Source organism: Scylla paramamosain, chromosome 13, assembly GCF_035594125.1.
Source record: "Scylla paramamosain isolate STU-SP2022 chromosome 13, ASM3559412v1, whole genome shotgun sequence".
In the NCBI taxonomy this organism is placed as follows: Eukaryota; Metazoa; Arthropoda; class Malacostraca; order Decapoda; family Portunidae; genus Scylla; species Scylla paramamosain.
In genome coordinates, this window is record NC_087163.1 from 1,568,114 (window position 1) to 1,712,292 (window position 144,179).

The 144,179-nt window shown below is 46.5% G+C and overlaps 1 long non-coding RNA gene across 1 annotated transcript; it reads left to right on the forward strand.

Annotated features, from left to right (window-relative positions):
- The first annotated feature begins 15,969 nt into the window (after positions 1-15,969).
- LOC135106298 (uncharacterized) lies at positions 15,970-85,703 on the forward strand. Its single transcript, XR_010271252.1, has 3 exons — positions 15,970-17,207; positions 40,446-40,503; positions 85,642-85,703. It is a non-coding gene; the product is annotated as an uncharacterized LOC135106298 (long non-coding RNA).
- Positions 85,704-144,179: the final 58,476 nt, after the last annotated feature.

Below are 144,179 nucleotides of genomic sequence, written 5' to 3' on the forward strand. Positions count from 1 at the left end.
AATGCGAGGGTGACTTGAAAAAGGCGGCGAAAAATGCTTACGAGGGATTTTATGGCGAGTGAATTATATGAATTAGTGAGCACCGGAGTGATTTATTGCTGGGGGTTTTATTCTGTCACGTGTGGAATTTCAGCCGGAACAGAGTGATATGTTTGCTTTATTTTTACTTATTTTTACGGCGAGAATAATTAGTTTGAAAATGTCAGGGGTGTTTTGAGTTCCGGCGTGAGGAGGACAGGACAGCGGCCGCGCCTCAGGCTGGGAGTGGCGGCACCTGACACAGCAGGAGAAAACTTTGGATACGTTGTTGTTAGTAAGATTTAAGAGTTAGCGTGCGGCAACAGTCATCTGCGTCACGTGACACTGGTAATAATAATACTACTCATAATAATAATAATAATAATAATAGTAACCGTAATAATAATGATGTGTTTGTGTATGAGGTGATATCCTTTCTCATGTGTTAGGCCATTCAACCCACACACACACACACACACACACACACACACACACACACACACACACACACACACACACACACTCCCCTCTCAGCCATACATGCCTCGCTGCAGATGGAGTGCCGCTAAACGTGACACCAACTTTGCTACACTCTCTCTCTCTCTCTCTCTCTCTCTGAAATTGTTTGACCTGCGGTGTCCTTGATTCGTTTAGAGAGAGAGAGAGAGAGAGAGAGAGAGAGAGAGAGAGAGAGAGAGAGTTGAGGCGTGGTGGGAGAGGGGGCGCATCTGTTGTGTTGGAGAGAGGGAGTGGTATGGGGGTATGACCAGGAGAGACGTGGCTTCCTTCTGCTGCCTCAAAATATTTCTTACCTTAATTTTTTATAGTTTTTTTTTCTCTCTCTCTCCGAGGCGTTCGTTAGGCCGCCCCGGGTAGGCCTCATCTGGTATTAGGGTCATAGAGGGCTGGCCAGATGGTGTATTTTCCTTTTCATTTATCTTTTTTGTCTTTTTGTCCGTGTGTGTGTAGTGTGTTTGTCTCTTTCTGCTCGTCTGTCTGTCTCACGCTGCCTCCTTTATACGAGTTGTTTTCTGGATGAGTGTTGTGCCCTCCTGTGCTTTACTGAGAATCGCAATGTTAAATAGAAATCATGTACGTGTGTTTGTGGTGGTGTTTGTCTTTCTCTTTCTGTCTGTCTCTCTCTCTGTCTGGCTCACACTGTCACCTCCGCGGCCTCATTAGGTGTGGTTAATGGTTGTTTTTTTTTTAATTAATATTGTGTAATTTCATGTGTTTTATTGACGGTCACAGTATTAACACCCGTATTCTGAAACGCTCTGCTTTCTCACCACGACTATTTTGAAGGGCTACAGAGATGATTAGATGATCTTTCAAGAGTGTTTATTCTGATAATACTGTAGAAATCTGTTAATCTGTCACTACAACCATAAAAACCATTAAAAACCCGTGTAATTTGAACTAAACCTTTTCAAATGTAATTGAGGTGCGGCGCAGAAGTGCTGCAGTACATTGTCCCTCAACCCGTGTGGCTGTGTGCTGGTGGCGGCGTGGTGGCAAGAACCCTTTGCCCCCGAGGAAGGCAGAAGATAAGTCGACAGCGAGAAAGTTTAAAGCGCACACTCCATGGTGAAATCAATGCTTCCTAAAGACGTTACGTAAAGCTGTATATTAAAGATAGAGAGTGAAATGTAATGCTTATTGAAATTAGAGTGATGTAAATGCGGCGAGGGGATAATGAGAATATGTAAATGCTTTAGAAAGTTTGTGAGAGTGGTTGTGTGTGCTAGGCCGTCACCACACACACACACACACACACACACACACACACACACACACACACACACACACACACACACACACACACACACCATGTCATTAATTGAAGCGCAGGAAAGAAAGAAAAGAAAAACTGTGAAGGTTAACCAGGAAGCCTAAAAGCCTCGCCGGATGTGGCGTGGGTGACCAGAGAGAGAGAGAGAGAGAGAGAGAGAGAGAGAGAGAGAGAGAGAGAGAGAGAGAGAGAGAGAGAGAGAGAGAGAGAGAATAACCAACATGCAAGTTTAAAATAGTTAACCATGATAGATATACGTATATACATAAATAGACAGATAGACACGTAGATGAATTATTAGACAGATAGAAAGGTAGATGGATAGATCAACAGCTAGGTAGTTAGACATGTGTGCTCCCTTCAAGACATGCATCATACGAAAGCCAGTACAACATTCCATTTCTGACTCAGATTTGCGTTAAGAGCCATCAAACTCAAGACAGATAGACAGGTAGATAGATAGATGAACATATATATATTTATTCCCCTCACAAATGCATCATATGAAAACCAGTGCAGCATTACACTTCTGACCGACTGCGGCGAGAACCCTCCAACCCAAGACAGACAGAAAGATAGATGATAAAAACGTATATTTATTACCCTCAAAATATCCAACATATGAAAGGCAGTACACTCCTGACTCACTGCGATAAGACACATGTAGGCGAGGCACTGAGAGAGGCACCCATCAGTAACATAAACCCCGCCAAGTACCAGCTCTTCCCTGTTCTGATCAGTGGCACCAAGTCTTCCCCACCACACTGCTCCCTGAGAATCCGTCCATCCATCCCTTGCGCCGTGATTGTCCGTCCTTTGAGAGTGACAAAAACCCACCACAAGAATTTCAACTTTTTACCACCTCCATTAGCAGTGTGTATGTATCTGTGTGTGTGTGTGTGTGTGTGTGTGTGTGTGTGTGTGTGTGTGTGTGTGGTGCGTCCATCCGGTGCCGCCCCTCCTGCAGTCTTCACCGCCTCTGTCCCTCATTAGTATAAGCGAGAGTGACGCAAATGACATGATGACCTGTTTAGTAGTGACGGGGGCAGGTAGGTGCGTCTCGGCCAGGTGCGGCGCCCCGTCCCGCCATCTTACCTGCGCGGGTGGGGTTGGTGCTGGTGGTGGTGAAAGAATGCCACAAGTTTAGCGTGTTGTGTCTGGAAGTTTTACACACGATACTGGTCATGTTGTCTTATTTTATTTCATTGTGTTTTCTCTTATTTTTGTGTTCCTTTCCTTTATTTTTTCGTCTGTTATTTTGTTGTTTTTGTTCTTCACTCGCCTCCCTTCGGTCTTTTTTCTTATTTTTCCTTTCCAGTTTTAATTCATTTTCGTTGTCATTCAATTTTCTCTTCTCTCTCTTGCTTCTTTTATCTTTCCTTTCTTCGTTTTTTCCTCTTTTTTTTAATGAATTTTAACTTTCATTTACTTTTCTCTACTCCATTTCTTCATCTGCTTCTTGCTCTCCCGCCTCATCTCTCTTCTTTTTTGTATACATGTCAGATTTTAAGATGCTTCGACAGACCTCAAATCTTCACCCCACCTTCGCCTGAATGCTGGAGTTGAGTCACGGGGCGGGACATCAGGTCAGGTTCAGAATCACACCGTCATGACATCTAGCGCAATATTTGAGTCTGCTTTCACCTGCCTTGGTTTAAATTTGTAGGTCGTGCCGGGCAAAGTTGAAAAATCTCACTTAAGTTTCCTACGAGGCGAGATTCTGTGTTTTCTTTTCATCTCTGGTTATTAGGAAGAGAAACATTAACTTCTAACAAGACTGGGTTCATCGCAGCTTATTAAGACTCAGCTGACAAGACTGATTCTGCCTCAGCTTTACCTTACAGCTTGATAAACGGACATTTTTTCTTCCTCTCAAGGTCATGTCAGTTTCATTCCATTCAACTTTATTTGGAAGACAATCAAGGTTTTCTCTCCTTTGCCATTTTCCTTGAATTTCCTCAATTTGATGTTAAGATTACGAACGTTTACTGCGTTACAGCGGAAGGTATGGACACACACACATACAAAAAAAAAAAAAAAAAGAGCGGGGAGGGGTGGAGAAAGGACTCATTATGATCAGCCAAAGAAACAAGGAAGAAGAAAGAGAAACATAAGAGGCATGAGAGAAGAGGAGAGGGATGAGATTGAGGCTGGAGGAGTAGTAGTAGTAGTAGAGTTATATCGACATACACACACACACACACACACACACACACACACACACACACCACTCCACTAAACACCACCTTTCCTTTTCTTATTCACTCTCACGTCCTTCAGTCACTTCATCACTTTTCTCCTCCCATTTCCTCTTCCAGTCTTCCTTCCCCTTCCACTGTTCCCCTCCACTTGTATCCTCTCCTTCCAGCTGCACTCCTTCCCTCTCCCTTTCTCCTCCTTGTCTCCACGTTCCTCCCTCCACGTCACCCTCCTTCCCCAGTCTCATAGTCATTTACATCCTAGCTAATGACATTCTCTTATTAGTGTGTCATTTGTGCCTCGCATCACACGCTCAGGTCTGATCTGCCTCACTTAACGTCCTCTCTCCTCCTCCTCCTCCTCCTCCTCTTCCTCTTCCTCCTGGCGGTGCTGCTGTCTCTCCATATCTCTTACACGCGTCACAAACAAGACTAATTGGAGTTATGGATGGTCTTTCCTGCACCTTGTCTCTTCTTCCTCCTCCTCCTCCTCCTCCTCCTCCTCCTCCTCCTCCTCCTTCCCTCCATCCCGTGCCGAGTTGCAGGGTGGCGAAACTAACAGTTAAGAAGGAAGGCGAGGAAACTGCAAGAGTGTATCATGAAGGCCATGAGAGAGAGAGGAGAGAGAGAGAGAGAGAGAGAGAGAGAGAGAGAGAGAGAGAGAGAGAGAGAGAGAGAGAGAGAGAGAGAGAGAGAGAGAGAGAGAGAGAGAGAGAGAGAGAGAGAGAGAGAGAGAGAGAGAGAGAGAGAGCCGGAGTGTTGCAATGTTTTATCAGCAACATGTTATTACTGTCACGCTGGATTCATATTGCATTCATGTTGACTCACTGTTGGAATGAATTATTGAAGCTTAACACTTCGAGTGCAGATTACGCCGCTCCTTCTACGTGACGAACCAGGGGAGCGCTGACCCTCCTCCACACGGTTTCAAGATACTTATCCTCTAGTTTCTGATTATCGTTTTTAACCTGTGTTTGGGGACTGGCGCCTCAGTGATCCTTTTTTTTTTTCTTAATTTCTGTTGCCCTTGGCCAGTACGCCTCTTGCATAGAACACACACACACACACACACACACACACACACACACACACACACACACACCTCCTGCCTTCCTCGGGTCGTGTGGCTGAGTGCTGAGTACGAATTTTTTGTACGTAGGAGGGGCTTTAGCCAAGAGCAATAAAAAAGTGCTAAAAAGACTCACTGAGAGCGCCAGTCACTAAAGGCAAGTCAAAAAGATCATCGTAAATTGGAGGATAAGCATCTTGAAACGTAATCTGTGGCGAAGGGGTGCAGGAAGTGGCGAGGAGGTGTAACACAAGAGCAGGACAGTCGTGTAAGGACCGATGCCTGGGTGACGTGCGTGTGTCTGTACCCATCGTGATAAATCAAATAAAGATGACAAGTACATGATGGAAATACTGAAAGCCTGTTATTTACGTAGATAGAAATAGATACATTAACACGTAACAATATTTTAGCGAAAAGTATTATTATGACACCTGTTTCTCGGGTCTAATAATGCCTGAGTGGAGTGTTGTGACCCAAGGAGCCGCGCAACACTCCAGCGTGACCCAGCACGGCACGCATCACGATTGCAGCTGTTTTTGTGACTGACAGTGACGCGGAGAGAGAGAGAGAGAGAGAGAGAGAGAGAGAGAGAGAGAGAGAGAGAGAGAGAGAGAGAGAGAGAGAGAGAGAGAGAGAGAGAGAGAGAGAGAGAGAGAATGGATGGGTGGATGTTGGCAAGTGAACAGAAGCGCCAGCATTCATTCCTGCACGAAGCAAAATGGACGTCTTGCATCAAACAGTTTGTGCTTCCACTGTCCTTCGCGTCGCTGCAGTGGTGCGCGCTAAGAGGCCCACAGGCGATCTGCTTTACCGTCATAATTGTTGCGGGGAGCTTGTCTCTTCCTGTTCGCCTCTTAAAGGGGGACGGACAGTCATGGCTACGGCGAGGCGGTGGCAGGATGGGTGTGTTGCTGTCGCCTGCATCGCCACCCTCACCCTGTTCCCTCGCACGGGTGGCGGCTCACAGCTTCCTCTTGTCTCATCTCATAGAAAAGAACGGAAAGATGAAATGCAGTTAGAAGTGGAAAAGTGGGGAAAGGGATGACAATGTAAGAGTGAAGTGCGTGGATGAACGTTCTCATAAGGAAACAGCAGCTTGTAAGTGTCCACCTCGTCTGATGCTGGTCACGGGCGCACCAAGAGGGAATGCTGGGGCTGCTTCCCCTTAGGCACGGCTGTGGGAGAAAGGAGCGTGGTGGTGCAAGAGAGAGCAAGAGAGGGAGAGGGAGAGGGAGAGAGAGAGAGAGGGAGAGGGAGAGGGAGTGGGAGTGGGGATAGGAGGCTGAAATGAAGAGAGAAAAAGTGAGAGGAAACTAAGGAAGGAAAAAGTTCAAACAAGATAAGATGTTTGTATTGTACATGTGACAGTTTGTTGTTGTGTTGTCTCCTGAAACTTTACCCCGCTTTTTTATGTTTGCTTAATAAACACCAGTGTCTGTGTGTGTGTGTGTGTGTGTGTGTGTGTGTGTGTATGTGTGTGTGTGTGTGTGTGTGTGTGTGTGTGTGTGTGTGTGTGTGTATGAGAGAGAGAGAGAGAGAGAGAGAGAGAGAGAGAGAGAGAGAGAGAGAGAGAGAGAGAGAGAGAGAGAGAGAGAGAGAGAGAGAGAGAGAGAGAGAGAGACACCAATATTCTAACTGTCTTTTACAAAATCAAAATCTCGCATCACCTGTTTTCTGTTTGCGTAAGAATGTCACGTGGGATGAATACAACCTTGGCGACTCCCATTAGTTTCTCCATTATTCTCTCCTTAATAGCTCTGTTCTCCACGGCCTATCCTCATCCTTACCTCTTTCGTTACCCCTCACCACTCCTGAGTTACGAAAGACCTGATTAGGGAATGTTTACCTCACCAGATTCATTAATAAGGGAGACATCGGGTTACCATTTTTGTTTTTGTTAATGGGGAGATGAATAATTTGCGTATTCCTTTGCTGGGACTTTGTATCGACAGCTGAATGCATTTTAATATCTGGCACAGTTCCACGTATTTTTAACGCTTTGTTCTCTCATCTGGGCTATTTTCAAAGGCCTCAGAGATGATTAATTGTCCTTTCCGCTTTTGATGATGGTGAATCCTTGTTGCATTGCCATTAAAATCATGAAAATATCCTTGAATCCCTTGATAACTTCCATTGCAGCGAGTTAAAAGTAGCAGAGATGAAAGATGAAACATGAACGAGTATCACAGTGATGGACTCGAGCAAGCAAACAAATTCTTGATCGCTTAGTGCCTGAAGAAGGACGCGCCCTGGTGTACTGCGCCGCCACGTGTGTTGAGTCGCTGTCTTGCCCGCCAGGAGATACAAACTTTGCAGCAATGCGTCATTTAGAAGAAAAATGTGGCGTCTTTTTCTTGACGGAAAGTGTGCATGTCAGCATTAGTCAGTATTAGCATGGACACACTGCCGTCACTCACTCTTGGACGTCCCTCAAGTGAGCGTGTAGCAGAGGTGTGGCGGAGGCGTTGCATGATTGAGCAAGAGAGACGCGGTTGAGGGGCCCCTTGTGCTTGTGTTTGTGGTGGTGGTGGTGGTGGTGGTGGTGAGGGTGCTAATGATGCTGGTGCAGAGAGCAAAACATTTCCGTGCTAAGGAGTCCAACCAAGAGCACACCAATGAGAAAAAGTCCACTCAGTTTCCTCTCCCACAGAATACAAATACAGGGGAAAATCTTTGTTCTCTTTCTCCTTAAAAAAAAAAAAAACATCAATTTAGTTTCTGAGGTGTCTTGATAAACCTCTTCCGAAACCAGTTCAAGTTGCAGGAAGGGGAAAACAGAAGCAGGAAGGGAGCTCCGGAGTTTACTAATGAATGGAATGAAAGAGTGAAGATGCTGGCTGGTTCTTTCATTGGTAAGGTTGACAGAATAGAGATGAGAGGAAGTAGAAAGTCTTGTGCAGTGCGGCCGTGGGAAGGGACGCGTGCAGTTATGTCAGCAGAGTAGTAGCCGTGGAAAATGATGACGCACGATAGTAAGAGATGCAACACTGTGGCGGTGGGTGAGTGAGATTGTCAAGAGTGTCATAGGAGAGTTCAGACGAAAAGCTTTTGATGCCTCCCTACAACGACGATAATTGTATTGATGGTAATATTGCTAACTATAATGATGCTAATGATAACAGAAATAATGATATGATGATGATTATGATGATGATGATGATGATGATGATGATGATGATGATGATGATAATAATAATAGTAATAATAATAATAACAATAACAGTAGTAATAAAAGCCTAATGAGCTAGAGAGAAAGCAGGTGCACAGGTGTGTTGCATCGTGAGGTGATCATGTGGCCAGGTGTGTGCCAAGTGTATGCCGGGAACTGCACCTTATGTTGTAGGAACTTAAGACAACCATCACCACCATCACCACCACCACCGCCGCTGCCGCCGCCGCCGGCAGGAGGAAGATGGCGTTAGCGTGGTGCTTGAGGGCTGCACGAATGGTCTCCTCACCGCATATCCTCCTCGCCATGACCTCATTTCTCCTGCAGAATATGTGGCTCTCGTCCCCGGAGCCTCGTCTCGCCCCCGCACCGCTGCCGCCGCCTCGCGTGACCCGCTTCAAGGTCACGGCGGCCCGGCCTCGCCCGCACGCCCTCCCCCACATAACATTATTGCTATTATTCCCGCGGTGCAATAATGTCTGAGAGGCTGCACCACTCTTCCTGCAAGCCTCCCTCCCCTTCCTCTTCCTCTCCGCTCCTTCCCCTTGCCTCGTTGGTCTTGACTCGGATTCTCTTCCCTCCTCGTCTCCCCTCGCCTCGCCCCGCCCCGCCCCGCCCCGCCTCGCCTCGCCTCGCCTCGCCTCGCCTCATACAGTTGTTCATCAGTGTTGATGATTTGTAATCTGTGCGGCTCGCGTCAGTCACCCGGCAGTGGTAGGTCAGCCCGCCATGAGGTGTACTCTTTGTTATGGTGAGGGTGTCATCATCCTTCTCGCTGGCCTGCCGTTCATCGTCACCTAATATCCGCCAGGCCTTCCCGAGCCTTCCTCCAGCAGGGATTATCGCCAGGGTTATGGCAGGCGGAGCTGCGTCTATTGATGCTTAATTACTGGCTGTGCTGCGTCGCCCTCTCCCTGATAAGTCCCCGGCCCTCCCAACTCCCCAGTGCCTCGGCCTGCACTTAGCGGCGCCGCTGCCTTATCGTGATGATGCTTGGCGGCGCCCATTCCATCGCTCTTCCTTAAGACTGTCTTCGCGGCTTTAACTTTACATCAAAAATGCTCGCGGGGACTCCGCGCCAGTTGGAAACACGAGGTAGTGGAGCGAGTTAACCTTCCTAGGGTGTGACTGTGGACCAGACCATGCAAGTACATGACCGTGTCCCTTGTTCCCATCCGGGAAAAGCTGAAGCTGTCAGCACACTTTCCCGCAGTGTGTCGCCAACACACTGGCCATGTTCAGGTCAAATTGGTGGGCCCGCCGGTCCTGGTAGTTGTCATGGATCAGTCCAGCACAGCCCATGAGTCTGGGCACTCAGCCTGGATTAGGGCAGCACCTCAGCACCTCAGCACAACCTGGGGTGGTCTGGTTGGCTCTGCAGTGCGGCAGGCGGCAGCGGTGTCTTACTGAGGTGCAATTTGCCAGGCGGGAGTGAAGAATGGCGGCCCTGGCGGGCAGTAAAGTTGTCCAGCAGCGCCGCTAATTGGAAACTTGTGTTCGCATTAACACCGTTGCGGCGAACATTAGCTCATCCCCGCCATTCACGCTCGCCAAACCTCACCTTCGCAAGAATGGAATCAATACAAACATGACAGTAGTTATCGTCTCAGCGGCCAGGCGTGGAAGCCGCTGCGGCTCAGTGACGTGGCCGCGGCGGACACTCCTCCCGGAGCGCTGTCTTCACCTAGCCACGAAGTTGTCCTCTCCTGCCCCGCGCCGCCCGCCTCACACCTCCAGCTGCCCCGCCTTGGCTATCAGTCTGAATAAAAGGTCGTTTGGAAAGGGTTATTTAATCCTCGAGGAGAAAATGGAAAGGAAACATAATTAGTGAAGGAAGCCCCTGCCTCTGTAGGGTAGCAACGGGGGTCAGGCCTCACTGGCGTGGCTTTTAGGGAAGATGAGATGATCACGGCACCGGATAATCAAAACTTTGCAGGGAAGGAAGGTTTTACGAGGCCCAGGCAGGTGCAGGTGTAGCTGTGGCGGGACTGTGTAGCCGTAATCAGGAAAAGCCGTGGCTCTGACGGTGAGGGTGTAGGCGAGAACTAAAGGGGGGAGGGGTGTATCAGAAGTAGAACCACGACATGAATTGGGAAAAGTTTGCAGTATGGAGCTAAAATATCCCCAGCTTTGCACGGGAACAGTTTTGACTTGCGGCACAGCGGTAACGAGGGGCTGATGGCGGGCGTGGTCTGGCAGCGGCCCGCGGCCCTCGCAAGGAAGACGAAAAATCTTTCCTTCCGTACGAAATATAGATTCTTGAAAACTCCTCTCTGTTCTCCTGAAGTATCGGAAACGCGCGCACCAAGTCTCTTCCGCCGCTCAGCACCGCGTTTGAACTCAGCTTGTGCCAGAAGGAACATTCAGCGTTTATCCTGCACCAGTCAGCGGTAGAATCCTCCACCCTCACCCAGCGCGCCCCTGAATGCTAAGGACCGTATTCTGAAACACTTCTGCGCCGCACCTCCATGACCTTCATAGGACTCTAGTTGAAGCTACACGGGTTTTTAAGGATGATATCACGATTCTAGTGACAAATGAACAAGATTTCTATTGTATTGATAGAAGAAACAGTCTTGAAAACCCGGCTAATCATCTCTATGTCTTTACAAAATAATCGTGGTATGAGAGCAAAGCGTTTCAGAATACAGGCCTAACACTCACCCGCCTGGACCAGACCCTCCACTCGGGGCTCAGCGGGTGATGGGTGTCCCTGCCCGGAAGACCAGACGTCCCACCTATCGCTCGGAAATTATGACGACGTGAGGGAACAAATAACAGGCGATTTGTTTCCCGGCTGGGTTCCTTTTTCTTGTGACCCTCAAGAAGGAGGTGGACGGGAGGAGGAGAGAGCGTGGGAAAGAAAACCTCGAAAACAGACCGAGAGGAAAGGAAAGAAAGAAGAAATAGTGAAGTAAAGAGATGAACAGTGTAGAAGGGGACAAAATATACGATGAAGGAAACACGAGAATGCAGTTAACGGGGAAATAAAGAAAAGAAGAACGATGTGAGAGGGAAAAAGCATAGGATGAAAGAAAGTGAGAAAGAGGATGCAGTTAATTTGGAAGAGAGGAGAGAGGAATGGAGGAGGAGAGTGAAGGAAGAGAGTCACGCACGGGGCTTACTGTAATATATAGCGAGAGAGAGAGAGAGAGAGAGAGAGAGAGAGAGAGAGAGAGAGAGAGAGAGAGAGAGAGAGAGAGAGAGAGAGAGAGAGAGAGAGAGAGAATGTATGTATGTGTGTTCTCTCTCACTGTCCCTGTATAAATGACCACGAATTCTTTCAAACAGAAGCAGAAATGTCACACAAAATATATAAAAGGAAAAAAACCATGAAACAATTAACTTATTTCCCACCATAAGGTAAGAGTCAATACCTCCCTCCCACTTCCTCTCTCCCTTCCTCCTTCCCTCCCTCCGCCAGTCTCCTTGTCCCTCTCCCCACGCTGTCTTGCCAAGGCTTAGGGAGTTTGTTTCCCACCGACTATTCCATAAAGTATGTTATCCGTACCTCACAAACCGTGGCTTCCTCCCTCAGACGTCCCCGACCCGCTTACTCCCGTCCCTCTGTCCCACTCCTCCACTCCCTCCATCCTCTCAGTCCCTCCCTGTCCAGTAAATCAAGGGCGGAGGTAGATAGAGGAGAGAGAGTCAGGAAGGCGCAGTGGGCAAGACAGAGGACGGTAGTATGTACTTCCAAGTCCTTACCGCCTCTCTACCGGCCCTCCCCTCTCCTTTACCTCCCTTCTGTGATGAACTGCTGCCCCGCACAGTCCTGTCTGGCGGCGTAACACATCGGGCTTAGTTCGGGGCAGATTTATGTAAGATTTACGGCGCCTCCTGAGAACCGGTGTGGTCAAGGCAGTGCCTGCGGTGACTACTGCAGGAGGGGGCGGCTAATGCATTGCCCAAAGCGTCAGGAACATGTAGGGCGGCGGGGCGCGTGACCACCCTCGTCCCATGATGGCCCATATTCTGAAAAAAAGTTTGTGCCGCACCTCCACTGTTTTCAGAAGGCTCTAGTTGAAGTTACACGGGTTTTTAATGATGTTTCTATGATTCTAGTGACAGATTAGCAAAATTTCAACATTATTAACAGGAAAAGCACTCTTGAGAACCCGGCTAGTCATCTCTGTAGCCTTGGAAAATAGTCGTGGTGAGAGAGCAGAGCGTTTCAGAATACAGGCCATCGGATGTCCCACGCACCGGAGCACCGCAGGAAGGGCGAGTAATTGTCTTCCGAAGCTCCTGGAGGGACTGGGATTGCGGAAGGGATGAGGAGGGTGTTTGATCTTGCGTCCCCAGGGAGTACGTGGCGTGGTGTGCTGGGGCGGGGGAGGACCTCGTGTGTGTGGGCGTGAGTGTGGGTGAAGTGAGGAGAAGATATGATAAAAGATGATACGTTGGTGGACAGTGGTTTAGATTATGTATCATCCATACATAACCAGATCACGAATAACAATGTTTAATGATGTAATATATATAGACAAATGAAGCAATGTTTGACTTACAGGATGAGAGCGCCAGTGTGATAAAGGCATCGTGCTCCTGTGTGCTTGAAGAGGAGGCAAGGCGGAGGACAAGCTGGAAGGTTAAGGTTGAGTTTCATCACGCAATGTTCACCAGAGCTCCACGGAAGGGGAGGGCAACAATCTGTGTATATTTAATGGGATAAAAAGAACAAAGGGCGGTCGTGCTAATCATGTTTGCTTGAAGGGGGAGTCTGATTCTCTTCCTTCCGCTGGACGCGTCGGAGTTGAGGCGGCGAGATGGAGTGTGGGTGAAGGACGCGCCGAGACTCCACACTGCGCGACTCTTGTGCCAAATTATTCCCAGAACTTGTTGAAAGGAGGCGAGGTTCCGGCAGAGGAAGTGCAGATTTAAAGTTATAAAAGTGGAGTTTGCTGGACTGTGCGTGTGTGTGTAAGTGTGTGTGTGTGTGTGTGTGTGTGTGTGTGTGTGTGTGTGTGTGTGTGTGTGTGTGTGTGTGTGTGTGTGTGTGTGTGTGTGTGCGTGCAAATGGATGTTTGAATTTAAGGTTGTTTTAACTTTCATCTAAGTGGAACTGTCTGTTTCTCTCTCTCTCTCTCTCTCTCTCTCTCTCTCTCTCTCTCTCTCTCTCTCTCTCTCTCTCTCTCTCTCTCTCTCTCTCTCTCTCTCTCTCTCTCTCTCTCTCTCTCTCTCTCTCAAAGAACGTGAAACTATTAACAAGCACACGCACACACACACACACACACACACACACACACACACACACACACACACACACACACACACACACACACACACAAGAAAGGAAGTCTTTACATTATAGACACGCAATAACTAAGGGATATAACGTGCCTCCAGAAGCCATAAAGATGTATCACTCGCTACGGAGAAGAGAGACAAGTAAGCAGGCAAGAGGGGAAGAGGGAGGTAGGCAGGCAAAGAGAGGAGAAGGGAAACAGGCAGGCAGGCAAATAAACAGATAGACAGGAAGATGGAGAAGCATATGAGCAAGCAAAGAGGAAGGGAGAGATGCAGGGAAGTATGTAGACAGGCGGGAATAGACAGGCACAAAGGTAGGTAGACAAGGAAAGGAGACAGATAGACAGACAGACGGGGAGGGAAGGAGACAGGAAAACAGGTGAAGATAGGCGAGCATGAAAGCAGGGAGACAGGTAGGTAATCACACAGACATACATATATACAGACAGGAAGGCAGGTAGAGAGAGAAGAAGAGAGTGAGGGATCGAACCAGGCAGGCAGACAGACAAACACTATGAGAATGAAGGATGATGAAAGGCCTAGACGTTGTAGTGAAGATGTTATATTTGTTTGCCGTAATTGTCGTGTTAGCTGTGCAGGTCACGTGACGGAGACACGGAGGATAAACCCACACGCTCTGGCTGTGTGTGTGTGTGTGTGTGTGTGTGTGTGTGTGTGTGTGTGTGTGTGTGTGCGTGCGGCTTTGAGCGTTAATGATTTCACCGGCGTCAATTAAGCAAACGAGTTCATTAGTGTATTCTATCGGACGGTGTTCATTAAAAAAAAATATTATTACCCCTCTTGATATTACTACTACTATCACTATTGCTAATGAGACTCCTGCTGCGTGCTTCATTACCGCCACTGCCTCTCTACTCCTTCATGAGGCGGCGCTGGAGGCGGAGGAGGACGGACACACGAAGAGGCGGGAGTGTGTGAGGGTGTCTGAGAGAAGTCGGATGGGCGTCTCTGGGCAGTGGGCAGTTGATGTGCGGCAGTGTTTAATGGCTGGGACATTTACTGAGGGCAAAGGAAATGTTGAACCGAAGGAGGAAAATAACTGAAGGAAAAATACACCAGAAACATGGACTGACGGAAAAAGAAGGGGAAAGCACGAGGGTTGCTGAAAGAAATATACTGCGAGGGTCATTTCGAGGCAAAAATGTGGGTTGTGATAACAGAAAAAACAATACAAAAAACGAAAAGAACATGAAAAAAACACGAGGGTCAATGTAAGAAAAAAAATGTCAGGGTGCCTTGCAGAGAGAGAGAGAGAGAGAGAGAGAGAGAGAGAGAGAGAGAGAGAGAGAGAGAGAGAGGAAAAAGGTCAAAGAGGAAGAACAAAAAGAGTAATGGCTGGGGAGAACAGTAATTGCAGAGTGTGGATGAATAGGAGATGATGAGTGGATTACATGTTGCCTGCACCTTCTCCTCCACCCTCCTTCCTGACGGCCTTGGTGATTGGTGAGGAGGGGGGTGTGGGGGTGGAGACGATGATGGGCAACGGCCTTCCTGAAGCTCTGTGATGACGTTGGGAGGAGGAAGAGATGCGGTGGCTTTCTTGTGGTTGTGGTGGAGGTTGAGACTGAGGTAGTGGAGGGAATGGTGTGGAGGAAGGCAAGGGAAATGATCTCTTTTCGTTGGTGTAGGAGGAGGTGGAGGAACAGTCTGGTGTGGAGGGAAGCGAAGGTAACAATTTCTCTTTGTTGGTGTGAGTTTGAGGAGCGGAGAGACGAACACGCCGCGGTGATCCTTGGCGGCAGCAGAAGGTGATGCACTTGTGGTAATCTGTTGTCTGGGTGCTTCCTCAGGGTCAGCAGGAGGGGTGGTTCGCCTCCTTCACACCTTTAGCTCATAGGCAGGCGTGAATTACAGCACCTCTACTTGTACTCGTAAACTACGGAGGAACCAATAAATACATGTAAATCATACTAGAAAATACTCTTAAACTAATAAAAAAACGCTGTAAATGTAGAAAAATACGAATTAAATATACGCAGGAGAGACAAGCAGTGAATATAGACAAGTATAATCATGACAGAAGGAAGGACTGTTGGAAGGGCGTGGTTTGTTTTATACATTGCATCACATCTCGAATCAATCTCCTCTCCGTCACTTGTCTGTTAGCACTGTCTTGAATCCACTTGTTGGCTGAGTTATTCCCTGAGGCGCTGTGTCCTTCTCTTCCTCCTCCTTCTCCTCCTAATGAGTGTTTGATTTCGTTAACTTTTTTCTCAGTTGAAGTGATCTTACATTATTCATGAGGCAAAATGGAGAGAGATTTTCCGTAGACTGCACTGCTGCGAGACATGGCGTGGGTAATGGATGTGTATTGCTCTCTCTCTCTCTCTCTCTCTCTCTCTCTCTCTCTCTCTCTCTCTCTCTCTCTCTCTCTCTCTCTCTCTCTCTCTCTCTCTCTCTCTCTCTCTCTCTCTCTCTCTCTCTCTCTTAATCGTTCATGTTTACTGTGTGTGTCTGTGTGTGTGTGTGTTTGCTTGAGTGTGCGCGCTTGCGTGTATGCAATAAGAGAGGTAGGGGGGGGCCTAAGGTTGCTTACAGAGGAATCTAATCTCGCACTACGCCTCCCTGGTTGCCGAGTGTGTGTGTGTGTGTGTGTGTGTGTGTGTGTGTGTGTGTGTGTGTGTGTGTGTGTGTGTGTGTGTGTGATGTTGTAGCCACTGTCGCCTTAGCAGCAAATAGAGCCTTCAGTGGCGTACTAGGGCTTATCTTAGTGGTGGTGAGCAGGTAGTGAGGGCCAGCGTGTCCTCAGCGTGGTGTGTGGGTGTGAATGTCGGGTATGTGTGGGTGGCAGTGAGGGAGAGGAGCGTCAAGGGCACCGTTGATTAGGAAAGATGCTGCCTGCCGGGGGTTTCATCCTTGAAGCACTTTTTCCCTCCGATAAATATTGCATGAGCATCACAGCCTCGCCACAGGTTGAGCTGGAAGTTTCACAGAGTTGGTCGTCTGTTTGTAAATCTTCCTACAGCTCGAAATAAATATTTGGGTAGCCGCTGAGTTTATGCACCGCGCCATGTGTGAAGTCCTGCACCGAGACTTTTTCCGTTTCCTGCTTCATATTTCTTGTGAATATTTTTCTGGCTCAAAGCAAACCTTACTTTTCCAATACATTACTGGGACCAGGACGCGCTGTGAACTGTGCGAGTGTGGGAGAAACACCACCACCACCACCACCACCACCACCACCACCACCACCACCACCACCACAGCCTCCTACGGGACTCGCCTCAACATGTCCTGCCTGCTTCAGTGCCGTCTCGCCGCCGCCTCTCTCGTGGCAGCGCCCGGCAGACTCCCCTGGGACGTCTCGCCCTTATATATCTGAGCCGCCGCCGTCCTTTCTTCAGAAGTTTCTCCAGCGGGTTTTGGTATTTCAAGACCCTTTGATATTTTCTGGTGAGAGACGCTGGTTCCTCCCTCCCCGATGGCTCTTGTTTGCCTCCTCCCTCAGCCCCTCCCTCTCACCCCCGTCCCCTCAGCTCCTGCCGTGTCTGCAGTGCCTCAGATCATCCCGTGCGCTTCTCTTCAGTTCATTTCCCCGTGTGCCTCTTCCCAGTTCATATTCTGTACTGGTGTCTGGTTCGCCTCTTTGATTCTCGCCGCCACCAGACAGCGGCATCGACTTCTGCAGGCTTCTTCACTTACTCCACAGCGGCTCTTTAATTCCCCAGCGATAGAATACCCTGCTGTGTGAGTTGTCTCTTGTGACGTGGCGGGGAGGACGCGGGTGGTGCGTGTTGAGGGTAAGATTTGCAGGACAGCACCGCGAGTTGGGGAGTGGTACAGAGTGACAGGTTTGTGGTGATGGTGCTGTTCTCAATAGTGGGGCTCGCTGGTGTATATGAGTAGTCAGTGTTGACTATCCGTCCATACAAATAGTGTTGCCTTTCCGTATATAGAGTAGTTAGCTGCCTTTCCGTCCGTTATATCCCGACTAGCATCGCAGACACAATTCAAAAGATGACACAGTGCCCGAATACAATGTGGGTTTGAGTGTTACTAAGAAAAATAAATAGCATCGTGATTGGTTAAACTCTTTGACTGCTAAGGCGCTTTTGAGGTTAATGAAATGGTGTGGTGCGAGTTTGGAGTGTAGTGTAGAAAGATGTCACTGCCGACAAAAGGAGTAAGGGAGTTGCTCAAACCTTAAAGTGCTTGTTGTTTTATTTATTCAATTTTGCTCTGATGGAAAGCGCTGTATACACATTATCAGTCAATGGGTTAATGTTTTATTTCCATTAGAGGTTAAAGATGTAAAATAATCATGAAATATTCAACACACACACACACACACACACACACACACACACACACACACACACACACACACACACACACACACACACACACACACACACACACACACACACACACACACACACACACACACACACACACACGCAAATGAGAGTATGATGCAGAGGGGAAAATTCTGCTACAAAAATATTCCAAATCCGCCATTATTAATTAGCTGTGGATGCTGCAAGGACCAATTACCTGCCTGTACCTCTCCACCTGTACCTGCACCTGCACTGTACCGGGGTCTCTGATTTGCTTGATGGCTTACTGTGTGTGTCATTGTTATAGAGGCAGCAAGAGTCATCCCCATCACCAACCATTATCTCCTTTCATTATTCTCTCGTTACCTACCACCCATCTTCATTGTCACTGTTTTCAGCCGCTACTCATCACTCATCATCACCCATCATTCATCATCACTATCATCACCCAGTACTCATCATCACCACCCATTACTACCCACCACCACCACTGATCGACCGACACAATCCTATCATCATTCACCACCACCATCACCACCTTTAAATATCCGTGTGTAGGTCTAACAAGCCCAGTAAGTACAAGGCACGTAGTACAAGCCTGTTTAATACACTCATTTAGGGAAGGTATTCAGTATATGTGCTTATATATTGCATTTATGTTCTCTATAGCCATTGTATGTGTGATATTGTGAGTGTTTTGAGGTTTGCTCTCACTCTAATCCCGTCTCACTTCCTCCTCACATCCCCACCAGTCTCTTTTCCAAGGCTAAGACCAATCTTGTCCTTGTGCTCTCTTCTCCTTTCCCTTCCTTCCCCTCGCCTCACCACTCCATCGCCCCAACCAGATCTCCGCCATCTCTTTCCTCCAGTCCCTCCTCCTCCTCCTCCTCTTGCAAGGCAGTCCTCAGGGGGATGCTTTTTTTTTTTTTTCTCTCTTTCTCTCTCTCTCTCCTTCATTGCAGCCTCTAAACCTGCCAAGGATGATGCGCAGTTTTGGTCATTTTTGCCTGGAGTCTTTGGTTTAACTTCAAGGACTCACAGGAAGGGAGGAAAGAGGCGGTTTTAGGGTGTTTCCTGAGTGCCCCGCCTTGTGCTGTCTTGCCTGAGTGGGTGGGTGGTTAGGTGGGAGAGTAAGTGAGTTGGTAGCTGACTGACTGACTGATTGACTGACTGATGGACTGCTTGACTGGCTGACTGACTTATGAGTGATAGATGACATGAATGACTGACTGAATGAATGAATGACTGAATTGGCTAGCTGGCTGATTGGATCCTAATTGGCTTATTGACTAAACTGACTAACTAACTAAATGATTACTCAAGAAACTAACTGACTGACCGCCTGACTGACTGCAAATGGCTTGTAATTTTCTCGTTCCATCCGCTGTTTCCCTCTCTTTCCTCATCCTCCTCCTCTTCCTCCTCCCCTTCCTCCTCCCCTTCCTCTTCCTATTGTTGCTTTTACCTTTTCTTTTTGTGTTTTGTTGTTCCTGTTTCCGTTCCACGTTTCTCTCCCGCTTTAATCTCTCTTTTTTTATCATTATTTTTACTCTTATTCCTTTTTATTTTTTGTGTTCCTCCTCGTTCCCCTCGTCCCTTTGCCTTCTTCTCCTCCTCCTCCTCCTCTTCCTCCTTCTTTTCCTCCCCCTCACCCTGTGCATCAAATCAAATCGCAGGAAGGGAAATCTAAAGGCCACACACACGCGCGCGCACACACACACACACACACACACACACACCACACACACACACACACACACACACACACACACACACACACACACACACACACTTGACCTGCTTCTCATTTCTTCCTTGCCTCACTGCCTCACTTGCTGTTGTCTCGTCTTGGTCACCCTTCTCTTGTTTGTCACTTGGGAGGAATTTTTTTTCGGGAGGAGTTGGCGTCTCGAGGGAACAGCGACTCGGGAACAGAAAACGGGAGCGAAGTGGAGGCAGGGGAAAATTAGGGAAAGACGAGGTCAGAAATATTCGCCGCGGGGAGCAGGAAATGAGGGAAAGTAGACGTGATGAGTGGAGGAAATTTCAGGGAGGCTTTCAGGGAACTATACAGTGGTGGTGGTGGTGGTGGTGGTGGTGGTGGTGGCGGTCCTCTGTCTTGTACTTTGCCCTGTATTTCTCGTCCTTTCCTCATTCTCGTCTTCCCTCGCCCTCGCCCACGTCCTTCTCGTCCTCCTCCTTATCTTCATTCTCGTACTCGTCCTTCTCCTTATGTTTGTCTTCCTCGTCCTCGTCCTTTCCCAGTCTTCCTCTTCTTCCTCATTCTCGCTGGTACGACTGCCAATCACCGCCACTGTGTTTGTCTCCCCGGGGCTGTGTACTGGCAGGCAGGCAGGCAGGCAGGCAGGCAGGCAGGCATTCTGGGGCTGTTCTTTGAGGGAAGGAAGCCTGCATCTCATACCCTGCTCGTATTTATTATGGTAATGATGATGTATATCTTCTGCCTAGTCAATTTGCATACACACAAAGTGGTATTGGCTGCGCATCGGGGAGCAACGGAAATTTTTGAGTAAAATGGTAAAATGAGAGTTGAACATGATTTATAAGTCACGCATGCCAAACGGTCATATTTTTTACCGTGTCCTCCCTGAGTTAAAGTTGTACAGTTTGATGCTCACCAACGCAAATGGGTTTTTGAATCTCGATATTTTTCTGCGTTAGTAGCATTGTACTTTTCCTGAGTATTAAAATGGTAACTGAAGACTATGAAGAATATGATCTGAATTACTCATTATCTACTACTACTACTACTACTACTACTACTACTACTACTACTACTACTACCATTACCACTTCCTTCTTAGTTTCCTTGTTTTGCGTCTAAAACCTTGCACCTTCTGTCCTAACCCATGTCCCCTCTCACCCACCTCCCCCACGCCACGCAGACTGGAGCAGCGAGGCAGTTCAGGGCTGAATTGTGTAATTCCTCCCTCACAAGCCCCGCACTAATGTTCCTGTCGTCTGTGAAAAGCTTCGAGTGATAATTCTCGCACAAAGCGTGACGTGTGAACGAAGGAAGCCCCGTGCCAGACAGCTTCTCTCACCAGCTTCCCTGTCACCCTCTACCCCAAACTTCCGCCCTCCTGTACCAGCCCAGATTGCCCACACTTCCTCGTTACCCTCTTCCCCAGATCTCCGCCTCCCTGTAACAGCCCAGATTGCTCACACTTCCCCACCACCCTCTACCCCAAACTTCCGCCCTCCTGTACCAGCCCAGATTACCCACACTTCCTCGTTACTCTCTTCCCAAATCTCCGCCTCTCTGTAGCAGCCCAGGATTGTCACACCCTCCCCGCCCATCCTCTACCCCAAACTTCCACCCTCCTGTAGCAGCCCAGATTGCTCACACCTCGCCACCCTCTACCCCCTAAACCTCGACCCTCACACCCACACCTTTCCTGTAGCACCTCAGCCCACACTACGCCACCATTTAGTCTTTGTATTAGTAAACAATGTCACTAAATAAATAGGATCAAGTTTTTCCTCACTGTCTTGGAGGAAAATAGCAAGGAAGTTATCTTATGTTATTATGCTGAAACGCTTTGAGCTTCCATTACCAGTGTCTTCAAAGGCCGCGGAGATGATTGGCTGTGTTCTCAAGTGTGCTTTTCTCATTGACGGTCGGGAATCCTTGTTAAACTTTCCCCCGAGGCGTAAAAACATGGAAACCCGCAATAACCTCTTTTTTTTTTATGTAGGTTTTGGCAAAGGGCAACAAAAGGCTGAAAAAACCCTGCTGAAGGTGTGAGTCCCTTAAAAGTACACTCAAAGACTATACAAAGTAATGAGAAGCGTCTTGAAGCCTCCCTCTTGATACAGTTGAAAACATACGAAAGGAGGAGATGCAATGAAACCTATTTGGATTAAGATTAGACGCCCAAACGTTGAAAAAATGCCGTTTCTGATTATCTTTTTACCTCACGACACACTCTCTCCCCAACACCCGCGTCTGTGTGTCCCGCCCTTCACAGTCTCGCCTCCATCACTGTGTTCGGAAGCTGAGATCGTGGTTCAGGTCGGCGTGCCCTTCCCTCGTATATCAGTAAGGATCTAAGTAATATTTTCACGTCTCTTTCCGGGGATATGTTTCTTTTATGGTCATTTTTTTATGGTTCAGCGTTCATCGTGGGCCCGTTTTTAAAGCTGTCCTCTCTCTCTTGTCTCTCTTGTTTGTTTCCTTCAGACTCGATTTTTGTTTGAGTGGTTGTGTGGTGTTTGCAGGAGTCTAGAGGGTCACTACTACTACTACTACTACTACTACTACTACTACTACTACTACTACTACTACTACTACTACTACTACCTCAACATTAGCTCTCTCCTGTTTTCTCATACCTCTTGTTTCTCTTTCTTCTTCCTTGTTTCTTTGACTGGTCTTAATGAGTTCTGTCTTCTCCCTCTTGCTGTTGTGTGTGAGTGTGTGCGCGCGATAATAACTACTACTACTACAACTACTACTACTGCTACTACTACTACTACAACTACTACTACTACTGTGGGAGGGCAGAAAAACAAGGTCGTGGTGAAGGCAGCAACGGAATTTCCTGTGATCCGTCATAAAAATAAATATACGTGTGACATTTTCTGTCCCACGGCCTTCGCCATAACCCTGAGAGAGAGAGAGAGAGAGAGAGAGAGAGAGAGAGAGAGAGAGAGAGAGAGAGAGAGAGAGAGAGAGAGAGAGAGAGAGAGAGAGAGAGAGAGAGAGAGAGAATTGGAAAGTCGTTTTATATTGAAAAGAAAGTATGAGCAAGAAGAATTAATAGACAAAGGAAGGGAAAAAGAAAAAAAGAGAAAGTGCAGGAAAGATAGATAAGAAGAGAAAGAGATGGAGACACAAGAAGAAAAAATGAACGAACGACAAAGAAAGAGAAAGAAAATGGAAGATTCATGATGATTGAAAGAATGCGAGAAAAGAATAAGAATTAGAAGATGAAGAGAGAGCGGAAGAAAGGGAGAGAGAGAAAAAACTGGAATTAGTGAAGGAAAGGAAAAAGGTAAAAAAGTTTGAGAGAGAGAGAGAGAGAGAGAGAGAGAGAGAGAGAGAGAGAGAGAGAGAGAGAGAGAGAGAGAGAGAGAGAGAGAGTAATAACAATTAGAGAATAAAGACAAAAGGAAGCAGAAAATGATGACGGAATTGAGATAGAGAGAGAAGGATAAGGGATGTTGAAAGAGAGAGAGAGAGAGAGAGAGAGAGAGAGAGAGAGAGAGAGAGAGAGAGAGAGAGAGAGAGAGAGAGAGAGAGAGAGAGAGAGAGAGACAAAACGAGAAGAGAAAATAGTAAGGGAAGAGCCGAGTGGGGGAAGAAGAGGAGGAGGAAGAGGAGGAGGAGGACGAGGAAGAAATTTAAATAGGATTACTTAGTCTAAACAAACGACAACAGACTTTGAGGTCCTCGCGTGACTGTTTTGGGACTTAATGTGACTACTTGCCGGAGAAATAGGACAGGAGGAAGAGGAAGACAAGAAGAACCAGAGAAGGAGGAGGAGGAGGAGGAGGAGGAGGAGGAGGAGGAAGACTAAGACGATGACGAAAATGAGAAATGAAATAAAACATAAAAGGTGGAATGAAAAACACCACCTGAAAGTAATGTGTGTGTGTGTGTGTGTGTGTGTGTGTGTGTGTGTGGATAATACCATCAGCATGAAAATACAGTCAATGAGTGGACGATTGGCGCTCATCCCGCTGTAATGGGAAGGGCTGGGCGTCACACACCCGCTGCGTCACTGGTGGGCGGGAGAGGGGCGATGGGCGAAGGGCGAGGGGAGAGGGGCGGGTCTCGTGTCCTGTGTCCGGCAAACGTGACCCTCGCAGTTAACCTCCTATACGTGAAATATCTCTACGGGTTCCTGTTTTAGCCAATCCCTGATCAGTATACTACGTGTTATTGCGCCTGTGGTTTGGGTCCACGGGCGAGACTGTGAGGTGGACACATGACTGGACAAAGAGGCAGGTGGACACAGGTCGACTAACAGAGACATATGATACATACATACATACATACATAGATAGATGTGTACATATATACATATTTACAGACAAATAGATTGACAGATGAGCAGACAGACAGACAGACAGCTAGTTAGACAATAACAAGCAGGTATGAATACTTACGTGTATACATATGTACACTCATACAGACAGACAGACAGAAAGGCAGAGAGAAAGACACATAGATAGACAGGCACACTGATAGACAAACAAGTGGACACAGATTCATACAAGCAGGTGGACGGACAGATGGACAGACAGGCACTCATACCGATAGACAGACATACAGACAGATAGACAGAAAGATACATATATACGTACACACATATAGAAAGGAAGACAGACTAATAGGGAGACAGACAGGCGGAAAGACACACAAACAAATAGACAGGCTCACAAACAGATAAGGATATAGACAGACATACAGACGGACATGCAGACAGTCAGACAGACAGACAAACATACATACAGACTAAATGAAGGTATGATTGTAGAGAGAGAGAGAGAGAGAGAGAGAGAGAGAGAGAGAGAGAGAGAGAGAGAGAGAGAGAGAGAGAGAGAGAGAGAGAGAGAGAGTTGTACTACATGAAAACTTCCGATTATCACCTTCCTTCCGTCACTCCCTCCTCCTCCTCCTCCTCCTCCTCCTCCAGCTCAGTCTCCTCTTCTTCTCCCCTCCAGTACCTTCCTCTTCCTCTCCTCACGGTCCTCTTAATGCATTCATCATCCCACTCCACTCCCTTCCCTCTTCACTGCTTCTTCCTCTTCCTTGTACTCCTCCCCACGCCCCCCTCTCTCTCTCTCTCTCTCTCTCTCTCTCTCTCTCTCTCTCTCTCTCTCTCTCTCTCTCTCTCTCTCTCTCTCTCATCTACCTACTTAACTTCTATTCTCATTCATTTCCTCCTTTTCTTCTCTCCTCCTCTTCCTCTTTCTTCTCCACTTTCCATATTTCATTAATTTCTGCTATCACATCATCACTATCTATATTACTCATCTTACATCTCATCTCCTCTCCTCATTCACTTCCTCCCTCATTCATTCTTTCCTAATTCACGTATTCTACATATCTTCTCTTCCTCCTTTCGCATTATTCCTTCTCGCATCATTCCCCCTTCTAATTCTACACTCTGCTCTTCCATTTTTATCACACTGTCTTCCTATCTCTGTCCCTCGCATCTCTTCTCTTCCTCTCTTTACATCCAACTTTCTCTCTCTCTCTTCAGGTATTAAAAGTGAGCTTGAATGTTGCTGGTGGAATAAAGGACAGGTATGGGAAAGGTTAGGAAGGCTGGCATGGGTGAGGGAGAGGCTGAGGAGCAGGAAGAGGTGGCGTGTGAAGTGCTGAGGTGGTGGTGGTACTCGCTGGCTCTCCTTGTGTGGGTCTATTGTATTGTATTGGGTTAGGTTAATCTGATCTGACGTGACTTGTTCTCACCTCAGCTTTCGTTGAAATAGTGTAACTTAACTTGTCTGGTCTGTCCGTTTGTCTGTTTGTCTGTCTGTCTGTCTGTATATATGTCTGTCTGTCTGTGTGTCTGTCTGTCTGTCTGTCTGTCTGTCTGTCTGTCTGTCTGTCTGTCTGTCTGTCTGTCTGTCTGTCTGTCTGTCTGTCTCTCTCTCTCTCTCTCTCTCTCTCTGTAATGAAAGTGAAAAAATAACTATGAAATTGTAAAGTATTAGAGAGAGAGAGAGAGAGAGAGAGAGAGAGAGAGAGAGAGAGAGAGAGAGAGAGAGAGAGAGAGAGAGAGAGAGAGAGAGAGAGAGAAAGTGACTCTATCAGTTCACCACAAACGGAGCGAGATGGGAAGGGGAGTGACAAATTAAATTAGATTAATATAAATTGAATTTTTAAGGAAAATAATTGAGGAGAGGAATGAAGAGAGAGAGAGAGAGAGAGAGAGAGAGAGAGAGAGAGAGAGAGAGAGAGAGAGAGAGAGAGAGAGAGAGAGAGAGAGAGAGAGAGAGAGAAAATGGGATGAAATGATGATGGAAAAGGTAGAGGTTGAAGCAAATGAAGACGAGAGAAAGTGGAGGAAGAAGAAGAGGAGGAGAAGGAGGAGGAGGAGGAGGAGGAGGAGGAGGAGGAAGAGGAGGAGGAGGAGAGCAAATAGAAGGAAGTGAAGCAGTGGCTGGGAGAGCATTGAAGAGATTGCATTGGGAGGAAGAAAAATGTTTGGATGAAATCTGAAGAAGAATGAGAAGAAAAAAAAAAATGCATTCAGAGAGAGAGAGAGAGAGAGAGAGAGAGAGAGAGAGAGAGAGAGAGAGAGAGAGAGAGAGAGAGAGAGAGAGAGAGAATCCTGAGGTAAAGTCTTTAGGAAGGAGAGAAAGAGAAAAAATGAAAGTCAAATAAAGAGGAGGAATGAATTGCCGCGAGCCTTCACTTCCTATTCCTGAGGAGGAGGAGGAGGAGGAGGAGGAGGAGGAGGAGGAGGAGGAGGAGCAAAATGGGACTTAGATTCTTGAGTGAATGAGCAGGGGGAGAAAATAAAGGAAGAAAAAAAGAAAAAATATGAAAGGTGACATTAGGAGGGCAGGTAGAGAGAGAGAGAGAGAGAGAGAGAGAGAGAGAGAGAGAGAGAGAGAGAGAGAGAGAGAGAGAGAGAGAGAGAGAGAGAGAGAGAGAGAGACTGTCATAAGCTGTATCATCTGTTCTGAAGGAAGAGACATGGGAGGAAGAGGAGGAGGAGGAGGAGGAGGAGGAGGAGGAGGAAAAGTTAGGAAGAATAAGACGAAGAGGAAGAAGTGGAGGAGGAGATAGAGAAGGAAAGGTAGAAAGAGGAAGACGAAGAGGAGGAAAGACAGGAAGAAGAGGAGGAAGAGAAAAGGAGGAGGAGGAAGAGGAGGAGAAAGAGGTGAAGGGAAGGGAAAAGGAAAAGGCAAGGATTGTAAGACGAAGAGGAAGAGAAGGAGAAAGAGGAGGAGGAAGAGGAAAGACAGGAAGAAGAAGAGGATGAGGTGACGGAATAGAGACTAGGAGCAACGGAAAGGAGAGAAGAGGAAGATGAATAAAGAGGAAATGGCCCACCGATGATAGTGTGAGAGCGGCGGAAGGGAGTCAGACACACGTGCAGACAGGGAGGGAGAGAGAGAGAGAGAGAGAGAGAGAGAGAGAGAGAGAGAGGGGAGGAGCTGCAAAAAAAATTCCTGGCGGGCGACGAGGTGATGGAGGGACGGAAGGGGACGTGAATGGTGCGGGAATGGACTTTTGGCGGAGGTCAGAGTGATTGTCAGGCAGGAGGAGGAGGAGGAGGAGGAGGAGGAGGAGGAGGAGGAGGAGGAGGAGGAGGAAGGAGTAACATCAATACTCTTGGTCGTGAAATTGTGTGATATAATAGATCAGAGTTTTAATCAAATATCAGAGATGCGGGAGAGTATGCACGCAGGAGGAGGAACATAAGGAAGAGGAGGAGGAGGAGGAGGAGGAGGAGGAGAAGGAGGAGAAGGGAGACAAGGAGGAGGAAGGAGAAAAGGAGGAAGAAGAATAATATGATGGTGAAATGAAAAATGTGCAAGAAGGGAAAAATGCTTAAGATGAAGAAGATGAAGACGAAGGAGGGGAAGGAGGAGAAGGTAATGATGAAGAGGAAGAAAGAGAAGCAGAGAAGAGTGAGATTGTGAGGAGGCTGTTCGCAAGTCATTTTAAGCTTCAGTAAGAGAGATTTTCACACTTATGCTTCATTTTGCATCTCGAGGAAGAAAATATTTTGGTGCAGCTTGCCTCCATCCCAAGTGTGTGTCTGTGTGTGTGTGTGTGTGTGCGGCGCCTCTCTTGTTGCTGTGTGGCTCACTGAATAAACTGGCCTGACTGCGAGCGAGGCTCAGTTCAGGGTTGTGGACGTGTGTACCGTGCCTGAGTGTGGCGAGGCGAGGGGCGGCGAGGCGCTGCACAGCCTGTGTTTGTGCTGGGCCCGGCAGGCAGAGTGATGCTGATCCTTGCGCGGCCTGCAGGGAGGCGTGTGCTGGGTGGCAGGGTACGAGTCTCCCGCCATGGTGCTGGAATGTGAATAATTCTTACTCCAGGGAATGAATTGTTGTGTGCGAGGCGTGGGCTGCGTGGGGCACTCAGGGCCCTTGTAGCCTTGCTGTCGTGGCTGAGTCGCGCTACAGCAGCACAGTGGCTGGTGGAAAGCTGGTTTTCTTTACAATGCCAATCACTGAACTGTGAAAAAAAGACAGATTTTTAAGCATGAAAAACCAGCAAACAAGTTATTGTAATCCAGTCTGCTTTAAAATGTAATTTTGTGTAAATGTAATTTTGAATTACTGCGACGGATAAAGTATAGCAATAACTGAATGTTTGTTCAGCACTTTGGTAGAATATTTTGCAATTAAAACTGTAATGGGCCTTAAATACTGCAATTATTTTGAGTGGCCGAGGCAGCGGGAGGCGTGGGAAGGCTGGCTGTGGCTGGCGGCGGGTGGCTATGGCTGGCTGTGGCTGTTTGTGGCTGGCTGAAACAGGCTGTGGCTGGTCGTGTGGATCTGTGACTGGCTGTACCGTCGTGTGGCTGGCGTTAATGTGTGGGTTTCATTGGCTTGAAACCTTCCTCTAGAAAGAAGATAGGAAAAAAATATAGAAGTAGGCAGAGAGTCCCATAGTTTGCCAGTAAAAAGGATGAAATATTGAGAAAACTGGTTTAGTCTTGCATTAGGGAGATGGACAAAGTAGGGTTGAGAGAAAGTCTTGAGCTGTGAGGCTGCGGGAAGAGGGGAGGCATGCAGTTAGCAAGATCAGAAGAGCAGTTAGCGTGAAAATAGCGATGGAAACTGTGACTGGCTGGCTAACACTTCGCCCTCTCACCGGTGCCAGGAGAGCCAAGGAAAGATGCCCCGCGGGCAACAACCAATTACATAGTTCCGGCTCGTCGACACCCTCCAGTCTTCACATTGCTGATAAGTTCCGGGGATGATAATTTAATCAAGAAACACCAACACAGGAAGCCACAGCGGTGCACCATTATAAAGCCAATAAGCTGAGACAGGACGCGGCTCTGCTACCCAAGGGTCTCGCCGACACTGGAAAATTTTACGCCCTTCTTTCCTTTTCCCCTCCCTCCCCCTGCTGTGTTGTTGTCGCTTCAATAACATTACTCTCCCCATCACCAATTTTCATTTAGTATCGTAAACGTGGAGTATTTTTCATGATTACATTTTTTCTCTCTTTTTTTGAAGGTCAGGGAGAAGGGGGAAGGGAGAGGAGCAGTCAACACAGGGCGGGATCGTGTATTTGATTTGCGCGTCTCCCCTCCCTTGTTGATGCTCCGCGGATACTCGGCGGCGGGGAGTTGATTAAGCCTGGGATTTTGTGGGATTCCAGCAACATTTTATCACCGCGGATTGAGCCTTTATAAAAAACTCTATTCTCGTCCCTCTTTTACGTGCCGCGCAGCCATCTTTCTCGGCGTAACTTCCACGTTCGCACTGCAGGTGTATTGAGTGAGGCGGGAAGGGAACCTGATACCTTGTGTTGCAACTTTCCACTCGCTGCAGACAATACGCGCCTTGCTCTCATCTTCTCCAGTGTTATGAGCCTTGCGTCCTCCGCTGCTTTGCTCAGTGACGAGAGTGAGGCGAAGACACTCAGTACATTACACTCTTAACACCTCTTAACACTTCCTATCATTTCAAGGGAAGGGTATCGTCAGCTCACTTTCCTAACTAAATTAACATTGAAATTGACTCGGCAACTTACAGCTCCCCCTCCCAGCAGGGTTCGGGGCGTCATGGAAGTGTCATATAGCAGCAAACACTCTTTTTTTTTCATTCCCTGTATAAGCTGCTTTATAACTCGCACCACAGTAGAGAAAAGTCAATATAGAAGATAACATTCTCTCTTGGTGTGGAAGGGGGAAGGGGCGGGGCAGCGTCCGTCATCGCCTCACTGACTCTTAATTAACTTTTCACACCCTGCATAAAGAAGTCACGATTTTTAACAACTTCACATTCTTCCTCCGGGAAATACTCTCACTTGCTGTGTTGACGCGCACCGTTCAGGCTTCACGCTAATGAGCAAAACTTGACGGCATCTTTTCCCTTTCTTATATACTCCTTACGAGGGAGTTGGTGATGGGATTTTGAACTTGATACTTAATCTGTTCCAGGCAGTGAGAGAGCAGCAGGAGAGTACCAGGTGAACAGAGGGAGAGGTGGAGAGGGAAGCGAGAGAGAGAGAGAGAGTTAAGGCAGAGAAGATACATTTAAGTTGAGGAAGCAAGGGAGGACAGAGGGAGGGAAGAGAGAGGAAGCAGTGATGGAGGACGGGAGGTTAATGGTGGAGGGGAGTGAGGGGGAGACAGGAGGAGGACACAGGAGGAGGGGAGGAAAGGAAAGAGAAACGTGAATTTAGGGAACAGAAGGAAAGGGAGAGTTGGAAGAAGATTTTAAAAGATTTTAATTTGTTCTTTGTCATCTGGAAAGGTTAATTTGTTACGAGTGCAGTTAACTGTGTGTGTGTGTGTGTGTGTGTGTGTGTGAGAGAGAGAGAGAGAGAGAGAGAGAGTGTGTGTGTGTGTGTGTGTGTGTGTGAGAGAGAGAGAGAGAGAGAGAGAAAGACAGGGATAGAAAACAGGTGCAATACTCCATCCCCTCTTTCTCCCCCACCTTCCCTCCTCTCTTTCCCTACCCCCACCCCTTCCGCAACACCACCACCACCACTACCTTTATCATCCAGCATTACCCCAACAACATCTGACGTAACCTTGGCCTCTTACACAACGCAGCCCCACCACACCACACCTCCCTCTCCCTTCTCCCCTTTCCGTCCACCACTTCGGCCAACGAGTATGAAGTGAAGGCTGATGGTAATGCCCTGTTCACCTCGTTCCCTGGAGCTTACGTGTATGGATGACAATATTGGTGAATCAAGTCTGCCTCTCGTCTCTCTGAAAGCTGGTATGTCATCTAGCCTCGCTGCCCCGTGTGACTGTGCTGCCCAGCGGAGAGTAACTGGATGAAATAGAGGAAATAAATATTGAACATGTACGAATTAGTGTGAAATAAATCAAGTAGATAACACGTGAATTTCAGAACTGTACAAGAAAAGAGGAAAGCTTTGGAGTGTAAATGCAACACACACACACACACACACACACACACACACACACACACACACACACACGCACACGAGCAAGACTGCCTCACCGCCCCCTCCTCCCCCTTACCAGCCAAAGCACAGCCGTACACCGTGACATTTGCAGTAATTAGCTTTTCCTGCTCACTTGGCCTTGTTGCACCTGGGCGCCCTTGTGACCACCGCCGCGGCAGTGCATGGCTGGTGAAGGAGAGAGAGAGAGAGAGAGAGAGAGAGAGAGAGAGAGAGAGAGAGAGAGAGAGAGAGAGAGAGAGAGGAGAGAGAGAGAGAGAGAGAGAGAGAGAGAGAGAGAGAGAGAGAGAGAGAGAGAAAGTAATCATTATCACCATCACCCAGGAAGGAAGGAATAAGTGAATGGACGAATGAATGAGTGAACAAAATGACCGAACAAATGAATGAATGAATGAACAGTTGAACGAGCAAGTGAATGGCTGAGTGAATGAATGAAAACGAAAAAAAAAAAGAACAAATGTAGAAGTTAATGAATGAGCAAAATAATTATTGAAAACATATAACAAATGAATGAATTAATAAACATAAAAAAATAAAGAATAAACAAAATAAATGCACGGATGAGGAAAAAAAACAAAAAACAAAAAAAACAAAAAAAAAAATGAACGAGCGAACAAACCAACTAATCAGCCAAAACTCATACTTACTTCCAATCACAAGCTACATATTTGACCAAGTTCACATATTGCAGTACCGTATCCTCCTCTCCCACTCTCTCCCTCTCTCTCTCTCTCTCTCTGTCTCCCACGCCCCCCCACTCTCCAGAACATCTCGCATGATAAACCTCACTACATCTGCGTGGGGTCAGTTAATCAGCTTACGTATCTGCAGCTTTAATACTCCGGATTACTGAATGGTTTGTAGAACTGCAGGAATATTACTCAGCCTTTGTAATGTATTGTATTGTGTACTAACCATTGTCTTGTAAGTGCTAAGTACATTGCGGTGGGTCATGTTAGCAGAGAGAGAGAGAGAGAGAGAGAGAGAGAGAGAGAGAGAGAGAGAGAGAGAGAGAGAGAGTAGTGTATTATTGCTATTGAATGATAGATTGCGTCTGTGTGTGTGTGTGTGTGTGTGTGTGTGTGTGTGTGTGTGTGTGTGTGTGTGTGTGTGTGTGTGTGTGTGTGTGTGTGTGTGTGTGGGTTCATGAATGATTTCTAGTTATCCTGATTCATGGTATTAACTGTAACACACACACACACACACACACACACACACACACACACACACACACACACACACACACACACACACACACACACACACACACACACACACACACACACACACACACACGTCTGATCGTATCACGGAATAATAATTTTCTTCTGTCACTTACAAGTAAAAATAATGTCACTCGAGGCAAAAATCTAAGGGACGTGTTCTAAATATAACGTCCTCGACTCAGTGTGGGTTTTCAAAAATGTTATTGGACACGTGAAGAAAATGGGAATATCATTTTAGTGTATGTTTGTGTGTGTGTGTGTGTGTGTGTGTGTGTGTGTTTGTGTGTGTCTGTGTACCAAACATGAGGATTCTTAAGTAAATGGTGTAGAATAGGTGGTGAAGACTACTAAATAAAGACTGCCACAAAACCAAGGATCGCATTCTTAAACGATTAATTTTCTTGCACACTTTAAAAATACTCTTGAAGTCACTGGTGTTTTCAAGAGTTCGCCACTCTAGTGATATTAATTAACTATTTTAGATTATGAATGGGAAATCACCCGTGAGAACGTTGCATTGTATTACCTTGACTTCTTAAGCAGGCTGTATTGGAAGCTATCATCGTTTTCAAGAGTTCGTGATTCTAGTGCTAGTTTAACAATTCTGGACCACTAGTCATCCGTAAGAACCTGATCAATAATTTATGTGGCAGTTGGAAATATTGTTCATGAGAGAGCGAAGCGTTTCAAGATACAGACGGAAGATTCATTTGCAGGTTAATTGCACTATCCTTCTTGTGAGGTGTCATGTGTGTGGCAGACAAGACCCGCGGCTCATTGGTGGAAGTGGAGGCAGGGAAGGTGGCGAAGGTGGTGTGGGAGGAGGAATAACTTACAGTGAAAACCCACCACGCAACCGAGACGTACGTGCAGGTTAATTGCATTTATATTCCTCGAAGCACAGGTGGTGAATAATATTAAACATCCAAGTCGCTTCATTCCAGACAGGGAGAGGCGCAGAGACAGACAGGTAGACCAATATACACCGACAGGAAGACAGGCCAACACAGACACACACATATAAAGAGACAAACATTAGGGCATGAAGGTCTTCAGACAATGCCCGCTTTCATAAAGAAGGGAAATGTACAAAGACAAATAAAAACAGAGAAGCAAAGACAGAGGTGGAAACACAAAAAAAGAGATGGAAATGAAGGCATAAGGCTCATCCCTTCCCACCACCGCCCCCCCCAAAAAAAAAAAAACATACAAAGACAAACAAAGACAGACAGGCAGAAACACACAAAGAGAGAAAAATTAAGGCATAAGGCTCTTAGGACGATACCCCCTCCCTCCCATCCCCTCCCTTCCCCCTCTCAAAAAAATAAAAAATAGGAAAAAATATAAAGACAAACAGAGAAAGACAGATAAGATAGAAGAATCTCCAGACGATACCTCCTCCCTCTCCCTCTCTTCTCTGGTTGGCCTTGGTAAACACACGGCCGCGGACGAGGAACAACACGGGGTGCCTGAGGGCGGGTGAGTGTTGGCGGCGAGGCTCGAGGCTCCTCAGGGGATCGATAGACACTCGAGGCGCCGACTGATTAGCTTCCTGCCCTTCACTGAGAGGAAGGAAGGACGCGGTGGTCGGGAGGACGATTCAGACATGAAGATAAGGGGACCGCTGGGATGACTGGGACATTAACCTAACCTAACTGATGAAAAGAAAGACGCTGGACAGCTGGGACATGGAAAGAGATAACAGAACATAGAAGAAGAGCTGAGGATTGGACACACGTTATGCAAGAAAGAATACAGTTGCTGGTGTGAAAAATAGGGCGATTTAGAACACAAATAACAATTAGGGATATGATTCAGTGAGGAGTGACATGGCTTAACGCCCTCTTGGACAACACTTGGGTCACCATGAAGAGACTAAGACGTTGAGAAGCTGTGCTGGGGAGAACATGCATCGTGATGCACCTGGTGCTCATCTCATGGCTGGTAGTGGCTGACGGAGGGGCTGTGGTGGCCTGGGTGACCTTCGACTGCAGGCTGACAGGAGAGGAATTAATCAGCGAGGAGTCTGAGGAGCACACACTGGTTAGGAGGACGAGGAGTGTGTGGTGGCGGGTCTTGAATAAAGGAAAGCTTGGATGGAACACGACATTTATGGCATCATTTTGAGTGAATTTAATCAATTCTTGACTGAGAACAATGTGGGATAAGAAACTTCCGGTGACACGCACGACGAAAAAGTGACGATGACTGAGTGAAGTGGAAGTAATAAAAAAAAGAAGGGAGAAAGGTAGGCAGATTAGAGGAAGCAGTCGCATTTACTGGCAAAGGAGAGGGTTGTGCCACGCATGATGGACGAAAGAGTGATGGGCTGTGTGTGGCGGGAAGCAGGGTGGGAGGAGGCCGGGAAGGGTCAGCAGACACCCAGGCAAGGTGACGCGCTGCTTGAACGAAAGAAACACTCCGGGCACAGTGATAGGACGCAATGCTGCCGCGGTGAACGTGCCCACGCCAGCACAGGTCAGGCAGAGCAGCGCCACCCCGACCACCCGCACGAGGCGGCTCCCCCGCTCAGGACGGCAGCGCGTCACATTTGTTTTTGTGTCATAACCCCCCTCACCCATCTCTCTCTCTCTCTCTCTCTCAGAGGCTTTGGTCAGCTGGTCGCCGCCTGCCGGGTCACGTGGCCCTTCACCACGCCACTAATGAGGCAGCGGCAGGGTGTCTTATCGCGGCGCGGCGCCAGGCCTCCCCCTGGTGCCTGGAGTGCCGCAGTGCCAGGGAGAGGAACACTTTCATCCCAAGCCGGAACTGCCTTCCCAAGGTGTCGCCACGCGCCATTCTGCACTCAGTGTCCTGCCCCACCGTGCCGCGACCCTCAGGCTCGTGGCTTGACCCTGACCCTGACCCGCGCCTCATCCTCGCCGAGGGGGGAAGGGAGGGAGGCGACACCGTCTTCTTGGCTTTATATTCCAAAGGAATCACCTCGTGTTGATTTCCACAACCTTATCTATGCTGCTCAGGCACCGACACCCGCCCGCCTTACTCTGCCCTTCCATTTACCTTGCCTTTGTATATATACAATATATATATATATATATATATATATATATATATATATATATATATATATATATATATATATATATATATATATATATATATATATATATATATATATATATATATATATATATATATATATATAATCACAGACGCGCGGCCGCGTGCACGCACGCACGCACGCACACACACACACACACACACACACACACACACACACACACACACACACACACACACACACACACACACACACACACACACACACACACACACACACACACACACACACACACACGTAGAGTGGGAATAAAAGGCTCCAAAGTGTTCTCTTTGTGGGTGGCGACTCGCCGTAACTTTTCTAACGTTGTAAACTGAACGTAGAATTGAGGCGCCGCCGCCAATTTGAGGAGAATTCATGAGGAGCGAAATAGGCCTTGGAGCGGGAGGGCAAGATGCCGGCAGGGTACAGAAGGCGAAGGAGAGGAGAGGAGGGAGGGAGGGAGGGAGGGAGGGAGGGGCGCGGCGGCTATCCTTGAGGGGCTGCGGCTCCCAGCGGGAAGCGTGTGGGTCGTGGGGAAGTAATTGAATTCCTCTTACCGGCGGTGGCGGTGTGTGGTGATTCCAGCCTGAGCCTGGGCGAGGCCTGGGCTGGACTGTGCCTTGAGATGTGCTGGGGCGGCAGGCCAGGCAGTGTGGCTGGCTGGGGTGGATGTGGAAGGCTGTGGTAGTGGTTGGGATATTCGGGGGAACAGAAAATGCGAGGCAACATCCGTGAGGAATGGAAGGATGACGGGCGGGAGGTGCGGTGACGCAGGGCGGGGGTCGGGACGTGCGCTGTGCACACTCTAGGCCTACCCAATCTTGTGTGGTGAGCAACTGAAGCAAACCCCGAATGGCGCGAGTACGCCCTAAGCATCTTAGAGGAGAAATTATTTTTCTTGTATTGTTGTGGTAACTGTGGTGGGCGTCAGGAGCTGCTGTTGTAACTGTGTCGCGGCATGGTGCGGCGTGAGTGGCGGGCACCAGCCGGCGAGGGGCGGCGCCGCCAACACGGCCGCAGCACGTTTGCATACTTTATTGCCACCACTAATGTAAACACACACATTTTTGCAGCGTTAAGCCATGATAACAAATGAATACAGGTTTGAAACATTAAAAGTATTCCATAGCCTGAGTACGCTTGTCGGTGCGTGTCTGTGGAAGTTACACTTTGGAATTAGATTCATGTTAAAAAATAAACATTGAAAAAAAATCATATCCATGAAATATGGCGTCTGTTTCTAGCACAATATGGAAAGGGGAGCGCCGCGCCGGGTGGGAGCGCTGGAGGGAGAGCGGAAGGCGTGGGCAGCGATCCCGGGGTGTTGTGTTTTTCTGGAGCACCCGATGATGCCTGGGCGTACCCACCAGCTGATTCCTGTGGCCACAGGACGAGGGCCGCCTGCCAGCGTGGAGGGGCGGGGCATGGCTGTACCCGGGGGGACAAGGGTGGGGGTGTGCATTGGGCAACATAAAATATCTCAGGGTCTCATTGACTACCCACACCACACAGGTCATACGCCACGCCACCACGGAGACCGAGGCTGTAATGGGTGGCGGGGAGGGAGGTTAGTGACGTGATGAAAGGGGAGAGGGAGAAGGAGCGGATAGGTGGATGGAGTGAAGATGCTGGGTGAGTCCTTCATTAGCTAGATGGACAGGATGGGATTGAAAGTAAATTAAAAGTCTTGTGCCGCGATGATAGCGAAGGCGTGGGGAGGGAGGAGTGCTGATGCAAAGTTACGAAGTTCAGAACCAAAGCGAAGACGCTGAAAGACGCAACAGGAAGGTGGAAGAGAGAGACTGATGACAGTTTGCTTGTGACTGTGGCCTGCTCAGTTGTGACGTGTGAGTGGAGCTGTCAAGCATGAGTCACGTGATCCATACATGAGCGAATAAAACCCTCGCAAAGCCAACAACAAGGAAAGGGAAACAATTGACGGAAACCTAACCTAACATAACCTAACCTAACCTAACTAACCTAACCTAACCTAACCTAACCTAACTAACCTAACCTAACCTAACTAACCTAACCTAACCTAACTAACCTAACCTAACCTAACCTAACCTAACTAACCTAACCTAACCTAACCTAACTTAACCTAACCTAACAGAACATTGAATCTCAAGAAGGATAGTATGTTGATATAGCGAGGATTAGGGCGTGAAATTTCCTGTGAAGACTCTTGATAGTACACACGACAAATCATATTTGTTATGAAGCAAAGGTCAGTTATTCGTTACAGGATAAGTAATAAGCAAAGTCATATGGAAGGCATCGTGGCTGGCAGATGGATGGACAGCTGTGATGGACTCTGTGAATGCGCTGTGTCTCCAGGGGCTGCAGGTCAGTCTGACAGGCAGCAGCAGCAGCCAGCCTCGCGTGCCGTGTGCCCGTCTTAATTCAGCACAACGCCGCACACCACAGTTTTTGTCACCAATGAAGCCACACCTTAAAAATGTGTACCTGCGACCCTGTTATCTATGCAAATGAAAGAGCAGTTTTAGAAATTCAATAAAAGTGTTGCTACGCGTGAGTGTTTGGGCTGTGTGGGAATGTTGATGTGACGGCGGCAGTGACGGAGGCGGTGAGATTATGCTCTCCTTCATGCATACAGATTAGTGAACAGATAGAGGTAGAGATAACCCATTACAAACATCAAGGAAATGACTGGAACAAGACACCCTCAGCTGATCTGTTCCTGTGAATTCTTTTGTGTGTTCTGTCCGTCTTTTTTTATTTAAGATTTGAGTCGTTTCTTCGTTTTTCATTTGCTCATATACTTGCATTAAGGTTTCTACAAAATCTTAATAAATCTTTGAACATAAGTTTTAGAATTTTTAGCGCCGAGTAACAAGGCGTTTATAATTTTGTTTAAATCTTTTTATGTCTCAGTTTACACGCACGCGCGCGTGCGCGCGGGGGCACACACACACACACACACACACACACACACACACACACACACACACACACACACACACACACACACACACACACACACACACACACACACACACACACAGAAATGCGAAGTTCTCACGTTTCGCCGTCAAAATGTTTGTTTTGAGAAGACTTCCTTCTCGGTATCTTGATATTTGCATATGAGAGTGAAGCGTCAATTTGTCTGAATACGTAATCAAGGTGGGCGGTGCACCTCTGCCTCTCACGCAGCGAGGTGTTTACCTTGGTGTGAGCGCCGCCTCGCCTCTTGCAAGGTGTTGGGAAAGAATGTTTATGAATGGCAAGAATAGAGAACCTGAATTGGTGGTGGAATAAATTAAATTGTGTGTACAAGTTGTGGAAGTCTTCCTGGTGACCCCGAGGCAAGCAGGCGGCGGAGGAGTTCGCGGCCCTGAGTCTGCAGCGTTGTGTCGCCAGGTACACCACGACTGTGAGAGTCCTTGGTAAGAGTCTGCTGCTAAGTATTGTAATGCCAATTGCCTTCTTGGAAGCGCGGCGGACGGCAGGGTGAGGTGGGAAGTAGTGCAGCATGAGAGACGCGCCGTGCCAGTGCCAGCCTGCCCCTGCAGGGAAGTGGTGCCGGGTCATGTTGGCAGTTTTAGTTTCATTTTCCGGATAGATTGTGGAAACTGAGAAGAAAAATGTGAGGTATTTCAATTAAAGCTGTACTTTACTCCTTCCGGGAATAAAACCGGCACACAGTTTTCATCGCTCAGCATATCCAACCCACACCGCAGCACAGGGGCGTAACACTCCCGCGGGGAGGCACAGGAGACGCGGCAGTGAACAACACAGCCTACTTAGCAGTCTGCTTTGTAGCGATGCAGGACAACCTTGTTGGGCCAACATGCAGCCAACGAGGCAGTCCCTTCTTCTCAGGTCCTGACAAGGCGAGGGTCATCCCACGCTCCTGGGGCCAAAGGTCCCCATCAGGGATGGTATGCCTCGCCTCGGGCTGCTTTGCGTGGAATTTTCAGCCTTGTTGGCAGGAGCCGCGGTGATGTTCAGAGGAGGAAGGGTAGGAAGCAACAGATTGCTCAATGTCACACAGGAAAAAAACACATGCCAGGGAACAGTTGATGTTTAACGAAGATATTTACTTATGGTAAACTGCATTTCGGAAAATCGAATAGAACAAGGCATTATAAATAAAGGATGAAGTGTAGGGGGCGTGTGAGTAACGACCCCCGAACACGGAGCCACTGTGCCAGGCGACGAAGCGTGTTTCTTCACCAGACTTTGAGCTCCTCCCTCACAAACTTTCTGGTTCCTGCGGGAAACTTGTGAATGCGCGGGGAAAGTTTCCAGTGTGTGGTTTTGCTGCGCCGGCGGCGGCAGCTGCTTTGACTCTTGTGCTTTAATCATGTAGAAATCTTTCACTTACTGTTTCACGCGCACTGTTACGCGATGGATGCTTTATAGGAGCATCACGCCGCGGTGGGACAGCAGACTATCATAGGTCACGACGAAGCACAGCAACACCATCGTATCTCGTCATCCTGCTGCCGCTCCATTCACAGCACGCCCCTCACTGCCAGCCAGCAGTTGAAAGATACAAGTGAACTGCCAGGACAGCAGCGCAGCAGCAGCAACAAGAACAGCTGCTGCTGCAATGGAATGAACATTGACAACAAAAAAAGAAAAAGTAACATCAGCATCAGGGACAGCAGTATGGTGGCCAGCCTCCTCCGCGCCCCCGTCACAACTTTGCAAGATCCTCTGATTACACCCAGGAAGTTGATCCTTTCCTCGCGCTGCAGAGCTTGACCAAAGTCTCGGGGGACCAATTTCCTCCCAAAACTCTCATCCCAGGGAGGCTGCTGGAATGCTGCACACACTCACCGCCGCTCTTGATGAAGCCAAATTGTTTTGTTCGATCATGCTCAATGGCTTGTAAGCAATGGCAGGGCTCTGGGAGGTAAAAATATAAAATAGTGTAGCTTTATTATTTTATTGTGTGTAACAATGATTTCATTGTAGCACAGTGAATTTCACCAATCAATGGTTGAAGCAGATATTTGCTGAGGCTCCGATTTAGTATTTTGACTTGATAGTCAAGACGCAGCGGTGCAGGCAGAGCGACAGGGGCGGCGGGTCTGTGGCGGTGTGGTCACTGGTGCTGGCCTCTCTGTAACTCGATGGTATTTCACTTCCAGCGCGTGACGCTCAGCCGCTCTGGGCTTCATTTGTTGTTTGCTCACATATAACATCAATGAATATTCATGGCGAACTTCATATAAATTCTAATACTAATATTTTGTTTCTTTCTCTTTGCAGGTGAGTGGCGACCGTTCAGAGCGACGCCCACCCGAGATACGAGTCCTGCCCAGCCACGGTAGGGAGCCTTCGTCTGTCAGTATGAGCGTCTGGGGGATGTGGGAGGAGGGCGTCGCTTTTGGAGGGATAGAAATACTCATGTTGCTATGTTTTAAATAATACTAGTGTAACATGTATCAGCTGAAAGCGACTGCAATCCTTGTAAGAAGAAATGATTACTCAATGTTTGCGTATACCAGTCACAAAGTAGCTCTGGAAACGAACACGAGTAAAACTTTTGTCTGAAAATAAACTGGACATTACTAAATTTCACATAATGAAGTGTGTCCACAAAACAGTGGGGAGCTCCCTCGTTCTGTTCTTACGGTAGAGAGTGAAACCATGACGAAAGTGAGTAGGTAGTTTCTTGAGAAGGCGAGGCATGACAAGCCCCTCGTCATGATAAACGCACGTCATGATAAACGCACTGTGGTAATTGTGGTGATGAACTTATTGTGGCTTAATCCTGCTTACTTCCCTCTAGCACGCCCCAAATCTTATGTGCAAGGCCATGGAGACAGCCCCATCTTGTTCCAGCGTAAACTGCTCCCGCCTTGCTCAGGACCCAGTCACGCTAACGGGGAGGCAGGCTGGAAGCGGTGACCTTCCCCGTGCTGGCTTTGCGGGGCAGCCTGTCTCATGTCCCATTGTAGGGACCTGGGAGGGTGGTGCCTTTCCTGGGGCCGATACTGATACTGATACTGATACACACACACACACACACACACACACACACACACACACACACACACACACACACACACACACACACACACACACACACACACACACACACACACACACACACACACACACACACACACGACTTCCCAGAACACGACATCTTGGGTTTTCTTGCTGTCGAGTTTGAAAGTTTGTTTAGTCTAAAAGTTATCAGGTTATTTTTTTTTTCTCTCTCCTTTCAATTTTTTTTTTAATGTTTATCTGCTTTAAATATTTCGTTCCCTGCACCTTTCATGGCGAGTTCAGTAGAGTTTATTGAAGTTATTGATTTCTCTGGTTTGACTTCCCTTCAGTTCCATGTGTGTGTGTGTGTGTGTGTGTGTGTGTGTGTGTGTGTGTGTGTGTGTGTGTGTGTGTGTGTGTGTGTGTGTGTGTGTGTGTGTTTGGTGATTCTGAATTGTTTATCTTTTCTAACGATGGTAGTGATGACGAGCAGGAGGAGGAAGATGGTGAGGAAGAGGATGAGGAGGAGGAGGAAGGATTTTAACGATTAACACCAAAAACATCAGTGCGTTCATTATTATTATTATTATTATTATTATTATTATTATTATTATTATTATTATTATTATTATTATTATCTTATTTATCTATCTATTTGTATACAACATGCAGGGAACATTAAAACCGTGCACCACCAGTCTATCTTTACACGTTAATAATGTTTGCGAAGGAAGGGAACCTGGTTTTTGGCGATAACACTTCAGTATATAAACACCCACACCCAGACACACACACACACACACACACACACACACACACACACACACCCATATTGATGTTCACTTACACTGTTCATGTTTGCTGTAACCTTTAGTAGTGCATGTATGTGTGTGTATGTGTATGTGTGTGTGTGTGCATGCGTGGGTGTGTGGCTGGCTGACTGACTGGCTGGCTGGCTGGTTGGTATATGTGTGCGCGTGTGTATATTTACTTTTATAGCGCACACGAATGGGGTCAGGCGCGGCGAGGCTGTAAAATAAAAGCAGAGAAGGACGAGCGAAATGCCGGCCTGGAAAAGCACGAGGAGGAAAACTTGAACACCAAACCCTGAGGCAATTGAGTTCCCGGAGTGGTGCTGCCTCGACCCTCGCCAGCCAGGAATGGAAGTCAGGCGGAAGACAAACAGTGCAGTAGTCTTTGCCGCAATATATGTATTATGTGTGTGTGTGTGTGTGTGTGTGTGTGTGTGTGTGTGTGTGTGTGTGTGTGTGTATTAGACTCATTCACCTATTTGCAGTCGGTAGTACGTGATTTGAGGGTGTTAGGATTGTGTTACGAGAGAGAGAGAGAGAGAGAGAGAGAGAGAGAGAGAGAGAGAGAGAGAGAGAGAGAGAGAGAGAGAGAGAGAAAGTTATTTAACCTGTATAGTGCCAGGTAGGCGGACTTTTTCTTTCAATTTATTGGTGTTTTGGTTGTACTGGCTCTCTCTCTCTCTCTCTCTCTCTCTCTCTCTCTCTCTCTCTCTCTCTCTCTCTCTCTCTCTCTCTCTCTCTCTCTCTCTTTCTCTCACACACACACACACACACACACACACACACACACACAGAGAGAGAGAGAGAGAGAGAGAGAGAGAGAGAGAGAGAGAGAGAGAGAGGAGAGGTCAGTAGTGTTATCAGCCGGGCCATTGTTGAGGGGCTCAGAAGGGTCTCTGTGTCCTCGCCTTCCTGTTAGATTAAGGATCGCGGCCTGTCCTCCACCGCCAAGCTTGTTTCCTCAGCATCGTCCTCATTGATATAAACGCGCACAATACAATACAGGCCCCCAGGGAGTGTGTGGGAGTGAGTGAGGAACGCAGGGCCATCGTGCTAGCGAGAAAGGAAAATTCAAACTTACTATCGTGCTCTTAAATGTTTCGGCGGATTATCTCGACCGCTTTTAACAGGCTCTAGTGGAAGTTGTTGTGCTTTCCCGGGGTGTGTTCATGGTTTTAATGATAGTTGAACAAGGTTTTATCTTCGATTAGGTGATATTTTTATTATTTGCGTGAACATTAAGTGAATATGTTTTCATGTAATGATCATCGCTGACTACTGAAGAATAAAAAAAAAAAAAAGGTAAAACAATTCAATTTTCAATGGCAGTGACGAGTGACAAGTGTTAATTTTGACACTGATTTTTTGGCTTGTTTTGTCGTGACACAGAAGGAGGTCGGAGCAGGAGAGGCGCCTGGCGACAAGGAAGACAAATGTGTCTCGTAAAGATAAGAGGAAAGGGACAAACAACAACAAAAGTGTAGTTAGCTATTTCAGATTACATTTGGTGTTTTTAATTACTAGATAAATAGTGTATAATGAATTTTACGATATATTACGCAGAAAATTGTTGCAGCATAATTTATTCAAGTGTCGCTCGGAAGTGGTGAGGTACATAATCACATTACGTGACCATAAAAGAAATAAACTCGATAACAGGAAACACGAACGCCGGTAGTGACATCTCATGGCGGACCTTCACAGCCCCTGAGGTCATGACTCGCCTGGGAGGACCTGCCTCGCTGGGACAGAGAGCACCGAACACTCGCGTTGCATCACACTCAGCCATTCAAACCCAAGCGTGGAGAAAAAGTTGAATGTTGTCCTGCTTCAGTCCCGCTCCAAGATACATTAAGACATTAGGTGCCGCGGGGAAGGGAGGCCTGTCACCGCCGCCACATCGATAAAAAGGAGTCTCCGCCCGTCACTTGAGCGCCCACACTCCCCCACACTCCCCCTCGGCAAGATGAGGAGCACAGCGTCACCACGATATCCAACTAGATACGCAGAATGAGTTTCCATTTACAAGCATTCTTTAAACACGCAAATTCGCATCATGTTAACGAAGCCCATCGCAATTTTCAAGGTGTGCTGTGCTGCCAGTAAATTGTTCATCACTATCTTTGCCTGTGCTTGGTATTTTTTTCGCTAAACGCTCACACGCACAGAAAAACACTCCCTTTCACTCCCTCAACACCATCCTTGCAGCGCCGCCGCCACCACCACCAAATTTCAAGGTGTGTTGTGCGGTTAGTAAATTGTTTATCGTCATCTTCACCTCTTATAAGTATTTTTATTCTCTTTTACAATACACGCTCCCGCACGCACACACACACACACACACACACACACAAAAACTTTCTCTACCTCAGCACGATCCTTCTAGCTCCCTCACCACCACCACTACGACCACAGCAGCGCGAGGCCTGTCCTCAGCGTGTAGGGCCCTTGAGTGGGCTGCTGCTCCTCGGAGGGGAAGGAGCGAGATAGCGGTGGTCTGAAGGGGGCACGGAGAGGGGGAGACGTTGATAGTGATAAATAAGACCAAACGCCCTTGTGTCTTGTTGTGGAGGCAAGGAGAGGACGAGGAGGGCTACACACACACACACACACACACACACACACACACACACACACACACACACACACACACACACACACTGCGCCACTTACTACTCAGCAGAACTGATGAAAGCAAAGGAAGACGTGCTTGGAGGAGGACGACACAACACTGGAGGAGGAGGAGGAGGAGGAGGAGAAGGAAGGAAAGAAGGAAAAAAAAATCATGGAAGAGAGAAAGAAAGAGGAGGAGGAGGAAGAAGGAATGGCCACAGAGGAGACGAAGGAGGAGACACAGGTGGAGCAGGAGAAGGAGGAAAGGAAGGGTCATGGAGAAATCGGGGTAAGAATATGGTTTAGTGAATAAAAATTCGCAGATGACACAAAGTGAAAGATTTAACATAACGACAAATAATAAATAATGAAACACAAAAAAGGAGGAAATTCAAAGCTCGAATAGAAATAAAAGTAGAAATAAAAAGTAAGACATTGAGGGACGAGGACATGGTGAGATAGTGAATGTAGTGAGGCAAGACGAAGGAGCATTACAGTCACAAATGAATAGAACTCAACTATACTCGTAACGTTATTTCCCGACGCCTGTGATGGCCAACCTCAAACTATCCCAGAACGTCCCAAACAGAAGCATCAAGGGTGGGTGTCTAATCTTCATATACACAACAATAACACCAATACTAATAACAACATTGATGGACGGAGCTCAACTGTACTCGTGAAAGGTTTCCCGATGCGCCCAATGCTAAAGAATACCGCGGTGACTTCCTTGTGTTCTCTCTGCCAGCCTGTGATCCGCGCCCCGCTGCTTCGGTAACGAGTCACGCAGGATGAAACACAACATGAAGGTGAGGCGGGATATGAAACTTCCTTTGTGGAGAATGTCATTAGATTGCCACGACTCGCTTTGCCTGATTTATTGTTAACTTAATGGTCACTCCAAAGCCGCCGCCACGCCGCAGCACACCACCACCACCACCGCCACACACTGGCACACACTGCTACCGTGCCACGTTAGATGGCGCCATGACACTCACCTCGCTAAGCCGCTACATAGAAGGCCGCTATTCATCACATCACCACACATCGCCACACACCATCTTGCCATCCCTCCTTGCCACACACACTCAATAAAACTCCGCCACACACCATGCAACCGCACACTTTATCATCATACATCTCACTGCCACACAAAAAATTAACACCACAAACCTCACTGCTACACCACGCTACCCCACGCCACATTACCACACACCACGCCACCACTCACCACATTCCTGCGGTGACCATGCTTGGCAGTGACGGCTCCCTGTGGTACCATCGCCTTGAATAAGTAAAATAAATGCCCAGGAAGCGAAAGGTGATTCTGGATATGAAAAACAGTACAGGGCTGTAAATGTTACGTTACTCCGGCAGACTCAGCGGTGATTGGAATACCTACACTAGTGACTGGCTGACAATCACAATGCAAGAAAAGGCAGTTGTATTTTTGTATGTTGTTCATTTGGATATGTTTTTATTTGCCTCCTCGTTTTCTATATTAAAATGGTACTCGTAAAATGAGGAAAAATATATTCTGATATTTATACCTGAAACGAAAAGTCAGGTATTATTTTTTTACATATAGTGTTAAATAATATCACTGTAATTACACTTATCCATCGCCCTTAAATAGAAGTGTCAGTTTCGTAAAAATCCGTCCTGTTTCTCGCTTTGAGTCGCTGGAGCAAGTTTTCTCTACCGTAAACTGATGAGGAATGGAGGAGGTAAAGCGTGTGAGGAGTGTGCCCTGCAGCGTGTGTGGTGAAGCCCTGTGTGATGAAGCTGTGGATATGATACTTTGATGAGACACGTGTTTGTGAAGGAGAAGACTAACCGAGTAACAGGGAATAAGAAACACCTCAAAAAAAAAAAAAAAAAAGAGAAACGAACGGAAGAGAGAAAAAGAGGGCAATAAAAAATATAAATAAAAAACGTGTAGTCGAGGCAAAAAATAAAAACTTGCCAAGAGGTTTACGAGTAGCAATACGTTAGTTAGTGAGAATTGTGTGATGGATGGAGTGTGGCGGGCGTAGAGTGAGAGTGGGTAAGCGTACGTGATGGATTTGTCACTGTTCAGCTGGGAGGGTGGGGGGGAGAGTGGGAGGAGAAAGAGAGAGAGCGAGTGGGAAGAATGAAAGATGAATGAATGAATTGTGGATGAGAGATGGATGGCGTGCTGTGTGTGTGTGTGTGTGTGTGTTTCTTTGTGTGTGTGTGTGTGTGTGTGTGTGTGTGTGTGTGTGTGTGTGTGTTCCGGTTGATTTCCTGTCTGTTTGTTTGCCTGTCTGTCTGGCTGGCTGGCTGTCGGGTTGGCTGGCTGGTTTTATGTCTCGGTTTGTCTGTCTGTCTGTCTGTGTGTGTGTCTGTCGGGCTGAGTGGCTGTCTGGCTGGCTATCTGTCTGTCTGTCTGCCTACCTGTCTCTCTCTCTCTCTTTGTGTGTGTGTGTGTGTGTGTGTGTGTGTGTGTGTGTGTGTGTGTGTGTGTGTGTGTGTGTGTGTGTGTGTGTGTGTGTGTCCGCCTGTCCTTGTTTGCTCTCATAATACGGTTCGTGTCTCTTTGCTTGTTTCGATGGTGATGGTGGTGGTGGTGGTGATGGTGGTGCTGCCAGTGGTGGTGATAGGAGTGCTGGTAGTGATAATGACAACTTATGGTGTTATTAAAAGCTACTGAGTTTTCTTTTATTTTCTTTTCTTTTTTACAGTTTTGCACTTTCGTAAAAAAATAGTCTTATTATTTTTTATTTTTCTATTTTTCTGAGCACGTCGTCAGAATCACATCGTCTTTAATTTGTGTCTTTTTTTTACGTTTTTTTCTTCTCAGCATTGCTTCTCCAGGCATTTACTTGAATTTCCCTTATAAATATATTTCCTTCATCCCTCCACACTCCTCCCCTCCCTCCCTGCCAGTGCCTTCACATCTTGCCTCCTTTCCTTCCTTTTATGCATTACTAATTTATTCCTGCGCGATTTGCATATTATATCTCGACTCTCTCTCTCTCTCTCTCTCTCTCTCTCTCTCTCTCTCTCTCTCTCTCTCTCTCTCTCTCTCTCTCTCTCTCTCTCTCTCTCTCTCTCACCAATATCCCGGCCAATATTTGCTCCTCCTCCTCCTACTTCCTTTAATACTGTTTTGAAATTCTAGTTCCTCCTTGTCGAGTGTTTGTGTGCGGTTCCTCTTCCTTCTCCTCCTCCTCCTCCTCCTCCTCCTCCTCCTCCTCCTCCTCCTCCTCCTCCTCCTCCTCCTCCTCCTCCTCGCTAAGATATCTTCCTCTTTTACCGACTTTTTTTTTCCGTCTCACTTAACCTCCTTCCTAGACTCTCTCTCTCTCTCTCTCTCTCTCTCTCTCTCTCGTCTGGAAGTATTATTAGTTATTTTCTTATATATATTTTTTCCCCTTTTCCCATTTTTCTCCGGTAACTTTTCATATGTCCTTTTCACTTCATTCTATTTCCTCGAGTTCTTATTTACTTTTTTTTTATACATACTCTTTTACCGTTCTGTATTTATTTGCTTTTTTCAAATATTTTTCCTCTTATCAATCTTATTAATCTCACTATGTATACGGTAATTTTCTTGTTCTGTTACCACTTCCTTATGTTATTTTATCTGGAACTCATATTGACAGATAGATAGATGGATAGATAGATAGATAGAGAGAGCAAGGTTTCAAGACATTTCTCCTAATTCTAGATATCCTCTTGAAACAATTATCTTTTGGGAATGGCGACTTCACTGGGCACTTCTTTTTCGTCGTCCTTTTGATAAGTAGACAGACGCAAACACTTGTCTTCTATTTTCACTTCTAATCGTCTTTTCGTTCCCTCTGCGTGTCTATTTGATTTACTTGCGTTTATTTTCGTGTCTCGTCGGCCCTCGCTCGTGAAAGGAAGCCGTAACGAGCTGATATAATTGGAGGCATTCCCGTGCACTTCTCTAACGACGGGCATTTCCTGGGATGTTGGAAGGGAAATGTGATATCGTGTGTTCTCCTGACGTGAAGGACAAGAACGAAAGAAGAAGGATGAAGAAGCTATAGAATGTTGACTGGTATGAGCGTTACGCAAAGGTAGACGTGAGGAGATCAACTGGAATTGACCGTGTATATTCAGTGACGCTTATGTGACGTGGTAGAGAAGACGTGGTGTGATGGAGTGACGGGAGTGAAGGAGAGAAAGGAAATAAACAAGAATTAAGTGGAAATAAAGGATGGACTTGAATGATGGGGTTTTGGAGTGTTTTCTCTTGTGTTTTATCGTGTAGGGGAGCAATAGCCACTAGTGGAAGGAGAGTGTTTGGTCTGTACAGCATTAAAAGGAGTGGCAGGGAAGTGCGTGTATTCCTGATGGCGATCTTGGCTACACTGCCGCTGTATGTGTGTGTGTGTGTGTGTGTGTGTGTGTGTGTGTGTGTGTGTGTGTGAAGGGGGAGTCTCGGGGTCAACAGGTGACCTTCCAGACTCAGGTGAGGTATGCTGGGGTCAGGAGGTCAATAATTAACCGTTTTTCATGTTGGTGAAGGTCAACGTTAAGGCAAAATGTCAGGCGTGGGTCGGTCTGATTACTGGTTGGTGTGGCGGCCGCTGGGTGGCGCCGCGGGGCTGGGGTCATTGAGTGTGACATCTTATTGAGAGTTGTAGAGAGAGCTGCTCGTTCTGCTGTGTGGTGTTGTGTGCTGGCGGCCGAGAGCTTCAGAATAGGGGTTTGATGAATGTGGTGGTTACAACGGTTGTGGTGGTAATTATCATTGTTGTTGTTGGTGGTGCTTGTGGTGGTAGCAGCAGTGGTCGTAGTAGGGGGGGTTCTCGATGGTGGTGTCAAGCCGCTCCCTCATGAAAGTCACTCAGTAGTTACACCTTCAGCAGACCGAGGGGCATGAGTCTGGAGGCCCTCATGAGCTCCACACGAGGCTCAGCACGCACCAAACACTGCTACCTGTGCAAGGGTCGTGGCCAGACTGAGACTCCTCCACTTTTTGCTGAAAAAGACACGTGTTTTAAATACCAAATCAACACTGTGTCCCATAGCTAGCTCACGCGTCCACCCAGCCCGCACCCATAACAGTCACCCAGCCCCCAGCAGGTGACGGGGCTCGTGTGGGTGGCAGGTGGGCGGGAAGAGGACGGGAAAAGAACGGCTGCCCTCGACTGTAGGTCATTTCTCCGCTGGACTTCTCTCCTGGGTGGTGTTGTCACTTGGTGTTGCTTCAGTGCCTCGTGTGATGTGTTGTGGCTTTGTTCATTTCCAGGGTTGAGTGCCACGTGAAGATCAGCCTCTCCAGCTATACTTGGGCCGGGTTAAGTTTGGTCATGGTAGGTTATTCAGGTTTCCTTACCTGACCTATCCTCACGTAACAATGAACATAATCAGAACTAGTTTAGTCTAACGTAACCTAACCAAACCGCTCCGAGTGTGGGTGAAGTGGCTGGCCTTGCCTTGTGGTGAGCGGCGTGTCTCCCAAGGTGGTGATATGTGAGGCGAGACAGCGAGTGTTTGCTTTGTTTCTCGCTCCGCCAGCCATTCCTTGTCCACACTGGAGTCGCCTTTGTCTTCCCCTCTGTGGCCGAGACCTGCAATGCATCACTTGGGATTGCCTGAAAAAAAAAAGGATCAACAATTTGAAACTTTGGTTTTTCCCACAAGGATCTTCGTTTGTTAGGTGACGGCTGCACCGCCACTGAGTTTTGTCAAGGAGACACCCGCCGTGCAATGCATCACGCTTGCTGTCCAATCACTGGCGTGTCTTTTCTTCCTCGTATTGCGGCGACCCTCGGGAGTGTAGTGGTGGTGACAGCCTGACTCGCCCGCCTCACCTGCTCTGAAGGCGTACGTGCACTACAATACATAAACATGACTGATGAATAAACATGCAGTAAAGTAAACACATGCACATAGATAAACGCATATATACCGTAATACGTATTAACGCACTGATGGAGGTCCATTCAGTATCATACATGATTCATATACATAGAGAAACGTTCACTCATTATAATGCATACAAACAGGTTGGTGGAAGTCCATGCAGTATAATACATAGCAGATGAACGTGTACGTACTTCATGATGCGTACACAGGTGGAGAACAGACGTACACAGCCAGCAATACGTACACACACACGGGAGGAGGTGTGGGGGGGGGCGGTACTCGGCATGGTCACAGGTGTTTGGGCTTCAGGTGTTGCTGCACTTAACAGTCCCTCACAGGTGCAACTTAATCATGATTCCCAACAATTTTCTCTTTAAATTTCTCAGCGATCTTAGGAATTTTCAGCTACTTGGTAATATTTTTTTTCCGGAACGTTACTAAACACTCGCCTACTCACCGTCTTGCTTCCATTCTGAGCGTCACTAATTCCCTCGCGGATCCTGTATTGTAATCCTCATCAGCTTCCTCAAAAACCCTCCGCAACATTGCCCTCACTCCCAAGACCTTATTTTTTTTTCCTGGCAATTGATCGCACACTAAAACCTGAGCATTTCCACGTGATACACTCGCCTGCAGCACTTAATACACCTCCGCCTAGTTATTAACGAAGGGATTACACATTTGTACCGGTGGAGCATATACAATAATAATACACGTGAAAACATGGTTGGTAGTTGTTTTGAACACTACTTAAGCACCGGATTAGAGAGAGAGAGAGAGAGAGAGAGAGAGAGAGAGAGAGAGAGAGAGAGAGAGAGAGAGAGAGAGAGAGAGAACACCAACAAAATTTGATTAATTACGTGTTTAATCCGTTTTCTATTATATTATCTCTGCATTATGCCAGATACCATCATTCAAACACACACACACACACACACACACACACACACACACACACACACACACACACACATTATATTTCCTCTAGTAAACATTGCGGTATTGACAATATTGAGGGAATTGACTGCAATATTTCTGAAACCGATACAGGCACAAAGGGCGGAGGGGCGAGGCGTCAGGGCGTCAGTGTCAGCGCTCCGACGGCCTTTCCTTCATGTTGTGGTGACCTTTGAACAACTCTGAGCTCCGAACACCCAGTCTGCGTATTTCAGCATTTTTATGGCAAGAGCGAACACAAGCTGACCTATTCGCTGGCAGTTCATGCTTTAGTTTTATTTATAGAATTTTTTTTTATTTAAGCTGTAACATTTTAGTTTGTTGTTCAGAGTTTTGTCATTAGTGTGTTTCAAAACTGTGTGATTCATGCGCCGCTGATGGATGGCGGACGGTGTGGCGGTAAATGGAACAGTGTGGATGATGTGGATGCGTGTGTGGTGGTTATGATTGTCATTATTAGAACATGAGAACAAGGGAAGCTACGAGGAGGCATCTGGTGTTACGTGTGGCAGTCCCTGAATAAAAGAAACCTACTTATGTCCGCCTATCATTCCTGTCCACAAAGGTATATAATGTTCGTTTGAAGTGCCGTGTTGTCACAGTACTAACAGTGACTAAGTCTGTTCCAGTAACTTGCCTCTCTGAGAATAAATTGCTTCCTATAAGTTTTTAAATCAACCTTTTTTCATACTTGAACTCGTTACTTCTTCTATCGTGATTACTGACCATGAAGAGTTTATCTATTTCACCCTTGGTATATTCCCCTGTGCCACTTTTATACCTCTGTCACATCCACTCTTCATTTTAATTGACAGCTAACATTTCACTGCTAACGACACTTTTTACTTCATTTGAGTAACCTTATACCTTTTTACTAAGCAAAGATGATACAATAATCACTAAAAGATTTGAGCTACATTAATATTAACCTTTCAGTGTTAGTGATGTCTTGTGAAATCATACTCCAAACATTTAAGGGAATTTAGTGACAGCCAAGCGGTTAAGAACAGTACAATCAAAAGGATTATCCAAAATTATGAGAAAGGACAAAATTATGACTGTAATATTTGGGGATTGACAATTTCTATAGGCGTTTTTCTTTAGCCTATTGTTGCCCCTGGCCGGAGTCCCTCTTACATGAAAATAAATGAAGCTACAAGGATGAAAATGCACATAAGAGTGGACGAAGTATAGAAACCTGGGCAACAAATGAAAGCAAAAACACAAACCCAGAGTAATACAAATGTGAGCTTGAGTTAAGGAAAAAATAACAAAATTCACCTAATGTAAAGAGATAAACATAGATCACTGAATACGATAATGAAATAAAAATGTTAAATGAGAGACAAGGTGTTACAGGCTTTGAAATAATTACAGCGGTACTGGAAAAGTGTTTATGATATTTATAGTTTTTTGTACAGTGCTTTGTTTATACCTGTCAGTACGGTTCGTGTGTGTGTGTGTGTGTATGTGTGTGTGTGTGTGTGTGTGTGTGTGTGTGTGTGTGTGTGTGTGTGTGAGTGTGAGTGTGACTCGTGTTTTATGGGAAAAATGTGTAAATTTATTCCAGATGAAGATTTATGAGGCAGTGAGCTGTGTGTCTATTTGTATATTTACTTAATTCAATTATTTGGCTGGTCTGTTATCTAGTTAGCTTATTTTGTTTAGTATGGTAAGGTAACACACACACACACACACACACACACACACACACACACACACACACACACACACACACACACACACACACACACACACACACACACACACACACACACACACACACACACACACACACACACACACACACACACACACACACACACACACACACACACACACACACACACCACCCTCCCTCCACACACACACACAAACACACTTAACCATTACAAGTCTACGCTCCATTAAACTCCAGATTCATTAATAAAGTTCCCTCGCCACACTACACCACACCAGGCTACACACACACACACACACACACACACACACACACACACACACACACACACACCTCAACACCAACACCTACACACCAGCTGAAAACAACACATTACATGATATCATCCACACTCAGTCCACAATTATCATCACGCCTCCCACGGACATTGCAGCCTCGCACGTTAAAATTCCCCAGCATGTCCCTCGGCCTCACGCTGCTTCGTTTGCTCAAATAATGAAGGCAGTGAAGCGGCGCGGTGCCCTGGGAGGCTTGTGTCTGCGTGATGGATGAGTGAATGGATGAACGCACGGATGACTGACCTCGCGTAGCTGCTCACTGGTGTCTCGTGGATGTTGTGTGGTTAGGCAGTGGTGGAAGTTGACGTCACCGGTATTGGTGGTGGTAATGCAGAAGTGTTTTCCTGCTAGGTGACTCCCTGTTCAGTTTTGTAATCCTTTCTGGATAATTGGTGATAGGATGGTCGTGTAATTTTACGTCACTGGTGGTTGCAGAGTGTTAGCAGCTTGGTCGTGGCAATACAGACGTGTTTTCGTGTTAGATGATTCCCTGTCCAGCTTCCGTGTTCCTGGCAGTGCGGGAGACAAAATAAAGGACACCGGAGATAGGAAAAATCATCGCTCTAAAAATCGGGGGAATACCAGGTGAGAAAATAGAGGAGCAAATATAGTAAAGGAGGACAGCGAAAAAGAGAAGGAAGCCGTTGGAAAGAATGAATCTCTGACGTTTATCCAGTCCTGTATTTTGAAACTCTTGGGAATCTCATAAGAACTGCTTTCAAAGGATACAGGGATGATTAATCGGGTGCTCATGTTTTTTTTTCCCTCAGTGTTGCGGAATAATTATTAAACGACTACTAGAATTATGGAAACAACCTTGAAGAAGCTCATGAATTTTCACTAGCGCCTGTGAAAAATAGTTAAGGTTTGACGCAGAAACAATTAAGAATGCTGTTTAATGTGAGACTTCAGGCTGTGTGCTGCTGTTAGTACTAGCTTCATTGTGGTCCCTTTGATGAGCGTGGCTGGGGTTTCTCTCCTATATAATGTGAAAGAGAGACTGCTTCACTGCTCCTTTGTTCAATCTATATTCCCAGCTGCAGGGTGGTGCTATGAATTTAAATTACTCTTATCAATGCTTATGTGATGCGGTGCTTCTTAAAGGGACAGGGGTGGGAAGTGGTGAGGTGGGTCTTTTCGTCTTCCCTGGTACTTGCTGGGGTGTGGCAGTCTTGACCCTTATACGGCACTTGCTATTCGAATGACTGACTTGAAAATACAACTGCTTCTTTTCCTGTCAGTGGTGTCTTTCGAAAACTTAAAGAGTCACAGCTGAGTCAAAGGGTGATGGAGGAACAGCGCCTGGGGATCAACCCCCGTCTTCCACACACACGAGGCTCAGACCACAGTGATGGAATCCTTGCCTTCCTTACTCACTTTGCTCGTCCACCCACTGCTAACCTCAACCCTTTGACTGCCACTTGGTACACTATCCCTAATTGCTAACCACTCTGAGACATCTTCACTTGTTCTGCAGCCGCATCCAATCTTTGAACTGGGAAAAAAATTGCAAAATGTATTCTTTTTCATCTCTAACTTTCTTGTAGATGCTGATAAAGACCTCACGCATTGCTTCTGGTGCTGCTGATTGTTTCGTGGCTCTAGGAAAGGGTTAATTCCAGCTGCTCCACACTCCTTTCACTCCACCCTTCACTCTTCTCACTTCCACACTACTACAACTCCTGCCTTCCCTCCATCTGCAACACAGTTAACACACTTTCCCATTCCACACTGCTACTCATTACTAACCACGCCTTCCCTCACTCACTTCCCTTCTCTCAGTCTTCTCCGCCTACTGTCCTCCCCTTCTCACTAACACTCCTTGCGTTCTTCACTAGTACTCGTTCCTTCACTGCAGGTTTCCGCATCTCTCATTCACTCCTTACATCTCCTAACATCTCTCACTCCTTACTTCACTCTTCACCAACGTTCCCCTTCACCAGACCTCCCTCACCTCACTTCCTCGCCTCGCCGCAGCCATCTATAGCCTTTCACTCCCCGAACAGCTCTCACGGGGAACATAAAGTCGCCGCGCCGTTCAGTGCCTTCCCTGTCCTCATCCCCGTTTGCTGGCTGGGTCCGGGGCCTCCACTGGCGATAAAACACAAAGAGAGAGTTACACAGGGGGAGGCGACCGAACCCTGCTTTCAACCCAATCTAGAAGTTCCCTCTTGGTTCAAAGGTTTATTTGAAGTGGGTCTCCAGATTCCGCCTCGGGAACTGACACCTGAGCCCCAACTTCGCTAAATTGCTCGCGGAGGAGGAGAGGGCATGAGTGTGTGTGTGTGTGTGTGTGTGTGTGTGTGTGTGTGTGTGTGTGGGTGAGATGGTGGTGGTGATGATGGTGGTAGTGTGTGCAAGAGTGAGTGATGGGAAGTGTATGGGTGTTAGTTCTGCTTACTCATATGTGAATTCATCCAGCCGGACACTCACCGTTTAGCGTGGGTGGTGTGCTGTGGGTGTGTCGCTTGGGTACCTTGCTTGCCAGAGAGAGAGAGAGAGAGAGAGAGAGAGAGAGAGAGAGAGAGAGAGAGAGAGAGAGAGAGAGAGAGAGTTCGTCACGTGCCTTTCTTTATGACATGGCCGCCAGGGGGACAAGAGAGCGCCCCTTTACGTGGAGTTTTCCCTTTACCTCCCATTAACTGCTATCCTCTCCCGGACTCCTCGTGCAGTATTCCCTTTCATCCTAACATATTTTTCCTTCCTTCTCCCTCTCTCTCACAGTCCCGGCAGACCACTCCCCCGCTCTATCACTTCGCCTCACATTGTCTGAATCCATTTGTCCAGCCCTCTCTGGCCTCCCTTCACTCCCTGCGTCGGCTTTTCTTGCTTGTCTCTGATTCTTCCCTTGTCCCGCCCCTCCCCCGCATTTGTTTACTGCGAATGATTACACGAGGGGGAGCGACGAGTGGGCGAGGAAAAGTTATACATTCACTTGGGTAATTCACGTGATGGTTTTCCAGGGTTTTCCGAGGGGATTTTAAGAGTCTCTCATCGACGTGTGTGTGTGTGTGTGGGTGGGTGGCTGGATGGGTGTGTGTGTATGTGTGTGTGTGTGGGTAGGTGGGTGTGTGGGTAGGTATGTGTGTGTGTGTGTGTGTGTGTGTGTGTGTGTGTGTGTGTGTGTGTGTGTGTGTGTGTTGCTGCTGCACATTTATGAATTCCGGAAGGTAATGAAAGGTGAGATGTGTGTGTGTTTGGGAAGAGCTGCACGCAACACGCCCCACCACCGCCCCAGGATAGCCTATGGGTGAAGGAGTCTCCGTGGTGGTGACGCGCCCTCGTTATGCAGTTACAACAGAGACAACGCGAACAGTCAGTCAGACAGAAAGACGCGGGACATTTCCTGCGAGGCGCTGACGTGCTGCCGGCAGGGCGCGGGTTGCCCCGGCGCTCAGAGCCCGGGTGGTGGGCTGGTCATAGCTGCCACTCCCTTCCCTCCCTCATAGGATACAGGATGCGGGCAGACCTTGCCAGAACTCGCCAAAAATGCTTGGAATGCAATACAAAGAGTGTAGCAAAGCACTGATGAAATAATAAAAGTCCTACATACACACATACACACACGAGCGCTGTATTGCTCCCTGGGGTTCAGTGTGTGCTTTGTTTTTGTAAACGATGTGTTCGCATTTTAGATATTATACAGGAAAAAAAATACCAGAGCCTTAAAAAGAAAGAGATAAAGAGATAGATCAATAGATAGATAGATAGATAGATAGATAGAGATAGATAGATAGATAGATAGAGATAGATAGATAGATAGATAGATAGATAGATAGATAGAGAGAGAGAGAGAGAGAGAGAGAGAGAGAGAGAGAGAGAGAGAGAGAGAGAGAGAGAGAGAGAGAGAGAGAGAGAGAGAGAGAGAGAGAGAGAGAGAGAGAGAGAGAGAGCGCAGCTTAACAAGCCCTCATGTTATATTCGATATATTTCCATCCGGGAGCAGCGATGCAGTGGTGCCGGCGGGTGGGCGGGCGGCGGGAGCGGCGCGGTGAACGGTGTGGTGTTGGAGGCCACGTCTCTGGGGGAGATGGAGTTAATGTTGCATGAAAGGGAGGAAAAGAAATGTCTCTTGAGAGATCAAGAAAGAATGTTGTTGGCTCTGAGAAGGAAGGCGGCAAGGCAGAGCTGCGGCAAGGCAAAGCTCCCTTCCCCTCTCCTTTCCTCCTTCCCTTCCTCCCTCATGCCCTCACCCCTGCACTCTTCATCATGGTGTGTCCCGCCTTTCCGCCTCGTCACCTGTGGTGCACCACTGAAGGGGAACAGACCAAATAACTCACGTGATGTGGCCAAGAGTTTCTCTTTGAACTGTCAGTTTACAAATAGTGAGACCTGTGACTGACCAAACCAACTACACGTGGGATGGGTGGCATCCCGCGGGGATCCCGAGCAGGACAGTGGCATTCCTGTGTGTATGGCATTCCAGCAGAGACATTTTTGTGTGTGGCCTCTGAGGTGAAGGACAAGTAAGCAGCACGCCTTGAATCCTGCTGCTGTGGCGGGGGTGTGGTTACTTGAGTCACTGGAATGCTGCTGTTCGTCAGACACGTGTCACAACTACTACTACATTCAGGGAGACTGGCTCATGCATCTTAATTAGTTGTTCTGCTTCCTGCTCAAACACTTCATGGCATGGAAGCCTGTCAATGAGGATATTTCACGAACCTTTGCCTTGAGGAAACTTGTGGTGCGCCAGTCTCCCAGCGCGGCGAGGGTGACGGGGTGACGAGGACTTGCCAGGCCAGCCACTCCACCGTCAAGAGTCTCACCTGTCTGGCCTGTCCGGTGAGCTCATTAGGCCGCCATTGTTGTGGGGCTCCTGGGTTTACTTTCCACCGTCAGCAAGTAATTATCAGTCCGCCGAGAAGAATGCAGCGCCTGCTCAGGAAGTAATTAGTCCTTAGAGCGTGGCATGGAAGACGGCAGGGAGAGAGAGAGAGGCACTGGGAAAGAGTCCTTGCTGGGTGTGTGTGTGTGTGTGTGTGTGTGTGTGTGTGTGTGTGTTTGTGTGTGTGCGCTGCAGGTCACTTTCCTCCGTTTAAATCATCGCAAGAACTAGGTGTACCTGTTCTTCGGTCTTCCCGATGAACATCTGGTCTTCGTCCCTCCCCTCGTCACGGTCCGCCCTCGCTGTGTGCCACCGCTCCTCACTGACGCGCTCCATGTTCCGTGAGGGAGAGACCCATGCGAATTGGTGTTGAGAGCATATTTTCAGAGGCCACTGTGTTGCCACGGCCAGGATGGAATTGTTTTTAGTCTTGATCTTAGTGTCTTCTCATCGCCTCGCTCTAAACACTCAAGGACCGGTGTGTGGCGCGGCCCGCAGCCAGCCGTTGTTTACCGGAAGCCAAAACAAAACATTACTGGCGAGTCCAGTTGATGCAGGTCTGATTTGTGGGTAACTTTTTGATTAATTACTAAAATGTTGACTTTATATGATCTGCATGTTATTTCCTCCATATGTTTATTTACTTATTCTAATTGCACATAATACCCATGTGCTCAGCGTGGGGGGTAGCGGCAGGCGGCAGGGTGCGCCGAGCAGGACCTACACACGGGGCGGGGCGGGGCGGGAACAAGCTGTCGCGGCCGCAGGATATCGGGTCCTGACGCGAGGCTGCGGGGCTGGGGCGATATTGAGTCGCCGGCTGTGAAAACTGTGTTATCTGGGCCCGATATCAACGCCCGTCCGGGAGAGCGAGCAGCGGATGGGCGGCGCCGCGCCACCCACTGCGATGCCCCGTCCCGTCCCGACCCACCCGTCAGCCCCTCCCGCCGCGCCCATCATGTATAAATAACGATCGAAAAACAGATAGCAATTCACGCCTACAATGATAAGGAGAGAGGAAGAAGAGTCGGGATCCGATAAGGCGGCGGGAGACTCGTTGGAAACACATCATTCATCCATTATGAAGGATGCGTGTGTTGATCAGCAGCGGGGGCGGCGGCGATGGTGGCGGAGACTGGTGGTGGTAGTGGTGGTGGTGGCGGCGGCGGCGGCGGAAGTGATGATGGTCGTTGGAGAAAAGATGAGACCCCGGAGACGATAACAATATAAGTAAAACTGTTCACATTATAAGGATGACTGAGGGATCTTCACTATCGGCGTCTTGTGTCTTAGTGACTCACGAAACTTGGGTGCCGCTCATGATGACCAGACATAACTAAACAGAAGTATGAGAACAACTTGCTTATCCTCTGAGGAGAGATTTTGTTGAGTCATTACGTTGATAGGTTGTCTCTGCGTCCTTCATCAAGATTGGGTGTGATCTGCTCGCCTACTACACATTGACTTGCGGGTTCTGTAGCTGGTCGCGGAGTGGCTGGCGGACATCGCTGCCTGAGAGCTTAGTAAAAGTGCAAGGGGTTTATCTTTCACAATGTTCTTACCAATTTTGTGACGGAGGCTTCTTATTTCAGCGTTCGCCTTTACTAAGCGTTGAGTGTGCAATCCTTACAGTGTGTCGCGGCGATGATCCGTCGTGCCGCTGTGTATTGACCCTTGGTGAAGAATCTGTTGGGCGGAGAGGGGTGCGCCGCGTCCCGGAATGAATAATAAAAGGCGGGCGGCCTGTGATGGCTTGGACAATGACGCTTTAAGAGGAACGACACCGGTCCAAATTTGCATATGAAACGGTGATGTTTGTTAATTGTTTCACATTGAAAACGAACATTAAAGGTGACAACAGGGATGGAGACTCGTTGGGATACAGTCTGGCTCACTCATTTGGATCAAGTGCGCCATTTATGGATATTACCTGTAGGCTCACGGCTGCGATGTGTTCCTTTAAGCGGGACTCTGCGGTGCCGGCGTGTGGCTGACTGACTGAGCGAGGAGGTTGTTGTAGTTTTAGCTGAGAGCATGAAAACGTGAACCAGGGAAGTAATTTATGGTGAAGCGCGATAGTAGGCCTTAGCTTGGCCGCAACACCGCTGACGAGAAGCCCGCGTCAACACACCAAAGCAGCGGGCAGGCGGCGTGACAGTAACGAAGTTAGGGAAGAAGCGTTAGCCTTGCCTGCAGAAGGACATAAGGATAGGTTCGTGTTGTCAGTAATGCCATCCAGTTATCTCCTCTTCCACTTAGCGGCAGGTGTTTCCGGGTAGTGTCTAGTTCCCTTAACCTTCGACTCTCCCCAAGGGACTTTTCGTTTCTCCCCGGGCCGTATCTCTCACCCGCAAATACCAGCCGTCCCTCCTTAAGTTAGTAACCCCCGGTGCCACGCTTAGCCACGCTTGGCGGTAAGGTATTCGCCTCGCCAATAAGAGGGTTGGGGGCGGGGGGGAAGAGTCGTGTTTCAGCTCAGGCTTGATCCTTCCATTTTGTGCAACTCACGACTTGTTGTTCCGATATTAATTGGCTGAGTTCGGTGCGTGTCCAATTCTGCTGAAACTTTTGCTGCCGCCGGCAAAGTCACAATAATAAATTCTGTCCGGCGGAGGGCGGCTCGGCTTAAGCCCTCCGCACCTGCTGCCCTCGCCGCCTCCCTCCCTCGCTCCCATCCTCTTCCTGCCGGCAGTGTGCTCCCAGAACAATACCCTCTCCTCCACCTCCATCCCGCGGCCCCACCCCAGCCCGCCGCTCTCCCTCCTGTGCTCGCTGCTGGCTCCAGAAATGAATGAATGTGCGTGTAGTAATTCAGTTAGGTCTCGGAACAAAAATAGTCGCTATTCATGGTGTGCTTCTTATTGTGTGTATTTATGGTGGGAGTTGCGATTTGAAACACTCGTGTGTCGCTTTTAAGAGGAGGGGGGAAGGAGGCACACACACACACACACACACACACACACACACACACACACACACACACACACACACACACACACACACACACACACACACACACACACACACACACACACACACACACACGCACACACACACAGCTCAAGACACACGGCGCGGTACACGGAGCTGAGTTGGGGCACAGCCAGCAAGGCAGCAGCGGTTCAGCTCTCAGGCTTCCTGCTAGGCGTCTTAGCGACGGATTTTTAGGTAAAGTTTGCAGCGTTTATAGCGACACACAAACTTGGCTGAGCTGAGCCGAGCCTGCCAAGCTGCGCTACTCGTTTGCATCTTGTCGAACAGAAAAAGTGCATGGAAACAATGTCTCCGTTCATAAAGTCTCCGAGGAAAGCAAAGTTCATTCTTGTGTTAGTTCCGTGAGGCTTATCCAAGGCGGGTGATATTCTTATACTTTCCTTAGGCTTATGTTAGCGCACAGCAGATGGTGCCTCACGGGGCGTGTGCCAGACCTCTTCCTTGTGCGGAGTCGCTGTCTACTCGTGCAAGTAACTAAGGAAGGATCTGCATAAGGGCAGTGTGGTCCGTGCGGGTACAGGGTTGTAGATGAGGCCACAGCTCGTGACGGCGCTGGCTGATGGCAGACTTGTAATGGTGCCTCTAAGAGGCACCCACCCACTGTGCTCCGCCAGGCTTACTCGTAGGATGCAAAGTTTTGGTTAATGAACACTACCTTGGAAACCTGAGTTTGGTCCTCGCCGCACCCACACACCTTCCCAAAAAGTCCCTTGTGGTCGCCAGTGTGTTACATATTCGTTTAACTTTTCGGAAGTTTACCACGACAGAAAATAATGAAATTAGATCCACATTTTCTGTGTGTAGGCCTAGCTTGCTACACCCCGCCGCTGCCTAGCCTACGAGCGCGTATGCTGGGACCGTAATGTGTGTGTGTGTGTGTGTGTGTTTGTGTGTGTGTGTGTGTGGACCTTTGTTTTACACTGTACCACACACATTCATCCCACTCAGAGGTGTCAGTTAAGAACCTCAGCATGTAGAGAGGTACTATTAAAACTAAATCCATACATGAGTACAAAAATCTTTTCTTTATATGAAGAAAATTGCCGTCCTGCATTCATTAAACTTTAGGAACGTAGTTTTAATTATGAAGTTCTGATAAAACAACTTGAAAAAAAAGCAGCAGGGTGCAGGTGTGTGACGAGCCTGAGGAAGCTGCGTCAGTCCTGCCTCCACCATGTACTCAACACTGCTAACCTCGGCTGTGACTGATCAACGCAACAAAATGTATGGCTTATTAAAAGAAAATTGGCAGCAGCGTCACGGGAGAAGATAAACGAAAATATAAATGAAATCAGTTAAATAAGTAAACAAAAATAAATATATAAAGTAATTCAGAGCCACTGCCAAAATGGGAAAGTCGACGGTGTTTGCAACCATATTTCACTACGTGGCCACAAATTGAAATTACTTCCCGCTGAGCATCCCACTTCCTTCACTCTCGCCTCACTTACAGCACTGCCCCCCCCGCACTTCCTTCCCTTCCTTCCCGCCTTCCCTATCCTATCTCTCTTCCCTCACCGCCTTTCCTGTCCCTCCCACCATTCCGTGTTGAGGCGCCACCACCACCACCACACACCACCACACACCTGACCCCTTCCCTTCCCTCGTCCAAGCCGCCAGGTGCTGCCACGCCCACCCACCGGCCTGTGGTGTGGCGGTGAAGGGTCAGCGCGTCACCTGGTCAGGAATGTGTGGATTAGAAGGCCAAGCGTCACGTTACTGCGGCTTTCTCTCTCTCTCTCTCTCTCTCTCTCTCTCTCTCTCTCTCTCTCTCTCTCTCTCTCTCTCTCTCTCTCTCTCTCTCTCTCTCTCTCTCTCTCTCTCTCTCTCTCTCTCTCTCTCTCTCTCTCTCTCTCTCTCTCTCTCTCTCATAAGCACGAACAACAAAACTTTGAATAAATCTTGAGTCGCGTAAATGTTTAGTCTTATCTCACTTAATAATTTCTCTCAGAAGCAGAAAGGGGGAAAAAGTAAAGTCTTTTCATGAGAATCTTTTTACATTACGCGATGGTTTGCTTTTACAACGCTATTCGTGGAGGAACTGTTTGCTCATGTCGGCGGCGAGGAGGGAGGGAAGTCGAAGGAAAGAAAAAAAAAAAAAAAAGAAAAAAGAAAAAAAAGACATGACTTCCACTTTCCGAATTGAAGCAAGAAAAGAAAAAAAAGAGAGATAAAAGATAAAGGAAAACAGTCAAGTCACATTTTCTATTCCCACAAGGAGTAGTAAAGAAACAACGTGTGCAGCCTTGCCTTCCATTTCCTCAGTATCAGCGCGGACATTCTTTTCAATATAACGTCATGAGGGAGCGGCGGGCAATGGCGGGAGGCACGTCCAATAATAGTGTCCCTTGGGTTCTCACTGCGGCTGAAAACAACACCGGCTTCACTAGTGTTTGGTGTTTGCGGTGTTGTCCCAAGCGTGTCTCAGCGTAACCTTATCGCTGTCACCTTGTCTTCGCTCGCCGCCCTCCGCCTCTCACACTCCGCAATGTCCTCACGCTAGCATGGATCTTGTAGTTGTTTATCCGAGCTGGCAGCCACATTGCAGACCAGCAGACTCTATTATCTGTCTTCTTATCCCTCCTCAATCCTCCTTATATATTCTCTTCCTGCTCCTCCTCCCGCTCCTCCTCTTCTTTTTATTTATTTTCTTCTTCTTTTTCCTCATCTTCCTTTCTATTCTTTTTCTTTTCTTCCTCCTCCTCTTCTCCTCATCTCCGTTTTCTTCACATCATCGTCCTCGCTACCACCGCCGCCCCTCCCAGCCATCATCATTACTGCCTAGACCACACAAAGACCGTACCGCGTCCCGCACCGATAAAGGCCCCGCCGAAACAAAGGCGTGCGGCGCTCATTGCGGTGACCGACGTCTCGCATTGTGCAGCTAAGGGGGAGATAAAAAGTGGCTAACCGCTGCTCTGATAGGCGAGACGGACGGGCGAGGGTGAGGTGGGAACTCCCTCTTAAGTCTCATTTGTCTCTTTTTTTTTTTTCTGTAGTTTAGCGTGTAATGTAACTTAATGTAACTTCTGTGTGGACAGGTCAGGGTGTAATGTGTTTATTTTTTTACCCTTTCAGTGTCACATGCAAGAATTCGCAACATTAAAAGCAATGTATGAAATCTTTATAAGCACCTGCAAGAAAGAAAGGGAATGGAAAGGAATAAATTTTACGATTTCTAAACAGTATGATAATTAGAAATGGCTGTACAACGGGAAGAAATATCCCTGAGTAGTTGGTGTTTACTTAAGGCGACTTGTGATATGAGAGGCAATCGTCTTGTCCTGGTTTTAGCGGCAGGCAGCAAAGGTCACCACGACGGAGGGGAAAAGGAAGAAGCGTAGACGTTGTGCTGCTGACAAGTAAACTGCTGAGTTATAAGACACGGACTCGAAAACTGGCACCCGTTTATTTAGTGACCACATGGCTGCCCTGGGACTGTTGTGGGTTGGCGGGTTAAAGATTTCAGAGCTCTAGGTGCAGAAGCAGCGAGTTGTGATGCAGCAGGAGCAGGAAGTTGAAGATCGTGGGTGTGGAAGCGGAGAGAAGCAAGGTGATGGAGGGAGAGAGGTGAGAACGACGTGATTTCCCAAAGTGCAAGACAGCGTTAGGGAGACGAGTGAACCAAAGCAGCGAGGCTCAGGGCGAGGGGCGAGGTGGCGGCGGGCGGGAAGTGGGCAGTGAGTGAGGCACCTTTGACCAAACAATGCAGGCGAGAAAGGAAAGGAAGCTATTTGGTGCGTTACGGCTCCAAATATTTCACGTGTCCTGGCGGCGGGGTAAGAAGAGATGGATGAGGATGACTGCACCTGACAGCGGCGGCGGCGGCGGGAGGCTGAACAAGGAAGCGCGAAACATCCTTGGCGACACTGAGAACAAAGATAATTAACTCTAACAAAGAGAAAAGGAAATTTTGCAATGGGAAGACAAAGATAAGAAATGAACAAAACTTTTCTTGAATCTCGTATTACCATAATGTGGGGAGCCGAGATGACCAGGATGACAACTCTCAACCTTAACACCGACACACTTCTCTTACACTGTACAGGCGCCTCACTGCACCACCATGACTGCCTGACAGAGGTTCAAAAGTATGTGTAATGTTTTGATAGTCAGCAGGTCGACCCCAGCGCCACCACATGAAGGGCAGGAGCAGCAGTAATCCACACCTCGACTCTTCTCGCCCCGTGTTTCCCGCCTCGTCCTCATGGTGATGGAAAGCTCAATGAAATGAAACGATCGAGGCGCAAAACCTGGACTGGTGTGGCGAAGGATAGACGCTCCATATGACGGTATCTTGGTGGTGGTCTTTGTGTCACCTCGCCGCACATCCACTGCCCAGGCCAAGCCACAGGCGGTGAAGCAGACTAGTGATGCCCCGCTGTGCCGCCTCGCCTTATGCTTCCTCAGTGCCGCTCCTCCCTCTCGTATTAGTAAGATAGCGAAAGTGATAACAACAACATTGGCTCACACGCATTCCTTATTGGCTGGTTGTGGCGAGTACCGTGCCGTCTGAGTCCTGCGCTGACAGACGCTGCATTTCCATCACCTTCATGAAAACTGCAGCGATGTATTTTCTTTATCATATGTATATATTCGCCCGCAGGGAAAGACATGTCTGTAAATTAAATTCAACGGTAATCATGAGCGGTGGTTTGCGTCCCGCCGCCATGCAGGCCTGCCGGGATGGACTAAAAAGAGCACCCCACCCCTCACCCGCAGCTCGCAGGGCTTAGAGGGGGAGGGCACACCAACGTGTACAGGCTATTTTTTGATGCTCATGGAGTTAAATTGCAATCCCTTGTTTGTGGAGAGAGAGAGAGAGAGAGAGAGAGAGAGAGAGAGAGAGAGAGAGAGAGAGAGAGAGAGAGAGAGAGAGAGAGAGAGAGAGAGAGAGAGAGAGAGGGAGTTTGTGTGCGTGTGTGCGCTGTTGTGTGTCCATGACTCCGCCACATTCACTACCAACCCTCCATCTTCATGCATTCGTCAGTTTATTGAAACACCCCCCTCATGCAGAGCGGCGTCGCCTGTTGTGATGCCCCGCGAGGCTTCCGTCTTGGCCAATGAGGAAAGTTTGAAAAGTCCACCCTCACAGGAAGAGCCTCAGGAAGTTGGTAGTGGCAGCTGAGGCTCCTTATGCACCGAGCTGCGGAGGGGAGAGGGGCGGGTTGGCATCAGCAGCAGCACCCACACACCAACCAGCCTCTGCTTGCTGGAAGGTGGCGAGGAAAGTCCTGAATGCTTCTCATCCGCACACTTATTATGTTGGCGAGGGAAGGGTGATGTGTGTGTGTGTGTGTGTGTGTGTGTGTGTGTGTGTGTGTGTGTGTGTGTGTGTGTGTGTGTGTGTGTGTGTGTGTGAGAAAGAGAGAGTTAGGAGGAGGTGGAGGAGGAGGAGGAGGAGGAGGAGGAGGAGGGAGAAGCGAAGCGGTCTAAGCTCATTTACATACGTGGCAGGTGGTCGGTTTTGTAAGACTCGCCTCTTTTGCCTTGTCGCCATGAGTGTTGAGAACTGAAGAGAGAGAGAGAGAGAGAGAGAGAGAGAGAGAGAGAGAGAGAGAGAGAGAGAGAGAGAGAGAGAGAGAGAGAGAGAGAGAGAGAGAGAGAGAGAGAGAGAGAGAGAGAAATAACAGACGACACTAACCTTGGTTCTGGACTGGGCGAGGCTGGACGGTTCTGCCTCGCGCCCCAGGCCTCATGTCGTTCCCTGGTCGGCGACCCAGACGGCGTGACAAACGGCCGCCGTGTGACAGTGTGGCGCACCGGCGGGAAATATATGCCCTCTATTTCTTGACTATTTCCAACGGCAGGGAATGAGGGAACACTGGGAACAATCCGAGAATATAGACTTGAATCTTTTACATCACAGGAAACCAATCACGAGGCGACACTTTCCCCTCATTGAGAAAAAAGCAGATTGGGAACAGTAATCTTCACGTATCTCAAATTTCCCCTCCGTGAGTCTCCTGAAGGCGTGTCTGAAGGGAATGCTGTGTAGGGTGAGTGACGCGCCGCCCTGCCCCTTGAGAGTTGGCATCCACGCGAGGCCTAAGTCAGTGCAGGCCCGCAGCGCCTCGCACGGCAGTATGCAATTATGGCGATTCCCTCCCACGCTTGTTCGTGAGGCCGCTGGGCAGGGACAGGGAGGGAGGAAGTGGTGGGTTTGTGAGGGCAGTGTGATGTAGAATGACAGGTTAGTGTGTGTGTGTGTGTGTGTGTGTGTGTGTGTGTGTGCAGTGATGTCAGTGGTGATAAGTGTGTAAACAACGATTTTATTCATCAACTCGTGAAAATGTACAAGTGTTGCGTCACCCTCATAATGACACACACACACACACACACACACACACACACACACACACACACACACACACACACACACACACACACACACAAACACACAAACACAAACACGCACGTTTCCTTTCTTATAGTCTTCCTGCACGACCATTTCTCTACCATTTCCGCCTTTTTTTTACGTTGGAAAAGGTAGAAGAAATGCTGATGCCGAGGAATCTTTGCCGGCCTGGAGGCATGTCGCGGCGTGGCGGGGAGGGCGTGGTCGGGAGAGGAGGTAGGGGTGTGGTGGTGATGGTGGTGGTGGTGGTGGTGGTGGTGGGCGCTGGGTAGGGGAGGGCGGTGGCTTGGGGGTGGAGGGAATGGATGCTGGCTAACCACTGCCGCGGGGTGGGACAACTCAGCAGAGGTCACTTGGTCTTGTTGCACGTCAGGGATTTCGTGACGTTCTCTCTGGTCACTTTTTGTCGTCACGTCTTGTCAGGGGACGATACTTCAGCGTCACAATCTATCGCCGTGTCACATTTTTCTGTTGTATTTTGCTGTCTCAGTCTGCCATCACATTTGTCTTTTCTCTTTTCATTTTTTTTTGTCACTTTCATTTAATCTAGTGTCGTATTTTGTTGTCGTATATTATTTTACCGTCATTTTACTGTCACATTTTCCCGCCACGTTTTCCTGTCACACTTTCTGCGTCGCACTTTGCCATCACACTACAGTCATGTCCTGCTATCACGCCTTGCAATCATATTTTTTTTGCTCTAGCGTTTAATCGTCACATTTCACCGTCACATCTATTATTCACATTTTGCTATCCCATTTTTAGCTTCACGTTCACCTTTTAAAACACAAACTCTTTAATATAATCCAAAACATTTATTACATCATTAGTGTTTAGCATTTCTTTGAAGCCTTAAACATACGAGTAAACTTTCTTATTTCCTTCACATAACCTATATTCAATTTCGTATCTCTAACATTTAAATCTCACGCGAAATCCTTACCAGCGCGTGAATCGTGACATTAAGCAGATCACGTTCATGTCGCATCTCAGCTTCAAGACAAATTCAACACTATGCCATTTTAAAACATTCTTATTTGCTCGTCCCGGTGCAATATCTACGAAGCGTCCCTTTGGTTCTATTCTGGTCCATCTCTTGTGAAATATTCTCCCAAGTTACTGGCTCGTAATGGTTCATCTCTTGTCGATTCTATGCAAGTAAGAGCATTCATCATGTGACAGTGTGGTGGAAGTAAGGAGGCGTGAGTGGGAAAGAAGATGGAGAAGGAAGAGGAGGAGAAGGAGGAGGTGAGTGAGTAAGGAACAGCCGTGAGTAGACAGACACCTCAGCATTCATGAAGAGTAAGTGGTGTGTGTGTGTGTGTGTGTGTGTGTGTGTGTGTGTGTGTGTGTGTGTGTGTGTGTGTGTGTGTGTGTGTGTGTGTGTGTGTGTGTGCGTGCGTGTGTGCGTGCCGAGGGTAGCACTCTCAAGGGACAACAGCGAGACAGAGATTCAATTTTTGGCCCTCTGTAGACACAATTAGGGTTTGGAACCGGAGGAGGACAGGGAGGAAGGGCGACGAGGAGGAAGGAAGAGGGTGCCAAGGGGCGAGCCTGGAGAGAGAAGAGGAGAGAGAGAGAGAGAGAGAGAGAGAGAGAGAGAGAGGGAACGGAAGAAGGGAAGGGTGGAAGAGGCGAGAAAGGCTGCTAGGGAGAGTGGAAAGTAAGGGGAGAGGAGGGAGGGGAGTGTTGAGGGGACACGGTAAATGAGATTGAATGTTTGGGAGTAAATAGACAAGTTTCCCCGTGATTTCCCATGACGTGAAGGACAGAGAGAGAGAGAGAGAGAGAGAGAGAGAGAGAGAGAGAGAGAGAGAGAGAGAGAGAGAGAGAGAGAGAGAGAGAGAGAGAGAGAGAGATGAAGACTCGAAATAATGAGAGGGATATGGAAGGGAGAGATGGAATATGAATAGTAGTAGTAGCAGCAGTAGTAGTAGTAATAGTAGTAGTAGTAGTAGTAGCAGTAGGAGGAGGAGGAGGAGGGCGCGGAAGGAGGCTGTCAAAGTGAGAAGTGGCTGCGGCTGCACTAATGACCTGCGGGAAGCGGTGAGTGGCAGGGGAGTGGCGCTGCTTGGAAGGGGACGGACGCCACGCCGTACATTAGCATAAAGCTCAGAAATATGACAATCGTTGCCCGCCTCCCCCCGTGGTGAAGTGTGAACAATGGGGAAAAAATAACCCTTACTGGCTCGATCCCTTCCATACTCCTCTTTTTTATGAAGGAAAAAACATAGAAAGACCCTTTAATGACGTTATATTCTTTCGCTGTTCAGGTAGAAGCCTTGGTGTGCATAAGCAAGAGTATGAAGCTTGGTATGGATGTTATTGTAATCTAAAACGGAAGCCCAATATTTTGAAACACTTTGCTCTCTTATGGCGATTATTTTCATAGGTCAAAGGCGTGATAAGTCCGTTTTTCATAGTAATTTCTCAATATTGATGTATAATCCTTATTAAACCATCTATATAATCGTGAAAACACCCTTGAAAACCACACCAACTTCCATCAGATCCCGCTAAAAGTGACTGAGGGAGACGAGGAAACGTTTGGGAGGTACTGGAGTGAACTGGGGGAGGCGACTACCGCAAGTGGGAGTCCCAGAGCAGGGGAGAGTGAGGGAAGGGTGAGGGAGGCTGGAGGTGTTGTTTGTTATCCTCACAGCCCGGACAGACGTGAGGAGGGGCAGTGGGGCAGAGGGGTAGTAGGGCGGGAGGGAGGGAGGGGATGAACACACACAGGCTGCGAGGGGAAAGAAGGAATTCCAGGCATGTATTCGATTTGGTTTTTGGGAATCGCTGCACTCCCAAAAATTTTCTTGGTCTTGTGATGCGCCACCTGTCGGCTGTCCGTCGTCTGCTGCTCGTCGGGTTACTGGAGTACCTGGAATATACATGCCGCCTCTTGTGTCCGCGTGGCATGAAGAGAGAAACATCAGATCAACGCGGAAACAATAAAACAGCAGCTCTTGTTAAATTATTGTTTTTTCCTACGTTTGACTTCCTGATTCCGCATCTGGTGTTTGCTTTTCGCCAAGCTTGCCGCTCCGGGATGCGAGTCTGTAGACGGGAAATACTGCAAGCAAATCTTCGCCATCACTGAAGTCATAAAAAGAGGATCGAAAAATAGTAAAAAAGGATAAAGGTTCACGACGTACTGACGAAAGAGATCAGAGAGTAGTAAAAAACAAACCCTCATTTTTTCGGTATGTTTTCCCGGGTTGGAGGCGAGCATGGAGCGGAGAGAGGTAAACCAAGAGGGCCGGGCAGCCTGGCTCACCCTCCACTGGCCTGTCAAGGTTTTATTTACTGAAACTGTTCACATTTTTCCACGGTTTATGTTGTTCAAGATAAAGGGGCGGCGGTATTAAAGAAACGGGGACCATAGGAAGGCTGGGTACACGCGAGGGGACAAACAAACACTATACATATGTATCTAACATAATAACTTCATTTTACTCAATATGATTATTGCTAAAAGTACTTACTAATTGTGGATGGCCTCTAGAATTGCTACCCTCCCCCCTCCCGCCTCTCTCTCTCTCTCTCTCTCTCTCTCTCTCTCTCTCTCTCTCTCTCTCTTTTTTCGCCAAAACGTGCAGTGACACCTTTTCTAGACTTAACAAGCAGTGCTGGAAGTCTCCTAGACTTCTTAGGCATTGTAGTTAGGAGAATAACCAGTGATTACACAAAACAAAACTTATGTCTCCCTAAATCACACTTCATTCTTCACACCAGGACATAAACACAACTATTACCATTTGCACAATATTGCCAGATGTAAGAACATTCCTTTTACCTAATATATATATATATATATATATATATATATATATATATATATATATATATATATATATATATATATATATATATATATATATATATATATATATATATATATATATATATATATATAAGCTTTCTATGGGTATTTTTGCAATAAGCATATGGAAGCATGAACAGCTTAGGCAATGGGGGATTTAATCGTTCGAGGATCTTTAAATTTTCCCAAATAAACTCTTGTTTTCCCTTTAAATTTTAGAAAAAATAATATAAAAGTTACGCCACTCGATTCAGGGATCTATACGTTTTCTATGACAGCCAAAACATAGAAAACTAAAATTTTTACCCAAACTCCGAAATTCTGACCTCGAGGCGCAGCAGGACGCTCAGGGCTGCCACTCACACTGATGTGGACTTCCTTCATTAACCTCCTCTGCATTTTAGAAAATGTTTGCGTGGAGACGAGACAGAAGAGAGAAAAAGAGGTTATTTTGTCTTACTTTGCACTACATAGATATTTAAACGAATCGTGCGACAACTCTGGGGACTGGCATCTTACATAACCCTTTTCTTTTGACTTTCTTGTTGCCCTTGACTAGAATCTCTCTAATATAACAAGTAAAAAAATGAATAAACAAACTAAAAGAAAAACTGTACAGAGGTGATGTAGCGGCGGTCTCTCACTCCGGTACCTGGCGTGACTGTGGAGTGACACCCAGACACTCCACCTCTCCACTCTTCCACCAACCAGCCAGTCATCGCACCATCACACTACCACCTCCCTCCTTCTCTCTCTCTCTCTCTCTCTCTCTCTCTCTCTCTCTCTAGTCACGTTCTCTTCCCTCTCTGATTTACTCGCTTGAAACACAACCTGAATTTTTTTTAACGGATTATTTTATCTCCTCTCTCTCCATCTTTGTCTGTCTGGCTGTCTAGCTATGTCTGTGTGTTTGTGTGTGTGTTTGTTCTCTCTCTCTCTCTCTCTCTCTCTCTCTCTCTCTCTCTCTCTCTCTCTCTCTCTCTCTCTCTCTCTCTCTCTCTCTCTCTCTCTCTCTCTCTCTCTCTCTCTCTCTCTCTCTCTCTCTCTCTCTCTCTCTCTCTCTCTCTCTCTCACTCCACCTTCAATTGTTGACATCTATTACTATCATTAAATTTTCTATTCATATACGTAACCTTTGAAGTAATACACTCACCTGCTCACCTGTCACCTTTATAATTGACCTCCTTAAACATTTTCTGCTCTTGAATACACAACGATTTACTGTCATGCATGTTAACATTGTACACTCACCTTGCGTTTGCACTTTAGGGAGTTTTAAACATATTCTCGTTTCGTTCACCTGATTTGGAGTGTTTGACTTCTCCCAGTGTGCCTTTGCGTGTCTGTAAGTGAGGTCGTGATGAATGTCTCGCCTCTGTAAAATAGTAAGAGTATTGTACGTATATCTTGCTTGAATATTTATGTATTTTCTTCATCCTGCTCCTGAAACTCTTAAGTCTAGTGCGTCTGAAACTGTTTTTTTTTTCTTTTTCTTTTATATTGGCTTTTATGTTTATGTCCTCCTTCTCTTTCTCCTTCCCTGCCTCCTCCTCCTCCTCCTCCTCCGTCATGGCTTCCTTATCAAGGTCAGTGAGGCGTTGCTATGTTATCTGATTGTGCTGGAAGACGAGGAGGAGGAGGAGGAGAAGGGTTCATAGTTTATTGGTGCAAGAGGAGCAGGAGGAGGAGGAAAAGGAAGAGGAGGAGGAGGAGGAGGAGGAGGAAGAGGAAGAAGAGGAGAAGGGTTCATAGTTTATAGGAGTGAAAGGAGAAAGAGGAAGATGATGAGATGGAGATGCGTTTAATGGTATGAATAAATGAATGAATAAATAAATAAATAGATAAATAGATAAAAATACAGATGGTGTGCTGGGGAAAAAAGAAAGTGGAGTGGAGGGGAGTGGAAGGAAGGGGAGCGGAGGAGCGGGGAAGGGACTGGAGGGCAAAGCGTGGAGTGGGGAGTGGTTTTTGGTGGAGGCTTTACGTGTGTGTGCTTGTTCTCTCTCTCTCTCTCTCTCTCTCTCTCTCTCTCTCTCTCTCTCTCTCTCTCTCTCTCTCTCTCTCCTTATCCTCTCGTATGGACAAAATAAAAATCAGCCTGAACATTTTTCCCTAATTATCGGCAGCGAGGCAGTGTTACAGTATCGGCAGTCGGCATTGTTTTCCTGGGCATCCTTTTTACCCCAATACCTCGGTCGCCGGTCTTCGCTACTTCCCGGTACGAGTTTCCGGCGGAGGTCTTGTGGTGCGTGGTGGAGTGACGGACGGTGTTGGCATTTTCATTGTGATCAGAGCCTGTGGTAGTGGAAGTATTGGAAAAGGTCGGATTTAAATGGTTTCCCGGTAGTTGTAATGTCACAAAGTCAAGATTTCATGCGTGTAAAATGTAGTATAGGTTAATGCATGGACGATAGCAGCAGTCATGAGGTTGAAGGTTTTGTTTATCGTATTGTGGTAACCTTCTTGTCAGCACTGCGTCCAATTTGGTGCTTGTGGTACGCTACAGGAAATATACTTGTAACTAGTAATGACATATACAAGTAGGAACTCTCTCTCTCTCTCTCTCTCTCTCCTCTCTCTCTCTCTCTCTCTCTCTCTCTCTCAGGAAGGTTAAGAACTGGTAATCTAAAGGTCTCCTGGATATTTATTTCCTATTCAGATTTTTTTTTTTTACTATTTTTAAGTCCTCCTGCTGGACATTCCTCTAAATCTGTGGCTTTTTTATGGACTCGGGTAAGTTCCGCGTCTGGCTGGCTCAGTAATGGGGGTTAGGGATTGGCTGGCGCACTCTCTCTCCTTATTTAAGGAGTAACTTTAGCTTCCACCTCAAATTATGGCGTAATAACCGATAACTGCAATGGACGGTCATGCCAGTAATTACATCGCCCTCAGCCTGCTCCGCCGTGACAGGGACGCCTCACTCGCTGCTCCTGTTTGCCTGCACCTCGAGACACGCACACCAGGTAACACTGTCCGGAAAAAACAAAACTTTTAAGGAAATCTACAATGCCTTAACGTACACCAGCACAACACATCACGAGACGCATTCAGATCCTCCCCCACAAGCAATGGTAGGAATAAAACGTGCCTTCTTTCTCTTCCTTAAGCTGTGGTTGGTATGCAGAGGTGTTGTAGATCTTGTGGCTTTAAATCCCTTGGAGACAGAGAGGTAAGAGGCAGGCGGTTTAAAGGGTTGTGATGATGCAAAGGTGTTCTCTCATTAAATTCAGTTCCACCCTCTGCTCATGTTTTGTAGCGCTTAATGAATGTTTAATGGCGAGTCACGTCCCGCCGGCCATCACTGTTGTCTCTTACCACGCAGCGCTGTCATTATAGAAGTTTCATCAACATAAACTTCATCACACGCTTCCCTAACTGCCAATCGCTACTCTCTAGATGGCAAACAGACAAAGCCAACGTGGTGCAGGGTGTGATCAAGAAGACCATTTGTGGGCGTATAGAAACAGAGAAGGGGAAACAAAGAGGGAAGTTTCAAGACTCAACGTAATTTTGGACTTGAATAGAGTGTCTTCTTAAGGGACATACCCCTTCAATGGCCCTTTTATGCACTCTTGTTACTCTTCAGCAACTTATCCTCATGTTCACAATACGGTCATTGATCCTCACTAGTGTTCTCCGCAAGGCTCTGTGCTCTGCCTCTTCTCCACCCACACCTCTCTCTCAGGTCCTCCCTTACGCAGTCCTCATCCCTTCTTTCTTCCTGTCTGACCAGTCACGTCACACTTGAAACAGCATATCAGCACTCTTAGGGATCTGAACAACTCAGACATTACGTTACATGTCAAAACTCAAATGCTATGAACTGAATCTACGAAAGTTACTTAAAATTTAAGTATAATATAAGTGCATCTTGTAGCGGCCTCTCAGCTCACACAGCAGCCACTCAGCACTCACATTAGTCATTCAACACTCCCATTAGTCACTCAGCACACACAACAGCCACTCAGCACTCACATTAGCCACTCAGCACTCACATTAGTCATTCAACACTCCCATTAGTCACTCAGCACGCACAACAGCCACTCAGCACTCACATTAGCCACTCAGCACTCACATTAGTCATTCAACACTCCCATTAGTTACTCAGCACACACAGCACACCTCAGTAGATTGACACAGCCTCACCTGATCCCTCCCGTGGCTGTCTCCCTCCACCTGGCCGCCCCTCCACTCACCTGTGCTCTGCCTGTCCAGTCTCAATCTCCCTTCGCCCCGCGCAGCTCCCGTGACGTGCTTTCATCGCCGCCGCGGTGAACCTTCCGCCGAGACCGCGTTAATTACGTTAATAGTTGGCAGGCTTACATAATGAATTAATAAGCGAGTCGAGTAAATAAAAATGTGGATTTGTTGCCCAGTTAATGTAATTATCGCAATTTTACTTGTCGTACTAACTCGTGGTAATGGCGAACCTGCGATGCTGTGGCCCCCTCCTCTCCAACCCCCTCCCAGGCTACTGCGGACACCACCACCACTGCCACCACAACCACCACCACCACCACCACTACCACCACCACCTCGAGCATATCATTTGTTGCCAGTTCTTTATTCCTTGCATATCTGAATGAGATTAACAACAAATATAATACCTCGTGTCAAATATTTGCAGCTTTAACATTCATACATGCAGGAGTGTTGTCCTTCAGTCGACTTTATAATATATGTTCTGTGTGTCTGTGTGCGTGTCAGCATATTGCATATGAATAACATATATAAAGTGTATATGAATAACACATTTGTATAAAAAGATATCCTACTTTTCAGACTCAATATTCCTTCATATATTTGGGTACAAAATTTAGGACTATTTCATAAAATCAAATGTCAAAAGAGGAAGGATACATCAGGCTAAAGAAATAAACATAATCATATACAGTACACATGAACATGTAACAATTATTGCGTTGTTATATTTAGATATCAAGAAATTTATAAGTGTAGAAGTCTTTGAGAGAATGTCGGTCTCATCATTCTCAGCCAGTAATGTCATTTCAGTAGTCATTTTATTATAACCATTGCTTCATAACTATTTTGGCTAAATAAATAAATAGATAAATATAAATAAATATATGCTTTATGACATATAGTTCCTAAAATGTATCATAATGTTTACTGAGGCAACACTGAAAACAACAAGTTCGTAACAATGTCAGACAGAATACATAAACAGCCGCAGCCTGACAGGAAGTGTGTGTCGCGCCGGGGCGGAGAGGAACACCTGTCATGGGAACATTACCTGAACGTCACGCCGCCGATGCCGCCAACGTCAAATGCTTTTCTGCGGTTGTGTGAATGTCAGCACTGTATTTCTGAGTAAAAATCACCACAAAGCAAAGAATAATGCTTAATGAGAGATGCAAGACAAGTACATGAGTGAGAGACGCAGCAATGGGACGCACCGATCCTCGCCACCTTGTTATTAGTATTAAAAAAAAAACCCACGGCAAGTAGTCTTTTTGCTGTGCTGAGCCGTCCGCGCTGCCGACCAGACAGCGAGGCACGTGGTGAGAATTCCGTCATGCTTCTATGTTGCACAATCTTTTTTGCGTCCATTAATTTGTAATTTTGCTTGTTGTCCTGTATTTTTCCTTTATGTTTCATCTCTCTCGGTGTTTCTCTGGGTGCGACAATTCTACTCATCTTTCATTTGGGAGAATCACAAGTGTGGTCCGGACGTTCCAAGACTGACGACCAAACCAAGCTAAGCAGACCCAGAACACGATGAAATGATCCAGGAAGTCACCTTGGTCGTCCAGGGCGCCACTCAGGTTACCGGCAAGGCGGCGCCACCAGGGAGAGGGCCACGGCTGCAGCCCGGCGACCTCACCACCTCATTAGAGCAAGCACGGCAATAAAGGTAATGGCACGCGCCTGGCCGTAATTATGGAGCTGCGCCTGAACCATCGCCGCGGTGATTTGCAGGAACACATCCTTGCAAAACGGTGTTGCTGCTCGAAACATTACAAGCTTACGTCAATATAACAATAACCCACTCCACTCGGTAATACTCGTGTGCTACTTCAGAAGAGGAGTTTTGAACACACACACGCAAAGAGAGAGAGAGAGAGAGAGAGAGAGAGAGAGAGAGAGAGAGAGAGAGAGAGAGAGAGAGAGAGAGAGAGAGAGAGAGAGAGATGGCCTGGTTTCCTCTCTATTTATTTTCCTTTTAACTGGTGGAATGTCTTGCCAATCTTCTCTCAAAGATAAGGTAATTTAAACGCTCAGGGACGCGGCCTTTCAAGATTATGGATTTCCTTTATTTAGTTAGGAGGGGAAGCCACTTAATTATGTTGTGCTGAAGGTGTGTGTGTGTGTGTGTGTGTGTGTGTGTGTGTGTGTGTGTGTGTGTGTGTGTGTGTGTGTGTGTGTGTGTGTGTGTGCGTGTGTGTGTGATGCCGAGGTTTCTCAGTACTACAGTTACGTTTTAATCTTGATAATGTGAAACAATAATTACTTTTTATGTGTTTCAATTGGCAGTAGTGAGAGAGAGAGAGAGAGAGAGAGAGAGAGAGAGAGAGAGAGAGAGAGAGAGAGAGAGAGAGAGAGAGAGAGAGAGAGAGAGAGAATCCCTGGCGGCGTCTTTTCTCTGGCAGGACATGGCTATACTTGTTGTTGTTATTGTTGTTGTTGTTGTTCTTGGTGGTGGTGGTGGTGGTGCTGTTCTAACCGCTAATGCTGCTGTGGTCCTGGAGACGTGAACTCTGTGAACCACAAACCAGTGGCTTCCAGTGTTCGCCGCGCCCAGGACTTGTGTGGCGTTGTGTCGAAAGGTTACCACACGTAATGATACTTAATGTCATGGATAGTGGAGACATTACACACTATGGTTAACACAATATTGCACACTCACATTTCACTGTTTCTTATAAAGACGTTTTTTGGTTTACGGTTCTTGTTCTTATTTATTTATTTTTTTTTCATTGTTTTTTCGCTTTTTTAGCATTTTATGGGTTTTGTTTATTTTCCTAAGCTCATTTTTTTTTTTATATCGATGCTTTAGATTCATGAGTTACCTTTCATGTGTGTGTGTGTGTGTGTGTGTGTGTGTGTGTGTGTGTGTGTGTGTGTGTGTGTGTGTGTGTGTGTGTGTGTGTGTGTGTGTGTGTGTGTGTCCTCAAATTGATTCTGGTGGTGTGATGCTGTGACTCACTTCCGGGATCAATGTTGTGTGATGCCACGCTGACCTACGCCTGGTGTGTCTGTCTGTCTGTCTGTCTGTCTGCCTGTCTGTCTGCCTGTCTGTCTGTCTATTTGTCTGTCTGTCTGTCTGTCTGTCTGTCTGTCTGCCTGTCTGTCTGCCTGTCTGTCTGTCTGTCTGTCTGTCTATTTGTCTGTCTGTCTGTCTGTCTGTCTGTCTGTCTGTCTGTTTGTCTGTCTGTCTGTCTGTCTGTTTGTCTGTCTGTCTGTCTGTCTGTCTGTTTGTCTGTCTGTCTGTCTGTCTGTCTGTCTGTTTGTCTGTCTGTCTGTCTGTCTTACCGTTCGTGCGGAGGAACTGTGAAGGGTCGTGAACGGATTTTATTTATTTATTTATTTATTTATCTAATTATTTGCGGCAGGGAATAGCATTAGATTTCTGAGATCATGGTATTTTTTTTGCGGATTCATAATCTGTTTTATTTCTTATTTATTTTTATTTATTTACCTATCTCTTTACTTTCCCAGATTCCGATTAACAGTTCCCTTTATCGAAAACTGGAGAATAAGTGTCTTGAAACCTCCGTATAGAAAGAGTTCAAGTCTCAGGAAGGAGGACTGGAATAAATGACCGGGACGTGTACAGTTACAGGACCCAGTGTCGCCGTAAGCAAGGAGTGACAGGGGGACGATGCTGTCTTGTCCTCCTGTCCTCCCCTGTCACCACCCATAAGGCGCTCGCAACAGTGATCCATCCAAGCAGGTGTGGGGGCGCGCTCTGCCACCTGCCACATCTGTCTCATCACATCCAAAGAGCCCCGGCGCGTTTTCAGTGAAGCATCTCGTCTTCTTGAATAAAAAATGTTGATATGAAGCTTCAGTGAGAGGAAGAGACATAGCGAGCGGAAGATAAATTATTTAACTGAGTTTTTTTTTAAGATCCAAGATGAAGGTTGGTGTGCCGCGGGCTTGGTGGGGAGGGGAGGGCAGGGGAAGGTTGGGGAGGGACAGGAGGGAAGGGAGGAGGGGAGAGAGAAAGGCAGGAAAGGAGAGAAACCAAACTTCATCCTGGCTAATTGTAGCTTCAGGTCTGCTAACAAACTCCGTCTCCTCCATCCCTTCTCTCTCTCTCTCTCTCTCTCTCTCTCTCTCTCTCTCTCTCTCTCTCTCTCTCTCTCTCTCTCTCTCTCTCTCTCTCCTTCCTTCCTTTGGTATGATGAGTCTATTAGCGCCAGTGACAGTAATTATTGGTAATCAAAGGTTGTTACTGGAGAGGGAAGGCAGGACTGTGTTGGCAATGTGGTGGAGGAGTGTGGTGGGGTGGAGTGGTGGTTAGGGTGACTGTGGTGGTGTGGTTAAGTGTAGCAGAGGTGGTGGAAGTGAGAGCGAGGGTGGTGATGGGTGTTGCAGGCTGGGGTGGTGATGAAGTCTGTTAGTGGTGGATGTAAAGGCGTGGATGAGGTTGTGGTGTCAGTGAGGTGTGTGGTAGGGCAGTGCAGGTGTGTCTGAATACTGATTAGATTATGGTGGTGGTGGTGGTGGTAGCAAACTTGAGACTGGTGTTGCGTTGGCAGGAGACACAGACGAGGGCTATGGTAGTCAGATGGTGGTGATGGTGGTGGTGAAATTTAAGTAGTAATGGCAGCGATACATGCACTGTGGGGGGACTACGGTAGTATATGTGAAAGTACTGGCTGTGGTTTCTCCTTCCTCTTAGTTCCTCTTCGCCTTCCTCTCTCCTTTCCATTCAGTCACTGATCCCTCCAGTAACTCCCCTGCAGCCTCTTCCAGTACTTTGAACCTCTTCACAGTCCAATTACAACTTGATCTATACTCCCTCTCATCCTTTCTATTTGTTGTTTCGCTTTACATAATCTTGGCAGTCCTTTCCAGCCGTTTTCCCAGATATTTTCTTTGTTTTCTAGTCTTTGTAAGTAGTTTCCCTTTTCAGCAACTCGTAAACCCTTTGTCAGCCCCTCCTGCCCTTTTCAGCCTTTTCCTAGCTCTTTGCCAGCCTTCTTCAGCTCTTTCTCAGTCATTTCCATCCCTTTTTAGCCATTTGGTAGTCCTTTAAATTTCTTTCCAACCTTCTTTCAGCCCTTTCCAGTAATTTTCATCTCTTTCTCATCCCTTTTTAACACTTTCTAGTCCAGGTATTTGCTAGCCCGTTCCAGTCCTTTCTAAATCTCCCTCAGACTTTCTTCACCCTTTTTCACACATTTCTTGTCCTTTCCATTCGTTTGTCACTTTTTTCTAGTATTTTCCAGGACTTTATTTATCGTCTCCAGTTGATTCTAGTTCTTTCTCAGTCATTTTCAGCCCCTTATCATATCTTTCCCGCAGTTTCCAGTACCTTCTGGCCACTTACGGCAGTCATTTTAGTGTTAAGTTCGGTCCGGTGAGAGAAGGTGACTGTTGGGATGTTCGAATGCGGTTTGGTGTCTAGAGTTTATGTAACAGGAAGAAAAATTTAGCTTAGTACGATTCCTTTTAATTTCTGGAGATCCTACACACACACACACACACACACACACACACACACACACACACACACTGAAACATGGCGCGTGTGTTTCTATTCCTCAGGGCACGAAATTCTTTAATATCCGAACTCTGAGGCATTTATATTATGTTGGCCCAGTTTTTTTATTTTTTATTGAGTGTGTGTAGTGACTTCCTCCCTCTCCCACCCCCCACCACCGTTTTCTTTTTTCTATTTTTATTCCCCCTTTTTTTTTTTTTTTCATAAGCATGGTTGAAATCTGACTGGGAAAGACTGGCCTTCATCTCTCTCTCAATATCTCTCTGTCTACACATCTTCATTTTTTCCGCCCCAGTGTTTCCCTTAACCCTTCACCTGTCTGTCGGTAATCTCGCTTCTCGGTGCGTGTGTGTGTGCGCGTGTGTGTGGAGGAGACGGGAGAGGGTGATGCATTTAAAGGGCAGACGAGAATCTCAAGGCGAGGAGCGGAGTGGTGTGGGAGGCAGGGACCTTTTCTTTATTTTCTCCTGCTTTATTATATTTGAATAGAGGGAAGGAGCGACGCCTGGTGGGGTTTGGGAAGGAGGCTGTAAATAAGGAGACAGAGAGAAGAAGAGAGAGAGAGATAGAGAGGGAGAGAGAGAGGGACAGGGGAGGAAGGAGGCTGTGAAAAATGCTCCTTGGTAACATGAGAAAAGAACGACTGAAAATTTCTGGGAACACAAAACGAAACTTGCATTTTTGTCCTTCTCTTTCTCATTTTCCTCTTCTTTCTCATTTTCTTCTTCCTCCTCCTCCTCCTCCTCCTCCTCGCGTTCGCCTTTGCTGTCCTGTGTCTCTTATTTTGTATTAGGTAGTGTATAAAGGCATGTTGCTGCTTGTTCTTCCTTTGTGATAATTTGTGATCCTGCTTCTTCTCCTTTCTTTTCTTCCTGCCAGCTTTGTGTAGGCGGAGCGGTGGGTGGGGAGGAACCTTCACCTTTACTATGGTTTTTCTCTTACTATATGTTGGATACTCTGAAACAGCACCGGAAGAAACAAGAGGTCTGCTGCTGTTTGCTCTTCCCTTATGTTCCTTTGTGTTCCTCCGCCTACTCCTGCTCTTCTTCCTCTTCCTCCTCCTTTAGTGACCTCGGCGTCTGTCTGTATTTTTCTCTTTCTCTTCTCTTATTTTCTTCGTTCCGGCTCGAGGAATTCCTGGCGAGAATAAGAAAAAGTGGTACAGAAAACGGCGCGCTCAGGCTGCACTTGGGAAAGGATCGAGAGCGAGGAATTAGCGACAGGAAAAATGCACCAACTTTACCCGCCGCCATTGATGCGACTCTCCGCCCCTGCAGCGTGTTGTGTGCCGCTGACTGCCGCCCCTGCTGACTACTTTGTTTGTGTGGTGCATGGGGCGTTACAGGGAGTCTATAGTGATGCTGTGATTGGAATAACAACAGCAACAACAACAACAACAACAACAACAACAACAACAACAACAACAACAACAATAACAAATGGTTTACTAGTATGACAGGAAGGACACGAAAAAAACGTACATTTAAACAGGAAATCTTGATAACTTAATTCGATTCACAATAGGGATGCGATAAAAACATGGAGCTTGTCGACTGTTAACGGCTCTCTCTCTCTCTCTCTCTCTCTCTCTCTCTCTCTCTCTCTCTCTCTCTCTCTCTCTCTCTCTCTCTCTCTCTCTCTCTCTCTCTCTCTCTCTCTCTCTCTCTCTCTTAAAAACATTAACTTTACATTAGCTTTACTCAGATACATGTAAACAAACTAGTCCATGGCATTCATCTCCCCCAACTTCATCCTCTCCCAACAGACCATCCTTGCTTGCGTCTGTACATCGATCATATTATATTTCGAGTTTGAAGTCTACTAGTATATCTCTCTTATGAAATCTCTCTTATTGTTGTATATTGCATTAGCTGGCCTACATCTGCCTTCTGTCAAGAGATTATACCCACGTTGTTTCCTATGCACTATACAAACATACGTACACTACATTCACTGGCCTTGTTACTGTGTTAAAAGGGTAATTTTGTTATTTATTTCAGAGTCTATAGAATATTTCCATACTCTGTGCCGCCCTCCTCCTCTTCCGCCGCCTCCTCTCCTCTCTGCTGGACCAGCTTTCCCTACTCATAAATTTCCTCCCCCATCGACATTCTTCTCTTAGTTTCCTCATTCTTCTTTATCACTAAAAGTTGGCGATGGCTCCTTATGCTTCCCTCCTCCTCCCTCCTCCATCTTTTTTTCCACCTTTTTCATCTCGTTCTATCATCATATCGTTTCCCTTCTGCCTTATTTCCCCCTCTTTCATCCATTTCCTCTCTTTTTTAATCTTGTTTCATCATCCTCCTCTCATTCTCTCCAGCTTCATTTCTCCTCCCTCCTTTCTTCTTCCCTTCCTATTTTTTCACTTGGTTTCGTCCTTGTCTCGTTTTGTCATCATATCGTTTTCCGTCTGCTTTGTCTCTCGCCATCAACCCTTCCTCTTTTTAATATTGTTTCGTCCTCCCATCATTCTCCAAATATCTTCTCTTTCTTTCAACCCTTCCTCTTTTTCACTTTCTTTCATCCTGGCTTAGTTTTTGTCATCATATCGTTTTCCTTCTGCTTTACTTTACCGTTCCATCACCTCTTCCTCTTTTTCATCTTGTTTCATCCTCGCTTTACTTCACCTCTCTTCTTCAACCCTTCCTCTTTATCACTTCCCTTCATCCTGGTCTTATTCTGGCATCATATCGTTTTCCATTTGCTTTGCGTCTCTCTACTTGAATCCTTCCTCTTTTAAACCTTGACTCCTGCTCGCATCATTCTCCAGATTTACTTTTCCTGTCTCTTTCAATCCTTCCTCCTTTTCACTTCGCCTCATCCTAGTCTTCCTCACCCTCATCCTCTCAGGGCTGTGGCATACCTGGTCAAATTTACTGATGGCTTTTTGGAGCTTAGATCAGATCACCTGCCAATTTTCTTCCCGTGATGAAAGGGAGCGTAAGTAACTTAGGGTGTTTTTCCCCGCGTTTTTTGTGGTGGTGTGTCGGACGGTCGCATACAAGTGGACATTGGGGGAACCTTTGATGTCTGGCGAGGAAACACGAAAACCAACATCTAGTGCTGTGTTTTTTGTGGTGTTTGGGTGCTAGAGAGAGAGAGAGAGAGAGAGAGAGAGAGAGAGAGAGAGAGAGAGAGAGAGAGAGAGAGAGAGAGAGAGAGAGAGAGAGAGAGAGAGAGAGAGAGAATGTGAGGCTGCTGTCTATAAACTTACTACATCTACTACTACTATTACTACTACTACTACTACTACTACTACTACTGTATTACTGTATTAAACTGCGTGCAGAATGACTGATGCTGAGATTCAGTGAGTTTGTGTGTTGCAAGACGCTGTGATATGTGTTAGGTGTCATGAAATAGTGAACTGGAAATTACTGTGAGGGATGAGTGCCCTGTATGATGCTGTGAGCTTGTACTTGTCTGTGTGTCTATATATGTGGTGCTTGATAAGGTGTTGTGATGCTGTGATTGCTGTGAGGATTTTATGTGCTGTGCTGTGCTGTGTCAGGGTATACTGTAGTAGATCCAATGTCGCTAGGGCTGTGTGTTGAAAGATACTGTGAAGGAGACCAAAACCTCACGCAGAACCCCTAGCTTAATTTAAATTTTATCAGCCACACATTGACTAAATATTACAAGCAGAAACACTGATGGTGCGTCTGTAACATAAGCGACACTTAAAGGAAAGCCATTTATTGAAGTAGCACTTAAATCACTACCACAGGCTGACGTTATATGTAGCAATGGACTAAAAGCAATGCAAGGAATCTTATAAGCACGTACAAGAAAGAAAACGATAAAAAAATGAGTACACTTTGCAATTTCTAGGTAGTACATTGTTTGCGAGTGGCTGTGGAGCAAGGAAAGATGTGTCAGAGTGGTTAGTAGTTTAAGAAAGATGTATTAAGTAAGAGTGTAATAGTTAAGTGAGGAGATAAGACGATAAAGTTGTCGATATGTTTGCTCTTTTCACAATATAAGCTGTTTTCCCTGCGATAAAAGCCTTGCCGTGTTTCCTGTGGCCTAATTTTAGCCTCCTCAAGTTGGCTTTTAGCGTTGTAACTTTCAGAGACTTTAATCATACGTGTGTTGATGGTCGCTATTACCGGAGTTTTTGTTCCCCGCCTCTTAGATTTGCAAAAGTCTTCTCGAACGGTTGCCTCTTGCCGTAATAAAATGCACCACGTCGCCTCCACATGACAGTTCATTAGCTAATTGTTCCTGCAGCAGATGGCGCATTATGGGATTACTGAGTCCTAGCCAAAACTGTCACTTCCTTTGTTTGTCTCTCTCTCATTGCCTCTCGATTGGTTTCTCTCTCTCTCTTTCTCTCTCTCTCTCTCTCTCTCTCTCTCTCTCTCTCTCTCTCTCTCTCTCTCTCTCTCTCTCTCTCTCCACAACCACTTCCTCCATATCTTATCACCGTTCCCATACACCGTGCAGAGTATCAGCTACATCATTAAATTAAATAATACTAACAAGCTCATTTCTTTTGTTGCAGGTAATTGTTCGCTTGGTCAAGATTGGAGTACCTGTGCCCGCCTTCCCCTCGGTTTGACAGGTAAAGTGTACTGTATTTTCAAGTGCTTCCTCAGTAAGACACGGAGCGATTGGTGGCGTTACTTGTGGTGCTGTTTTTAATATCAGAGTTTTGAGGTTATAGTTTTGGTGGTATCTTCTGTTGTTGTAGGGTTATAACAAGGGGGATATCAGCAAAATTCTTAGGATCAGCAACCAGGAAAGAACAAGAAATAACGGGTTCCAGCTTGAAGAATTTAGGCTTAAGAAAAAGATAGGAAGAAATTGGTTCTCAAATAGAGTGGTAGATGAGTGGAACGGACTCAGTAGTCATGTTGTTAGTGCTAAGACATCAGGGAGCTTTAAGAGAAGATTAGATGGATTTATGGATGGGGATGATAGGTGGAAATAGGCAGGTATATTTCATACAGGGACTGCCACGTGTAAGCTTGGTCGCTTCTTGCAGCTTCCCTTATTTCTTATGTTCTTATGTTCTTATGTACTCGTATTATTCCACGTCCGAGTGTTGAGAATAGTGCCACCACACATTCTGCTTTATGCAAGAGGGTTCTGGCCAAGGACAACCAAAAAGACAGTAAAAAAAGAAGAAAAAAAAAAAGCCCACTGAAGATACCAGTCCCCAAATTGCCCATAAAGAATATCCAAAATTATGAGAAGTGTCATAAAACGCAACCAAACGGAACGATGGGAGAGAAATGGAAGCCTTCTTCTCTGTTTTGTTGCTGTGATGGGACGAAATGGATCTTGTACGTATGTTAGCGCGGTATATATGCACGTGTCCTGTGGAGTGTGTTGAGAAACTAGTGATATTCAGGTGAGCTTGTCGCCTCACACACAGATGTTAGATTTCAGATTACATTTCACTGGTCACAAAATTACGAAGACTAAATATGACAAAATGAATAGTACAATTTAGGTTTTGTTCCACATAGAAGCCATAAGAACAACCTTTGGAATAATGGATGACTCGATAAAACTGAACATATATAAGAAAACAGACTAACAAAAAGATAGATGAACAAAACAACCACACACACACACACACACACACACACACACACACACACACACACACACACACACACACACTATTAATCGTCATCACTCTTGACTCGTCTTCTTCCACTCGCCGCGCCTCAAGCCCTCCTACACACTCTTTCCCAGAAGCAATTAAGGGAAGTCTAACTCTCCCTTCCAGTCTCAGCCACAATTAGGTCTCAGCTTGGAATGCGCCCACCTCTCAGCCCTGAGTCTCGAGGGGCCTTTGGTTCTGATGGAGTCTGTACTCTGCTCTCTTAAATGGTCTCTTAAAACTTCCTATTCGCCTCCCTCCCCGAAGAGACGGATCCCTTCCCCGCCTCCCGCAGTCCGTCACTTCAGCCTGATCGTGTGTGTGTTGCCAGTTCACCTTCTGTACATGTTTCCAGGCAAGGTACACTTCCTGTTGGTTTTATTTGTGTTTTGTAGCAAGTCTAAAAGTTCATGGAAGCTACAGTGTCAAATGTCAGTCTCAGTGAAGCCATACAGCCATTTTTCCAGCAGTGATGTCTAAATTCTATTATTATATAGCCGGTAACTTTCAGCTCATGCCTCCGTCTAGATCCCAAGAAAATCAGGAAGATACATAATAAAGAAAACATTATTTCTTTCCCCTTAATAACAGAGAAAAATATCGCTGTGGTGAGGTGTGGTTCCAATTCTCTTGCCTTTTCTTCTCCCGTTTTCCTTGTCGAGTCATTCTTTGTTTCAACAATTGACAGCTTCTGCCTCTCCGCGCCACGCTGCCGCCGCGGACTTCCCACACTCTACTTTTCTTTCCCTTTTCTTCTTTATTAATTTTCCTCCTGGTCCTGGTGCTGGTCCTGGTTTTGGTTCCGGTTCTTCCCTGATGACCTGTCTGCCTTGTTATCTTGTCAATCACGTGTCGTGTTCTCGAGGCCAACAAACCCGAGCGGCCCACCGAGGGAGCGTCTCAAGCCATCCACATTCACCTGGGCGTGCGAGAGACGGAAGGGGCGCCGACTAAAATAAGACAATGATGAGGACAATTTAAGTAACGGTTCACATAAGTCATAAGAACAACCTTTACAATAATAGATGATTCAATAAACGAGAACGCATATAACAAAACGCACAATCAAAAAAATAGATAGTAAATAAACATGATAAAACACACACACACACACACACACACACACACACACACACACACACACACACACACACACACACACACACACACACACACACACTCACTCACCACCACCGTCCTATAACCAATAATCACAGGACGTCCTTCACAAAGCATACAATGGGAGTCTCCTCGCTGGTGTGGAAGCTCAATGGAAGAAAATATTGTGTTCCCCGCACTGTGTATAGCGTTTCCCTCAATCTTACGTCCACTGATCTGCTAAGAATGTATCAATTACCAGCAGATCAGAGGACTCGGGACGGAGGGAAAACAAAACAATGAAAGATATTGCAGGTTACTCGATTTCTGGCAGTGACTAGTAATGAACAGAACTATTTCACTTTTTTTAAGAGATCTGGCCAAGGGCAACAAAAGTGATAAGAGAAAGGCCCACTGTAGATGCCAGTCCCTCAAGGAAAACTGTTCAAAATTCCAAATGGCATTGTGAACAGTCTTAATACTTCCCTCTTATGTAAAAATTGAAATTCAAGGCTCTTTTCGTAATTCACACCACCAGTAGTACTTTTTTCTTTCTATATTTTCTTTTATACCCCTTAAGAGTTTAAAGTCTCTCTACTCCTATGCAGCAAGACAACTTTTTTTTTTATCTAATTTCAATGTTCCCTGATATTTATATTCACGTACTGAGCAAATCTGTCATTTTAATCACACTTATAACTTTCTGAAGCATTCATTTTCACTCGTGCAAAAAATAAATATCTTTCCTTTCAGATCTTCTTATCGATCAACAATAACTTACTGGACAAAGGGATATATTTTTCAACAATTCTTGGCATTTCCATACACGCCTTCTCTTATCTACGCAGAAACCCGATATTGATGGGCAGTGTGTTATCGCCTTCTCGTCTTTTTATAACACTGGAAAGACTATTGATTTTTTAGTTATCTTTTTTTTTATCTTACCTCATAAGACGTAAGAAATATTGGAACATGAGAGAGAGAGAGAGAGAGAGAGAGAGAGAGAGAGAGAGAGAGAGAGAGAGAGAGAGAGAGAGAGAGAGATCCTCCAGAGATAAAGGGAGCCAAAAAAAACTCAGACAATTGAGAAAGTTTTGATAAGAAGAAAACGAAGTCAAGTAAGTGAGGGATTGCCCGACTGAAAAACTGGAAGTGGGAGACGAAAACAATGAATAGAAAACGGAACGGGGAGTTAAAAGTTGAGAGAGGGAGTTAGACATTCTCTCTCTCTCTCTCTCTCTCTCTCAATCCTGTTCCAAGTGTTTTTTTCATCCTTTTCTTTTTTTCTTTCTCGTTTTCCTCAGGCGCCTCACGCAGCCACAGCCCCGAGGCACTTCACCTGCTGTATTTTTTCCTATATGTTTTTTTCTGTACATGTGTGTGTGTGTGTGTGTGTGTGTGTGTGTGTGTGTGTGTGTGTGTGTGTGTGTGTGTGTGTGTGTGTGTGTGTGTGTGTGTTTTCCCTTCCGCATCTTTCTTCGACCGATGTTTTTATTTTATTTTATTTTTTATTCCAGATTTGTTATTTACCTTTTCTTCTTTGCTTGTGGGTGTTTTATGCTCTCTCTCTCTCTCTCTCTCTCTCTCTCTCTCTCTCTCTCTCTCTCTCTCTCTCTCTCTCTCTCTCTCTCTCTCTCTCACAAAACACAACCGTACATAAGGAAGAGTTCCACTTAAGAGACAGGGTGGAAGAGGTTGAAGTGGTGTTCCAGACTGAATGAGGAGGAGGAGGAAGAGAAAGAGGGGGAGGAGGAGGAAGAGGAGGAAGGGGGAGGAGGAGGAAGAGGAAGAAGAAGAGAAAGATTGCTACAGTAGACATTGGAGGAAGGAGGATCTAAAAGAGAAAAGAGGTGAGGAGGAAACAGACATGCTAGGTTACTTAAATCTTCAGAGTTTAGATTTGTAAGAGACGCAGAGATTAAGGGAGGATGTAATGGGGGTATTTACATAAGTGGCATTAGCAAGTGGATGTAACAAGGGTGATGTAGGTGAGATGAGGTTAGTCGTTAGGGCTTAAGTTTGATCAAGTTGGATTTGGAAAGGACAACGGGAGAAATAGTGTAGCTGATGACTGGAATAGACTCAGTAATTAGGTTGTTAGTGTTGTCAGCAGGGAGTTTTAAGGGAATGACAAATTTGATAGGTATGATACAATAGGTGGGCATAAGTGTGTAGAATGTATTATAGAGACTGCCACGTGTTGTCCTGCTGGTTTCATGCAGCTTCTCTGATGTTTTCATATTTTTGTAAGCCTTTTTCTTTCTTTCGTTCAGTCAATCAGTCATTCAGTCGCTCACTCCATTACTGACAGACACGACTCCCTTTACTGAGAGGTCCCTGCTCTTTCCTTCCTCTACTGCACCTTCCTTATTTCCTCTTCGTCAATCAGTCAGTCTTTCAGTCAGGCAATCATTCACTCACTCCATTACTGACAGACCTACTGCCCCTTACTGAGAAATCTTTGCTCCTTCCTTCCTCTCGTTTCTTATTTTCCCTTCCTCAATCAGTCAATCAGTCACTCACTCACTTCACTGCTGACAGACTCACCGCCCTTACTGAGAAATCATGCAGCGAGGAGAGAAATCAGAGCACCTCCTTCTTGGTGTCCTGGTGACGGCAGACAAGGCTCGGCTGGTGGCGGTGTGAGGGTGACGCTGCGTGATGGATGGGAAGGGGAGAGCTGACTGACGCGCCGCCGTGACGTGAATGTTGAAGTGATTAATGACTGATTTCTCGTCTGGTGGCTGGAAATACTACTTATCTAGGTGGCTTCTAAAGGAGTTGTTTTGTTTTGTGATTGGTGATTTGTTCCTCGTCTGACTGTTGGAAATAACGGTACATGTGATTTTGGACTTTTACGTGCTGTGAAAATATTCGGTGTTAGGATGATGGGTGTGATGAAAGTGAGGAGGAAAGTGCTAATAAAGATGAAGGCAGTGGTGATGTAAATGATGGAAATGACAAAGGTACCGGTAATGATGGTGATGGTGATAAGGATGATGACTATGATGATATTCGTAAAGATGATGGGGGGTAGTGATGGAGGAAATGGTGATGATTATGACAATGCGGGGAAGATGAGAGTAGGAGGAGGAGGAGGAGGAGAAGGAGGAGAAGACACGTCCCTTACTTGCTGTGATAGAGTATTAGACAGACAGACAGACAGACAGACAGACAGGTAGACAAGCAGATTAACAGACACGGGAACAAAACAGTGACAGTTTTGATGATGGATGTGTTGACATAAGCAAAGTACAGATAGAGACAGACAGACAGACAGGAAGACACATATTGACAGACAGAAAGACAGACAAACAGAAAATCAATCACCATTTAACCAACCTGGTAAACAAACATATAGACAGTAGCTAAAACAGACAAACAAGCAAACAGTTAATTAAGTAGATAGAAAAAAAATAGATATACAAACAGAAAATAATAATGACACAAACACAAACTAACTAACAAACAAAGAAAAACCGACAAACAGACAGACAGACAGACAATCAATTTGACAAACATTTCTCGCAACTCTTACGTAAAAAAACTGATGAATTTCTAAGAATCAAGTGAAATAATCTTTACTTTTTAGTGTGGCCTCCATCAACACAGGCATTACATTCTACACCCTCGCCTCTCCCTCACCACGCCCGCACTTCGCCACGCCCACGCCACGCCACGCCCACGCCCGCCACGTATGATGTGTCAGGGCGCCACTCGATGCCCAAACTTAATTAAGGGTTTAGAGTTACGATCCTCTGAGACCACACCAAATTTTTAGCCACATAAATTGCGTCTCTCTCTCTCTCTCTCTCTCTCTCTCTCTCTCTCTCTCTCTCTCTCTCTCTCTCTCTCTCTCTCTCTCTCTCTCTCTCTCTCTGATGACTAGGATCAGTAATAATTCTTCCTTTCTGCCACATCTCCTCCTACTCCTTCCCCCTCCTCCTCTTCCTCCTCCTCCTCCTCCTCCTCCTCCTCCTCCTCCTCCTCCTCCTCCTCCTCCTCCTCCTCCTATTTTTCATCGATGATCTTCCTAATCCAACTCAGTGTCCTATCCATTCTTCCGGCGATTACTTTATCCTATAATTTTCACCGCCATTTGTCAGGCCAGCCGCTCAGCTCACCAGGAATTAGGTGAATAACTCACCGGGAGATGCCGTACACCGCCTCACTCTGCTTCCCCAACAGTATAAGTTTTTGGAGACGCTCGTTGCCCTCAGCGCTTCAGAACTTAAGTCTTGGGTAATATTGAAGTAGCATTCTTTTTTTTTTTGTACCTAAGGTTAGATTATGATTAATTTGCAACAATGGAGATGAGCTTTCAAATGTTTTCATGACCTATGCGATCTCTTCCTCTCCTGCACATACTCTCTGCCCACTCTTCCTTTAGACAACTGCTCCCCGTCTTAGACAACTCTCAACTTACTTCCACACTGAATGTTCGTGGTCCGTCTGCTACTGGTTGGAAATCTCATCTTAAAAAAAAAAAAAAATGATAAACTGACTGCCATAAATTTTGGATGTTCTGAATAATTTCCGTCAGTTCTTTTCTCTTTCAGTTTCCTTCTACACACTGAATGACGTGACCCGCGCGTGTATGGAGTGAATCTCTCATGCGTGTTGGGATTTCACTAACGAAGCGACAGTAGACAAGCGTGCTCGCCTTATCAGCTCCCTTTCATTCTCTCTGTCGTCACACCTGCTGCTGCATCCCTCGCTGCCCGCCGCTCTTCTCATGGTTCTCTTCGTATGTGAACGCCTCCCCCTTGCTGCCATGTAATTTTCCTTGTTTCTTTCTTTGTCCAGCTCACTGCAGGCTAAGCAGATCCACAGGTCACGCCCCTGCCTCCGTCACCACTTCAGCAGGCAGGTGGCAGGGGCGTGGCCTCAGGATCAGTTTGGCATGCGGTGACTATATTAACCATCGATAAACTCTACAGTCTCCTTACTTTCTTTGACTTAAGTCTGTCGAGAGGAGAGAATCAAGAGAGGTTAAATAAATGAGAATGAGAGGTGGAAATAGGTATGTTTGTTCCATACAGTGACTGTCACGCGTAGACTTGACGGCTTCTTGCAACTTCTCTTATTTTCTTATATTTTAATGTTGTTAGCGCAGGCTACGCAGGTGCTGGTGCCGCCAACCGCTGCGGTGCATCAGCCCAGCCCGGCGTCTGCTGGCTCCACACACCCGGCGTGATGGAGTCACTGCTTATATTTCATCATCGTTGTAATAACTCAGGAATTAATACCTGTATGAATATTAATTCTTCAAGTAATTAGAGTGTCGGTGATCACTGCTGTGAATACATTACGCCTGGCGGCAAGGCGTGGAGGTGCGACGCCGAGTGAGCTGTGCGGGGACTGGTGAGCTGAGGGCCGTGCTGACACCTGGTGACGACACACACACACACGCACACACACACACACACACACACACACACACACACACACACACACACACACACACACACACACACACACACACACACACACACACACACACACAATAAAAAAAAGCTCAAAAAAAGTTAATTTTTAGATGAAATAACTGACAACGCCTTGCAAAAATGAAATGACAGCACTTCAAATGAATGTTAACGTGATTCAGTGCAACAGTTTGCAGAGTGACGCGCTGGCTGCTCTAGTGATGACAGCAGCTGCAGCAGCAGCAGCAGCAGCATCAGCAGCAGTAGTAGTAGTAGTAGTAGTAGTAGTAGTAGTAGTAGTAGTAGTAGTAGTAGTAGTAGTAGTAGTGGTGGTGGTGGTAGTAATAGTAGTAGTAGTAGTAGTGGTAGTAGTAGTAGTAGTAGTAGTAGTAGTAGTAGTAGTAGTAGTAAAAGAAGTTAATAATGTTGATAATAATGCTGATAATGTTCCTAATGATAATGATAACAAGAACAATAATGATGATGATGATGATAATAATAATAATAATAATAATAATATTAATAATAATAATAATAATAATAATAATAATAATAATAATAATAATAATAACAATAATAATTACTAATAATAATAACAACAGCTACAACACCACCACCACCACCACCACGACCAACAACAACAACAACAACAACAACAACAACAACAACAACAACAACAACAACAACAACAACGATAACTATGATAACAATAACAATAACATCAACAAACAGCAACACACACACACACAAACGCCCCCTCCCTCCCATTCCACCCTCCCCCGTAGAGCCCCTCCCGTCAGTGCCCGGCGGTGGAACACTAACACCGTACCTTTAATGAAGTGAGCAGGCCGGGCACAGGTGGGCGCAGGCCGTGCAGGACGATTGTACTACACCGGGGATATTGAAGCCTCACAAAAATGGAAGGCAATAATGGATGACGGCCGGGATTATTGTGGAATGCAATTTGTTTTGTATATAATTTCTCTGTCTCAGTGCCGGGATGACTGGTTGTGTGTGTGTGTGTGTGTGTGTGTGTGTGTGTGTGTGTGTGTGTGTGTGTGTGTGTGTTCGTCTTTGTCTGTTCATTTTTGTCTATCTCTCAGTCTGTCATTCTCTGTCTGTCTTTCTGTTTGTATGATTTTCTCTGCTCCGTCTCTCTCTCTCTCTCTCTCTCTCTCTCTCTCTCTCTCTCTCTCTCTCTCTCTCTCTCTCTCTCTCTCTCTCTCTCTCTCTCTCTCTCTCGTGTCAGTGGAGGTCTCAGTGAGTGAGTTCTTTTCGCCACAATGGCCGCACCTCGAGGGATTTTTTACTTTCTTTTTTGGGTGAAAGGTTTTCCGTGTTGATACATTTACACCTTTATTTATTTCCCCTGCGCGGCGTGGCGGGGATAAGGCGGCCCCAGCGAGGCGAGGACCACCAGCAGGGAGGCAAGGCACATTAGGGTATCCCAGCTTCCATTATTTCCCCTGATAATCTGCTTATTTCAAGACCCTGAGCTCATCTTTTGCAGGGATCGCTTCGCTTCGCCTCAAGATGGTAAACTGGGGAGATTTTTGGCCTGTTGTGAGATTTTTGCGTTCTCTTTTCTCGCTGCGGTGTGGTGTGGTGTGGTGGAGGGTGTGTGTGTGTTGGATGACGCTGTGATGTTGCGAGGTTGTGGTGTTGTGAGACTGTAGTGTGGTGAGTTGTAGGTTGTAGGGCAGTGGTGGGGCGTGCGGCTGTGATGTTGTGGTGTGCGGCTGTGGTGGTAAGGCTGTGAGGCTGTGGTGTTGTGCTGTGGGTCTTTGGGTCAGAGAGAGAGAGAGAGAGAGAGCGAGAGAGAGAGAGAGAACGAACAAACAAACAAACAAACAAACAGAACTATAAGCGAGAAAACACCTGAGAGCACATTATTTAAGAGGTAAAGAAGGAAACAGAAGGAAGAAGGAGGAGGCGGTGAAGGTGAAACGAGACAGCAAGTCCTGAACATACGAGGCACGCAGCTCAGTCCTCGCCCCGCTCTCCGCCCCTCGTCCTTCTCCCAACGCCTCACGCCCGGGTTTGGTGCCGCGCGCCGTCAACTGTCGTGGTCGCGTTCTCTCAAGGCACGTTCGCTCATAAGCCAGTCAGTCGCAGGTGTTGGGTCCGCTGCTCTCCTGGATTTATATAACCACTCCGCCTTCTCCTCCTTTCTTCCTTTATCCTCCTTCCTTCCCCCGTCCTGCCCCCGCCGTCTCCCGCTGCACGGCCCTCCACCAGCCACTTCCTGTCCCATCTTCTTTACCCTAACCTGCCTCACCCCTGCCTACTCCCTCTCCTTTCTCTTGTCCCCCTTAACTCTCTTTTCCTCCCTACCTTCCTTTTACCTCCTAATCCCTCCTCTCACCTTACCTCACCTCCATTTACCTTTTTTTTCCTTCCCTCCCTCTTCCTATTCCCCCTAGCTTCTCCCACCCCTTTCAGTCCCACTCCATCTCTGCCTCCAGCCCCCTGCCGCCTCGCCTCGCCGGGCAGGTATATGTGGGGTTATGTTCCCGGCAGAGAACATTCCCTCGTTGCCTCGGCCTTCTTCCCTCGAGGGGATAGCCGTGGGGAATATCGGCTGCGACAGGTATAAATCACGGAGGGAGGCTGGGCGGCGCGGCGGATGGGCGCGCTAAGGGATGGCATCAGACACACAGAGACAGATGGAAGGGGCGGTAGATGGCACAGGCCGCACCTTGGAATATAGAAAAGAGGGAGATGGTGTGAGCTGAAATTGAAGGTAAATGATTTCTCTGGAGGTGGTTGTCAGTTTGAGTTCGTCTCGTGTCTCGTGTCAGTGTTGGGCTGTATATCACACAAGCCACCTGTCCCGCTCTGCCCCTCAGATCGTAGTTTTCTACTTATAGTTCTTGATAGAATTTGAATTCTTAATACTCTGTTTACATTCAAAAGGGTATTGATCGCTTCGAGTTGGATACTTTAAATGCCAAAATAAGGCTTTATCATTGTGAAAAGCAAAGATTCTTGTTATGTCGGCTTAGTAAGCAGTAAATTACTGGGAAGAATGACCCAAATGATACCAAAATACGGCTTCATCATTACGAAACAACACTAAGACAGACAGACAGACAGACAGACAGACAGACAGACAGACAGACAGAGAGAATAGACCTGATACTTATTAAAACATTGATTCGTTCGTTAAGTGAGGAGTGAAATGAAGTGAATAACACCCATGTTCTCGTGAATTCCTTCCCACACTCATCTCGATACCCTTTCCTTCCAAGCGCCAGCCCTCCACACCACTGCACACATCCCGCCGCCCCGTGACGCTTAGCTGGGGTTCTTACAGCCGCCCTTCCTCTCACGCAGCGCTGCATTCCGGGAGCAGGACACAGCCTCTAATGTTTCGGTCTCGGGGTCCCTGCCTGATGGGTGCTGCAGTTACCGCCGCAGCCCGGGATGTTGCGCTCGCCCTTCCTTCTTCCCCTATTCCCTCGTTAGCCGCCACTCCAGTCATGCCGCGGCCTGCTGAGCGCGGCCGAGAGGAGTATGTGTCAGCACCTCCGTTGGCCTGATGCGTGCTCCTGTTGACACACACACACACACACACACACACACACACACACACACACACACACACACACACACACACACACACACACACACACACACACACTGTGAAATCGTATTAGATGGAATGATACAAACGTTACACCTTTGTCTTGCTGGATGAGAGAGAGAGAGAGAGAGAGAGAGAGAGAGGGAGAGAGAGAGAGAGAGAGAGAGAGAGAGAGAGAGAGAGAGAGAGAGAGAGAGAGAAACTCGAATAAAACACACGAAACATACAAGAAATAAGAAAAGTGTCAGCAATATATAGTAAAGTCTCCAATATTTTTCTTATTCTCTCTCTCTCTCTCTCTCTCTCTCTCTCTCTCTCTCTCTCTCTCTCTCTCTCTCTCTCTCTCTCTCTCTCTCTCTCTCTCTCTCTCTCTTCCACGTCTGCTCCCCATCACTCCTGCCTCTTCATCCCTTCTTCCCATTTCTCTTTGTCCTTCCATCTCTCCCTTCCCCCAACTCCACACTAAGCCCCTTTCCTTCCCTCGTCCTTTCCCGTTCCCTTTTCTTCCTACCTCCTTACTTCCTCTTCTCCCTCCGTCCTTTCCCTGAAAGTGTTCGGGATTAAGCTGAAAAGGGACGAGAGAGAGAGAGAGAGAGAGAGAGAGAGAGAGAGAGAGAGAGAGAGAGAGAGAGAGAGAGAGAGAGAGAGAGAGACTTTTCCTTTCCCCACAGCGGCGCGAATCAATATCTGAAGAAGAGAAGAGAAGTCATCGCGTGTTGCCCTAAGGTGAAAGTATTAAGACATGGAGGCACTTCAGCACACACACACACACACACACACACACACACACACACACACACACACACACACACACACACACACACACACACACACACACACACACACGACAAAGAATAACAGTAACTGCTTTACTATTTTATGAATAGAAGAAGTATGAGAATGTTCTTGAAAGGAAAAGGAGAGAAGGGAGCATTGAAGATGGAGAGGAAGAGGGAGAGGGGCGTGTGGGTGGCGTGAAGCGAGGGAACGAGGAGAGCACGGGGGGATAAAGAAACAATAAGAAATAAATGAGAGACGAAGCATGAAAGAAGATGAAAGGAGGAGTTTGGAGAGAGAGAGAGAGAGAGAGAGAGAGAGAGAGAGAGAGAGAGAGAGAGAGAGAGAGAGAGAGAGAGAGAGAGGTGGCATTGAGAAAATAGCAGGAGAAACGAGGCACGTACTGTTCTCGCTCCGCTTGCTGAGGTGACGCAAAACTTGAGAGAAAGCGAGAGACGTCGAGAGAAAAGAAAACGTCTTGTTGTGATCACGGAGTCGCGAGGAAAGGAGGTCAATGACTTACAAAAATTTAGTCGACGTATTTTCTTGCCAGTAAGGTCAGTATTCAGAAAAGACTATTCTCAAAGGCCACAGAGATGATTAACCGGGTTCTCAAGAGTGTTTCTCCTGTTATTAATCTAGAAATCTCATTAATCCATCACGAAAACCATAAAAGAAGTAAAAAAACTCCGTAACTTCAACTAGTAGAGCTTTGTGAATTTAATGGAGGTGCGGCGCAGAAATGTTTCAAATATGGTCTTACGTTCGGCCGCGGTGAGCAATGAGGGTGTCAGGGCGAGGCGAGACCCACCATACACTGCAGCTGTTGTGGGCTCGGTGGTGCAGAGACGAGTGTGTGGCGAGGAGGCCGTATCGTTAGTCGCGTGGGTGGACATTACGAGGCCGTGAAAGTAGGGGAGGAAGGCAAGGCGAGGCGGAGGACCACGGCAGCCCTGTGGTAATGAGAGGGGACAAGGGATGGGACACGAGGGTCATTCATTCCTCAAGAAGGGCGCCAGGGGAATATGGTGAAGGGAATGTTATTGGGATTTCGTGGATTAGTCATCCCAGCTATTATTGGTTGCGCCATGTTATCTGATGTAGTGTAACCTAAACTAACAGGGCATATTGTAGATAACATAATGTAAGCTAACCTGACCTAACACGAAAATCGGCCATCCCAGTTATTTTTGTGGTAAGCGAGATTAGAATAGGTTAGGTCAAGGTTAATTTTGTTAGCTAATATAATTCGACCTAACCTAACAAACCTTATTATAGTTTAACCTAACCTAATGAACCTCTTCTTAGCTTAACCTAAACTAACCTGACTGACTAATCTACCAACCCCTCTTATAGCGTAACCTAACCTAACCTAACCTAACCTAAACTAACCTATCTTAACGTAACCTAACCATCCTGACCTAGCCAAACTTAACAAACCTTATCCCAGCTTATCTAAACTTACCTAACCCTAACCTAAGCTGACCCTCCTCACTCTAAAATGTGAGAGGAGTGGCAGGCGCTGAAGGCGAGGAGGGGGCGAGGACAATAGAGAGAAGTGGCGCTAGTGAGGAACATGACAAGGGTGTGAGGGCGCGGGGGAGGTAAGAGGCTTGGGTGGAGGGTGTAAAAAGCCTCCCGTGTGTGTCACTATTCTTATGTTTACCTATTTTTATACATGAAAGGAAGCCGAGCGAGCGTGGGGCAGAAAAATGAGTTAATGGATAAAACAACACTAAAAGCCGCTTGGAAAATAAAGACCAAAGGGGGAATTTCAACGCAGGCCATGTTAGTTTTCGAGAGGCGGAACGAGGAGAGTGCGGAGTGGAGTTCGAGAGCTGATCTTTCCTGTAAACACTTGGCAGGTGGTCAAAGCAGCTCTCCCGCCTCTCATTCTTGACCTCCCCTGCCTGGTTCTGTGCTCACTGCTCCCTGATTATTGTTATTATTATTTTTGGTCAAGGAGACTGTTCACCACCACTGCGTCACACACCAAAGAAAAAGAAAGAAAGAAAGAAAGAAGCGTGCTCAAATCACTGCTTCCAAAGGGTCAGGAAAGAGTCGAAGGAATTAAGCCACTTTAGTTTTGGTGAAGTCTTGATGTTCCTATTTTTTTTTTCTTTTTTCAACAGTTCAAGTCGTAGGAAAAAAAAAAAAGGCAAAAAAAAAAAAAAAAAAAAAACAGGTAGAGGGTTCATGAGTTTACCAGAGAAAAGGATGGAAGAATACAGATACTGGTTAACTTTCGCGTTACGAATGTGGACAAAAGGGTGAGAATGTAGAGAAGAAACACTTATATGCACTTATACGCATCTACTCCACATCATTTCATCACTCTTTCCATCTTCCTCCACACCTTTTATCGTTCCTCACACCTCCCCTTCCTTCTGCATACTCCTCCCACCTTTCTCCACACTCCTCCACACTTCACCCTCCAAATCTCATCCACTCGCACGGGAACACAAAGGAAGATGAAACAGAAACCCTGATTGTCCGACGCTATGTAATATAAAGCAAAACAGTACGATAGTAAAAAGGAAGACTTCTCCCCACACACCATTCCTACTCCACCTCTCCTTTCATCATTCCCTTCCTTCGGTCCTTCTCCGCTCCTTCATGCCATCCACTCCAGCTCTCTCCCCTGCCCGCCATTCCAGTCCTTCATTCCTTCACCCTCCTCCACCTACAGCGCCATTCATCTCTCCATCCATTTGCCGTCCCTTCCTCTGTCCCTTCATCTATTCATTTCTTAAGCCGTGCATCTCCTGCCCGCCCTCCGCCCCGACCCTCGCCCCGCCCCGGCCATCCGTTGCGCCCCTACAGACAGATATTGGCTTCTTTCCGATACCTCCTGTGGGAATACCAGAGAGAGAGAGAGAGAGAGAGAGAGAGAGAGAGAGAGAGAGAGAGAGAGAGAGGGGGAGGGGTTGAGCGCATAGACAGACAGACAGGTAGAAAAAGAGACAGAAAGTGGACGGAATTGAAGGAAACGAAGCTGAAAAAAGACAATGCGATAAGAAATTAAACGAAGCGGCGTGCTGAGAGTAATGAAGGAGGAGGAGGAGGAGGAGGAGGAGGAGGAGGAGGCAGTAGTAGTAGTAGTGGTGGTGGTGGTGGTGGTTAGATGGTGATGAGGAAATGAACTGGCGTGAGAGAAAAAGAGGAAGACAAAAATGAAAGGAGAAGAAAGAATTAAATATTGTGAGAGAGAGAGAGAGAGAGAGAGAGAGAGAGAGAGAGAGAGAGAGAGAGAGAGAGAGAGAGAGAGAGAGAGAGAGTTAAATAAAGGAAAACAAACAGAAATCTTGTGTAAAAGACGAAGGAATAAACTTTCTGATGAAAATAGGAAGAGAAGGTCATGCGAAGGAAAAGAAAAAGTAGAGATAAGAACGCGGGAGGAAGAGGGAGAGGGGACGAGGAGGAGGAGGAGGAGGAGGAGGAGGAGGAGGAGGAGAAAAAGCAGCTAAAATCCTGCAGTTTGAAAAAAGAAATGCAAATCTGCAAGAAAAAAGAATGAAGGGGAGAGAGAGAGAGAGAGAGAGAGAGAGAGAGAGAGAGAGAGAGAGAGAGAGAGAGAGAGAGAGAGAGAGAGAGAATGCAAGATTGAGAAAAAGGATTTTAATCAATAGCTAGCCGACTAGAGAGAGAGAGAGAGAGAGAGAGAGAGAGAGAGAGAGAGAGAGAGAGAGAGAGAGAGAGAGAGAGAGAGAGAGAGAGAGAGAGAACGAGTAATGAGGCAGGAAGCAAAAACACTCCAAAGAAGAAAATTTACAAGACAATGAATCTCAGTGTGGATTATGCAACCAAAGACCAACAAAGCCACGCACAAGATCGTCTCCTCCTCCTCCTCCTCCTCCTCCTCCTCCTCCTCCTCCTCCTCCTCCTCCTGCTTACTTTATTTCTACTTTATTCTGCGCCCTCTTCCAGGATGTCGGGCATAAAGTAGATAAATTTGTCACGTTTTCCTTTCATATGCAAAACTTAAGGACGGTTTTTCCATGCTGCATTGTGTTTTCCCTATTTATTTCCATGCCTCCTCTTCCTCTTTCTTTTCCTGCTCCTCCTCCATCTTTTTCCTCCTCCTCCTCCTCCCCCTCCTCCTCCTCCTTTTCCTACTTCTCTTCCTTCTCCTAGTGATAGTCTTCCTTTTCATCATCATCGTTCTCTTTCTTGCCTTCTTCCTCCTCCTCCTTACCTCATTTCTCCTCTTCCTTACCTCATTTATCCTCCTCCATGCCCTCCTTCTCCCCCTCCTCCTCCTCCTCCTCCTCCTCCTCCTCTTCCTCCTCTTCCTAGTAATAGTCTTCCTCGTCATCGTTTTCTTCCTCTGTCTCTTTCTTACTTTCTTTTTCCTCCTTATCCCGTTTCTCTTCCTCCATACCCTCTTCCTCCTCCTCATCTTCATCCTCCTTCTCTTTACCCTCCTCCTCCTCCGCCGCGCCATTATGCTGCAGAAGAAATAACTTACTTTGTGTCTCTTCAATTTCTCGGTAATCAGCGGGCCGGAAGCGATTAGCATGTGGGTGAGGCGGCGGGGCAGTGTGCCAGTGTGCCAGTGTTGCCACCTCGGCGTCGCTACCTCAGGCCCTCATGAACGGAACTCTGCATCACTACATACGTACAGGGATGTTTTCTGAAACGTTCTGCTCTCACCACTATTGTTCGTAAAAGCCAAAGAGATGATTATCCGAGTCGTTAAGAGTGTTTCCCCTGTTTATAATGTAGAAATATTGTTAATCTGTCACTAAAACCAGAAAAATACCGGTAAAAAACTCGTGTAATTTCAACTAGAGCCTTTTGAGTGTAGTGGAGGTGCGGGGTAGTGTTTCAGAATGGCCACAGTACTCAACCTTCATACATCACTGGCAGGATACGAGTCACGGAGCATCTCACAGCAAAAGTACACGTTTGGCTTAGCTTGGAACGGTGCAAACAAACGAGTGAATACAAAGAGTAACGAACTTCCTATGAACACTGACCCCACAACCGACTTGGCAACACTGGGAGGACCACCATGCACTAGTTCCTTCATACCCTTCGTGGACTCTGTAATATCCTGTGTTCCTTTACTTTCCTCGTCCTTCCTTGTTGCTTCATTACTTTCTCTCACGTATCTGTGGACTCAAGAGCAGGTCGCATTCCTCTCGTCTCTCACCGGCAGACTTATGCAGCAATGCGTCTTAGCGAAGTGGTGAAGACTGCGCAGATCACTCACAGAAAACGGGAAATCTTCGAGTAATACCGGAGATTATACACAAATCTTATATAGACTTTCGATCAACACTGTCTCCTCGCCGCTCCCTCACTGCCTCAGAGATTTACTTGCTTCTTTTTTTCCGGTAATTTTTTATTGTACATGAATATTTAGGTTTATTATTAATTTTTTAGTGTTTCTTTAATCATTATGTGCGTGGTATTGTTGATTTTTTCAGCAAGTTGGGCCTTGTTGTAAAAACGTGAGACAAGAAACGTGCAGACAAATTCAGTGTTTCCAGTAATGTAGTATTCCACTTTATTTTCATCCTCTCTTCCTTCTTTATTTTCTCTTTCACTGCATTTCCATCTCTCTTCATCATCCTTATGCTTTACTTCTTTCTCTTCGTTCTTCTCGGCAAAATCTTTCATGGAGTTTCTTATTTTCCTTTTTTGCATTTCTTCATCCACTGCATTGATTCAAACAGAGACTGCCTTTCTTCCTTCACTTTCCATTTCTTTCCTCATTCATGTTTTGTCTCGTCTTCATCAACCAAACTTCGCAATTTTTAACTAAACTTCATATCTCCCAGTCTTTTTCATCCTACCATCTTTCCTGTAACATTTCAAGACGAGGAGCATCAAGTATCGTGTGGACCTGAGAGAGAGAAAAGGAGTCTAAGGGGAAGTCTGTATTTTTAACGAAGTAGTCACCCTAGGAATGTTTTACACCCTTTTATTGTTGCCTCCCCGTGTTTCTCAGTAGGAGGGAAGTGCTGGTGTAGGGTAGAACTGTGTGGTGGTTGAGACAGGGATGGGCAGACGGGTGGGAGACTGGTTTTCTTGGTAGTGCTGTCTGATGGGTAGACGGGAGAGGATTGTTATTTTGTGTTAGGTTAGCGAAAAGGGTCATCCATCCATCAACACACACACACACACACACACACACACACACCATGAAATGAGGGAATAACACAAAACAACAAATAAAAACGACAGAAAAGTTACAATACATGACAAGACTTCAGTAAGTTTCTCACTCCGCACGTTAAAAGAAGAAGAAAAAAAAGAAAAAAAATACTCCACACAACATAATACAACACAGCACAACACAAAGGAACACAGCACAACGTGAAACAAAGCAACTCTCTCGTGTTCCTTATTAAGCAACACCGTAAATGATAAGTAAACAAGAAATAAGTGACGATCCAGCAAACGACACAACAAAATACAAACACAACACAACACAACACAGCGTCACCTTTCCCAGCAGCCTCAGTAATCAAGTTGTTAGTGCAGAGTCATTAGGAAGCTTTAAAAGAACGTTAGAGAAAGTCATGGTCGAGGATGATAGGTGGAAATAGACGGGTACATTTCATGAAGGGACAAACACGTGTAGGCATGATGACTTCTTGCAGCTTCCCTTGCTTTCTTACGCTCTTAGACACAAATGCAGCAAAAGGGACGAGACAGGACGAAGGTAGACGAGGCGAGGGGAGCGAGACACCTCCCACACACCACCGTAACTCACTCCACGGGCCAAGACACGCATACCAGGAACCTTAATTTACAACAATGAGTGCAGCAGCAGCGGTGTTTCCAGCTCATTATGGTGTCTGTGTAAATCACGAGTGAGGGACAATAATGGAGACAAACTGACATTGGAAAACATCAAGGGAGAGACGCGAGCACTTCAGTTGTAAGGGATAAAACGACCCTCACTCCTTGCTGACGGTGAAAATTACAGAGGGACAGTAAGAGGCGGGTTCTCAGCGTGACAGGTGCAGGCAGAGAGAGAGAGAGAGAGAGAGAGAGAGAGAGAGAGAGAGGGGGGTACAAGTAGGAAAGGAGAAGTGTTTGGGGTGATTCAAGTTAATTGCTGATCATGTCTTTGGTCTTGTGTCTTAATACAGGAAGAGGAGGAGGAGGAGGAGGAAGAGGGGGAGGAGGAGGAGCAGGTGGAGGAAAAGAAGCAAGTAGGAGGAGGAGGAGAACAGGGAGTAAAGGGAACGAGGAAAAGTAAGAAGGAACAACAGCAACAACCACACACACACACACACACACACACACACACACACACACACACACACACATTGTTATTTATGTGACTAGAATGGGTGTTATTTATTTTCCCCTTATTCCCTACTCCATAACGATTTATAAAAGTCGTACCCTACCTGTGTGTGTGTGTGTGTGTGTGTGTGTGTGTGTGTGTGTGTGTGTGTGTGTGTGTTTAAATAGCTCTGTAGTCAACTTTCTTTTTATTTATTCATCATTGTAAGCTGAATAGTAAGAATAAGCACATACTACTACTACTACTACTATCACTACTACCACCACCACCATCACCACCAGAACCATCACCACCACTAAATAAAACAAAAAGCAAACAAGAAACGAGCCCAGATTTCTCTTTATCCTGCGCCTTGTTGACCTTTTTAGCATAACACTGCGCCTTGCTCTTTGCCTGCACTTCCTCCTTCCCAGTCTGCCTGCACGCCAATCAATGTTGCTATGATAGTGACACACACACACACACACACACACACACACACACACACACACACACACACACACACGCACACGCACGCACGCACACACGCTATTACTTAGGTCAACACATAAGTACTTGTTTGCTCTCCATTGTTCGCCTCGTTTACCTTCGTGTTGATTGACTCCTTGGCTATTCATTCCGGTACACGCCACACCTCTCTCTCTCTCTCTCTCTCTCTCTCTCTCTCTCTCTCTCTCTCTCTCTCTCTCTCTCTCTGTGACCATGATTCGTGAAGCAGCACTTGAATGGACATTTTTTTTTATTTCATATTTATTTAATGGATTTTAGTGTGGCTCAAAATTAGCTTCCTTTATACGAGAAAGGGAAAACGCATAATATTTTGCTCTACTACTACTACTACTACTACCACACTGCTCTACCAATACGTTCCATATTCGAATCACGGTACTGGCTAATAACTGCAGCCGTCTCTCAACCTCTTCTGGGAATCTTTGTCATAGCCTGGATAACACCGCGTCTACAGAGAGAAAAGTAAGTCGTGTGGTGCTTTAATAATATTCAAACTTTTCACTTTTCCTTACTTTTCTTTCACTTCATTTCCTTAGTTTAGTGGTTAATACAAATTCAGATACGTTTTCTACAGCCACGTGAAAATAAGAGCGAGGAATCTGCCACAAGCACAGCAGCAGCGTAGTCATGCAGTGTGTGTCTCAAAGTTTGCATCCTCGTGAGGGATGGAATGTGTGTGTGGCGCTCCCTGCGTGGTTGCATGCTGGGTGCGGATTACTGCTGAGATTACTGGCGCAGGTGGTGGTGTGTGGCGTGAACGTGTTGATAGAAGTTATAGTAGTTAGTAGTAGTAGTAGTAGTAATAGTAGTAGTAGTAGTAATAGCAACAGTGATAATGGTGATATTGGTTGTAAATACGAATGCAAGTTATCATAACAATTGTAGTAGCAGCAGGTGTATTGGCAGCAGTGATGTAGCGGCAGTGGTGGTGGTGGTGGCGGCGATGGCTTGGGGCGAGGGGCGAGTGGTGGCAGGCGGTAAGGTCTCCAGGAAGCTGTTTTCACCTCCTCCTGGATGTTGTTACCGCCACTTTATCTCAAACTTTCGTGTTTTCTTCAACTTTCCTCCTCCCAAGTGTGTACAAACTCCTTATTTCTGCGGTTTTTTACTACTTTCCTCGTATACACCGAAGCCTGAATCATCCAGCACCCCTCACTGCTGTACTGGCCCTTCCTCACCCTCACTCCACAGTCCCCAGCCTTTCCCCTCCCTGAAATCCTCCCCACTAGCAACAGCATACCTTCCCCTCCTCCTCCCTCTCCTTCACCGCCACCGTCTGTCCTCGTCCTGCCGTCCGCCGCGTCGCCTGGTCTGTGCCGCTGCTGTGACGCCCCGAAAGGACCCCCGCCCCGCACGACCCCTGAGAGCGGTTCTTAATTACATTCCCAGAACTGTGGAGGGAAGTTATGAAGGATATTTTTTTTCTAATTAGGTGAGTGTGATGTTTGTGAGGGATGGAGAAGGATGAGGGGAGGCAGCGCAAAGAGGCAGAGGGGGGAGTTTTTAGGGGAATAAGGGAAGGGGAGGGAGAGAGGGAAGAGGGTGATGGGAGAGGCAGGAGGCTGAATACGTAATGGGGAAGCGGGGAAAAATGTGAAGTGTGGAGATGAGCCCGGGGTCGGGGAGGATGGCTGAGGCACGCCCCTTGCACACAAACACACACACACACACACACACACACACACACACACACACACACACACACCAAGACCCCTCCGTCCCCCTTTTTTCTTTCCTCCCAGTCTCATTAACTGTCTAACTCATTAACTAAGCCACCCGTTCTAGTGCAGTGCGAGGCGGGCGGCGGCTGAGTGCTAGAAGGAGAACCGTGATAATTGTACCTTGATTTGAATAAAGTGTTTGTAAGGCCACCTCATCAAGCCTTCCGGGTGAAATAAAAGCTCGGGGAAGGGAGGGCAGTGTCTGAAGATGAATGAGGGCGTGGCTTAGTTGTAGGGGCCAAAGAGTTTAAGTTAATGGGGAGAGTGGATCAGACTGGGGGTGTTTGAATAGCGGGGTTCCTCAGGGCTCCGAGTTTAACCTATTATATTTCGTAACTCACAGAAATAATGTAGGTGCCTTAGTCAGCAGTGCCGTAAGTAAGTTTTGCAGGTGATGCCAAGATTAGGTTATCAGATTCGACCCGTCCACCATTCCCTTTATTCGTCCATGCAACCACGAGGAAACGGGGAGACAAAAAAGAAAAAAAAAGAATAAGATCAAATAAGCAATCGTGAATAATGTAATATGATAATAAACGGGAAGTATAAGAAGACTTAACTTTATCGCAAAGTAGAAAGAATTGTTAACAGAATCGTAAAAAAAGACAATTAATTAACGGTAATGTTCGCGGTGCAATTACAGAAGCTACTTACACTGAAATATTCGTCCAGTCTTGTTTTCTATGTATTTACAGCCTTGGCTTCCACTTACTGGCAATTGACTCAACTGACGCTGAAATAATTCTTTCCAAGATAAATGTGTTGAAATGCCGCCCGTTCACAGTTCAGCCGTTGACATTGTTTTGTCTAAGTATTTAGTTAAAAGTCGTTCTCGTGCTAAATTATATAAAATTTCTAAAGGACATAAATTATTTTTCTTTTTCCACGCATTCAACTATTTTTCATATATATACATTTAAACTATATCTAGTTTCTGCAGCTCTTTTAAAGCAATAAAACGCATCATAAATAAATTTCGTACCTTTTCTGTGTATTGATTACAGTTCCGTTTCATCTCTTAAGAAACAAAGGCCATCAAAAGTAAATAGCGTGTTCTTGGAGCGGCCAAGCCAATCACGGCCAAGTCAGTTCCGAGAGGCAAGACGAACACGAGCGTCAAGTGTTTGGGGCACAACTTTCATGTAAACACTTCACAGTGGCTGTGTTGTGGCCTGCTCTGCTTTCCTGCCGCCCTGACGAGAGAGAGAGAGAGAGAGAGAGAGAGAGAGAGAGAGAGAGAGAGAGAGAGAGAGAGAGAGAGAGAGAGAGCAAGCACGTATTAGGTTTATGAACAACGTATGAATGACTCAGAAAAAAAATAAAATCGATCCTTCATCTTGACCGTGTAGAGAGCAGTGGTCACATGGGGAGGTGGTCTGGCTAAGGGGAACGAGATGGAAAACAATAAAGACCCATTGAGGATGCCAGTCTCTGAAGAGGTGAGTCATATAGCAACTCCAAAGTTATATTGTGAGGTGTCTTGAAACCTACAATCAACGGACAACTGTTCCTCTGATCCATGTACTGTCGGTAGTCGGTAGTAGTAGTAGTAGTAGTAGTAGTAGTAGTAGTAGTAGTTGTAGTAGTAATAATGATAATAATAATAGGCTTTATTTCCATAGTCCATACAGAAGAATATATGTATAGTAATGAACAGGAATGAAAAAAAAATCAATGTAAAGAAAATGTAGAAAAAAACTTTTAAAAGGAAATAAATTGCGAAAGGAAATCTAAAAAAAAAAGAGAGAAAATAGAGAAATTGTATTGAAATCCCTTGAGGGCACAAATATGATAAAAAAAAAACAAGCAATAACATTAATATAAAGTAAACTAAAGTAGTGAAGTGTGTCGTGTTGTATGGAAGGTTTTCAATCAATATGTACGAACTGAAGGTATTTTTTTTTAGTCCAATTTGAATATTACGTCACTGAAAGCGTCAAATAAATCGGATGGGTGATGCGTATTATTCTATTATCATGATGCTCATAATAGGAGTGAAAAATGAGATACTCGAATTTTCATGCAGATATGAAAGTCTTTAATCCCATAATATTGTTTGGAATGTATTAATTACAGCACAAGTTAAACTAATTGGCCGGTAATCGTTTGCCTGACTTTTATTTCCCCCTTTTTTTAATACGTAACATTCCCTCGCTCCCAGATGCTCAAAACTTCCCCATCTAATAAAGATAATAACAAACACTATTTTACGCGAATTATTAAACATTATTTTTTCATTTATTAAACGTGATTTATTAATGGAAGCGAGAGTTCAGGGCGACGCTCACGATGAGAGATGAATGCAAGACAATGAGAAATGACAGCTGACTGACACCAGCTGCTTTGTCTGGATTGCCTGGCCCTTTGAAGTGCTTGTGTGTTCTTTGTTCTCTTCACACCGAGGCGCCACTTAGCTAATAACAACGAGTGGTAATGCAGATGAAACTCACGGGAAAGTTATCGTGTATATTATTGCGGATGACACACACACACACACACACACACACACACACACACACACACACACACACACACACACACACACTTTACGAGTTAAATTTAAGTGGGTTGCGAGGCCTTTGTGTTATGGGAGGGAAGAGGGAAGAGGCAGATGGAGAGAAAAGAGGAGAGAGGAGCAGCGAGTTTTGGGAGAAAGTAGAGAAGAGGAAGTAAGGGAGGTGATGGCTCTTGTATGGCCCTCGTAAAGTAAGGGAGAGAAGGAAGAAGCCAGTGGAGAGATGTATGGAGGGAAGGAGAGTAGTTATGGAGGGGAGGAGGGAGGGAGAGAGACAGGGAGGGTAGGAATAATAGGATGGCAAGGAACGATGTGGAGGAGGGGGAAGAGGAGGAAGAGGAGCTGGTGGAATGGTGGGATATGGAGAGGTGAAAACTGTCACACTCTTAGGAAACGCATCCACGCCTGGCTGATCCCACGCCACGCATGCGCACCCAGAGGACCTACAGGCTTCTGACGGGGAGTTCTCTCGAGATAACATTCATCCAGACATCGAAATTCATCGCGCAATGCTGGAAGTTATTCTAAGGCAGGAATATTGAAAGGCAGCGTAAGGAGGAGAGGCAAACGTTCACTAGATAGACGGCGAGTGGCGGTGAAGGGAGGTTGGGGCAAACGCGAGGTGCTGTGAGGGGAGTGTGAACCAGGAACAAAGGTGTCACTGGCTGTGGGAAGGCTGCGGCACCTGCTGCTGGCGGGGAACGCACTGTTGTGGTGTGCCGCGGAAGTTTCATTCGACTATATTTTTATATGTGAAAAGAACGTTGGCCATTTGCTATAAAGGCCAAGGAAAATAAGACAAACAGCTTCATTGATCATCCTTAAAGTTTTTAGAAATAGGAATTAATTGATTACTGCATTGGAATTGGATTCTTATTTACTTTTTATATAGGTCGGTACACGACGTGCTTGTAGCGTTACGATGGGTGTTAGGGTGGTGCATGTGTGAGACGAGCAGGAGTGTGTGGCAGGCGGCGGCACAACACCCGCGGCAGGAGCGTTGAGGCTGCGGCGTCGCGGACACTGGTTGTTGGGTTCACGCCTCGGACAATTGAATAAGTGTTCTTAATCCAATCAATGAAACCAATTCAGTTATTTGATTAAATATATATTCAGCAACACTTTATTGCCATGCCGGGAAGCGTGAATGGGCAGACAGACTGACAGACAGGCGGGCGTACACTTCAACAGCCAGACAAACAATTCCACATTCAACCACATGCCAAAAATTTTGAAGTGGGGATGAACAATATCACCGTAACTTTCTGCCGCGTGGCCGCCATTAGTACAAACGCCCGCTAGTACAGGAATGCTGTGCACCGCAGCGGCGGCCGGCCATCGTGCTCGACGTAACGGGCTGGGTCAAGGTCGAGGTCCCGTGGCAGTGAGGTGATGCCGCGCCGGCCACGCCAGGGCTGCCCCAGGCCTACCATCCCATACTGAGCTGTGAATCAGTCTCTCCCAACACCTGTAATAGTTTCGGCATCACGTGGAAAGGTGCGATGATCAGCAGGGGCTTCATTCAGATGGCGGTCCTCTAGGACTGTGGCCACAGGTTGTGAGCAGCAGGCTTGCATACTCAACGTGAAAGTAAATGTAACGAATCAACAACAACAAATAAATAAAATTTTAAAAATCGTCATGTTTCACATTTACTCCAAGAGGCAAGAAATATGTTTACAGAAGTGTGCTTACAGAGCCGCTGGCTGCCTGGTGTGCAAGGCATCCAGCAGCCTGCTCGTGTATGCAGGAAGAGAGGCCGTGCTAAGCCATCCGGTGCAGCACACGCTTCACGTCTTGTGGGGCACACCGAGGACCTCCACGCCCCCTGCTGCTGCCAGGGACTCGTCTCTCTCTTTCCTCCCGCTCTTCCCTTGTTTTCTGTGAAAACCTGTATTCTTTACTTTCATGTGCGTTCTCCTTTGTCTTAGAGAAGGCAACCTTCGCTCCCATCTTTTCCACACTATACATCCGATTTTCACAAATTCAACACTTGTTTCCTCTCTCGTGGCACGAGAGGCCCCGTGGCATCAGACACAGGCGGCAGCAGACCGAGTCGAGCTGTGGTGGCGTCCACTCATGCACAGACGAGCCGCTTTCCTGACGCTGCCGCCCGACGAGTCATCCATTTTATTGACTCGCACCAGTCAGAGACCCGCGCCTGTGAGCCTCGCCGTGTGACAGATGCCCCTCCCGCCCTTCCGCCGCCCCTCTCCTGACCGGCAGGTTTGCTTCATTTAATGAATTACTGACGCACTGGTGAAATACTCCAGCATTCTGCAAACTGTGTCTGACCGAGATGTTGCCTCGAATGAGCCACCACATGGACCACCTCAGCCAAGACAGAGACGGTGGACCTGCCTCTTCTTTTCCCGCTACTGCCTCTCTTCCTGTGCCTTTTTTCTTCCCATGCATCTTTTCCCCGTGGCACGCTGGCAGCCGCTCCAGCCAAGGGAACACGGATTTGTCCGCAGCCTCGTCGGATCAGCCTTTGTCTCAACTTGAACCTTCTGCACTTCACAGCGTGGAGTTGTCTTGGTGCTTGGCCGCCCTGCTGGCAAGACTCAACACCTGATCCGGTGACCATTGAGGCATGACGTCATGCTGGGCCTCTGGTAAAGCCTCGCACTAACAAAATCTAAAAAAAAGCTCACGTTGTTGGCAGCTTGAAGGTAATACCGAGGCATCCCCGAGGCTTCCCGCGGCGCCTGGCCGTCCATTCGCTGTAACGGATCAGTAAGCGAGGCAAGGCTGATTTTTATGTAAACACTTTGTATCACTTATCCCGCCAAACCCTCAAACGAGCCACACGGGAACAAGATGCTCCCGGCGGTAGTGCGCCATGCAACGTCTTTTGAGAGGCCGAAGAGTGGCAGATCTGATATCATGCAATGACACGCCAGTGTTGTGTTATCTGTGGTGCCAGCGTGTGCCACTAGTGCTGGAGACGACAAGTGTATTGACCATTGTGTCCACTGCTGCCCACAACTAACCCAACGTGCACCAAACATGTCACAGGAAAAAGAGAAGGGAAAGAAGGCCAGCAACAGTTACTCGGAGGCTTATCTGTATCATTGGTCGCAACCTCGTTAACATGCCAGCAGCTGGCGCGTCTACAGTGCTGGACGAGAGCAAAGCGTGTCCCGCGAGAGGAATCGCTGCTGGAGACAGACGAAGCGCCGCACTCGCCTGAGCTTAATGGGTACACGCCATGAGTCTCGTGGCGGTGCTGCGGACATTCCTCGTAGTTTGAGGCATTTGCAGCGACGCGTACTGTAATTCATTCACGCGTGGGGAATGCTGAGATGCGGCGCGTGAAGGAGTGCCTGCTAGGAATGGAGGGCGCCAGGCGGGATGGGAGGCGTGCCTGGCGGGTGGCGGCACTGCAGGTTGTGGTCTTGTTTCTCCCAGGACATTTTCTCTTGATATTTTCCTTCCTGGTATTTCCCCTCCTGACATTTCCCCCCCTGATGCATTTTCCCATGGACGTATTCCCCTCCAGACATTTCCCCATGTGAATACTTCCCCTTATGTGTGTGTGTGTGTGTGTGTGTGTGTGTGTGTGTGTGTGTGTGTGTGTGTGTCGTTGTGTTCTGATAACAAAACCTTTGATGGTAAAAGTTCATGGTGCTGTGGACAAAGTAAGGTCTAGTTGGTAAATAAATGAATAAGCAAGAGAGAAATAATTAGAGTTGGTAATGTCCGGAAAAGCAAAATGGCCAGGGAAAATTACAAGTCATGTGGAAAATGTTAAAGGGGAAAAGATCTAAGGAGGAAATGTCCCTTTGCCGCACAACCCTACACTCAGCACTGCGCCTCCTTCCATGCCCACACACAGCCAGAGAAAAGAGTCCTGCCGCATCCTGCCGCAGCCTTCACAACACACACCACACACCGCATCACCACCACACACCACATCACCACCACACACACCGCATCACCGCCATACACACCGCATCACCGCCACACACCGCATCACCGCCACACACCGCATCACCGCCACACACACCGCATCACCGCCATACACACCGCATCACCGCCACACACACTGCATCCCCGGCACACACCGCACTACCGCCACACACCGCACTACCGCCACACACCGCATCACCGCCACACACCACATCACCGCCACACACCGTATTACCACCACACAGCATCACACACCCCTTCACCGCCACACACCGCATCACAAGGGCTGGAGGAGGCAGACAGACAGAGACAGACAGACAGACAGACAGACAGACGCTCCATTCACCGACTTACACTTTTAAGGACGAGGAGAATCATCATTAGTGTAATTCTCTGCTAATAGAGGATTACACTTAAGGGCACAAAGCAGCCTCGTCAGCCCAGTGTGTGCTTGTCTGTGCACACCCGCTGCCCGGCCCTGTGTGGGTGGTGGGGTGGGGAGGCTGTTATCACACACACACACACACACACACACACACACACACACACGCCGCTCAATACTCACGGCCTACTTACACACTCCTCGCTGCTCTAGGCTAAGTCAAGATTAGGAATGCTGGAATAGATTCATTTGTATTCCAGGGAGGGGATTCGGATGAACACCAGTAATGACCTGCTTACTCTCTCTCCTCCTCCGCTTCCTCCTCCTGCCCACCCTCGTCTCGTTCAGCTCAGCATCACTCGGGCTAGAATGGTTTACGCTAACACTTTACTATTCGACATAAATCATCCCTGATGGCATTTTCATCCCCTAATGGCCACGGTGGTCATAAATAAGGCCTCCAGCATCGAGTGGCCCCGTGCCATGCCTTGCCCTGCCTTGCCCTGCCTTGCCCGCGCCGCTCATTGCTGCCTTTCGTCGTCGAGTGTCAGTGTGCCATCTGACGGACTGAGTCTAAGTGCTTGGTGACTGAAAGCTTTAAAGTGACATTAGTGGCAACTGCAGCATAAGTAGTGGTAGTAGTAGTAGTAGTAGTAGTAGTAGTAGTAGTAGTAGTAGTAGTAGTAGTAGTAGTAATCTTACACTGTTCTGCCCCGACACACTACACATACATGTATCTAATCAGTGAGAGAAGGCACGTGGACGAATAGCAACAAGTCACACAATAACGATAACAGCAAAAGAAGCAGTAAAAGTAGTAGCGGTAGTCATACAGTAGGTCACAATGTTACCTGCGCCTCAATGAACACTGGTGGTGGCGGCGGGGCAGCGGTGGAGGCTCGGCTCGTAATCCGCGCTGGTAATTAGGCCCACTGCACCTCTCAACCAATTAATTCCTTATTAGGGGAGCGAATGAGTAAGAGAGAGAGAGAGAGAGAGAGAGAGAGGGAGAGAGAGAGAGAGTGGCAGCAGAACAAGACATGAAATCCTCACTACTTCCCATCGTTCCTCCCCTAAAAAAAAGGTCTTAAGGGAAGATATGTGGGTGTCTCTCATCAGAAAAAGGGAGTAGTTGGTAGATCCTTAATTTAAGTCTGACAGAAGGGCGGGAATACTTTTATCTTTATTTAATGGAGGGTAATACGTTCATACAAACGCACATACATGGCTGAGCTGGAAGGAAAGCTGGCATTAATATTCGTTTGGGTGATAAATCTTACACGTTTTGGTGCATCAGCGTGTTTTTTTCATTGGTGGGTTACATTTTTCCTTAAGTTATCCTATTTCTCGTCCATTTTATTCCATTGTATAGTGATGTGGCGTACATTTCTTTTTTTTTTTTATTTTTGGTCCGTATATTTTTCTGCCTGTCTACCCTTGTGTCGTGAGGTTTAAGAGAGAGCACACGTCATTCTCTGATTTACTTGTACTAAAGTCAGTATTTCTCGACCACTTTGTTCCAATGTGTATTAATGCAGCGTATTTTTATTATATTCTTCTGCCTATCAATCCTTCTGTGAGGGGACGGATAGACAAAACACTGCACTCTCTGTTACTCGCACTTATTCCTCTCCTCTACACGTCCCTTATATTACCTCTCTATAAAATAAATCCTTTCCACATTTATATCCTCACGGTAAAGGATTCACGTTAAGGAAGGAAGTCGGGAGAGGAAGGGCGGTAAGTGGCGAGGCTGGCCCGAGGCGTGGAGGGGGACAGGCGTGGTAGAGTTATAGGATTAGTTTTCTAGTGTGGCCGTAGTTGTGTTGTGGGAGTGTTGTTAGAATGCTGTGTGGCAGGAGTGCTTATTGTTGCTAGTGTGTGGTGGCAAAGTTATAGGAGTGTTGTGGAAGTGTTTTGCGGTGAGGTCGTGGGAGTGATGTGTGGTGGGGGCGCAGTGGGAGTGATGTGTGGTTGGGGCGCAGTGGGGCGTGATGGCGTGATGGCGGGTGGTGTGTTCTGAAAGTGTTAAATGGGAATGCTGTAGAGTAAAAGTGTGGTGGGAAGTGATTTGGTGCCGTGGTTCTCGAAGTGGGGACTCTGTAGGCTGTGTGGAAGATGATGGTGATGATGCTGGTGATGATGATCGTGATGGTGGTGAGGAGATACCTGATAAAGATGACCACTTGTTGATTTAGGTAATGGGTGATGGTGGTATAGTTAAGAATTCACGGTGATTAGTCTTGATTGAAAGTATTGCTCTCAGGAAAGTCTTAACTCATTGACTTTTTGATGGTCTGAACGGAACGGAACAGGAGGTCGGTATTTTGCTGCGAGATGCGAATGTACTGAACTCTTCTGTGCATCTCAGTGTTCCCTTCATCTCCCTCTCCGTCGGATGACCGCCGCAAGTCTGTTATGGGGTATCGGGGTGTTGGTGCAGGGTCCTGGTCGGTCTGCCGCTCATGGTGATGATCCAGCGTGCCCGGGCGATGTAGGGGTTTCGTCAGTCAGGGCTTTCAATAAATATAAAGGTTAAATAGATTTACATTATGCACTGGTTTGTATGTACGGCCTTAATGGGTCGTAGAACCCAAGGTGAATGTCATGGCAGCTGTGAACCCTTCCTGGCGACATTAAACACGCATGTGAGTACACACGCACACACAATATATTCTTCAGCCATTCCCTGGTGACAGCGATGCCAACACTGCGCCACCTCACGTGCACCGCGGCACGCCATAGCGCAATAACGGCCCGCACTTGGCTCAGCTTTAACTGTACCAGTAATGCATAGTTTGATATAAAACAGATTTTTCTTTAAATCGGTTTTAGAAATATATGAGAAAAAAGTTGGCTTAAAGTTTTTGTCGTGGAGGTCCCGAGGTGTGCCCCGGAAAACTGGTTAAGAGTCCGGAGCGTAAATGTTTTGGAAAGTCGTGTTAGCGCGGGAGGGACTGAGGCAAGGCAGCCAGCGCCGGGGTGCTGGACGCACACTGCAAGTTTAGTTGTGGAGCAGCATGGACGAGGCACGGAAAGCCCTAAGGGAATGATGGTCTCAGGGTCCTGCAGCAGCAGGTCTGCTCATTGTAAATCAAATCGCATTTTTAATCATGGCAGCATGCACGCCAGCCATTAGCAGGATTCTTACCGACCCATTGCTCATCTTGTTAAAGTGTGTGAAGTGACCTGAGCTGCTGGGGACGTCTCTGCCCTTCCCTCACCCCTTCTGTCTCTGCAGTGTGTGGTGGTCACTAGCAGAAAACACACAACACTGGGCACGTCCTTGCTTTACTGTCTTAACTAAACGATTTGTTAGATTGTGGCAGCGAAGTGCGAGGCTGCTGTGACCTTTTCGAGGCGCTGCAGAGGGCGAGCAGGTTGTGTACCCTCGCTGCAAGCCGAGAGGGGGAAGCGTGGATTGCGTTAAAAGACCAAACACTTAAGCATCTTTTGAATTATTGCATCAGTTGTTATGATAATGTTACGGTCATTCTGCTGCATTGTCTTACTGATATCGTCGTCGTCATTGTTGCTGCTGTTGGTGGTGGTGGTGATCCTTTCATTAACTACCTTAGTATTTCCTCCCACTTTAATCGTACACACACACACACACACACACACACACACACACACACACACACACACACACACACACACACACACACACACACACACACACACACACACACACACACACACACACACACACACACACACACACACGGCAGTTTAGGAGCGCAGACACAGCAAAGTGAACCGAAGCAAGAAATATAAACTCATTCCTCGTAAAGAGCTTGGACAAAGCCGTCTTAAGGAGACTAATGGCGCTCCTCCTTCTTGAAACTTTGTTAAAACTAATGGAGAAGAAGGAAAGCTTCACTCTTTACTCCTGCTGCTGCGTCTGCTTCTGTGTTTGCTCCCGTGACTGCTCTGCGTCTGCCCCTGCTGCTTCCTGCCTCCTGTATCTCTCTCATGTTCTCTAGTCACTGGGCAGGAACACAGTGGTATCCCTCTCAGCGCCCGTGACTGTCTCTCTTCGTAAAACAGGAACAGAATAAGAAGAAAAATAAGGGAGAAAAGAAGAAGGAATAGAAGGAAAAGGAGGAGCAGGAGGAAGAGGAGTAAGAATACAAATATAAAGGAATAAAAAGGAAGACCAACAGTAACAAACCTTCAGGTCCGTACTATACTGACTACTAGTGGGAGAGACAGGATAGCAAAGTAGAGGAAGAGGAGGAGAAGGAGGAGGAGGAGGAAGTGATGATGAATATGATAATGATGTTGATTTTAAAGATGAACAACGAGAACATCAACAACAAAAAAACATAATTAATAAAAAAAGATAATAATATATGATGGTAATACGATAATAATTAAATATATGTTCTACTTTAAAAATGCAGCACAAGATTAAAAGGCTACTCAGTCCAATATACATGTTAATGAGGCCAGTGAGTGCCCGGCGTGGGAGGGGAGGGAGGGTGGGTGGGTGTGGCAGTGTTCACAAGACTGGCACACAAGTAAATAATGTGGCGTGGCGTGGAAGGGACATTATTAATAGACCACATTACATGATACACGTTATGTAACAGGACTACCTCTGTGTGTGTGTGTGTGTGTGTGTGTGTGTGTGTGTGTGTGTGTGTAGGATAGCGAGAGCACTGTGCAAACTCTTATAATTCTCTCCTTCGTATTGCTTTTATATTGTATCTTTCAGTCTTGTGTGTGTGTGTGTGTGTGTGTGTTTGTGTGTCTCGGCGTGTGCATCCTTCCCCTCACTGCCAGGATCACCACCTCCTGTGTCGCCTCTCAGTGGTCGGGGGCGTAATCCACCATTCACATTACAACATTACAGCCACGAGGGGAGCTAAGGACCTTCTCTCCTTCGCTCCCCAACTCGTATCTTTATCGCTATTTCCTCTCTCTTTCCCGCTACTTACTGCATCTCGCTAACTCTTCTTTCTTTCCACAGGTGAGTCCTCCTCTTGGCGCCTCGTCCTCGCTGTCTCGTGTGGGTGAGGTGAGGAGTGTCCTTGCATTGGTGAGTGTTCTGTGCTACACTAATTAGTCAGGCAGAGGGTGTTTCTCAGGTGTTAAGGTGTGCAGTGCTTGTGTTTAATTCAGGTTCAGATGGTTTATTTAATTTATAGTTTGCTGAGTGAGTCTAAGAAGTCGAAGTTGTTGAAAGACTCCTGTAAGTACATATGCTTAACAAACAGTAGTAAGAAACAGTAAGGGGTCATAAGGTCATAAGGGCTTCGGGAAAGATGGAATCTCCACAAAGACAGTGCAAAAGAACCAATAAAAGTCATTGCCAAACACACCCCAGCAGTGGGCGGCGTGGCAGCAGCGCCGGGTCGTGGTGCAGGTCGCAGTCCCGGAGGGCAGGAAGCCTCCGCTGCGCGGGTGTTCACTGGCAAGTTTTCCTTATTGGGTAACGTCGCGTGTGAGTAAAAGTTTTCACTTTTTCCACCTTATTTTTTATTTTGTCTGGAAAGTTAATAACTCATTCCAAGTCTGAGCGAGAAGAGCAACACTTGCTTTCACAAGTTACTTTAAACGAGACAAAGGTTGGCGGGAGTGCGCAGCGCCGCGCTGGCCATGCCCGTCCTGGCGGCGGGGCGCAGAGCGGCGTGAGGCATGATTGGTTGTTAAGGGGTCATATGCTGGTCGCTCCGCCCATTGATGGCTTGGTTCATGACTCCTGAGGTGCGGGACACTCCGGGCTTTGGAGCAGCACTGCAGCACCAGCAGGAACAGGCTGTTTGGGCAGCAAGGCGATGGCGGTAGCAGCAGCAGGCTGTTGGGGTAACAAGGAGCGGGCAGCAGCAGCAGCAGCAGCAACAGCAGCAGGGAGTCTCATCCCAGCCCGCTAGATCACCCGACACATAAAATATTAAGAGCGAATCTCGGGTTTGTGGAGCGCCAACCTAGCCACGCGCGGCCACCAGGCGGCCTGAGAAGGCCATTACCCCGCTGGGCCAAGTGCCGCAAAGCCCCTCCCGAGAGTCATGTCCGGTGATGGAGGCGTGCAGGCGAGGTGGTGCAGGCAGGTAAGAGCCTCGCGCTGCCCATCCTGAGCCTGCACCATCGCCTGGCGCGGCGGAAAGACTTTACCAACGATACGCCGCCACTAACACATTACACATAATGGGCCATTAACACCCAGAAATTGCATATTTTCCAGCTGGCTGACTTACTTTGATAACATACGGGACTGGATTGAAGGGGACGAGTCTGTGTTTATGAGAAATATTTGTTGGAAGGAGGGCAGCGCGGTGCGAGTTGAATGAAGCGAGGCAGCCCAAAAAGAAACATGTAGAGACCCAAAATTATTATGGCTGCTCTCTGCGGGCGATCTTGCTAAGGAGGGTAGCTTAGGCCGGCTTAGTGGAGGGAACGGAAGGGAAAGGGAGGCTCTGAAGGAAAGTTTTCTGAAAAGGGAATAACGAGCAGGGAAAAAGGAGAGGATTAACGGACGGGGCGCACCCTGGGCCGCGACACTCCCCGACCCCCTCATGGCCTGTCATCCGCTATTCTGCGAGGGAGACAAGACCAAGGGCGCAGATGACGTGCGTGTGTTAAGACTTAAAAATAAACTGCATTGATTTAGTGTTGTTGCAATCACAGTATTAGTCTGATAGGTCACTCAGATGAGCAACACTGACTCCCTCTTCACTACTGCAACACCAGAGTTAGTTTGATGGATCATAATTATTAGTCTTGGTTTATGGTATATCGGAATAAAAGCTAAAATTGTTTCTTGATTAAATTAAAATCATTAGTGAGAAAGATAATAAAAAAAATAATGGTTCTACCTTTTAGCAGTCACGGTAATATTTAGATTAAACTATTAAGGAAACCCTCTACCGTCCACTCACAGTTAGCAGGGAACAAACCCCTTTACCAATCAGTGTACAGGAGCCATGCTGTCAGACACCACAAACTTCTACACGGAATGGATTATTAAATTAAGTAGACCCTAGGCAGCTCACCGCCACACCCTCGTCTCCTGCCATGCTCCACCCTGCCGGCACACAGAGCCACCCTGCGTGAACCCTGCCTGGGGAGACGCGAGGGAATATAGAGTATGCAAGGCACGGACTGGACTCTGCCGTGCCTCATTAGCCAACGCTTTATACCACGACCTGCGCTGTGTTTAGCCAAGTTCTACCTTCCCTTGCCTTGCCAACCCGTTCCTTGGTCAAACATGTACGACAAATTAGCAAATGTTACTTGATATATTTCGAGGGGTTTTATAGCCACGTGTACCCAGGGAGTGAGTGTGGGGTGTGCCAGGAGAGCGGAGGGAGTGCATTGAGGCAGAGTCAGGAGCGATGTCGTGGTGAAGAAGAAGCGAAAGAGTTTGCTTGTTCACCATAAACGGAATTCATCATCTGTTGACTCTGGCAGCTCGGCAAACAAGTGTGGAGGCTCCGTGGTGCGCCGCAGGGAGGGATGCGAGGGAAGGGAAGGTTAGGAAGGGAAGGGAAAGCTAGGAAGGGAAGGAAAGTGGAGGTAATGTAAGGTAAGGAATGGGAAGAGAAAAGAAGAGAAAATGGGTGAAGAGAAGCAATGGAAAGAGAAAGGAAGAGAAAATGGGTGAAGATAAGGGATGAGAAGAGAAGAGGAGGAAAGGAAAGTTAATGTAAGGTTAGGAATGGAAAGAGAAAGGAAGGAAAAGATGGATGAAGATAAGGAATAAGAGAGAGAGAGAGAGAGAGAGAGAGAGAGAGAGAGAGAGAGAGAGAGAGAGAGAGAGAGAGAGAGAGAAACACTCCACTCCCTTCCACCCCCACCATCCCAAACCCTCCTTCACTGCTCTCTACCCTTCTCCATCCAGCACATTCACTCCTCCTCCTCCTCCTCCTCCTCCACTTGGGTTCCTTCACTCCCTCCACCGCCTCGAGCCACTGCAAGGAGGGACAGTGCCACCAGACCTCCCCGGCACTGGCACCCGAGGCACTCCCCTTACGTAACCTGAGGAAGACGGATAAATAAAGTAAAAAAAAAAAAAGAAAAAGAAGAGAAAGAAAATTGAACGACACGAAAGACAATCACAAGAGTCTACAAACTTCTCATTGTGTTTAATTTTTGAGAACCTTTTAAATTCGTTAGTGTTCTTTGATGCGTTTGTTGTTGTTGTTTTTGTTGTTGTTATTGTTCATTTATGTATTTGGTCTGCGTCTGCTTGTTCTCCCCTTATTATTATTATTATTATTATTATTATTATTATTATTATTATTATTATTCGTAGTAGTAATAGTAGTAGTAGTAGTAGTAGTATTGACTTTCTTAATGAGCAGATGGTGTTTTTATTTTTTTCTGTTTTTTGCCTCTTTTCATCATTCAAGAGTCTGGCCCGAGGCTACACACACTAAACAGAAAAAAAAGAGAAAAGAAAAAACTGCTTAATTGCTGTTCCCTAAAAATAAGTAAAAAAAAGAAAAAAAATATGGAGGGGGGAGCTTTGGATGGTTTAATTCCGAGCAATGTTTTACTTTTAGTCTCTGTTTGTCTATTCCTTTTTTTTTTTCATGAAGTATAAACGTTGCATAACTAGAGCGGGGAATTGCATAACGAGAGATTACGAACGTATAACCTTTTTCCCTTTACTTATGTGGACGATACTCGCAAAAAAAAAAAAAGAAAAGAAGAAAAGAAAAAAAAAAGAGGTAACGAACTCGTTTTTCTTATATTTGTATAGCTAATCAGCGTAAAACGAACTAATACACATTTACTACGAAAAACACAGCACAGTTAGTGTCAATTGAACGAGGAGCTTTGGGAGAAGACCGGATATGTTCATGGGTACGGATGGTAGGTGGATATAGTTCAGTATGTTTTGTATATGAACGAAAACGAGGAAATAATATATACATACTAAAAAAAAAAAAAAGAAAAAAAGAAAAAAAAAAGAAAAAAAGGTCTTAGTGCCAGTTCAGTAGGAAGCTTTAAGAGAGCACTAGATGGATTAATGGATAGGTATGACAGGTGGATGTACAGTAGGTAGGTGTGTGTTGTATAAGGACTGCCACGTGTATGCCTGATGACTTCTTGCAGCTTCCCTTGCTTGTTTATGTTCTTATGTAGTTTATACCTTGAAGTTATCGCGCCGGAAGACAATCAGGTTAGGAAGAACAGAATAACAAGTAACACCAGGTATACTGTCCCTAACGTGGCTGCCTGTGAGGAGCTACACTGTAAATGTAAGACACCTAAGATAACAAAGGCAAAAGTTTCTCACCAGCTACTGCTCCCTCTATGATAAAATACGCCATGTAATTTCAGTAAGAGAAGTTAGGATCCTTCCCAGCTATTGTTCTCTCCATTGAAAAACCGAAGTATGGACGCAAGAGATGGTGAAGAGTGAAAAGGAAGACTCCTCCCCATCCACCGTGATAATGCTCACTATTTAATCCTTTCACTGCTACGCTTACCTTTGTTCACATTCAGACTGTATTTTTTGCTTGAACGCTCAGGAAAAAGGGAACAGTAGATTAATTTTGTCTCTCTAGGCTACTTAAACTACTACATGTTATAGAAAAATGAAGGTTTTTAAAAGTTCTAAGTGATTATGGAGGAAAAAAAATGTGTAGCAGTGAAATGGTTAAGGTGAAGATGCTAGGTTAATTATTGTGATGGTTTTCCTTTCCCTTCTCGTGCCCCGCGATGCTGTTCGTGACACGCTCCACTACCTGACCTGACGTAAGAGACGCAGGCCAGCAGGGACAAAGGCGCCTCCCGTCCACCGCTCCCTCCGATGATAAGCTTCATTGTCTCGAGTAAAAATGTTAAATCAATGCGTAACGAGGATCCTTTTTCTCCCTTTTTACGTTGGGGGAGATAATGAACGTCTAACGAGGGATTTCCCGGGCGCGAGGCATTGTGGGGGATGACGTGGCGGCGCGGGGAGCAAGACAGGAGGAAGAATCAATGGTCTCTTATCCCAATTACTGGAAGGCGGCACGGAACCTTGGAAGGAGGGCCGGTATTGATGTGGCAGCGGCGGCGGTGGTGGTGGTAGTGGTCATGGTGGTGATGGTGGTGGTTTTACAAAGGAATTCAAGCAGTAAGAGATCTTTAAGTCTTAACTAAGTCGTTTGATTTACCAACACTGCATAATATTAAATATAATATCAAAGGAAAAATTAACTGGAGGTGATACTGGTGGTGGTCATGGTGGTGGTGGTGGCGGTGGTGGTGATTTTACAAAGGAATTCAAGCAGATCTTTAAGTCATAACTAGGCTGTAGTTTCCGTGCACTGCATACACAAACCATAATATCAAAGGAGAAATTAACTAGATTAAAAGAAGAGCGAGCTGTAATCTGAGTGTACTGTTGTTTCTGGGGGAGGGTACGAGTGTTTGCAGGCATGGTGATGTGCTGGGTGTACATTGATAGTAATACCAATAATAATGCAATTTACTTTCCCAACTCATGTGTGCAGCTTTTAAAGTCACCTGCTTGTCAGAAAAAAAATTGGTGGAGGGTGTTTTGTGCACTGCGGTGAGGTGCCCGATGTAGCTGCCGCCACCTCCACTACCACCACCACCACAGCACCATAGCACCACCTCTCCGCCACTCTGCGCCACACAGCCGTGGCAGGCCACTCCAGCTTTTGTGACGGAAAAATAAAATAAATAAAAGCATTAGCGAGGGTGTAACTGGTACAGTGTTCGGCTGCTCATTAAACACTGTGTGATGCTTGTGATGAAGTGGGGGAGGGGCGGACCCGGCTCGGCGGTGCAGTGTCAAAAGGACGATATGAAAAGCAGCATTCCTTTTAAACACACACACACACACACACACACACACACACACACACACACACACACACACACACACACACACACGTATGACCTCTCTCCATCGTTTAAACACATTAAAAAAGCAGAAAAGCACTTTCATGAATTCCTCCCTTCCCTCCCCCTAGCCTCTTCCCTCCCTACGTGTCCCTCCCCATCCACCCCCGGCCATACACCCGCACACATGTATGCACACAGGACACATACGCCAGCCGCCCCCTCTATGACACATCAACACTCGCAGCCCACCCCTGCACTTCCTGTCCCTGTGATCACACACACACACACACACACACACACACACACACACACACACACACACACACACACACACACACACACACACACACACACACACACACACACACACACACACACACACACACACACACACACACACACACACACACACACTCACACACACCAGCACACTTTAATAACTCTTGAAAATTCCATTTCAAACACTTAACTTTTCCCTTTCCAAGCATTAAACGAATTCAGGCATTTTCGTGCTTTTGTTCACTTTCATTACAATAGATTTTTTTTTCTTTTTGTTTTGTCTCCGACTTTTCGCACCGTAATTAATTAAGCTCTTCAGTGCTTTTGTCTTCTGTTAGGTGTCGGCGGCCGCCCGGCACAAGAAAAACAAAGGTGCTTTTCACCAAAACTTTTCGGGAGAAGCGCGTGGTTCAGAACTTTGTTGTTGAAAACCTAAATATTTGAAACATTTGGGGCGTGATTCCGAGCCACGCAGTCTGCAACTTGCTGATTTCACGGCGTAACACAAGTTTGGGAGTGCTCGCCGCCAACTTGAGGGGGAAAAACTGGAATTCAGGTCCTGGGTACAAAAATCTTATTATTCAGGTTAAAGTCACCGAGGACACCAGGCTGTGATTACCTGGCTGAGGCTGAGGGTCGTGGCGGTTGGGGGAACACTGCCCTCTCCCAGTCCTCTTCCCCCGTAAGACTGAACGAGGCGCTCATTATAACTCAAAACGTAATTACCTTAAAGTTTTAAATGTCGTCTGGCTCGCCTGGCCGCCAAGACCTTATTCCTCACCCACCTTCCCTGCCTGACTCTGGGAAACCACACGCCCACACAAATCATTCTCGTCACCAACACGACGCCGAACACAAGACCTGAACAATTCCAACAATACCTTTACGAAAGTCTCCACCGTGTTGTGGCGCTGGGGACTCTCTGTAAGGACTCGGCTCCTCATCTTCTCTGACTGTCGTAAAATCAATGTGGAGGCAAAAGTCTCAATACGTATAAATATAGATTGGTGGAGGCGGAACACCACTCCAGCACTCGACGGCCCTTGACTCGGGACACTCGAAGAGAGACCGACGCTTTCCTTCAGCGGTTCTATTTCCGAGGTCACCGGAGCAGAAGGGGAGAAGGGAAGCTGCTCGGGAATCTTGAGAGGCGATGGATGGAAGGAAACGAAGGGTGAAGTGAAGGTGGCTGACTGAAGGGACGGCTGGAGGTGGGCAGCAACGAGGCGCAGCTGAGGATCTGGCGGAGCGGCCCAGATTTGATTTCTCTGGTGGAATTAGGATGATATGTGGCCAGCACGGCGAGGGTGTGAGGCAGGGAGGCGAGGCGGCGTGGCGAGAACAAGGGTGAGTGGAGAGGAACACTAAGTGTGATGGGCTGTGAGAGGAGGCTGTGAGTATGTCATGCGGGAGGGACTTGCTACGATGCGGGGGGGTGTTGAAGGGAAATGAAATGATGGAAACGAATGAACAAGTCCAGAAATGTTATGAGATTTAGCGTGATGTGTTGAAATATAAACTTTTTTGTTCTTAAAATACGTGATTCAAGGGAGACACTGATCCAGTTACTTGCTTATCCTTGCTGGTCATGTCCTGCCTCGGGGATTCCAGCGCGTGGTGGTTGTGGTGGTGGTGGTGGTGGTGGTGGTGGTGGTGGTGGTGGTGACGTGAGGCAGCCTGAGGAAGAGAGAACGAATAGCGATGAACTCAGTAGGGGATCCTGACATAAAAGGATGACTGTTATGCAGGGAGTGGAGCAGCAATACACCTGACATGAATGTGCATAGCCTATACATAACACATACACACACACACACACAGACACACACAGACACACACAGACACACACACACTCTTCTGTCTGATCTACCTGACCTTGCTTTCCTCATCACCATCCTCGTGTGCATGATAAAGTTCCTTCGTGCGTCTTCATAGTTAAACAGATGATAATATATGATTGTGTAATTGCGAGGCTAAAATGAGTCTCTCTCTTAACGGGCAGACAGCAGACAGCGAGGAGACAGTGGCTGGCGTGGGGACTGTGGTGGTATTACCGTCAAGGCAGGCAGCCCCCACTCTGTGTTGTGGCGCTGTGGTGTCATAACTGTCACCTGTTACCGGGCACCAGGAAGACACCACAGCACATCATTACGTTAAGGTGCACCGCCATCCACACACCGCCCATCCACGCCCTCACAGACCCAGGAGTACCTAGCACACCATCATTCTATGCACCATCTGGAGCCCAAATATACTGTGTTGGTTCTCGAGGCCACGCGTGAAGATATTGCTTTATATGATAGTATTTTACGAAAGCCGTTAAAATAAAAACAACCTTTCATTCTGGTAACAGATGGAGTCTCCCCGTGCTTGGTGGTGTGAAGGACGCACCACCGTCTGCAGACAGGGTGGGAAAAAAAGATCTTTAATTACATGACCTCATTACCAAGAACATCAAGTCATTTAAACAATTTTCCCATCACGTCACAAAAAGGCGCACCTATACGTGACATTTTCTGCCCCTGCCTTGACTCAGCATGAAGGTGAATTACAGGTATGATGGAAAATTATAGAAGGTTACCTGTGAAGAGCGGCAATTTTGACGTCCCCCCCCACACACACCCTAGTGCCGGGCATGGCCTCTCCATCACTGAAATATTCCTTGATGCATTATATTTTCAATTTCGTCCTGCATTTAAAATTCCTCCCCATGGCGTCCCGGCGAGGAAATTATTGAGGAAATATAGCGACGAGCTTCTCATTTTCAAAGCGAACATTTTTAAAGCTCAAATTGAAGATGGCGTGTCGCCATACGGTCACATTTTTGCAGGGCATTTGCATACATATTTGATACTTAGTGTGTAATTACTCGGGGCCGCCTCGTGATGAATTAATCCTCGCCCCGTCCAGGCAATCATCAGCGTGTGTGTGTGTGTGTGTGTGTGTGTGTGTGTGTGTGTGTGTGTGTGTGTGTGTGTGTGTGTGACAAACATATTATGAGAAATCATGTCACAGCGAACAAGTACATCATGAAACAATGACATAAGCACAGCGTGGGCATGGGGTGGAGGTGCGGCAGCCTTGCAGCAGTCAATCATGCGCCACCTCCGTCCATTCCTCAGTGGTGAGGCAGTGGCCCTCACGGCGCGCTGCACGGCACCGGCCACTGCACCAGTGAACCTGTGAACCGTTGGCGCACGACAGCCGAGTGACAGCCGATTACATGGAACCGTCTGTGCCACTTCTAGGATTTCTCAATCTCAAATAAAAAACAAACTTGATTTTAAATATATATATATATATATATATATATATATATATATATATATATATATATATATATATATATATATATATATATATATATATATATATATATATATATATATATATATATATATATATATATATATATATATATATTTTATTTATTTATTTATTTTTTTTTCTGACAAGATGAGACTTTGCTAGGGATTCTGTCAAGTATTTGCTTCATTTCTAATACGTTTCACTTGAATTACCGTTCACAATTTCTGAAATCAGTTTATTCCAAGTGTTAACGATAGCGTAAAAAAAAAAAAAAATCACTTTGGTGTAGCCTAACGACCATTGCTTCTTGTGAAGTTGGGACGATCTAAAGCAAAATATTTACTTCCGTGTAGGCTGCCATATCCTTTTAAATTTTTCAAGACTTCAGTTAGATCCCCTCTTAACCTGCGTTTTGTTAGGGTGAATAAGAGAGAGAGAGAGAGAGAGAGAGAGAGAGAGAGAGAGAGAGAGAGAGAGAGAGTGGGGGAGGTAGACGGTGAGATAATAATCGTAGTAGTAGTAGTACGAGGAGTAGGAGGAGGAGGAGGAGGAGGAGGAGGAGGAGGAGGAGGAGGAGGAGGAGGAGGAAGGGGACGGGGAGGAGGAGGGCCTTGGAGGTGTGTGTACCCTTTGAAGGTCTTAATTGAGAGGCCAGAGAGTCCTCCGTCGCCAGCCTGACACGTTGATGAAGTTCCTTTCAGCGCGTCATTAAAAAGACATCGCCAGAAACACGACAAAACGGAGAGCGAGGGGCAGGAAAGTAAAAGGTGCGGAATTTGTCGCGCGTTTGAAGTGCCTGGAAATCAACACGACGATACGGAAATAAAAAAGTTGATTTGCATATAAAATTGTGATGGGGGAAAAAAATGTGAGTGTCCCGTGAATGGCAATGGCTTTATGGTCTTTAGGTTATTATATGAAATCGATAGCGGGGAGGAAGGCAGGGAAATGGAGAGGGAATTGGAGGTAAAAAAGGTAGGGAAATTTGTTTGCGGGTATTAAACGTGCTCATGTTGCCACACACACACACACACACACACACACACACACACACACACACACACACACACACACACACACACACACACACACACACACACACACATACACACACACAAACACGGATGCTAATATCATATCAAATCGTGTGACATAAACGCTATTTCCTGGATTTAGCGAGGGACACACTGAGGCAGGTGACGGTGAGAGAGAGAGAGAGAGAGAGAGAGAGAGAGAGAGAGAGAGAGAGAGAGAGAGAGAGGGAGAGAGAGAGAGAGAGATAAACTGGTAAAAATGTCTGGCTGCGGTGAGTGTCACGCTGCACGAGGCTGTGGTCAGAGTATCACACGAATCTGAAGCAGCTCCATTTCACAGTACCTCCCTAAAGACACGGCCGGCAATCTAACACAGACAGTATCCTTCGTGATATTCCAAATGCTTCACCGTCGCGTCATTCCTCAACTTAAGATGGAATGAAAACAGTAAATCTCCTCTTTCACTAATTCCCTCAGAGCTTTTAATCCGCTCAGTTATCATAGCTAAGAAAAAAAAAAAAAAAATGGAGACTTTTTTATCCGTTTTTTTACTTGCGACGGAATCTTCTCTCACTCCTTGCTAAACGTTTTTTTTTTAATTTTTTATATATATATCTCAGTACGTTACGCCTGGCAGGACTGAATGCCTAGCGTTGTCTTGCAGATGTGTCGTCCCGTCTCATCTGTTCAAATCCTCGAAGCGTCCTCTCCACCAGCAGTGTCCTATCTATCACCTCTGCTACTGTAGTGAGAGCCGTGTGTCTGTGTGTGTGTGTGAGCTGCTTTCACGACTCTCCTATACCTCCAGCTGCTTAGCACTCGCCAAACCCGGTACAAATACGTGGCTTCCTTTAACATTCTGGGTACAGGCTACGAAAAAAAAATAAAATAAAAATAATTGCTGTTCCTTGAAAATAATGAGTAGAAAAGAGTTCCGATCTATTTTGCCCTGAGAGATTAGGAGATTAAAGTCTTTTCTGTTTTATTTACTCACACAAACCACGTAGCGATTAAGTACTGATAGGATTTAAAGGGGAAGAAAGGTCTTGTGTAGAGTTTCAGCAATGTCAGCAAGTACGTACAAACGAGAGAGAGAGAGAGAGAGAGAGAGGAGAGAGAGAGAGAGAGAGAGAGAGAGAGAGAGAGAGAGAGAGAGAGAGAGAGAGGTCGTGTCCCTACAGGCATGAATGTACTTAAGTCTGGTGAGAGAGAGAGAGAGAGAGAGAGAGAGAGAGAGAGAGAGAGAGAGAGAGAGAGAGAGAGAGAGAGAGAGAGAGAGAGAGAGGGGGGAGAGGGAGAGAGAAAGGTCGACACTGAGCTGGAGAGAGAGAGAGGGGGGGAATGAGGGAGGGATGGAAGGTGAGGGGAAACTTAAATACGACCTGGGAGAGAAAAGGAGGGCGGATATTGTAAGATTGGGTAGGAGAGGTGCTGGATGGGACATGGGAAACAGGAGAGGGTGGAAATGGAAAGAAAAGGAAGGAAAAGGAAGGACCAGAGTCGATGGGGGAGAGAGGCGAGATTAGGAGTAGAAAGGGAGGTGGGGGTGAGGAGTAAAGTGAGGATGGGATTAATAGGAGGGAGAGGAGAGGAGAGGGAGCAGGAGGGAGAGGAAAGTGGCAACAAAGGGAAAGAGGAGAGGCAGGAATGACAATAACATTAGAGCGAATAGGCGCTTGAGACCAGGCGAGGACCACCACCACCACCACCACCACCACCAGGGACAGCAGCAGTGACAGGAGCACGAGTAGCAGCAGGAGTGGCACCAGTAACAGGGACAGTGAGTGTTGTATAGGTAGTAATAGCAGTGACAGACAGTAGCGGCAGTAATAATGGTAGTAACAGGTGTAACATTGATCATAACAGCATCGAGTAACAACAATGGTAGCGGGATTAGTAGCAGCAGTAACGGGACAGTAAGAGCAGTAGAGATAGTAGTAGTAGTAGCAAGGACAGTAGCAGCAGTAGAGGGATGGTAGCACCACCGATGTTTTTTTTTGCTATTTTTCTTCTTTAATTTTTTTTTCTGAACGTGTAATTGGAACTGGCCAAGAGTTTATTAAAGCATATCTCTCTCAATAGCTGCCCATCTTTCCCTATCCTCCCGCCAAAAGAACAGTGACCAGAGAGAATACCAGTCGCGCTGACCAATCTAGTAAGGGAAGCTGATACTTGTCTCTTGAAACAGTCGCAGTTTATAGGGACGTGGCAAGACAGGACCAGGTAGGAACGTAGCAACATTCATAACACCATGACTAACATCAACAACACCATCAATAATAACAGTGCAAGTCATACGAAGATGGCAAAGCAGAATTGGACACAAACATCACCAACAATAACATCATCAACAATAACAACAACAACAAAAACACGAAAACCTCATTAAACAACTACAAAAACAAAAACATCAACTTTACCAAATAACAATAACATCATCATCATCATCAGCAGTAGGCCAAACAACAGACGCAACAGCCTACAACACTGGGGGGACTGGAGCAACTGGAGCATAGGGGTGATATAAAGTAGGAAAGGTTTTAGCGGAGCAGAGACAGGGGTGGGACAGGGACGAGACAGGCGGGGGCGGGATGAGGCGGAGACAGGCGGAAAGACAGCAGGAGTGAGGCCAAGCGATCATAACAAAATTTTCCGCCTGGTAAAACTGGGTGACTTTAATTGGAGATTTTCTGAAACCTCACGGATGAGTGTAACTGTGGGTACTGAGAGAGAGAGAGAGAGAGAGAGAGAGAGAGAGAGAGAGAGAGAGAGAGAGAGAGAGAGAGAGAGAGAGAGAGAGAGAGAGAGCTAGTTGACGTAAGCTTCTGAGAATGAAAGAAATACACGTAATAAATGAATAAAAAGTAAGAATAAAGATAAATATGATAAATGACGTACGTAAAGATAAATGGAAAAGGGAAAAACTGAAACTTAAGAAAGAAAAAAAGGAATTAAACATTGAAAAAAGGAATAGATAAATATAAAGATAAGTGGACAATGGGAGAAGGAAAGAGAGAGAGAGAAAAAAATACTGAAGCCTCAAAATGCGAAGGTAAACGGAACAAACAAATTTAAGAAAGAGATGAAAGGACGAAAAATATGAAATGAAGGCAAAAACAAATATAAAGATAAACAGATTGAAAGAAAAATACACCGGTACATTTACAAAATACAAAAAAAATAAAATAAAATAAAACAAAAAACAGTCTAAAGAAGGGAAAACTTAAAAAAAAAAAAAACGGAAAAAATACACAACAAACAAAAACACAACTTATAGAAAGAAGAAAACACCTAATAGAAAAACGAATAGAGGAGAAAACAGGAGAATAAAACTACACACACACACACACACACAAAGAAAAAAAAAACAAGACAATCTAAATATAGGACAAAAATAAATGGATACAAAGATAGAGCGGTAGAGTCGAAACTAAATCTACATAAGGTGCGCGGCGGCCCGGCCTCCTACCTTGCTGGAGTGTGCCTTTGAAGTTAGACCCCCTGATACAAAAAAGATTCCTGAGCGGCGTTCTGTAAGGGAAGCCTCTGGGAGCGGGGCGGCCTGGCTAGAGGGAAGCGAGCGAACAGTACTCTGAAATTCGCCTTCTGCTCGTCCACGGGGAAAATGAGAAGGAACTGGAGTAAAATGAGAGAGAAGTACAGGAAAAATGTTCGTTTTACCAGTTTTATTCTTGTACGTGTTTATTTTATTAGTTTTTCTGCCATTTATTTATTTAGTGTGTTTCAAGGAGGCTGGCCTCGTAATGGTGTACTGCTGTTTGTTCTTCCCTTGTGTTCCTTTGTGTTTCTCGTCCTTCGTTTCCCTTCCCGTGACGTATCTTTTTATTTCATTCAGTGGCTTTTCTCTGGTTTATCTTTTATTTTTTTTGGGGGGGGGGTGGAGCGGGGTTATCTTGGTTGGCGTATGTAACCTGTCAACCTCTTTATTGCTAATCTATCTATCTATCTATCTATCTATCTATCTATCTATTCATTTATCTATCTACCTATCTATCTGAGCTATGTGATTACATTAAAGAACTTTGGTTTAGGAGATATATCTATAATGATGATGTTGATAATAATGACAACAATAACTACAACAACAACAACAACAACAACAGTAATAGTGGTAATACTAAGGCTGCGTTGCGGTGGCGGTGACGCAGGTCGGGTCGGAGGGTGGGTCGGGGCAGCGTACCAGCCTGCTATTACTGAAGGGAGGAAGGAAGGAATCGAGCGGCCCAGAAAGACTCCTACTCTCTCAACACAGTCCGCATTTAGCTGCTCCTCACCAGCCTGGCGCCGCTAACAGGAAAAAGCGCCGCGCCCAGCCAAGCACAGCGGTAACACAGTGGCATGGAGCGGGGTTGAAGAGATAGCGCAAGGTGCAGAGGATGTAGATGGATGGATGAGTGGATAGCTGGATGGATGGATGAATGGATGGATGGATGGATGAGTGGACAACTGGATAAATAAATGAATGGATGGATGAGTGGATGGATGGGTGACCTGGATGGATAAATGGATAGGTGGATGGATGGATGGATAGCTGGATGATGAGTGAATAGCTAGATGAATGAGTGGATGAGGGGATAGAAGGATGGACGGATGGATTAGTGTATTGCTGGATATGTGGATGAATGAGTGGATGGATGGTTGGATGGACAGGCAGAGAAGACAGGAAGGCAGCAAGGATACACACACACACATCACTTCGTCTTCCAGTCTTTAAGGGAGAGAAGAGAAGGTCTGATGCTGCTAGGTTTTGTTCAGTCCTTGTGTGGAATTTTGTCGTGTTCTTGTCCTTAGTGATATTTCATCTGTCTTGATTTTGAAGTTTAGTTTGTTGAGGTGGGGACACTTGGAGATGCCGCGTCGCTTCAAGGAGGCTGTGTTTAATGAGTTTGTGGAGTGGGTGGGTGGGTGGAAGAGTGTGAGGGGGGATGTGTGTTACGAAAGCCAAAATCTAGTCATTATGTAACCTTTGTGAATCATCTATTTTGGGAACACTTGTTTTTCAATTTTTTTTTTTTACTGTTTTGTACATGAAATATAGATAACAATAATACATAGAGAAAGAAATGAATAGTATAGAATAAGCCATAAACAAAAAAAAACAACTAATAATTGTACGAATTAAAGATTGAGTAAATTTATAAGAAAAGAATGAGAAATAAGAAAAAAATCAAGAAGAATCAAGAGGAAGAGAAGTAAGAGGAAACTTTAAAAGACTAAAAATAAAACAAGAGGGAGGAAAAGTATTAAAAGTTAAGAGTAAAAAAAATGAAATAAAGAGAATAAGAAATAAGAAAACCAGCAAGAAGAAGCAGGAGTAAGAGGAAGCAGTAAGGAAGCAGGAATGGGACTGCGCCAAGGAAACAGGGGTGATGCTGCTGATGAAGGACCGTGGTGGTGATGGTGGTGATGGTGGTAGATATGGTGGTGCAGCCTTCCAGTACTGCGGCATCTGTTCCATTATATTCTGGACGCCATTAGAGGATTTTATTTAACTCAGATATATTTCATAATCTAGAAGTTAGAAAACCTTTGTAGTTACTTATTCGCTTCAGGTTAATGTGTTCTGTTCTGACTAATGGTACTGAACTTAATGGAGTCTGAATACTGTAGTCCTAAATGCGGCAATGGGTTTTATCGGGATAGGAAAGCTGATGTTGCCTCGTGTACCAGTTGTGGGTGAGTGGTTGCCTTAGCTTTGTGGCCGCTGCGTCCATGGAGTGTGGCGTGCCAGCTTAGCCACTAGAGTAGGAGTCAGCCGCTGCTCAGAGCCTCCAATTAACTGTCTGACTCCAGCAGCCGTATTCTGAAACGTTAAGAGATTTTCATAAGGGATACAGAGATGATTATTTTTTTATGTTTTGTGTTTTTCCACAGTAATAATATATTAAACTAAAATAAACTATCACAAGAATCATGTAAATCTTGTGTGTGTGTGTGTGTGTGTGTGTGTGTGTTTCCATTGATACAGGGACTGCCACGTAAAGGCCTGATGGCTTATTGCAGCATCCCTTATTTTCTTACGTTCTTTTGTTCCAGTACAGAATTCCCAGTAAACTATCGCAAGAATCACAAACACCCTTACTTTGAAATTCGCAGTAACTTCTGCTGCTGCTTGGTAAACGTCATGGGGATAAGAAGAAATCAGAAACCGGTCCTCGTGCATCTTCAGTATATTCGAGTATGACTCTCTCTCTCTCTCTCTCTCTCTCTCTCTCTCTCTCTCTCTCTCTCTCTCTCTCTCTCTCTCTCTCTCTCTCTCTCTCTCTCTCTCAGAGCTTCCGTCCCGTCCACTAAAGCGGGCCTAGATGTCCAATATCGGGTTTTCTCCTCATTTTCCCTTGCTCTCACACGCCCTGAGCTGCTACCCTCCCCTGGCGCCGCTCAGGTGAGGCCTGCTGCCCGGGGAGGCCCGTCTCTCCCTCCCTGCTGGCCCAGAGCGGCCCTTCCCTCCCTGCCTGATGTCCCTGTTCATACACAGGCTCTGGTCTCAAACCCTCACCGTGGCATCCCCGCGTGGCCTCAATTTGGGTGTGTTGCATAATCTCGCAATCCCTTCCCGAGGTGACGAGCTGCGGAATGGAGGCTTGCCGCGGCCCGCTGCTCCAGGCTCGCCGCGCCGCGCCTCGTGTGACTCCAGTGAGATCATCCCCGAGCATCAACGCCTCGCTCGTTTGCTTGCTTGGGGAATTAGAACTGTGATATTAGGCATTAGAACTAGACATGAGAATTCGCAGTATTCGTATTTGTATGGCAGGGAGCGGCCTGCTCACGCTGCAGGCGGGTTGGGGAGCACAGCCAACATTCCCTGCCTGACTGAAAGAGACGGAACGATGGGACTCAGAATTCATTTCTTTCTATCCCACAGTGAGAAGACGTAGCGTCTTTTCTAGGTTATGCCTCCCTTTGATGGGGATGGGTCTCAGTGTGGTATGCGTATACAGGCAGTGCTCACGAAGCATTAGGGGCAGTGGGGCAGTGTCACTGTGAACACCGGAGTGCGAGGGGTGGTGAAGCGGGGCGGGGAGGGACGGGCCTGGCTGGGCTGGGGTGGGCTGGGCTGCAGGCTTGTCCGGGCCCTGATCTGTTAATAAAAGCTGAAAAATTGATATGTATTTCTCTCTTTAAATTCAAATACTGTTGGGTCAGGAACGGTCGGTCCCCTGCCTGTGGTGCCCCGCCGCCCCACACCGCGAGTCCTGTATTGACTTCCTTCACGTGATTTCCTCAGTCCTTCAGTTTTTCAGCCCCTCAGTGTTGCAGCCCATTAGTTCCTTATACCTCACTCCACTAATACGTATAGTTTCCAGTGTCTCACCGCGTCAACACACCTGTCCGTCAGTCTGTGAGTGCTGAAGTCGTCACTGCATCAGCACCCTAGTCCCTAAACCCCACACACACCCAGTCACTTATCCCTTCAGTCCTGCCATCCCTCACTCCCCTTTGTCTGTGTCCCTCCACCCCATGAAGGCCAACAGTCCAGCAAACTCACACACACACACACACACACACACACACACACACACACACACACACACACACACACACGCAACACGAGAACACCTCAGTCAATGCTCAGTCTCCCCCTTAACTCGCTGGCTGGCAATATGTAGTGACCACCTAATTGTGTGTTGAGTGGCTGGCGGGGCGGGATGCAGGGACGTTACAAGCGACAGTCACCACGCCGGGAAGCTAACGCGAGGTGGGAGGGGTGGGATTAGTGACGCATGCTTGGAATGGAAGACAAACGCACACACAAGACAAGGCTGCTCACACCTTCACGTGGCCTCCTTTCCTCTCTCTCTCATGCTTCTTTTTTCCTCCTCGCTTCTCCTCACGCCTGCACACTCCTCTATTCTTCCTTTTCCCAAGCTGTTTCCTCCTTTACTTAACCTCTTTTCATCCTTTTACTTCGTTTTCTCTTTATATTTTTCCTTCCTCTTCTCTGTAAGTTCTCTTCTTCCCCAAACAGCTTCTTTGCTTTCCTTCCTTACCCTGTCAATCTCCTCTTCTCCATGCAGCCTCTAATCCTATTTTGTTTTGTCCTCCTCTTCCTCTTCCCCCCTTTTCCTCCTCCTCTTCTTCCTCCTCCTTTGTATTCTTTTTCTCCATCATTCCCTATCATATTTCTCCTTTACATTTCCCTTCCTTTACTCATTCTTCCCTCTCACCTACCATGTTCACCCTCCCGTTCCCTCGCCCTCATCTCCCACGTCCAACTCCTCCCTTCCTCTCCCCTCATTCATCTTGCACGTCTCCTTATCTCTCCCTCACACATGACCTTCGAATTTGCATAGCCGGAGTCACCCTTCTCTAATTAAGGGTATATATGCATATCTTCCTTCCTTATCTTTCTCCTCTCCCTTCCTTCTCTCGCCTTGCATTCCTTGTTATTTTCATCATGCGTCCATTAACTTTCTTTTTTTTTTATTTACACTTAGTTGAGTATCTTTAATGTGTCACAGATTTGTTCTTCTTTCTCTCGTTTTTTTTCTTTCTTCCTCCTTCTACTTATCTTTTAATTTATTCCAGTCTGTTTTTCTCATTCATTCGTTGATTTAATTGTTTTTTTCTTTCTCTTTGTTACGTTTAATTTAATATCTTCAGCGTGGCTTGGTTTAGTTTCCTTGTTCTTCTGATTTTCTTCTTCATTATTACTCTCTCCTTCAGCATTGCACAATTTAATTCTCTTCTCACTTCTCCTTTACTCACCATCTCTATCCCATCTCACATCTCTCCTCTCATTCACTCACTCACGCACTCCTTCTTCCTTCTCTTTCCCCTCCTTCTCATCCTCCACAACCAACGATCGCTCCTAACAGCCCCTGCAGGAGTAATTATCCCAGTTGGCTGTCCCCCCCTCCTCCCACACACACACCTGCGCCGGACTGAATGCTTCCCCGCTCTTTGACATCCAAACTCGCCTGAATACTTTATCACCCGGAAAAAATGCTGCGAATGTTTAACGCGCATTGATCATCCCTCGATTTTTTATGGCAATACGTGAATAGCAGTAGGTTGTGACGGCTGGCTGGGTGGATAGGTGGCTGGCTGGCTGGTGACGCGCTATTACTGTGTGTCCAGCGAGGCGAGAGAGAGAGAGAGAGAGAGAGAGAGAGAGAGAGAGAGAGAGAGTGTGTGTGTGTGTGTGTCAGTCAGTCAGGCATGCATACACACAGCGAGGAGCGAGAGACATGCCAGAATTAAAAGTTTCCCAGAAGGAGCTCAGGACCATATTCTCATGCACTCCTGCCTCCACCCCGACTATTTTCACAATAAGCTCCATGTAGTTATGCTTACAAAGGTGTTTAAGTGTGTTTTTAGAGTTCTAATGGCAGACTGATAAGGTTTCTACATTATGAGTTGGAGAAACAGTCTTGAGAGCCCGGCTAATCATATCTGTGGCCTTTGAAAATAGTCGTGGTGAGAGAGCAAAGCGTTTCTGAATACAGTCGCCCATTCTCCTCCCCTGACGCCGCGGCTCCACACACGCCCACCACGCCCACCGCCTTCCCCACTTCACAGATGACACAAAACATTAACACCAACTTATAATTGATATTATTCAAGAGTGCATTTGTAGAGTTATGAATATTAAAGGAGTTGTGTGAATTAATTCTGAATAAGTTTATAATTTCGTTTGTCAGTTTGTACAGCACATACAAATGGAAGGTGAATAATAGAATAACAGAAACACATGACTCCACTAGAGACAAACTTAAAAATAATCAGTTTATTTATATTCATAGCAGTAAGTGATATTGTGCTGTATTGCTTATTGGCAGAAGCTATTGATAAAAGTAAGATATAAAGGCAGGTCATGATTTTCTACATAACGATATTATTACCTCACACACACACACACACACACACACACACCATTCTCCAGCCCGTCATTTGGTTTCCTCTTAACTTAATTCCCACAAGAAAGTTTCAGAATAAACAATGAGGGGAATGGCAGCCTTGAGTGGCGCCTTGAGGGACACCCACAGAGAGAGAGAGAGAGAGAGAGAGAGAGAGAGAGAAGGAGAGGATGATGATAATGGTGATGATGAGGAGGAGGTCGGCAGATATACTCGTAGTGAAGGCAGTTAGGTGTCGCCCTCTGTCCCTCTGCGTGACTGATTCCCTGTGGCAGGACGGCGCTGAGGTGTCCCTGCCCTTCCTGCCTCGTCGCCTCCTCACGTCACACGCTGCTCACTGTCACGCGCCCCTCCTTGCTCCTTCCCTCAGTCATTATTTATTTTCTTCTTATGTCGTTTGATTTTTTTTTCTCATTTTCTTCCTTCCTTCTTTCCTTCCTTACTTTCTTTCCTCTCCTATTCCGCTTTCCTTCTTTTTTCCTCCCATCCTTCCTTCCTCCCTTCATGTATCGTCATCCTTCTTTACTTCTTTTTCCTTCCCTCCCTTTATATTCCTTCCATTTATCCTTCTCTCCTGACTTCCTTCCTTCACTCCCTAGCCACTACCCTTCCTCTCTCCGTCCTTCCATGTTCCCTGCCCTCCAATCCCCTGCAGCCTTCTCGACAAAACCCTATTAGGAGAATCTTGACGGAATACCTTTATAATAATAGGGCACTCTTGCCAGGCAGCTGAATAGTGATGGGATACGAGGAACTGAGTATACTTAATTGAGGTGCCAAGTCTCAGAATTCGATGGAAGCAAATATTTAATGCGTCTCTCGCGACTTTTAAAAGGAAATGGAGTCAACGACGCACATAATACATTTGTAATAATAGAACATTCGTGCAGGACAATTACATACACGGTCGGGGAATACAAGGAACGCAGTGTACGTAATTGAAGTGGCGAACCTGAGGAGTGGATGAAATCTGCGGTAAAGACTTACAGGAATATTTCGCCGTGCCAGACCGGAGCGAAATCGTTGAAACACGGAACAAACGTAGTTAAAGCAATAAAGCACCTGATTGACATTTAAGCAAAAGAATAAGAGGAACAGAGAATAATTGAAATGCCAAACTTCAAGAGTCAATTCAGTTAGCCGTAATGCCTTGATATATTTATTCAAAGCCGAGACAGGACGAGGTGGCTGAGGCGGAGAATGCATGTGGTAATGATAACAGAAGGCCGCTGTGGTGTAAGAGGGTATAAGGAATGCAGTCCCTAACACCACAAGTCAATGAAATATGGGATAATGGCGTGCAGTGACATATATTTGGCCATTCCACGCCATTAGGTGATCCGGAGAATAAACGACGAGAATGAAAATACAAAGAATGGCGGTAATTATTCATTTTCAGTTGCTGTGTAATAAGTTCACATCAGAATGTATATTGGACATTACCAAGGCATAATAACAAAGGTGATGAATTATATAATGAATACAATAATGAAACACACACGAGACAACTATGCAAGGAGTTCATTAATATTCGAGTGCCGAGCTTCAGAGGTCGATGGAATGTTGAATGAATGCATACAGGAAACAAATTCAGTGATGCCAGGCCATTATTAAGTTAATGAACGAGAGAGTGAACACAATAAATGGTCATAATAATAATAGGAAACCTGTATTTTCTCGAGTGCTGCGGAGTGAAGGCACCCGTTATAATCTCACAATATATTCCGCCTTGCCAAGCCATAGCAAGTCAACGAACCGGAAGGAATACACACTGTAGCATGTACAAGGAACCAATGCAAGTCATGTGCTCGCCTCCTTCCTCCCCCTCCACCCCCAGGCATTGCAGTAAACACAAATATGACAATACCAAATACCAAGGAACACGTTAAACACACACACACACACACACACACACACACACACACACACACACACACACACATACAGTTCAAGCATTTTCAAGAAGCTGAACGTAAAGGATAAATAAATGAAGAACGTAAGAGAAAACTTAAGAAAGAATGAAAAAAAAAGAATGAATGAAAGAAAAAAATGAAAGAAGAACAATAAAGAAAAAAAAGAAAAAACAAAACTCTCAACCAAACTTATACAAAAACAAATCCCTCGAATATTTTTGGAGTCGAGAGAAATTTCTAATAGCAGCAAATAAAGTAAATAAACAAAAAATATATTTATTCACCAAACACAAAAAAAAAAGAAAGAAAAAAAAGAAAAGAAGGAAAGAAACAAATTCCCTGAAATATTTAGGAGTCAATCAAATCCCCCCCTCTCTCTCTCTCTCTCTCTCTCTCTCTCTCTCTCTCTCTCTCTCTCTCTCTCTCTCTCTCTCTCTCTCTCTCTCTCTCTCTCTCTCTCTCTCTCCCCAACAACAAATAATAATAAATAGCATGTGCCTATGAGGGGCTTGCGGGAAAGTCGTATTGGGCGGCCAAGCTTCATTACCTTCGGGGACAAAATCTTTATTGAGGTTATTTTTAGAAGACCAGCGAGAGGAGGGAAGTGGGAGGGACAAGGATTGTGGCTGGCGGGTGTAGGAAGATGAGAGGAGGAGGAGGAGGAGGAGGAGGAGGAGGAGGAGGAGGAGGAGGAGGAGCAGGAGGAAGACTGGGAGAGGAGGAAGAAAATCAGGAAGACTTGAAATAGAAGACGAAGGAGGAGGAAAAAATGAGGAGGTAAAAATGCAAAAGGAAGTGAAAGAGGAAGAAGAGGAAGAGGAACAGGAGAGGAGGGTGGAGAAAGAGGGAGAAACTCAGGAAGTAGAGGATAAGAAGGGAAAAAAAGAGCTAAAGGAACTGGAAGAGAGGCAGAATGTAAGACTGGATGTGAGCAAGGAGATAAAGGAGAAAATGAAAAGAGGAAGATAAAAAAAGAGAAGAAAAGGAAGAAGGGGCTCTGAAGAGAGAGAAAAAGTGGGTGGGCAGGAGATGGAATGGAACACTAACTAGTAGGAGAGGAGATGAGAGAATATGAGGAGACAGGAGGGGAAAGGAAAGGAACAGGAGCTGGGGGACGATGAAAGAGTAGATGAGCAGGATAAGGAATGGAAGACGAAGGAATGAGAGAGAGGAAGAAAGGATATGAGGAGAAAGGGAGAAAGAAGAGAGGAATAGGAGCTGGAGGAGAGGCAGGAGAAGCCAAGCCTTCACGGGGGACGGAATCACTGAGTCTGTGCCTGAGGGAAACGTATTGAGGGCAGGAGGGGCTTGACGAGCAGCGGAGAGGGATAGGAGAGAGGCAGGCGAGGCGGTGCAGAGAGAGGATTGGCGAGCTGAAGACCATCTAGAGAGAGAGAGAGAGAGAGAGAGAGAGAGAGAGAGAGAGAGAGAGAGAGAGAGAGAGAGAGAGAGATAATACATAAATATCAAAGTTAACATGAGTCTAGGTTTCTTGTGTACAAATTTTAGTGTCAAATGTTGGGAGGGATAGTTCCTTTTTATTTTCGTAATTTTGATCGTGTGAAATGAGAATTCCTTCGGTTTATTACGTCAGATTTATAGGGCGAGGAAAGCATCGCCGGCACTACCACCACCACCACCATTAACACAAGATTCGTGCACCAGGCGACATAACGTGCGGAACACAACACTAAGGTTCACACGCGCAGCCAAACTGCACAGAACCTCATACAAAATGCAGTGCTGATTCTTAACACGCTCTAAGTGTAACATTGTGATTATGCAAAAAGGTGTAATATCCTCAACGGTGCGGGACGTGCGGGGAACAGAACATTAAGGAGCGGAGTGCTGTCAGACTGAACCACACTTCCTACAGAGGCACTATTCTGGAACACTTTGCTTTCTCACCACCACTATTTTCAAAGGGTGTATATATAGATAGCCAGGTTCTTAAAGGTGTTTCTCCTATTGATAGTGTAGAAGTCTTGTTAATCTGTCACTACAACCATAAAAGCACCAATAAAACCCCGTGGGACTTCAAGTAGAGCATTTTGAAAGTGGTTCTATTCACGTATTTGAATTCTGAAACGTATTCTGAAACGCTTCGGGGTTTCACAAAGACTATTTTTCAAAGGATACGAAGATGGCTGCACGGTTTCTTGCGAGTGTTTTTCCTATCGATAATGTGGAATTCTTATTAAACTACCATTACAATCACGAAATCACTCTTGAAACCCCCACTAACTTCCGGTAGACCCTGGCAACGTGTTCGGGATAAAACGCCGAGTCAAGGATCCTTAATTGAAACGCTTTAAACTCTCATTAGGACTCTTCTCAGGGGCCGCAAGAATTACTCAGGTCTTCATGTATGTTTCTTCTTCCCGCTAATGGTGCAGATTTGTAGTTAAAGTCTCACTAGAATCAGGAAAACACCCTTGAAAACGCCAATAACTAACATTGATACCTTATTAGACAAATACTAAAGATAAAATGTTGAAGCGTGTGAGAAAACAGGACGATCTCGTAATATCTCGTCTTTTAAAACTGCATTATATCTTATTTATCCTAAGTCTACGTATACACACACACACACACACACACGTATAATGCCGTCAACCGTAAAGACACGCACTGCCAATGATGTGTTTTTCATTCCCCATTGCCCAAACCTAATCATTCCACCGTTGTCGCTTCACCTGCACAATATTTCGCCTCTGTATTGCATTGTCCCTCTGATCGGTTCATTATTGTTCAGCCCGTCACCTGCCTCAACTATTTTGCTGCAGATAGGTAATGGAACAGTGCGTGGGGTGCATGGTTTGGCTCTGTGCTGTGAACTGATTGCTCTGTTTCATTACCGGGCTGTGTGGGTTCCTCTCCTCAATATTGATGCTGTATGATAGTGTGTGTGTCTGTGTATATGTGTGTGTGTGTGTCGGTGGGTGTGTGTGTGTGTGTGTGCGTGTGTGTGTGTGTGTGTGTGTGTGGATTATTCATGTATTAGGC